Here is a 144,179-nt window from a genome sequence, read left to right as displayed (position 1 = left end):
CAATCTCATTTGAAAAGATCCTGATGCTGGGAAAGCTTGAAGGTGGGAGGAGAGGGGGATGACAGAGGATGAGATGGTTGGATGGCATCACTGACTCCATGGACATGAGTTTGAGTAAGCTCTGGGAGTTGGTGATGGACTGGGAGGCCTGACATGCTACAGTCCGTGGGGTTGCAAAGAGTCGGACATGACTGAGCAACTGAAATGAACTGAAGCCTATTTCTCACATAAGCCATAGCAACTAAGAAATGTTAAAGAATAAACTATTAAAGTGCAAGAATTTTATTCTTAATCTGGAAAGAGAAGTCAGAAATCTGCACAAACCATATTTGAAAACGGAGTTGAGCAAGTGTTGATATCTCTTGCCAATGTTTTTGAAACTTATCTCAGGATCAGAATCATCTGAGACACTGTGATTAGATTCCTGGTCCCATATTTGGAACTCCTAAAAGTGAAAGTAAAGTCACTCACTCAACTCTGTGACCCCATGGACTGTAGCCTACCAGGCTTCTTCATCCATGGGATTTTCCAGCCAAGAGTACTGGAGTGGGTTGCCATTCCCTTCTCCAGAGGATCTTCCTGACCCAGGGATCAAACCCAGGTCTCCTGCATTGTAGGCAGAGCTTTTACCGTCTGAGCTACCAGGAAAGCCCCAAGTCACTGTATCCAGAGCGGGCCTCAGGAATTCAGTCAATATTGGGTATGTAGAGAAAATTATCTTTAGACTACAGAAAGGAATCTTGTCCAGTTCTAGCCTGATAGCAATTCTAATTCAGATTAGAATTGTATTTAAATTTTATTTTATTTACTTCCATGCAAGATATGTATGGTATTACCTCAGGGAAATTTTCTTTCATATAATCTTGAGTGAAAAGACATACTTTGTGAATGAATAAATGAACATTATGGTTTATAAGTTAGGGTTTGATGGGTTTTTTCAGCTCACACTAAACTTGAGTCAGTCTTTAAGAAGTTAATAATTGAGTAACTTTTCAAACTGAATTTCTGGAAATGTTAAGCTGAGAATCTGACTCGATTGTGTTAAACCCAATAGGACCTTTCTGACCTGCTGCTTTCCGTCCAAGCTAGACAACCAGCCTCATTTTAAAATCTATAACAACAATATTTTCCTTTATAAAATTTTATTCTGTCTTGTGTTAGCTTTGTACAAGAATAGCACATGATATTTACAGTGTTAATATTGACTCTGGCTATATAAACGAAATTGATCAAGAAGTGATCCACATAATCACTTAGGCTAACTTAATACAGAGTGTGTGCATGCTCAGTCGCTAAGTTATATCTGACTCTCTGTGACCCCATGAACTGTAGCCCACCAGGCTCCTCTATCCACGGATTCTCTGGGCAAGAATTCTGGGGTGGGTTGCCATTTCCTCCCCCAGGGGATCTTCCTGACCCACAAATCGAACCCAGGTCTCCTACACTGGCAGGCAGAGACTTTACCACTGAGCCCCTCAAGAAGCCTTAGTACAGAGACCTGCTGCTGCTAAGTCGCTTCAGTCGTGTCCGACTCTGTGCGACCCCATAGACAGAAGCCCACCAGGCTTCCCCCGTCTCTGGGATTCTCCAGGCAAGAACACTGGAGTGGGTTGCCATTTGTGCTAATTATTGATGCTAATTTCTGTTTGACTGTTTCTACATTCCTAAAATGAAATGAGTAACTTTTAAAAAAGCATAACAAAAATAATTATGAGATTACTATGTACGAAAATTAAAAATTGATGTTTTAAATGTATATTTCTCCTGATCGTTTGTCATTTTCAAAACTCCTTTTACAAATATAACTTGGTTTATGGTTGGCCTTTAACCTTATTGAGTTTACCTAATTAGAAAAGACTTTATACCTTGTTCCTTTCATTGCATTCATGTCATTCTCAATGTCCATGTACTCTTAAACTGAGATGGAACATTGACAAAGAAAATGGGCCAGAACACTGAGACAAGTATATCTGACTTTTTCAGCATTTTCCTTCTTTGACTATCAGTTCTATGGCCATACATATGTTAAAATTTCTAATCACAGCTTGCTGCTTAATATCACTTTCGTTTTCTCACTGCCATTTCCTATTTGCTTTTGCAGGGATCCCTCTCACTCTAGTGTCTTGCTTTCCCTTGAAATCGGCCCACAAGTTTCATTTTCTAAAACCTCCCTTTGACTTATACCTTGACCTTAGCAGAAGACTCTCCTTCTTGGCTAGTCATGACTGATTTTCCCCATATTTCCCGGCTCATTCAATCTCATTACTTAGCCATCCAAGCTGGACCCCTTCTTACTTTCTTCTCACATTCTTACTTTTCATCTCCCACAGTGGGTCTGTCTGCCAATTCTAACTTCCCCAGGTCCTCTACATGTATTTGTAAGCTTCTTCCCATTACCAGCCTGTATACTTCCACTTTCTCCTTATCCAGACCTTCCTCTACATTTTGGCCAGGGTCGTATTTCTAAAAATGTATTTCTCATCATGGATAAAGTCAATGTTTCAGTAAGATACAAGATCTTGTACAATTTGGCAGTATTTATCATTCTTGTTTTATTGCTCCCCATTCACTACAATTAAATGGTCTTAGTCCAATCACAAAAGATCCACCCCACCCCAACTCCCTAAATGCATGGGATGGTTCATCTTACAGTTCAATTTTTCTTTTCTTTTCTTCCACAGGGAGACTGTCATCCCTGCGCATTGTCACGTGGCCTCTACTACCCTCGAGAGAGAAACACACAGTATACTGAACCCTACTCAGTGATTTGGGGCTGACCATGTACCTTTCTTTGATTCACAGAATGTGGAGGTGCGTCACAAGCACATCTGAACAGAAGTTCTAAGTGTGACTGCAGGCTTGGGCTCACCCCCTTGCTCTTCCTTTCTGCATGACAGTGGGAAGGCCCCACACTGGGCTGATCCTCTAACCTCTTCTCCCTGAATGAGAAAGGCCTAGAGCAGAGCCAAAGCAGCTGCAGCCTCATCCATCCTTTCAGTTTGCACTAATGAAGATGTATTTTCCTCTGTCTTTGCTAGAAATATTTCTATTAAAACTTCAAGAACTACTGAAACTCCTTTGTGAGGCCTCCCTGGAAGTTGAAATTTATAGCTTTCTGACGCTATTTCATAGCACCAATCACATTGTGTTTTAATTATTTATTTAGATATTTCAATCTCTTCAACCAGAATAGACTCTTTGAGGGCAGCACTTTTTTCCTCTTGATCTCCAGCAGCTACCATTAATCCTGGCAAATACTAAGAGTTCCATAATTTGTTGCGCTAATAACACAGTATCTAATACCAAATGAGGGAATAAGTGTTTATTTCTAGCAACTCCACTGGTTGGCAATCTTTCAAAGGAATAGTTTATACATTTTGAATGCATTAAAATTAATTTTGTAAAAACTTATCTACACTTATTGTGTACTATGATTATATGTTCTTTTAAAAAGTTACTTTGTCTTAATATTCACAATAATTTTATGAAATAGTATCCTTATTTTCAGATGAACTAGCCAAGACACATGCTTCCATACTAGGTCGCTATAGTCATATCTGACTCTTATTCACAAACATTTTAGTTGTGACATAAATGAAAGCAATGTTACTGGGCTCTACGCTTCAAGAGTTTATTGTTATTGTTTAGTTTCTAAGTCACGTCTGACTCTTTTGTGACCCCACTGACTGTAGCCCCCTCAGGCTCTTCTGTCCAAGGATTCTCCAGGCAAGAATACCGGAATGGGTTGCCATGCCCTCCTCCAGGGGATCTTCCTGACCCAGGGATCAAACCCTTGCCTCTTATATAGTTTGCACTGACATTCCCACTGGTGCCACCTGGAAAGCCAAGACAGAGGGGTTTAAAAGTCTAAGTATATAGTGACAGAACAGGCATTTATTCCTCAGCTTTCCCATATTGGAGGTCATCGGTTCATTCACAAGTCTAGCCATATTAATAAGTAATGTAAAGCCTCAATTTCCTTAACATTGAAGAGAAGGGGTAAAATAGACAAAAATGGAAACGTACTATATGACTCAGGGAACTATAACTCCAACTATAGATTGGAGCTCTATAACAATCTAGAGAGGTGGGAAGAGTTAGGGGGTGGGAGGGAGGTTCAGCAGGGAGGGGGTATATGTATTCCTATGGCTAATTCATGTTGATGTATGGTAGAAACCAAGGCAATATTGTAAAGCAACTATCCTTCAACTAAAATTAAAAAGCAATAAAGAGAGAAAGGGTAAAATCATATACTGCCTATGTGAAAGTCTGCAGCACCTAAAAGAGCGAAAGTGAAATGCATTCTACAAGCTAAAATTTTAATTTCCCATATTAAATTTTAATTCTGTGATAAGCTGGAGCTAACTCTGCCATGTTTCATGGGGCCATGAAACTTTGAAAGGAGTTAGATCCATCCCACAGGTCAGGCTGGTTTGTCTGAGTTCTCAGGGTTTCCAAGAAGTTGGAAATGGCCTCAAAAAATTCCTTCTTTTCAGCTGATGGGGAAAAAAATCATGCAACTGGTTAATAAGTATGAAGAATGTTATCCAGTTTCTTGATGGAGTAGCAAAGGCTAAATGGAAAATGATAAATCTAACATATGTGCTCTGAAAATTCACCTATTCACAGATGAATTCCTCATTTCTGTGTAATCTCTCTATATGTATTCTTAAAATGAATACGAGATGAGTTCATTTTTCAACATATTTTGAAATAGAGCATAATTGTATTTTATATGTAGGCAGAAGCAAGAACTTCTGAAAAATCCCATGCATTAAAAGAAATGTAAGGTCATGAAACTGAGACTATTACTGTTGCCTCCTAGGAAATTAAAACTGTACTAGAGGAAAAATCAGAAAGCACTAAAAAGGAAACTGTAATCCAATTTACTTAAATGAGTGTAGATACCACTTTTGCCCATTGTATGAACACGGTTTTTAAGCACGTAGTTCTGTATATATTTGAAGAAAAAAGCACACTAACCTATTGACTTATTTAGTTGACTAAAAATAATCTAAAATTTCTTAGTCATTTATTTATATGCATGCAGTCTATTTTTTCTCCTACCCACATGTGAGCATTCTCCGTTTCACTATCCAGAAATTGTATAGATAATTAGAGGACCTTATTATCTATGGAAGCCAACTATTGAGTTAAGTCAAATCAATGATCTTTTACCCTCAGGAGTCTAACTCATACTCAGAGGGAGCTATTAGGCAAAATTTTTCCATACCAATTTTGTACATCTTATTCTATACTATAAATCTACTTCATAGAAATTGGAACAATTATTACAAAGAGTAAACAGTACTGAAAACATCTTTTAGACTTGATTTTTTATCCAAGAGGGAGATCCATTAGCAATCATATCTGGGTTCATAACAACTATTGGAAAATATTTACAATGTAACTGTACATACAAATTCACATAAAAGCTATGAGTCCACTAGAATGCATTTTTCCTCAATCCTTAGAGAAGATATATCAAATGGATTTATTTTTATGTAAATCATCTTTTGTGTTACTGTTATAAATGATCCATAATTACATATGATGGAGATGTAATAATTTTAACATAAATATAATTAACAATGGGAGGATGGGTTCTGAAAAACTTTCTATGAAGGTCAATTGCTGTCATTGCAATTTTCTGCTTTTTTTTGTCCAAGGACCATTGGAAGACAGATATTGTATTTCCCTGTCAGCTCATGTTTGACTTTTGCCATTTATAGAAATACAATGTAAAAAGTCATAGAGGTAATGGGTGCTTCCAGCTTTTCTACTAACATAAGAAAGATGCAAGGGCTCTAATATTCTAAGTCATTGACATTTACAACTATGGGTTTGTTTTTAATACAGGGCAGTGAGCAATGTACTTAAGGCCTCAGAAAATGCTTTATGGCATACACTAAAGGTGAATCACTTTTTTACTAGATTTATTAGCTAGAGGAATTGCAATCTCAAGAGGAAATTTAGCCAGTTTTAACCCAAGTAAGTGCTTCTTATAGTTATTTCCTCTTGAATTCTCAGCAGGACTCAGGCATTCTAAATGTCCTATTCAGAGATCCTGATTTCTTTCCCCCAGCTGGTTTCTGCCACCTTGGGTACTGACAGAGTACTCATTAACAAACTAATTGATTTTTATTAATTATCTGTGGTATAATCTTTCCACTGTTTTCCCCCCTAGTATCTAAGCTTATTAACTGCAAATACACACACACGCACAACATAATTAGCCCTGAACAAACTTTGCAATGAGAATGAACTCAAACATACAGATTGCACAACCCAAAGTTTTAAGAAAAGCTATATATTCTATTTTTAAAATGCCACTCCACAAAAGTTACATAGAATTATAAATATTGATCTAAAAAGAAAGAATTAGAATCTTAAAGTAGCTCTTAAAATCAGTTCACATATTAAGATGAAATACACAGTTTTGTATTTAATAACTATAAAAATATTCAAATGAAAGCATGAGTTAGATAAATTCTCAGCAATATAAGAGAACAGACACTTCTGAACTGCCTTTCTGAAGGTTGGCTACGTCTTTAATAAGAATTTAAGTCAACATAAACTTCAATATAAAATGCTATCATAAAAAGAACATTGTAGAAATGTCTAATAGCTTCAGAAGGGTACAATATAATGGTAGCTATTAAAAATATGGAGCTTTGCATTAAAGTTCCCATACTCAAGTCATTGCTCTGCATGTTTCTAGGTGTGTGATATTGGTCAAATTCTTTAACCTCTGTGAACCTCAGATTCCTTACTTCCAATATTGGGTTAATATCTAACTTATCAGGTTGTTATGGAATGAAAGGAGATGATGTTTAGTGCCATTCACAACATATAATAAAGCTCCATAAAGTGATACATCTGTGAGGACTATCATACCGTTATTTTTGTTATTTAGTCCTGTGTTTACTGATGTACACATATGTAAAATAAGCCATAAAGTAGATTTTAGAAGAAAGTTCACTCTAAATTTCTACTTGTTACCCAATGTTTTGACTCTTTCACAGCATCTAAAAGATTTCATTGTGCTGGTCTCTACCTCCGATAAACACACACACTTTCCCCATCATTCTTACAATACCACAGGCAGCATTGCTGACTTCCATGTTAGTGTCATCTTCTGTTTGTCTCTTAATCAGTTCTCGTAACCAGAACCACTATTGGATCCATGTGCTTTTGCCCCTGTAAATGTCTAGGCACTGTGTTATCTGCACTATTTCTATGGCTCTTTACTCTAGGCTACATACTCCTTACTGTTAGTTGTACTATTAGGGCAATCTTCTGTATTAGGTTTCAAACCACCTATGAATAATTTCCAAAAACTACAGCCATGAAAATTAAAAAAAAAAATTTCTCCTTGGAAGAAAAGGTATGGCCAACCTAGACAGCATATTAAAAAGCAGAGACATTACTTTACCAACAGTGGTCCATCTATTCAAAACTGGTTTTTCCAGTAGTCATGTATGGAAGTGAGTTGGACTATAAAGAAAGCTGAGGGTCAAAGAACTGATGCTTTTGAACTGTGCTGTTAGAGAAGACTCTTGAGAGTCCCTTGGGCTGCAAGGAGATCCAACCAGTCCAACCTAAAGGAAATCAGTCGTGAGTATTCATTGGAAGGACTGATGTTGAATCTGAAACTCTAATACTTTGGTTACCTGATGCGAAGAACTGACTCATTGGAAAAGACCCTGATGCTGGGAGAGATTGAAGGCTGGAGGAGAAGGAGACCACAGACGATGAGATGGTTGGATGGCATCACAGACTCAATGGACATGAGTTGGAGCAAGCTCTGGGAATTGTTGATGGACTAAAAAGCCTGGCATGCCACAGTCCATGGGGTTGCAAAAAGTTGGACGACTGAGTGACTGAACTGAACTGATATAGTGCCTTTACTAAAATATACTTGTAAATGATGAGAAAAACAAAAGCCCAAAACCCAACCAGTGAAAAGTTATCTTCCTCTGATAGTTTTTCATGGTTATTGTTCTTCCCTTAGAACTTCTAATATACTCTGAATCAAGCAAGGCCTCATATTTATAAACTGAAGAGCTTACCTTTTATATTCAAAATACATTATTTCCTGCTGGAGTTCTTTGTGCTTTGCTGTTTTTCCCTTGCATCAGAATTAAAGTCAGAAATGTAGTCTTGGTTTAAAAAAAAAAAAAAAACCACCTCCAAATTTAAGTTCATTAAATCATTCAACTAACGTATTAGGAAAAGTGCTAAAGATTTAGGAAAATGTTTTAGTCCCTTAGAAACACAAGGTCAATTGAAACTATCATAGAGTTGTGAAAGATTTAACTGTATGTAGACTTAGCAAAGTGCAACTTAAAAAAAAAAAAGTTACAAGGAGGGAAGAATCTAGTGACAAAACATGCTTACAGGAATGAACTGATTAATCTTAATCGAACATAGAAATGTGTTGTGGTGATGGGTAATGCCATTCCAAGGTACATAATAGCATCTACAAAGGCACCTAAAAATCGACAGAGTTTGGGAAATAGTGAAAAGTTTGCTATGCTTGGAAAGGATTAATTTAATGTAGAGGAGGAAGGGGAGCTGAGAAAATATGCCTGATCCATTCAGTGTCCCAGATTCTGAGTTCCTACATATGCAACAGGATTCTAGAAGAAATTTTTAAAAAATAGAACAAAATGAACGTTGGTACACCGTCTCTACAGAAAAATACTGTAGTTGCAATAAGCAAAAAGATAACAGCCGACTGGAGATTGTGGGGCAGGGAGAGAAATGAGAAGGCTAATTCAACAGTCCAGATCAGCAAAAATAGGCAAGTGGGTAAATATTTCCTTCATCTTTCCGAAGTACCTTGTATCACCTTTACACATAGTGTTGCTGCTGCTGCAGCTGCTGCTAAGTCGTGTCAGTCCTGTCCAACTCTGTGACCGCATAGACGGAAGCCTACCAAGCTCCTCTGTCCCTGGGATTCTCCAGGCAAGAACACTGGAGTGGCTTGCCATTTCCTTCTCCAAATCAAGGTCTTCCACCCAGGACAAATAGTAGCGTCTTTGCATAGAATGCTTTCATGAGATTTGAGGCATTGATAATTGAGTGAGAATATTCAGATATTAGGGACATTTCTGAAGTAGAGTCAAAATAACTGGTTGAATGTAAGACGTGAATGAGAAAAACTAGTCAAGAATGAACCTAAATGTTTTTAGCTTGGAGACAGAATACAGGACAAGGGTTACACCTTGCTAAGAAATATAAATTTTATTTTACAAATGCAGAGTGGGCATCTGTCCTGGTGGAAATATAGAAAATATGCTCAGGAGACAGACTGACACCTGAGATATAAATTCTGGCATCACTAGTAAACAGATGGTAAAAGACATGATCTCTCCCAGGGGATGAGATCCTACAGAGTAACCATGTGGAGAAAAACCCAGAAGAACCCTAGAAATTATCTGTATTTAAACAGCACATATATATCTATATATGAACAGTGAACAAACGTGAAGTTGCTCAGTCGTGTCCGACTCTCTGTGACCCCATGGACTGTAGCCTACCAGGCTCCTCTGTCCTTGGGATTTTCCAGGCAATGGTACTGGAGTGGATTGCCATAGCACATAGGAGGAGTCATAAAGATGAAGGCTAAGATAAGAGAATAGGAAAGTAGGAGAAATGACAACCAAAAGCCAAAGAAAGTGAATGTCAAGAAGTAGTGAGAGGAGGAAAAGGCAACAGAGAAGTTATAAAAGAGATGAGATATGAAAATGAATGTCAATTTGGAGAATTGTATTGTTTCATTAGATCAAGTGTTAGAAGAATAAGCCTAATAGTAGTGTCCTAAAACGTCATTTCATAGTGAAAAGGAAAATAAATATACAGAACATTTACAACCTACTTTCACTGACACTAAAGATGGCTTTGCATAGTGGTCCCTTCATAAGATGGTAGGAAACTAAGAAGTTATTTTTAAAGCACTTTTGTGTGTGTGTGTGTGTGTGTGTGTGTGTGTGTGTTTTAAAGGAACTATTTGGAGACTTAGATGAAGGAAGAGAAGAAAGTATGAAGATCCAGGAAAGATTAAACATATAAAATAGTGCTGATTCCAGTAGAACATGGGGGTTCAGATAAACAGTATCTTTCTGAGAATGAAGGAATGAAAGGCATCAATATAAGGAAATATCTGCCATTGTTAAAATATGCAATGTCAGTTCATATTCCCGTGTAGATCCACAGTGTTGTAATATTTGCATTTATTATCCTTGACCAATATTAGATAGTACTATGAAAACAGACAAGAGTTCATCCTCTGCATCTGCTTAACTATTTATCTTAGACAAGTGGATAGGTAATAGGTTTGCTGTCATTACCCGTGTGCTTGTTTATTTTACCTATCATGTGGGTTCTCATTTCTGAGCTCATCTCATTTCAGGATTTTCCCCTTGAACAAAGAACATTTATCCTTTGTGTTTTCCTCATAACCAGAGTTGAACAAAGTAAAGTTATCTGTGTGGCAATGCCTAAAATGTGAGAATGCCCTTTCTCTCTCTCCTTTGATCCATGTTTTATTCCAGTGTTGATTTCTACTTGTCAAGAAAGAGCACTGAATAAATTTTTACCAGCAGATTGACTGATTGATAATAATTTAATGAGATACCAGTAGGGAGCAGAGTTTTAACTTAGAAAGTGATTCTTGAGTGATGAAGTTGCAGGTAGTACAAGATAATGGGAATAACACCAACGTGGTTCCTGTTTTTCCCAAACAACACACAGAAATAGCTAGTCTACTTATATAGAAAGTTGGGCCCGAATGCAATTACACTTCAACTTAAATCTTTAGACATATCAGGGTATATTATAAAATATTTTATATAAATATTTATGTTAACACAAAGTATCAAAAATGTAGAAAATTGAGACTACACCGGCAATATGCAGAATAAATATACAATAGCAAAAATCTGAGACAAACCAAATGTGTGACTATAGGAAAAAAGTTTAAAAATTACTTTGTATGATGAACACTGTTCTTCCACTCAACAGTTAAGCCATGTAGTTATTCTCACAAGTCTGCCATTTATGTGTACTGTAAGATCATGTGAAATAACAAAATAAAAACACTAAAAATTTGACTTTTTGAGTTGTAAATGGGTGATTTTCTTAACGTTTTGTTTTTTGAAATGGACATTTTATGATTCAAATAAATTTTTACAAATATTATAAACATTTACAAGTACAGAGGTGGGACAAAATAGTTAGAGACAAAGGCAGTATATGAGGTGTAACTCAAGGTTCAAATGTTTCACCAAGCTCCACTGCATTGTCCCACTTCATATTAATTCATACTTTTACTCTTTGCAACATCCTCAAAAGGACTAAATATCAACAAGCAGACCTGCTCAGTTCCAGAAAATTGTTACCACCTATGTGTATCTATGGCAATAAATTATGCTGCTGCTGCTAAGTCGCTTCAGTCGTGTCCGACTCTGTGGGACCCGGTAGACGGCAGCCCACCAGGCTCCCCCGTCCCTGGGATTCTCCAGGCAAGAACACTGGAGTGGGTTGCCATTTCCTCCTCCAATGCATGAAAGTGAAAGTGAAGTTGCTCAATCGAGTCCGACCCTCAGCGACCCCATGGACTGCAGCCTTCCAGGCTCCTCTGTCCATGGGATTTTCCAGGCAAGAGTACTGGAGTGGGGTGCCATTGCCTTCTCGGTAAATTATGCTAGTTAAGTACAATTAACAAGTTTCCCCATATATATATATAACTTCTATATATGCTAATTATAATCATGTGCTCTACTTTAGCTGGAAGTTTATAATATTTCACAGCACACTTAACCAAAATAATTGGCCTTGAGTCACATTAAGAAGTTATCATACCCCCTTCAACAATCTTTGTCAAAGAAGCTGAAGACTGACCACTGGCCAAAGGAGGAGAATAATCTTTACAAAGATGTGAGGGGAAAGAAATGCCTGTGCGTCTTAAGTTTTATACTTCTTAAAATCTAGTCATCCTTTGTAATCCCGTGCAACACACCAGATAATCTTAGAAATCACACATACTACTCAGATTTTCCATCTAACTTAAACAAAACACTTTTAAAATTCTTCGGTTGTAATTTTGGTTTGTAAGTGAATTTCTTTCTTTGCTCAGTGTAAACTACTGACAGAATCATGGAAACGGGGTGTTCTATGGATCTGTCCACTCCCTCTGGTTACAGTACACCACATGTAAGACTACATCCAATCAGAAATTAAAAGCAACTGAGTTCAAATGACTTGAATCAGACAAAATCCAAAGTATATTCCATACAGTGAACAATTCATATATTACTTGCTGATGACCTTTCATCTGATGTTGAATAACTGGGTAAAATCCTCAAGATTATAAACACTGGAAAATTTTTAAAATATGTTTTTCCTCATTGTTCAGTTAGCAAAGGTCTATAGGCTACAAATAATGAAAATTACTGGCATTTTATTTCATTCTTAACTCTTCTAAATTTTGACTCAACTTTGATATTTCTAGATGAAAAAGTAAAAGCAAATTACTTGTTTTGCGACTTTTTAAAAACTAGAGAAACTGAAGCATTTACAATAGTTCTAAGATTCAGCTCTGTAAACCAAACAAAAATGTTACTATGTAAAGATAGTCATATAATTTTTCAATAAATAACATGGTAGGAAATTAAAACATTACAACCACATACTATATACATATATATAAATAAGAAGCACAATTCTGAGTTATGATAAGCTGCCTGGCATTTTGCTTTTGCTTTTATTATCAAATATAAAATCAAAGGCAATGATTTTAAACCAAATGCACACAAACTTCTCCAACTTGGTTCTATAAACTTGTTAAGAAAAAGGAAAAGTCCTCAATAACAAGGAAAAAAATACAATATAATTTGAGAATATCTTAACAAAGTACTATGACAATTTTGTAAGACGTAAGTAAAATTGCTATAAAAATTGGAAATAATGATCTATGGTATTCCTGAACCTCAGTTTACTTCCTTACCAGGCATGTTTCCTCTGTAATAAACTATGAGATTTAATGAAGTCATGATAATAGGAATAAGCTCAAATGTTGATGAGAATCAAAGAAGAGCAAAAAGGAAAATCAATGACTCTACTAGTTAGCTCTTTTGAAAAATGTTCACTTGGGCAGGGAGCAAGGGAATTAAATATCTACCTTTGTGCCTTTATCCTTGTAGGTCAGTTAACAGTCCTATCACAAACCCAGTAGGATCTGATTCTATTTTATGCATGAACACTAGTCAAGTGATATACTGCTCTTTAAATTCTAGCATCACATTCTTTTTCTTCACTGTGCTTATTTTGAAAGCAAATTTACTACTCATAAAAATAAGCTATTGACAGTGATTGAATGTCCACATAGAAAGACTGCTATTCACTTTTTTCTCTATGCATTCCCAGATTCAGGAACCAAAATTAAATAAAAAGGTGTTCTAGTATTTGTTGGGGAGGGAGAGAGAGAAATAGAGTGAGAAAGAAATACAGAGTGAGGGGATATGAGTATGCTCATTTGATAAAAATGTAACCATTTGTAAACTTCAGGGTAAGCACCGTCAATGACACTGTTATTTGTTATATTTGTCCTCTTTCTCCATTATATTTAACAAATAGGCACAAAAAGACCTATAATATTCAGGAACTGGGGGGGAGGGGGACTTAAGCTAAAATGACTAAACTACTTCTCCAAAGGATTTGTCAAGAAATAAAAACATTCTGACCCCAATACTACAAAGTCAACATCAGAAAGCCAAAAAAATTGCCTTGAATCTCCTTGACATCTGCATGACCCCTCTCTGCCTCCCAGCTCTCCAGCAATTCAGTGGCTACGATTCAAACAGTGAAATCATTGTGCAGTGCAGCTAATCAGAGTAAAGATTCCCATGATGTAATTTTAGGGACCCAGGATGTCTGAGCCAATCCTATCTGAGGCATCACAGTTTCAGCACAATTTTAGATATACTGCAATTGCTTGATACCTGTGTTTTTCATCTTCTGAAAAACAAACTTGCTCACAAATAATTACAGTGCAGAAGGAGTTTTGAGATCAGTAACTATATAGATAGGTACACATATATAAATGCATATACATATATACATACATGTTTAGACATACAACCTGTATAATATTTTGTATATAAACAAACAAAATATACTTTAAATGAGAAGAAAATAGTTATTAATTACTGGCTTTATTTTCCTTCTTTACTAATGATATTAACCATATCCTAATTAATAGTCATGCACTAGACTTTTAACTTAAGCACCATATAAACAGATGGATTAGAATGATATAAAAAAGGAGCTATGGAAAAATAAGTACATGTATTAAAGCAAAATTGTTCGTGTGTGTTTGTTTAAATCCTTCAAAAATTTTGCTTGTCACATGTTTATTAACTGTGTGATTGGTTTTCATGCTAATATTTGAAAATGTAAAAGATAAAATTCAACTTCTGTCATTAAGGGGAAACTCTATTCTTACTAGTTTTAGTGAGCAATTAAAAATTTTAAAGATACCAAAATGCTCTAAAGTGAGAACTTTTAATACCTAACATTTCTAGATTTACTTATATGTCAAGAGAATGATGAATTGAGTAGAAAGTATACTCAGAGAACTGAAGAGCAGGAGTAATTAGACATAACGCTGTAAGGGCAAAGGGACTGGGAGGGAGTTGAAAGACTTACCTTCTTATTTTGTTCTAGCTACATGACCTTGGATGAATCACAAAACTCATTGAGAACATGAATTATGTAATTTGCTCTTAAGGATTTTTTTTTCTAGATGCATAATTTCATACATGCTGAAATAACATTTCAGGAAAAGCTTAACTCTTCAAGTACTAACTTTTAAGATTTAACTTATCTGTATTCTATTTATAAAAATATGAATTACATCTGTATTATTTTCCTGATAAGATGAAGCTAGCCTCAATTGCATATTCACCTCAGTTAGGGAAAATCTACACAAACAACTTGCCAAGGACTTTTCAAAGATGCAATACTTGTAAAATGTCAATTTTTGCATATGACTGCTAGAATGTGAAAAGTGGTTTTGGGGTGAGCTCTAATTCTAAGACTTAGTTTTCATGACTTACTACTGATAAGCTATTTGTATGATAAGATGCATTTCTTCAGCTATGCACCTATGATAAGCTCGTTTCTAGAAGTGGGTTGGAATTCAAGGCATCTTTATAGACAAGCTGAGATAAAAGCTGACTGGATTTTTCTTGTTAGTAGATTTTACAATCCTTAACCATTTTAGTCCACCGTGGAAGAGAAAGAATAGTGGAATATCAGGTCCAAGATGTGGAACCCGAAGCAAGTGAATGTGATCACTGTTACACATGACTGTGTAGACAGGGGGGAGAAGGAAAGGGAGGTCTGTGAATGTTTTGGGAGGGGGAAAAAAAGCAAGAAATGGCACATACAAAATTGCTTTTTTATGGTAGATTCATGAATACCACCTTACTAACAGAATATTAAACAGAAATGTCCCTTTATTTACCAAATTCTAAGCTAATCTTTATTTTCAGCTGGTAGCAACTCTAAGAATCTGCCTCCAATATCAAACTTCAGATCAGTTTTACAAAGAGCTCTGTGTAGACTGAATTGATTGTAGTCAGTTTGAACAACTGGCCCTCTTAATTTGATACTCTTGGGGCAACCCTCAATTTTTTTAAGTTTACGTAAATTTCCAATTAATTTGCTCTTGTCAGCTGGGAAATACAATGACCTGAAACTGAAATAAATCCTTTGAGAACACCATCAGTAGCCTTCAAGAATTATGTACCTAAAGCTCAGTTTAATAAGGATTTGGCCAGAAACACATTTGTTCATTACTCATAAATCAAATAATCAAGTCAATGATTAGACCCATGTGATTCTATTTAGTTCTTTGACTTCTAGAAATACCAATTTGTTTTTGTTTGCATTAAGCAAAAACATTTTGTTTTGGTACAATTTTTAAAATACACTGTAATGTCTACATTCTCCTTTAACAGGTATATTTTCTTCCCAAAACATCAGAGCTCAAAAAGTACCAAGATATGTCAGATAGCTTAAAGTCATTCATCATCTTAAACTGTAATTGCATGTGCTGGAGGCCTAGTATCAAGTACTTTTATTAACTATTCACATTCAACTTTTCAGTAATTTTTTCCCCAATATTTACAGGTATATTAGCTTTAATTATTAAAATAAGTTATTTGAGGGGCTGAAACATTTGATTTCTTCTTTAGAAAGTAAGAGTACAAAATAGTCTTTATAGAATTTTATACAGCTAAAGGAAATCAGTTACCTTAAGTGAAGTTGTCAAAGAAAAAAATAAAACACCTGTATTTGAAAAAAACATGTTTCATGAATTCTAACATGGCATTTCATTTGAAAGTATTTGTAGTTTTTCCCACTGATCATTTTGCTAAGAAATTTAGAAATGTTAAACACTGGACAGCTGTTATTTCTCAAAATGAAATACAAATAGGTGACACAGGAAAGTTGAAAAAGTCTTATTTAATAAAAATAATGGGTGAAAATAACATCTCCAGATAGGGATACAAGGAAAGAAAATTAAATGTCTCTTAGGAAATATTCTGGTCGAGGAGATTATATCTATATCTTGTTTTATAGTACAAGCCAGGCTGAAATTTTATAATGAAATGACCCTGACCTGAAGCCTCCTTTGCAAATGACTAGTCCCTTAATTATTTGCATCTGTGGACTCAAATGAACATACTTAAGGATATATCAATACGCTCATAAATCATCTGCAGGCGATAAGTAGTCCAACATAGATAATTAGAGAATTTACGGAAGGCTTACTCCCTCTGTTTATCTGCTTATGACATTTGCGGTACAGCCCTAACAGCAGGATAATTACTAGATTTATTCATCAAACAAAATCACGCCTTCTGGGAATGCACAGAGACTCCAGTTTTAGGACTAATAAAGACATTTTTCACCAAAACTCAAGTACTAATTTGCTCAATAACTAGCTGCAATAAGCTTTTATGGAAGCACTCAAAGAAAAGGCTTGGCACCAGAGGGCAGATAATTAAAGGTGCAGTATCCCTATACAAAAGAATCTGAACAATTCCCTGACCATATTAAAATTTAATTGTTGAATGTTAATTGAAAAAAATATAAATCGCTTCTGTTCTCTGCATTTCAGTAATTATTCTCCTCAGATCAAAAACACATCTCTATGTCAAAGTTAGCAACAAAAGAAAACCTGAAATAAAGTGTTTTAATAGTTGGTATAGAATACCCCTGTAAAAAAATAATTTCTTTTCCACAGTAGTTATCTTAACTAAAGCCAGCATGCATCTGCTTTGAATTCTCCCCCACTGTACCCCCTCAAACACATGAACGGAAGAGTTATGGTCACTTAACTTGGTTTTCATTAAAAGTTTCAACAACTTTATAAGTGATAACGGCTCAAAATACTTGAGTGACTTGAAAACACAGGTATTTTTAGCTGTATTTCCACTTCAAAATTCTTTGAAAGCCTGATTGTTCTATGCATTAGGTTTGATAGTCACAAAACGGAGGCAGTTCAAACAGAAAAGCATTCTTAAACCTAAATCAAGAGCTCTAATTAGGTAAGAGAATCACAGCCTAGTTTACTCATCCACATAGGAATGAGTAAACTAGGGGTGTTTCTCAAGGAATGATTGAGTCATCTCAGTTAAATTCTCAGTGTTTATGCCATCGGTGGGTTCAGAGAAGAATTATGAAGTATTACTTTTAAAATGTTTCCACCTGGGACAGCTAGGGTTGTTCCCCAGAAGCTAAGCTTTTACTACACCAAAATCAGAAATTCTCAGGCTCTCGGGTTCACTTTCTGCTGCAGAGGAATGATGAACTACACAAAATGCAGACTTTTAAACTCATATTTAATTATTTAATGTCATGGCTCTTGGTAGAGCATTGTTGCTTGAAAAATAAATTGGGTAATTCAATTAAATGGCTACAGAAGATACATCATATCAGATGTAGAAAGGCACTAACCCCAGCTTGAACTTGACGTCCCACATCGCTTCACTTATTTGACAAATGGATTCTTGAAAATAATTGAAACACATGGCTGCCAGCATAGGTCAATAATACTTTTTTGCCATTCAGCCTCTTAACAGCTTCCATTTTTTCTTGCACTGTGCCATTCAGGGCAAAGATTGCATTTGCCTGGTAAATCATGCAAGCATTATTACTAAAATGGGACTAAATGCAATGAAAATGGACTACATAAAAGTAATGGCACTTAAGTAAAAAGGAAGACCATCTACTAGGGCAAACACTAAATGTCAGAGTTAAATACTATATGACATTACTTCCATTACAAGCTCATATTATGCACATAACAAAGCAAACTCACTAACTACAGCTGCATACTACATTTTCATACTGTTAACTCACAATGTTTTCAAGACAACTGCTGCTAATTCTGATTTAAAACAGAGCTATATTTCAACTATTTTAACTTTTTTATCCCATCTCTCTTTATGTATATCATTACATTTAGGCAAAAAAACTGAATCATAGCCGAAAGTTTCAACAAAACATCACTAACAGTTTTAAAGATCAATACTTGGTCTATTTGAAAATACGTGGAAAAAAGAAAAAGACAATTGAATTATAAACAAAGAAATTTAAAAGCATTATCCAGAGAAAAAGGTTTTGAATGGGACAGATACAAAAAAAAAAAAAGGAAAACGTGTGTTTTAACCAGGAGTATACATGCTGGGAGGCATATTTTATAAATTTAAATTTTTAAATTTCAACTTTAGTATGTTAATACACTCTAAGGGATCAAGAGTGAACTAGAAGACAAGGCAGATATGAAGATGCAAATACAGATAGATCTCTTGTGTTTTCCGTTTGAAACTAGAGATTACCAATTTCTTAGTATCTGTGGTTCAGTGTGGTTTTTGTTAAGAAAAGTGCTCCAGTTTATTAATGTTAAGCCTTCAACAATTATTTCACCATCAGGCAATGCCGCTTAAAGAATGCATTCAAAAGGCCTAGGACTGACTCCTGCCCCAACCCTTGGCCAAGAGCAAACTCTCTTTAAGTAAATCTCTTTAAGCCTCAGTTTTTACATCTGTAAAAGGTATGTAAAAGATAGGTGTCACCTTCATGAGTCTCTTAAGAAGATAAAGTATTTCATATAGTGCCTAACAATAAATGTCTCAAAGTATTGCAAATAGACAGATATGAGTTGATCATAGGTGTTTTCCTGACAAGAGATGTTCGTAGATAAACATGGATGCATTTTAACACTGGAGTCCCGCTCAAATATTCTCAGGTTTTGTTTGATTTTTTTTGATCCTTTCTGAATCATAAAGATCTTTTAACTTGTATTGATCATTGTCTTTCTTTTAGAAATAACTTCTTAAAAATTACACTGCAACTATCAATATCCATAGACAGAAAACTTCAGATGAACCAAACCCAGTTAGCTTCCTGTAGGAACTGGGTGTTATCATTTTGGTTGCCGAAGTGTATTAGACAATTCTTCTCCAATCAAGGTTAGAAGTACCAAGAAGGCAAACTACTTTAGCTGCTCCAAGAATGTAAATTAATGGTTCACAAAGCTCTCCACCATTTAACAAGTCATTCGTTTGTTATTCTTTTCCTTTTTTAAGCAGCCCTGCCCCCCACCCCTGCTGCTATTATTCAGCTCCAATACTGCCTTCCCTTGAGTCTTACTGCTGCTAAGCATGTGTATATCTGATGAGGGTGGCAGGTAAGATTTATGAGAGAAACCTCAATCAGCATTACTGGTTTGCTAGTTTATGCTTCACAAGATTTTAGTTATTAAATAAAATGATTCAGTCAGGAAAAATTTAATATATCTATGGAATTACATTTCAAAACTTTAGGTTTGTCTTGGGCTTTTGGTGAACTAAAGCTTTGTTAAAAAAATGACACTTGAAACCCCAAAACACTGGAGTGGATAGAAAACAGAGTAATCTTATTTATCAGAACTATTCTTCAAGCAATACAAAGGAAAAAACATGTAAAAATAGCTAAAACTGCAGAGAGAAAAGAAAGCTCACAAATCATAGACACAATTTCATGTTTCAAGCATTGGGATGATACTCTTAATGTATTATGTAAACCAATAAAAAATACCCTACAATTCACAGATTCATATCTGCCATTCAGGAGTGTTCAATAAAATTAACCTGAAGTTATGAAAATTAATATAGTTCTGCTATATTTATCTTTATACATAAAATATAGTAATTTAAGGGTTATTTAACTTTGCTTTGAAATATTACTATTTCTCTGCTATTCACTGCTTACTATGATGTAATTCTGTATGTTCTTTTGCAAAAGAGTCATTTATTTTTATTTTTATTTTTATTTTTACTTTATAGTACTGTATTGGTTTTGCCATACATTGACATGAATCCACCACAGGTGTACATGAGTTCCCAAACATGAACCCCCCTCCCACCCCATATCTCTCTGGATCATCCCCATGCACCAGCCCCAAGCATCCAAGCATTCTTTAAATTTGAAAATCAAAGACCATAAAGCAAGGACATTTACATGCACTCACAGGAATAAATGTTTCATTTCATTCTAAAATGGCATTCGTTATTTTTTTTGTAACAATACACAACCTATTTTTAAAAGATTCTCTAAAAGAAAAATCTAATGAGAAAATTTTCTGGCCCCAAAGCTTGATTTAGGCAGGGTATCTCAAAATTCTCAAGGCTTACTATTCTCAATTAAGGATTGTGGAAACAATCCTGGTAAGCCTAAAGGGTTTTGAATTGTGCTTGTAGAACATTAAGCAAACATGGGTATCTCCAGATTTCACAAAGCTCCAATAAAACTATGTGCATATAATTAGATCAATCAACAGGAACCATTATGAAATATATGTCAGCATAGGACTCATAACAAGCAGATATATAGAAAGAATTAACTATCCACCTAAGGCCTAAAACACTCAATACACAGACATCACTTAAATCAATAATGGTATTAAATCTATTAATGAGGTGTGAGATAAATATTTTTTAAAACCAGGGAAATATATTACTCTTTCTATTTTAATATACTTTGTACTCATAAATGACAAAAGTAACGGAGTTTATACAAGACAATTTAAGTGTCTTCCAATGAAGTCTTTCTTTTCTAGACAAAATAGTAAATGCTACCATTGCTATGTGTAAAAACAAAAAAATTTTACACCCAAAGGGTGAGGTGATTAGAAACAAGCTTTTACTTTAAAATTAGACAAAATAAAAAGAAAAAAGAGGCTAATTACATTAACAAGAGTTATTATCTCTGCTCAAAACTTTCTTTCCTATCTTTTGGCTTATTCAACTCAAGATATAATTAAACAACTGAAAGAATGCTTTGTATCATTTCTTCCAAAATATTACAACATTTGTGAGCTTTCATGAAGATGAAATCCAAAGTAAACACGGCACTTTATAATAGCAGAAAATCCCCTTGAACAGATTTGACTCTAAATCCAAGAGTTTAGTGATTTAAATTTATATGTGTACGAATTTGCTAGGCCTGCCAAAACAAATACACAGGCTGGATGGCTTAAACAACAGAAATTCACTGACTCACAGTTTTAGAAGTAAGGAGTCCAAAATTCAGGAATCTGCAGGTCTGGCATCTTCCGAGGCCTCCATCCCCTTGGCTTGCAAATGGCTGCCTCCCCCTACCTGCTCACGCGGTCTTCTCTGTGTGCCTGTGTGCCCTAATTGCCACTACTTATGAAGGTACCGGTCACATGGGGTAGGGACCACCCATATGATTTCATTTTACCCCAATTATCTCTTTAAAGTCCTTACACTATGAGGGGTTTTTCAACATTTGAAATCTGGTGAGACATAGCTCAGCCCAAAACAATACCTTTAAAATTTCATTACAAGTTTTTTTCTAATGTGAGTCCAGTTAAAAAATATCTGCACTTATTATTGTGCTCAGTCTTACAAACATGCAAATATTGGTTGCCAAACTGTAATGTTTATCAGAATCACCTGGGGAGCTTGTTAGAACACTAATTATAGACCCTACCTTTCTGATTCAATGGACCTGGGATGGGGCTGGGAGTTTGCATTGCTGACCAATTCCCAGGTGAAGCTGATACTGCTCATCACGAGGCTACACACTGAGAACCGATGATCTCGGACCATGTTTCTAACTCTGTATTTGTAGCACTAGTATTCCATGAGATCTTAATAAGGACTTTTCTGTTAAACAAAGAATTGCTTTGTTAATACAAACTATGAATACATACACAAAACTATAAAACGCTAAGAAATTTAAATATCTAAGTCATAGCAGACAGGTGGCAATTCAACATTCAGGGTCTACAGAATGCTTGAGGGAGACTGCAATAGATTAGACTCCCACAGCAGAGGCAGAGGAGGCTTCTTCAGAGGCAAAGGGTTAACAGCTGTTCAAGCTCCCTCTCCAAAAAATGACCAATAATCAAACCATTTGGGGCTAGGCTACAAATGGAAGTGGGGCTTCCCAGGTGACACAGTGGTAGAGAATCCGCCTGCCAATGCAGGAGACACAAGAGACATGGGTTGATCCCTAGGTCAGGATGATTCCCTGGAGGAGGAAATGGGAACCTGCTTCATTATTCTTACCTAGAAAATTCTGTGGACAGAGGAGCCTGGCAGGCTACAGTCCATGGGGTCGCAGAGTCAGACACAACAGTCTGAGCGTGTACGTGCGCACACACACATACCAAAAAAAAAATGGAATTATCCTCTTAGACAGGGGTCCCCAGTCTTTTTGGCATCAGGGAGTGGTTTCATGGAAGACAATTTTTCCACAGCAGAGGGTGGGGGGTGAGGGATGATTCAGGAAGTAACGAGAGAAATGAGGAACAGCAGATGAAGTTTTGTTTGCTCAGACATGGCTCACCTCCTGCTGCTCTGCCCAGTTCCTATCAGGCCATGGACAGGTATCAGTCTGCAGCCAGGGTTAGGGACCCCTGCTCCTAGAGACTGTCGCATATTATTAGCATACTAATAACAAATTTTGGAGGACTTCCCAGTGGCTCAGCGGTAAAGAATCCTCCTGTAATGCAAGAGATGCAGGCGATGAGGGTTTGATCCCTGGGTCTGGAAGATCCCCTGGAGGAGGGCATGGCAACCCACTCCAGTATTCTTGCCTGGAGAATTCCATGGACAGAGGAGCCTGGCAGGCTATGGCCCATCAAGTCGCAAAGAGTCGGACACAGCTTAGCGGCTGAGCATTCACAACAAACATATTTACTATATTAACATTTCTAAGAATTTCTATAAGAGAAAATAATGTAACCGTTAATTTTCTAAATCATTTTCTAACTCAGTTTTTCAAGTAACAGCTTTAAACATATCATACATCCTTGGAACCATAGGTTTAACTTTTGCAATGGTCTCATATCAAATCAACATTTTCCAAACTGCATTCCCTGGAATACAAATAGTTGCTTCAGAGATGAAAGAAATGTTTTTTTAATAGTTTGGAAAATTCTAGTGTATAAAGCCTTGCTATTTTTATTTTATTTGAAGATGAATTTTATAAGCTTACTTGAAAGAAGAGTATATTTTATAATTTATGACCTATGTTTTGTGGAACCCAAATATTTCCCTGAAATTAAGCTTTATAATCACATTCAGTTCAGTTCAGTTGCTCAGTTGTGTCCGACTCTTTGCGACCCCATGAATCGCAGCACGCCAGGCCTCCCTGTCCATCACCATCTCCCGGAGTTTACTCAGACTCATGTCCATCGAGTCCGTGATGCCATCCAGCCATCTCATCCTCAGTCGTCACTTTCTCCTACTGCCCCCAATCCCTCCCAGCATCAGAGTCTTTTCCAATGAGTCAACTCTTTGCATGAGGTGGCCAAAGTACCGGAGTTTCAGCTTCAGCATCGTTCCCTCCTGTCGGCGACGGAATGAAACACCAACACTGCAGAGTGGTTTAAATCTTTATATTTTAACACTTGCTTCTTACAGCTGCTTTATTTTATATCTTTTGCACAACCCCCTACAGGGCAAGCTGCCAAGCACTATGATTCAGAGACTATACAGTGCGCAGGCGCAGGGCGAGATAACCTTTACCTTGGCTTATTTACTGCAGCTAAGACTTTGTTTTGGGGAACTTCCTTATCAACTTAGAATCCGTTTTGTCCCAAGGTCTGTTCCTTTTGAGGAATCAGAGAAACATCTTTGTGTGCAAGCAATGTTCTTTTCCCATGGGAACAAACAGGATTTTTAGCTGAACATCTCGTTTGCAAGAATGTCCAGCCCTGGTTGAGAGTCTCGTTTGCAAGCACTTCTCAACCTTCTTTAAACCTAGTTCCCTACACTGGGCAGAACATCTCGTTTGCAAGAATGTTCAGCCCTGGTTGACAGTCTCGTTTGCAAGCACTTCTCAACCTTCTTTAAACCTAGTTCCCTACACCCTCCAAAGAAATCCCAGGGTTGGTCTTCTTCAGAATGGACTGTTTGGATCTCCTTGCAGTCCAAGGGACTCTCAAGAGTCTTCTCCAACACCACAGTTCAAATGCATCAATTCTTTGGTGCTCAGCCTTCTTCACAGCCCAACTCTCACATCCATACATGACTACTGGAAAAACCATAGCCCTGACTAGACGGACCTTAGTTGGCAAAGGAATGTCTCTGCTGTTCAATATGATATCTAGGTTGTTCATAACTTTTCTTCCAAGGAGTAAGCGTCTTTTAATTTCATGGCTGCAATCACCATCTGCAGTGATTTTGGAGCCCGAAAAAATAAAGTCTGACACTGTTTCCACTGTTTCCCCATCTATTTCCCATGAAGTGATGGGACCGGATGCCATGATCTTCATTTTCTGAATGTTGAGCTTTAAGCCTACTTTTTCACTCTCCTCTTTCACTTTCATCAAGAGGTTTTTTAGTTCTTCTTCACTTTCTGCCATAAGGGTGGTGTCATCTGCATATCTGAGGTTATTGATATTTCTCCCAGCAATCTTGATTCCAGCTTGTGTTTCTTCCAGTCGAGCGTTTCTCATGATGTACTCTGCATGTAAGTTAAATAAGCAGGGTGACAATATACAGCCTTGATGTCCTCCTTTTCCTATTTGGAACCAGTCTGTTGTTCCATGTCCAATTCTAACTGTTGCTTCCCGACCTGCACACAGATTTCTCAAGAGGCAGGTTAGGTGATCTGGTATTCCCATCTCTTTCAGAATTTTCCACAGTTTGTTGTGATCCACACAGTCAAAGGCTTTGGCATAGTCAATAAAGCAGAAATAGATGTTTTTCTGGAACTCTCTTGCTTTTTCCATGATCCTATAAATAAACAGATTTCAGAATTTAGAACTTATACCTTTATGTTCATTTTTATAATTAAACCTGCAAAGTATTTTTTGAAAGATTAGGAATGTATGCATATATATACACACACAAACAATATAACATTTACCATTGTCCCTGAACTGTGTTTGTGTCCCAGAAATCTGTAGTCAGTAAATGAAAAAGGTGGGTAATCAGTGTGGATAGGGACAGTTTAGGGTTGCCATATGGAAAAGAACTAGAAAACACAGTCAGCAATCAACTGCATACCACAGATAGTCATTTTTATTTAGAAATTTTCACAAATAAAAAAGTATGTTCTCATGACACAGATACTTTTCTCCAATTCTAAAACCGAGTATTAAAGCAAGATAAAATAAATAGAGCTAAATGAAAAAAATATAGCAGCAATTATGTTTTAAGAAATATGTTGGTTATTTTATATATTTAACCTGAATTGATATCCTCATTTGTCTTGAACATTTATTTTCATTTTCATTTTATAAAGTAGAAGACTAAAGTTACATTTGACTTAGTTGCACTAAGAGAAAGGGATGATAAATATCATGCTCCTGGTATCAATGCATTCAAATCTTGTGAACTAAGTACATTCAAGAATTTAAATACCAATACCATATAAAAATTCCATACTAGATTCAATCGCAGAGGTGAAGCAACAAGAAAGACAGGAAGAAACGGAAAACGGTGGCATGAATCTCACTCTAGAAAAATCAAGAAAAGCCTTTAAGAGTATTCAGAGTCACTCAGATATAGTTGCTGAGAATTATAGTTTACAGGTTCAAACCTATACTCTGTTGATAACCAGTTAACTTAGTTACTTAAACTCTGCCTTACTTTCTTCATCTATTACATATGGATTATGTTTGTATGTAAACAGTAAAGCAGTTATACAGATCAAATGAGTTAGTATAGTCTTGTTCACTTGCTAAGTCATGTCTGACTCTTTGGGACCCCTACAACTGCAGCAGGCCATGCTTCCCTGACCTTCCCTATCTCCCGGAGTTTACTCAAACTCATGTCCATTGAGTCAGTGATGCCTTACAACCATCTCATCCTCTGTTGCCCCCTTCTCCTCTTGCCCTCAATCTTTTCCAGCATCAGGGTCTTTTCCAATGAGTCAACTCTTTGCATCAGCTTCAGCATCAGTCCTTCCAATTGATATTCAGGGTTGATTTCCTTTAGGATTCCCTGGTTTGACCTCCTTGCTGTCCAAGGGACCCTCAAGAATCTTCTCCAGCAACACACTTCAAAAGCATCAATTCTTCAGTACTCAGCCTTCTTTATTGTCCAACTCTCCCATCTGTACATGACTACTGGAAATACCACAGACAGTCTAAATGAGATTAATTGCCAAATACACTATTTTTTATATTTTATCAGAGATATGAAATGTGAACAAAAATATAATGATGGTGTTACTTTAGATTTTTATATAAAATATATACTTTAAGTATAAATTAAATGAACTTCAATAAAATCAAATAATTCCACTGCAGCATGAATCTCAAATAAAAGAAATGGTGAGTCATGATCACAAATGGATGAATTAGGAAGCATATCTGGGTATTTTTAAGCAAAGCTGAGTAGCTATGATTTGAAATCTGTTTTCTCCATTTTTAGATATTTCTCATGAAGAGTTTCTTTTTTTAAGCAATGCTACCCTGAAGGACTAAAGATCATTACTTATCAAAATTCATAAGAACAATTTGAATATAGCTAATAATTTTTTTAATACAGCAACCTACTAAGAGAGGAGAATAGAATCTCATTCTTTGCTTACTCATTATAGATGATCTGCCCTGTTGAAAGCCCCCACTATGAGCACCATAGATGCAGCTATCAGAAGACGAATCATTTCCCTTCACCTAGATGCATTCACTCTATCCAAGAGAAGGGATGATCTATTCACAAAGAGCTATGTTACATTGCAAAAGGAAGTGGAGGTGCATTTATATCCCTTAAAATCAAGCAAAGCATCAGGAAAGAAGCTGAACTGCAGTTAGGCTTTGAGATAGACGAAGATGGAGAAAGAGAGAAGTGCAGACAGAAAGATCAGCACAGGCAATTGTATGGAGAAAAGAAACCACTGGGCATGTATTGCATAGAGGGAAGTACTGCTTAGAGAAAAAAAAATGCTGTTTGAATTTAAAATAAAATTACATAGGAGTGTCAGAGAAAATTGTCTTGAACATTAAATTTTCTTAGACAACTCCAGAAACAGGAGGTACAAGCCAGAAAACCTGGTTAACCTTAAAATCTGTATTTTAATCACTTTAAAATGAGTTTGACTTCTGTTTATAGGAGGATGGAGGGAATGGAGTCATTAACATTTAGCTTCAATGGTCTGAGAATTAAGGTGTGCACTGAGTTGGTAAGGCATGATTTGTATATAATCAGTGGAGGCAAATATTTCATTTGATCTAAAATATTTATAAATTATAATTATGGTTTGTAGTCAATAACAATGAGAAAAATATGAATTAATGACTAAGTAGGAGAACATTGAGAATTCCGTTCCATTATTAATATCTAATCACTTTTTACTGATTACTCTGATTGCAAACACTTGAACTTTTCTTTAAACTAGGCCATTTCTTTCCAGGTATTATGTCATTTTGACAGACATTGAGAAGTTTTACATGTTGCTGCTCTGATGCTTATGCTGTGGAATGAGTTGGAGATGATTATGGAGACCAATAGAAAGTTAAAATCAAAGGATTTTCACCTCATTTTGAAAGCCTGAATAGTGTCATGGGTCCTCATTATATTGCAGGAACTTATTTTCCACTAGTTTTAAAAAAATGGAACACATTATTATTATGAATAACACTCTGAACAGAGATTTCTTTAAAATGCATAAAAATAGCATGGGAACAGAATTTACATACATAAAATAAAATGAGAGGAATATAAAAATGCGACAACACAAGTACACAAATATCAAAGTATCCAAAAGTACAGCTCTCTACTCTGCTTCTTCAGCCCTCGCAAACATGTACGAGAGGAAGCAAGTAAAACTATCATAAGTGACGACCATTTATATAGTTGCATGCAAATAAAACCTTCTAATATTACAGAATTTTCAGGAGGGTAGTCTCAAGAATCCTTGATGATTTTACACACACACACACACACACACATTCATACACTGTGCTCTTACCTTTCTCTTCCTCCTCTTCCGAAGCCAAAGGTAATGTATCAGTTTTCTGTTGCTCTTATAAAATTACCACAAACCTGGAGAGTAAAGCACATCACTAACATTTATCGTAAACTTCAGAAGTCCAACATGGGTTTCAACCTGTGTAAAATTCAGGTGTTGGCCCAAATGTCTTTTTTGGGGAGGCTCCAGGGATCCATTTCCTAGGATTTTAGAGCTTCGAGAGCCTTCTCACATGCCTTAACTTTCAGTCTCTTCCCATCATGAAAGCCAGCCACTGCATCTCTGGCTTCTGCTTCCATCAGTACATCTCCTTCTCTGACTGCCCTGCCCTGTTTGCTTAAAAAGGCCATGGGGTTACATTGGACCTACCCAGATAATTCAAGACAATCTCCCTAGCTCAAAGTTCATCATTTAATCATATCTGCAATGTAAAGTAACATTCTCACAAGTGCTGAATACAAGATGTGGACATCTTTGGGGATCATTATGACTCCTCCTAGAGCTCCTACAGAGAGCTTTTCCATTCTGCCCTCTACTTCTTTAACTCCTAATGCCTTCCTTAAAATAACTCAATTGGACTTTTGCCTCAACCACTGGTCTTCTGTTGTTCTTATTCAGATCACAAGAAAAGCCTGAGCTAAATGTTCTAAGCAGGTTCCTATCTTCTCTGACTACACTCTTACACTTTTATTTGTTGTCTCTTCCCTTTTCCTTAAACTTTCTTTCCCTGGGGCTCCCATGCTGCCCTTTTCTTTTTCCTCCAAATTTTTCATTGATCTTCCATAGTTTTTCTTTTTTTTTTTTTCCCATGAACTCCTCTTCTTTCTCTCAGTGTTGGCTGTTTTCCTTTACTCTGTCCTAACTCTACCTATTTTCATGACCTTATCTATGTGCAAGACTTCTATAGAGATCAGTTTCAAATCTCTCTCTTTCATTTATACCACCCTCCTAAACTGTGTAATCAAGCTACTTGTCCATTTGAATGGTGGAAGAGAATTTTAGAACCAACATGTCCAAGCGTAGATAATCATTTAAGGGAGCCAAGCCACAACCCTTCCCCTGCAGCCCTCTCCTCCCCTCTTCTTTTTTGGACTAACAGCAAAATTCTCTTCTTCATCATCAACCCAGATCATATGGGATCATTTTCGACATATCTCTGTCCTTTTAAGACTTATATGTAATCCTACCACATAAGCATCAAGTCCTGCTGTTTTAATTTCTTAATATATCTTGGACCTAGTCCATCTTCACTATATTCTTAGTCACTGCCTTACTTCTGGTCATAGTTACCTATTTTATTTGTTGATTTCACATGTTCATATCTAGTCTTTTGTCTCCAGCTTTAACTCCAAGTAATCCCAGTCTTCACACAGTTACCAAAACAATTTAAGCAAATATGATTATCACAATATTACTTAAAATTTTTCAGCAACTTCTTAATCCAGTTTCTTGGTAACATGGACTATTTCCCTTTTCATACTTCCCAGCCACACTACCCTCAATGCTTTTCCATAATTATTTTTCTCTTAATTCCACTTTCCAAAATGTTCTGAAATTTAAATGAGGAAATATAAGAAAAGCAGACAGTATGGTTTCTAGAACACAGTAAACATTCATTGAACATTAATTCCCTGTTTTCTCCTTTTCCTCCTCCTCTGACTAGAAGTTTGCATAGAACTCTCTTGATCACTTAATGTTAAAGGTTCAACCAGTTAAATTTTGATTTGGTGGCAATCTATTCATCAGGGTCAACTCACTACATTCCTCCTCCTTTGGATTTTATGAACAACATACTTCATTCCTAGGAATAGAGTACCAATGAAACATTCTACCAACTACTTCAGGCTAAAGTTCCATATTGTTAACATATCATATTCCTTGGCTAATCCAGATAAACATCTTTTTTTCTGTTCCTTTTAATTTCAGTCAGATGATCTATAGCAGAATCCCTGACATATCACAGAGCAGTACCATATACAAACATGATTATCACACGACCATGTGAAAAGGGATTTCTACTCTCAGAAGCTTTTTTCCTTTTCTTTTTTTAAAATTTACTCTTAAAGATTCCATCACCTTCAAAACAGGACATTTTGTTTCTTAACATGGCCTTTGGAATCTCTACAACCCACAGATTGAACTTTTACATCATCTCACTTTCAGTCTTTTCTCATCCCCTCCATCATCAGCATTCTGATTCACTCACAGCCTGGCGCCTGTTCTCAACTCAGCAACCAGAATGCTCCTCTTAAAGCATAAATGTACACTTCTTTATCGCTCTGCTGTGAACTCCCTCTCTGAATAAAAGTGTGGTTTTTACACAACCTGCCAGGATTGACAAGATCCAACCTCCGGTCACGTCTACTCCTATTTTTGCTCCCACACTCTTTGTGGCAGCCCTTCAATTCTCCTCACGTTTCCTCACACAAGCCAAGCTCCTTGGAAGAGTGCATTTCTCCCCTCTTCTGCTCCAGGGATCAGTTCCCGTCCTCTTTCAGGTCTTTGCTTGAGTATCACTTTTCAACCGTCCCTCTCCAACCACTCTGTTAAAAGCTGAAACTTCATATTTTTATCGCCTGCTTCACCTTTCTCCCTAACCAAGACAACACTTTCATTTTATTCCAAAAATATATCTCTGTCTTCTCCTTATTAGACAATGAGACTAGGAGGATAGGGGACTTTGTTATTTTTGTTCACCGTATCATTAGTGAGCACCTCAAAAAGTGCCTGACACATAGTTGGTACTGAGTGAGCATTAGGGAAATAAATTCTGTGATATTCTGTAGAGACGTAGTTTTCACTTTCACTTGACATTAAGCTTTTCAATTTATTTTTGGTTATTGTGATAGGCATGGGAAGTTTATCAGGACAGCACAGATAAATCTAATGGGAAGGAAATAAGCTTCATACTTCATATTTTTGCCCAGAGCTGTTCTTCAATGACATTGTCCTGATAGTATAATCTAGGGATTCAGTACCAGATTTTAAAAATAAAGTTAAAAGACATCAGATCAGTTTCATGGATGCATTAACATTTATGGGACAAAGGTCCATAAAAGAAAGGGTATTTCATACTCCTAGTCACACAAAGATGAACAATGATTTTTCAGAGATCTTGATAGTGTATGAATTACAATATGTTGAGCCAGTATGGTAGTAAAAACTTGTTACAGGGACTTTCCATAAGGGATGATAATCAAGTTATAGGTTTTAAGATGTTTGACAACTTATGTCTACATGAAAAGGAAAAAAAAATCTCTTTGGATTTAAATATCTGAAATATTCATAAAGCAAAATATTTAAAAATTTTTGTATGAATTCTTCTCTCTATAAAACTATCCTTAAGTTATAGACAGGACTTTTTCCTGCATGTACTATTCCAAATACATGTTGTTGTTGATGTTGTTGTTCAGTCACTAAGTCATGTCCAATTCTTTGCAACCAAATGGACTGTAACATGCCAGGCTCCTCTGTCCTTCACTAGCTCCTGAAATTTGCTCAAATTCATGTTCATTGTGTTGGTGATGCTATCTAGCCATCTCATCCTCTGCTAGCCACCTCTCTTTCAATTCTTCCCAACATCAGGGTCTTTTCCAATGCATCGACTCTTCGTATCAGGGGGCCAAAATAGTGGAGCTTCAGCTTAAGCAATGGTCCTTCCAATGAATATTCAGGATTGATTTCCTATAGGATTGACTGGTTTAATCTCCTTGCAGTCCAAGGGACTCTCAAGAGTCTTCTCCAGCACCACAGTTGAAAAGCATCAATCCTTTGGCACTCAGCCTTCTTTATGATCCAACTCTCACATCCATACTTGACTGCTGGAAAAACTAGTAGGTTTGACTATATAGACCTTTGCTGGCAAAGTGATATCACTGCTTTTTAATACACTGTCTAGGTTTGTCAGAGCTTTCCTTCCAAGGGGCAAGTGTTTAATTTCATGGCTGCACTCACTATCTGCAGTGATTTTGGAGCCCAGGAAAATAAAATATATCACTGTTTCCACTTTTCCCCCTTCTATTTGCCACGAAGTGATGGGACTGGATGCCAAGATCTTAAGATTTTTTTTTTTTTATACTGTTGAGTTTTAAGCCAGCTGTTTCACTCTCCACTTTCACTAATGCTGACATACCATCACTAATAATCAATTTTCATATAATTTCCCCTGTAGCACTCATTCAATATGTTAATTGAAAGCGTTACTCAAAAATATCACATAGGATATATTAATCATTGGTCAATCCTAACTACTTAGGTGTGTGCCTTCACCATCTAATGGTATATATTTTTATTTTTCAAAAACCAAAGGATTCCAGGTAAACTAACATCTGAGAAAAATGAAACCCCTACCCTTTAAAGTATTGAAGAATTAAAGATTTTAAAATTTAAAAAATACAAAAACTAAAAATTTAAAAAATAAAAATAAAAAAAATAAAGTATTGTTAACTGGCAAAATGTAATTCAAATTAGTACTTAGTATTTTTAGTTAGTAAAGAACCATATTCAAATAAATTTGAGAGCAAAAAGAAGCTATAAAATGATTAAAGCAGCTTTTATAGGTCACTTAACAAGATACAGGAAATGTTTAGTCCTTTCATCTTTTAATAAAAAACAAAATATTAATTCTCTCTAGTTAAGAATCTATACAATTTCCTAAGTACAGTGGATGAAAAAACATTTATAGGCACTGCCTTCGACTGTTCTTTTTCATTTTTTTCTAAATCTGTAGCTTAAACTAATCAGATGTTTGTAACAACATTCTTCTGCAAAATTATAGCAACTGTAAGACTTCCCATGGGAATATACTCACCTAAATATTCAACTCTATTAGATATTTACAGATGATTCTTTTATCACATTACCTTCACAAAAGTATGCAAATAATGCCTAAATGGTTTACTGAATTCAAACCCCCATTGCTGAAAAAGCTAGAGTTAAGTATTAAATGGAAAATTTTGTAATGAAGTAAATAGTGTTCCAGTTTTATTTCCTGGGCTCCAAACATATATTTAGAACCAAAGGATAGAGTTTAGTCAAGTTTGGTAGTTTCAGAAAAACAATATATTTTATGTGTTCATAATCCCACCTCCAGCTTTCTTTTTCCACAGGTGTACCTTTAGGGATTAGACAGGTTTAAGGACCATCCTGTTATCTTCTCTAATCCAAGTTTGCAGTTCTATGGATTGTTAAGTGAGCCATACAGATGTGCTAGAGGTTATGAGGAGATAATACCTTGCAATATACAATCCTTTCAAATTATTTAGTTTTGAAAAACTATAAATTTAGTGAAAACCTAAGCAAAATGTGAACATTAGTAAATGACATTGAATATGACAGCAAATTTGAAAAACATTTTCTGTTGATTATACAGACATTTTTAGAAGCTATTTTCCCCATGAATATGACTGTCAAGTATATATTAATATATCTATATGTATATACACGGATAGATTATTTTACTAGATTATAGATAGCAATCTCAGTTTCTTTTAATATCCATATCATATTCATATCCATATTTCATAACTAGGAATAGACAGCTCTGAAATGCCTTGGGAAACCACCAACATTTGTCTTTTACCTATACTTTGATGCCATAGTATCCAAAGAGGCACTGAAGGAAGGTTAAGCTGAACCCAACATGATTATCACCTTATATGCCATGAAATATGAATTTTAAAAAAGGGAAAATTTTAAAGAGCTCTGCCATCACTCTCTATCCTCATTCCTTCTCTAGCTGCTACAAAACAGTGGCGATAGAAGCCAATGGAGCCCCATCTCATCAGTGAGCTCCTGGAAATACTGGCAGTTTTTCTCCATAGCATTCTTGACTTCTAGCAGGGTATGGGTAAAAGATGGAAAAATTCCTCAGCCCTTGCCCACACATATCCTTACAAAACCTCAATTCTAGCACTGTTATTTAACTTATATACTGTTTCTTCTCCTATTAATCCACCACTTCAAGAAAAAAAAGAAAAAAGTGAAAATGTTAGTCACTCAGTTGTGTCTGTCTCTTTGTGACCTCATGGACTGTAGCTTGCCAGGCTCTTCTGTCCATGGAATTTTCCAGGCAAGAATACTAAAGTAGCCATTCCCTTCTCCAGGGGGTCTTCCTGACCCAGGGATCAAACACGGGTTTCCTGCACTGCAGACAGATTCTTTGCCATCTGAGCCACCAACAAATCCTCAACTTTATGGCTGTAAAAGGTGCAAATTAAAAATTAGTAAAGCTTTTTTGTTGTTGTTGTTGTCCCTTTCCGGCGTTCAAGATGTCAAAGCAAGGTCGTGGTGGGTCCTCTGGTGCTAAATTCCGGACTTCCTTGGGTCTTCCGGTTGGAGCCCTGATCAACTGTGCTGACAACACAGGAGCCAAGGATCTGTATATCATATCAGTGAAGGCGATCAAGGGACGACTGAATAGACTTCTGCTGCTGGTGTGGGTGACATGGTGACGGCCACAGTCAAGAAAGGCAAAGCAGAGCTCAGAAAGAAGGTACATCCAGCGGTGGTAATTCAGCAATGAAAGTCATACCGTAGAAAAGATGGTTTGTTTCTTTATTTTGAAGATAATGCTGGGGTCATAGCAAACCATAAAGGCGAGATGAAAGATTCTGCCATCACAGGACCAGTTGCAAAGGAATGTGCTGAGTTGTCATCCAGGATTGCTTCCAATGCTGGCAGCATGGCATGATTCTTTGGTGTATTTGTAAAAAAAAAAAAAAAAAATCATTTGCTCCCCCCACCAAAAAAAGTATTAAATATCTTTTGTTTTCAAGAAATTACTATTTAAACAGTAACATGAAGATACATTAAGGGATTGAGGTCCTACAGTAAGAAACAAAAAGCAAAGTCAAACTAAGTATTTAAAGGAGAATCTCATATAGACTTACAAAGTGTAGGCAGAATGTAGGGAAGTCATAGGTTAGTGCAGTAACCAGGGGCTAGAGCACTAACAAAACATCTGCCCCCCACCCCACCCTTAGGCCTGAGAGAGCGGGAAGAGGACAATTACCAGAACCAAGTGAGACAGAAAGAGGTCTGTCACACGGCCACCCAGAAGGAGTAAGCGCCCTATGATGAAGGGATGCTGACAGCCTCAGACAGACCTATGGTGTATGACTGTGGCAGAAACTCTCCAAACAAAAAAGGAAAACATTGGTCTGAGAGAATGTACAGTCTCTAAAATTATGAAAGATTTAATTGATGAAAAATGAGAAAGAAACTCTTTGATGAGCAGATAGTAAATATGAAGTATTGTACAGGCCTCACTGAGGTGGCTCAGTGGTATTAAAAAAAAAAAAAATCTGCCTGCCAATGCAGGAGACCCAGGTTCAGTCCCTGGGTTGGGAAGATCCCCTGGAGAAGGAAATGGAAACCCACTCCAGTACTCTTGCCAGGATAATCCCATGGCCAAAGGAGCCTGCCAGGCTACTGACCATGAGGTTGCAGAGTCAGACACAACTGAACACACACACACCACCCATTGCACAGGCCTAAATCAGACTACAGTCAGTCAGTTCAGTCACTCAGTCGTGTCTGACTCTTTGCTACCCCATGAATCGCAGCACACCAGGCCTCCCTGTCCATCACCAACTCCTGGAGTTCACTCAGACTCACATCCATCGAGTCCATGATGCCATCCAGCCATCTCATCCCCTATCATCCCCTTCTCCTCCTGCCCCCAATCCCTCCCAGCATCAGAGTCTTTTCCAATGAGTCAACTCTTCGCATGAGGTGGCCAAAGTACTGGAGTTTCAGCTTTAGCATCATTCCTTCCAAAGAACACCCAGGACTGATCTCCTTCAGAATGGACTGGTTGGATCTCCTTGCAGTCCAAGGGACTCTCAGGAGTCAACACCGCAGTTCAAAAGCATCAATTCTTTGGCGCTCAGCCTTCTTCACAGTCCAACTCTCACATCCATACATGACCACTGGAGAAACCATAGCCTTGACTAGGCGGACCTTAGTCAGCAAAGTAATGTCTCTGCTTTTGAATATGCTATCTATAGCTAATATTTATTGAGGGTTTTTTGGGGTCAACCATATTCTGTTAGGCACATTTAATGTGTCATATCACATTATACAACATTCCAAAGAAGTAGAGGATTATTTTTCCCATTTTACACAAAGGAAACCAGTTTGGAGACTTTAAGTAGTTGTCCAGTCCACACAGCTAGCAAATTGTGGAGGCAGGAATTGAACTTAGCTCTGATACCCAAATCCTATTCATTTCATAACAATATTATTATCCTTTGATTTTATGAAGTTAGATCTATCATACTTAGTAAGGACAACACTTATATTTTCAAATGAAATATATGTAAACAATAAATATTAGGCATTTTAGAAATTGTACTGTTGTAAGATTACATTTTAATTCTAGAAATTTGTGGTTTTCGTAGCTTGTTTACCTGTAGTCGGCATCAGCTTTGTTATGCCATCATTCAGATTAAAAGTACAGATAACTTTTCTGTAAAACTGATCTTCTTTGTCCTTGGCCAACAAAGAATTATTCTTGTTTCCTTGGTAGCAACTTTATGATGATAGTAAGAGCTGAGTAGTATAGCAGGTAAAATATTTTTATTTTTTATTAAACAGAGCTGGTTGATGTAATACTGAAAAACCAGAAAAAGTAGATATAATGTGAAGATTTGTAAAATGTCTTAGTTCTTAGATCCTTCAAAAGGTATCATCTACCATTTAAATCATATTCCCAATTTTAACCACTTTCCTTGGGCATATTATATACTCACTGAGCTAATACACTGACACTCAGCTATGCCAAAATATAGAATACTCTAAAATATCTAAAAAGACTTTGGAGAATGGAAAAAACAAGAGATTTTTATTTAAAACAGTACATGAACTATTCTTGTGCTTTATTTCTTTAATTATCTTAAAAATTTTACATATCAAAACAGGACATGCTATAATCCATCAGTTGACATAATACAGCATAGTAAATCATGATGTAATAGATCGCTTGCCATGGCTCAGTGCTTCCAATAATGATGTAATATAAATGTATATGAAAGCAGCTTTAACACATATATTTTTAAAACTCAGCTCTCTTCAAGAATGGAAACACACTAAATATTAAGCACTGTTATTAAAATGTTTTCCATCTTTTACAGAAAAGCCCAGTATAATATTCTAAAGAAGAACATTTTTAGCTATATAATAGGGTTTTAATCATTAGGCTTTGTAGAGACTTCAAACGTATGCCCTTCATACATCTTAATCTTTCATATATAATAATAAAAATCTATGATCTATGAATAATTGGACTGGCTACGTATAATCAACCCTCAATTATCATTTCAGAGGCAAGAAAGAAATCACATAGACAAATGAAATTCTCAGATAAAACAAGAATGAGAGAATGATGAAGTTTAGAGCTGAAGAGACCTCAGAGATCAGCTACTCCAACCCCCTTATTTTACAAATGAATAAACTGAGCCCCTTGAAACCAAAGAGGCTTTTAAAAGGTCACAAAACAAGGTTATTTGCAGCTCAAGGACCAGCAGGTCTTCTGGCTCAGGATCTTTCCACAGTCCTATATTGGTATACTTCCCTGGTAGCTCAGATGATAAAGAAATCTGCCTGCAATGCAGGAGACCTAGTTTCGACCCCTGAGATGGGAAGATCCCTGGAGAAAGGAATTGCAACCCACTCCAGTATTCTTGCCTGGAGAATTCCATGGAAAAAGAGCCAGGCAGGCTACTGTCCATGGAGTCACAAAGAGTTGGACATGACTGATTGACTCACACACACCCACACACACACACTCTGGTATACATCAGTGGTTCAGCGTGTTCTTTTCTGATTCTTTTCCCTCATGGTTTATTACAAAGTACGGAGTATGGTTCCATGTGCTCTCTCTCTCTCTTTCTGTATATATATATATATATATATATATATATAGATATATATATATATATATATATCTAGATCCATCCACGTTACTACAAATGGCATGATTTCATTCTTTTTTTATGGATGAGTAATATCCTGTTGCATGTATATATGTGTGTATGGCTATATACATATCTAAATATTTGTATGGAAGGAAATCAGTCCTGAATATTCCTCGGAAAGACTGATGCTAAAGCTGAAACTCCAAGACTTTGGCCACCTGATGCAAAGAACTGACTCATTGGAAAAGACCCTGATGCTGGGAAAGATTGAAGGCAGGAGGAGAAGGGGACGACAGAGGACGAGATGGTTGGATGGCATCACCAACTTGATGGACATGAGTTTGGGTAAACTCTGGGAGTTGGTGATGGACAGGGAGGCCTGGCGTGCTGCAGTCCATGGGGTTGTAAACAGTTGGACACGACTGAGTGACTGAACTTAACTAATGAACAGGTTTGTTCAGAGCACTGAAACAGGCATTTCTCTTAGGAGTGAAGATCTCGCTCTCACTCCCTTTTAGGGGTAGGGTAGATTTGGTGGCAAGTTGTATTTTTATCCAGTTTCTAGCATTTTCCCTGTAAAGCAGGAATCACAACCATTTTCTGAGTGTAAGTATTGATGTGGTTGACTAAAATGTTTGAAAGAAGAAAAGCTTCAAAGTAAGTATAATGCATAGAAAAGAGAGTCAGTTGAAGAAAGGACCTCCAGACAGCATGAGGATCCACCTGAGGTGGAGAGCATGGATCTGCAGTGGTTGAGTGCATGCATGCTAGGTCGCTCAGTCGTGTCCAACTCTTTGCAATCCCATGGACTGTAGCCCACCAGGCTCCTCTCTCTGAGTGATTCTCCAGGCAAGAATTCTCGAGTGGGTTGCCGTGCTCTCCTCCAGGGCATCTGCCCAACCCAGGGATTGGATCCATGTCTCATGTCTCCTGCATTGGCAGGCAGGTTCTTTACCCTGGCGCCACCTGGGAAACCCCTCGCAGTGGTTTTTCAGTGTGATTTCCTCCCAGCAGCACTCAGCATCCCTGGTATAGCTGAGGGAAATACCAACATTGGATTGATATAGAGGTAGAATTTTGAACAGCAAACAGAAATGGGAAGGGAGGTAACTGACAAGAGAGTGATTGAAGTGATAGGTTGTAGACTACGTTGGATAGTAGAGCAAATGAAGGCAGGACTGTTTAATTCTAAGGAAAAAAAACAAGAGGGGTCAAGGCATTAGAAATCTTCACTTCGCTGAAGTACAATTATAAAAAGAAATTTATCTTTAGTCAGACCATTGACACTCCAGCTTATAAATAATTTTGATCTCTAGAAGCAACATCTGGTAAAAATACACAGCTCTGCAGAATAATCTTAGGATCTGGTGACATCAGCCTAAGGCACAAACTGAATGAGCCAAAGACACAATCGAGAGAATGCGATGACAAGCCATAGATGAGGGGAAAACATTCGTAAAAGACACATCTGATAAGGGACTGTTATCTAAAATATACAAAGAACTCTTAAAATTCAACAATAAGTAAACACACAACCAAATTAAAAAAGGGACTGAAGACCTTAACAGACAATTCACCAAACAAGATGAACAGATTCACATCATAAGCCAAGAGGTAAAAGCACATTAAAACCAAGATAAAACTACACACTTATTAGAATAGTCAAAATCCTGAACACTGAAAACACTAAATGCTGACAAGGATGTGGAACAAGAGGGAATCTCATTCATTGGTAATGGAAATGCAAAATGGTAGTCACTTTGGTAGACAGTTTGGTGATTTCTTGGAAAACTAAAACTCTTACCACATGATTCAACATTCTTTCTCCTTGGTATTTACTTAAAGGAGTTAAAAACTTATGTCCATGCAAAAACCCACAAATGAATGCTTATTGCAGATTTATTCACAATCTCCGAATCTTGTAAGCAATGAAGATGTCCTCTAGCAGTCTAATTGATAAACTGTGGTATATTCAGACAATTGAATATTATTCAGCACTAAGAAAAAAAAAAAAACAAAGAGCTATCAAGTCTTGAAAGAATTTTAATGCATACTACTAAATAAAAGATACCAATACGAAAAGGCTACCCACCATAAGATTCCAATTGTATGATGCACTGGAAATGAAAAACTATGGAGATAGCAAAAAGATCACTGGTTCCCAGTGCTGGAGAAGGATGAATTGGTAAAGCACAGAGGATTTCCAGGGCAGTGAAACGTTGCTGTATAATACTGTAGTGGTTTGCTTCATTTAGTTGCTAGTTCAGTTCAGTTCAGTTCAGTCGCTCAATCGTGTCCGACTCTTTGCGACCCCATGAATTGCAGCACACCAGGCCTCCCTATCCATCACCAACTCCTGGAGTTCACTCAAACTCACATCCATCAAGTCAGTAATGCCATCCAGCCATCTCATCCTCAGTCGTTCCCTTCTCCTCCTGCCCCCAATCCCTCCCAGCATCAGAGTCTTTTCCAATGAGTCAACTCTTCGCATGAGATGGCCAAAGTACTAAGTCATATCCAAATTCTTTGTGACACCATGGACTATAGCCTGCCAGGGTCCTCTGTCCATGGGATTTCCCAGGCAAGAATGCTAGAGTGAGTTGCCATTTCCTTTTCCAGGGGATCGTCCCAACTGAGGGATCAAGCCCACATCTCCTGCATTAGCAGGAGGATTCTTTGCCCCTGAGCCACCAGAGAAACTATAACGGCACGTACACATAGACACTACTGTACTGGTGGATACACACAATTATACTTTAGTTCAAGTCCATAGAATTTATAACAGCAACAGTGAATCCAAATGCAAAATCTGGAGTTGGAGTGATTATATCGATACATAATATAGGTTCATCAGCTGTAAAAATTATGCCTCTTGGTGGAGGATGTTGATAATGGAGGAAGCCATATGTACGTGAGGGCAGAGAATATATGGAACTCTGTATACCTTCCTCTCAATATTTCTATGAACCAAAAACTGCTATAAATAAAGTCATGCAAAAAGAAATCAAAACACATTCAGCATGTAATCCTTATTATATGAAATAAGGCAGTCTTTGGAAACTATTAAATCATAATTTTTAAAAGGGCCCTAAATGGTATGACATATCCATCATATTATAAGGTTCAAAATTATAAGATTTAAAGTATCTTCTGTTGTTTTTCAGTCACTCAGACATGTCTGACTGTTTGTGACCTCATGGACTGCAGTATGGCAGGCTTCCCTGTCCTTCACTATCTCCCTGAGTTTGCAGAAATTCATGTCCATTGAGTCAATGATGCCATCCAACCATCTCATCCTCTGTCATCCCCTTCTTCTTCTGCCTTCAATATTTCAAAGCACCAGGGTCTTTTCCTCTTCATATCAGGCGGCCAAAATACTGGAGCTTCAGCTTCAGCATTAGTCCTTCCAATCAATATTCAGGGTTGATTTCCTTTAGGATTGACTAGTTTGATATTCTTGTGGTCCAAGGGACTCTCAAGAGTCTTCTCTAATACCACAGTTGAAAAGGATCAATTCTTCAGTACTCAACCTTCTTTATGGATCAGTTCACACATCTGTACATGATTAATGGAAAAACCATAGCTTAGACTATACAGACCTCTGTTGGCCAAGTGATGCCTCTGCTTTTTAATACGGTTTGTCATAATTTTTCTTCCAAGGAGCAAGCGTCTTTTAATTTCATGGCTGCAATCACCATCCACAGTGATTCTGGAGCCCAAGAAAATAAAGTCTGTCACTGTTTCCATTGTTCCCCCATCTATCTGCCATGAAGTGATGGGACAAGATGCCATGATCTTAGTTTTTTGAATGTTGAGCTTTAAGCCAGTTTTTTCACTCTCCTCTTTCACCGTCATCAAGAGGCTCTTTAGTTCCTCTTCACTTTCTGCCATAAGGATGATATCATCAGCAGATTTGAATTTATTGATATTTCTCTCGACAATCTTGATTCTAGCTTGTGGATTCATTCAGCTCAGCATTTCACATGATGTAGTCTGCATATAAATTATACAAGCAGGGTGACAACATACAGCCTTGGCATACTGCATTCCCAATTTGGAACCACTCCATTGTTTCATGTCTGGTTTTAACTGTAGCTTCTTGACCTGCATACAGCTTTCTCAGGAGGCAGGTAAGGTGATCTGGTGTTCTCTTCCCTTTAAGATTTTTCCACAGTTTATTGTGATCCACACAAAGGCTTTAGCATAGTCAATGATGCAGAAGTAGATGTTTTTCTGGAATTCTCTTGATTTTTCTGTGCTTCAGCGGATGTTTGCAATTTGATCTCTGATTCTTCTGCTTTTTCTAAATCCAGTCTGTACATCTGGAAGCTCTCTGTTCATGCACTGTTGAAGCCTAGCATGAAGGAACTGGAGCATTACCTTGCTAGCATGTGAAATGAGCACAACTGTGCAATAGTTTGTACATTCTTTGGCATTGCCCTTCTTTGGGATTGGAATGAAACCTGACGTTTTCCAGTCTTGTGGCCACTTCTGATTTTTCCAAATTTGCTGGCATATAGAGTGTCCCATTGTAACAGCATCATCTTTCAGGATTTGAAGTAGCTCAACCAGAATTTCATCACCTCCACTAGCTTTGTTCATAGTGATGCTTCCTAAGGTCCACTTGACTTCACACTCCAGGATGTCTGGCTCTAGGTGAGTGATGACACCACTGTTATTATCCAGGTCCTTAAGACCCTTTTTTATATTTTGCCACTTTTTCTTAATATTGTCTGCTTCTGTTAGGTCCATACCATTTCTGTCCTTTTTTTTTTTTTTTTGCCAATCTTTGCATGAAATGTTCCCTTAGTATCTCTAACTTTCTTGAACAGATCTCTAATCTTTCCCATTATATTGTTTTCCTCTATTTCTTTGCATTGTTCCCTTAAGGCTTTCTTATTTCTCCTTGCTATTCTTTGGAACTCTGCATTCAGTTCAGTTCAGTTCAGTCACTCTGTCGTGTCCAACCCTTTGCGACCCCATGAAATGCAGCACACCAGGCCTCCCTGTCCATCACCAACTCCCGGAGTTCACTCAGACTCAAATCCATCGAGTCAGTGATGCCATCCAGCCATCTCATCCTCTGTTGTCCCCTTCTCCTCCTGCCCCCGATCCCTCCCAGCATCAGACTCTTTTCCAATGAGTCAGCTCTTCGTGTGAGGTGGCCAAAGTACTGGAGTTTCAGCTTTAGCATCATTCCTTCCAAAGAAATCCCAGGGCTGATCTCCTTCAGAATGGACTGGTTGGATCTCCTTGCAGTCCAAGGGACTCTCAAGAGTCTTCTCCAACACCACAGTTCAAAAACATCAATTCTTCGGCCCTCAGCCTTCTTCATAGTCCAACTCTCACATCCATACATGACCACTGGAAAAACCATAGCCTTGACTAGACAGACCTTTGTTGGCAAAGTAATGTCTCTGCTTTTGAATATGCTGTCTAGGTTGGTCATAACTTTTCTTCCAAGGAGTAAGCGTCTTTTAATTTCATGGCTGCAGTCACCATCTGCAGTGATTTTGGAGCCCCCCAAAATAAAGTCTGACATTCAGATGGGTTTATCTTTCTAGCTTAACTTAATAGTAGTTCTCAAAATCAGCAAACTTTAAGGAATTTGTTGAAAATGCAAATTCTCTGTCACCCACCATGCTGCTGAATCAGAAACTCTGGAGGTGGGGCCCAGTGTGTTGTTTTTGAGCAAGCCCTCCAGATGCTCCTGGTGCATACAACGGCAATACAGTCATTCAACTGGAGTAAACTGTCTTGTCCAATAGGTCTGCCTTGACTTCTCTCTAACGATATTATGGTTTCAACACATATTCTCTACCAAATCTTTCAATTAAAACAACATATTTCAAAATAATTTCTTACTCCAAGGAAAGAAAGAGATTTCTTGTACCCCAGGCAAGAAAAACACTCAGTAGCTATGCAGCTAAAAACAAAAATAAAAAGAAGCACCATAGTGATCTAAATAAAGTTTTTTTAAAAACTAGGGAAAAAAAAACCTTCAAATTTTGATGGAATACTCTGGGTTTACATACCTATAAACATAGCTGGCTCTAGTTTCTTCAGTTTTGGACTACTATTAGAAATATTGCCATCCATAAAAGAAAGAAATCAACGACTTCCATAGACAGTGGTACCAGTTATATAATTTAAACTAAATTCAATAAGTCTCAGAGGCTTCCCAGGTAGCACAGTAGTAAAGAATCTGCCTTCTAATGCAGGAGACTCTGGAGACTGAAGAAATTCAAGTTCAGAGTCAGGAAGATACCTTGGAGTAGAAAATGGCAACCCACTCCAGTATTCTTGCCTGGAAAATTCCATGGATAGAGGAGCCTGGTGGTCTACCGTCCTTGATGTTGCAAAGAATCAGACACAATTGAGCACACACGCAACAAGTCCCAGGATTAATAAAACAGATGTACTTGCTGGAAATTTCCTGAGCCCTGACTCCAAGGTGAAGTCTGCAACGAAATCATCAGGAGGTTATTCATTACACTTAAAGAACTCTGGTGATCATAGGGAACAAGAAAGGGAAAAGAGAGGAGGAGACAAGAAAGGAAAAGAGAAAGGAACACAGAGAAGAGAGGATGGATGTGATGACTACAAGAGAAAATAACCCAACTGTAAAGTTGTTTCCTGAGACCTGGGAGAAAGACCGCACTCCTAAGGCTTAGATTTCCTATAAAGATAAGTTAACAGTTCAAGAAAATTGAGCGACACTGTTGTGATGGCACGATCAACAACATTCTGACTTATTATTAAGTTATACATTCCGCTTTTTCTTTTTTCAGCAAATAAAGCTAAAGATGGCAAGACAAAAGTGAAACATCATAAAATTTTCTACTTTTACTTTTCCCTGAAATCTCCTTCTTTGAACTGGGTAACAGTAATATATAAGAAAGCAAGATTCCATAGTAAGAACTGATTCCTAATAAATTTCTCTCAGTAAATAACTATACATCACATTGAGTGGGAATTAAATCAAAGTGAATTAAGCACTTCATGAGGAAAGAAAAGGGCAATAAAATAAGCAACTGTTTCAAGTCCCTTACAAGCTAAAAACATTTCAATTAAAACATTTATTTTAGAATGAAATGCAGCAAAAAAAATTCACTACTGTTTACTTTAAACTTGCAGGTATAGTAATATGTTTTGATTGCAATTTTTCAGATTAATTACTATGAGGTTAAAATCAAATAGAATATTTAATATCAAATTTAGAATGCCATTCTTGTGACATGGTGTAACTCATGAACATACTGTAAACTTACAGGTGATATGAGCACAAAGTATTAAGAATTTAATTATGTAACTGGTAGATAAGTTATTGAAAATTATGAATTATTATGATGCTCTATATACTGCAATAAAACTATTCACACAGTTGTTTATACCATACAGGATCTTAGAAGCTAAGTCACAGCATTTGCATTTCTATAACAAAGGATTTCATCTTCCTGAAACATGTTATGGCCTGGCCTCATTAATTCAGAAAAAAGAAAATACAATTAAGGAGAGTCTTCAGAGGTTCTAAAGTCATCTGAATTTCGGAGTGGTTAATGACATGACTGTTATTAGCTTAAGTTTATCCTGTTGCTCTGTTAGGTTATATAGAAATTATTTATATTTTAATCTATGAATTTTGCTGCAATTCCTTTTGATCTCTGTGAGAGAAATTTAAGACTCAAAATAGTATTTTATATATATACAAACTATATGAAAATAAAATACATATATCAGTTTGTACTCTATATTAGCTAAAAAACTTCAAAAAACTTTCATTTATCATGTTAAATTTCTATCCTTATAGTTGAAAATAAAGACCAAGTTATTTAGAATGTGTATGCAGCTATACCTATATCTCTAATATTCCTTCTTCACCTTCCCAGTGTGGAAACTTGTACTTAACATTTGAACTTAAGTTTCCTTTACATTCACGTGACATTTTCAGATTTCACTTTTTGAAATATGTGCATAAGTTTGTATGTTTAACATATACTACCATATAAATATCTCATTTTAGAATAATATCATATATCAAAAGATTGTTTTAAATCTCCCATTCTTACATGCTCTTGTTACAATTTACATATAGTATTCCAGTTTATACACAGTTATATCAACACATATGTAAGCTGCAAAGTTTTGTCACAGAGACCCTTGAAAGCACTCTTTTAACACACTTTCTTATTTTTCACTTTCTTGAATTGAAAAAGAACAATATACTTAATAATGTATATTAATGTGGATAAGTTAAACATAAAACTGTATTGTCATATTAATGGGTAAAGTTTTTTTGAAGTATGGTCAATTTATTGATTTGAGCGTGTAAAGCTGTTCCTATTACTTAAGCAGCTTTTTTTTGTTACATCAAGGATGGTAATTTTATTGAGAAAGGCACAATAGAAGATGATTGATTGTCTGCTTTTGTCATGGAGATGAATTATTGTAGAATGCATACGTGAAAAAAATAAAAGCATTGTTCTCTAAATTGGCCCTTGATGCTTTGTTCATTTGAGTTCATTGTTCGGAGACTCTAGTATGAGCTAATACTAAATACTATAGTAAATAAAAGCATTTTTTCGCTGAAGCAAAATTACTTTCTTTGCTAATGAAACTCAGCTTTATGAAATAACAGTGTCTGCCAGTGTGCTACATTTAAAATGTATAATTCAATATATGCCAAAAGCTGAGTAGTAACAGAAACTTTGCATAGCTATTATCATTTTATTAAATTAGTAATAAGAGTGCCTAATGAAAAATGAAAAACTTTTTATTTAAAACTTAATGGGAAAGCAGCTCACAAGCAATGCAAATTAAAAAACGGTACATTTAATTTTATATAGTTGAATAAAATCTATTAAGAAAGAATATAATTGTCAGTAACCGTTGAATGACTTCAATAACTTTTTAATCAAAAAATTAGATCATGATTATCAAATTTTCTCAGACTTTTGAAAGGATAAAGTATTAGAATACAACAAAAGTTTTGTCAACTGTTATGTCTTTAAAACAAGACATAAAATACTACTTTTAAAGAGAAGAATGCCATGCCAATTTATTATTGCTTCTTGGAGGTATTCTTTCTTTATATTTGAGGCATGGATATCATCTAGCAAAATTAGTGTGTTGTTTCATGAAGTTTGCTTTTTAGATAGATGTTAACATTAGTGACGAAAGGATCTCTTTGGCTATGCTACTTTTCATTGTTTTTTCGAAGCACTGTGATTTGCTGAGAGACAGAACACTTCATTCTAGATACAGCTATCACCTGGTGTTTGCTAAATCACTGTGAAATTCTTGCAACAGCTGTTTGTTCCTGGGGAAACATTCACTTCATATTGCGGCAATAAACTGATCATTGCCAATTAAATGCCCATTAATTGTGTAAGCAAGGATTACTGCCAGATGTTTACACTAGAAAGAAAAATATCCTTTGCTATTTATTTTCCACTTATAGCCATCCCTTTTCATGTAAATAATTATGCCTTTTGTCTTTTATAATATGCCACAAATTTCAATTTAAAAATTAATAAAATAATCTCTCCATAGATTGAATTCAATAAAGGATGAGCCAGGGCACATCATTCATATAATAAAAAAGGAACAAAGTTGGGTAGAATCACTTTTTCAAAGCAAAAAAAAATATGGTCAGACATTACATAGTGATTTAAATTTTCTAGATTGTTTTAATACTATATCACATATTTCCTAGAATTTATCTTTGATGCTTTATGCTTCTTTTGAATAAGCCTATGAATGTATGTTCTTAAAAGCTGCAGTAAAACAAACTATCTTACATAGACTATAACGGAAAAGAAAACTAAAAGGAATCCTTGTGAAATAAAGCAGGTGGCATTTTTAAATTTTTAGTTAAATCTCATAGTCTTTGTATTTACCTGGAGCTTCATGTCAGCTCAAAATATTAAGTTCTTCTCCAGAAGGCATTAGTAATGAAAATGAAACAAAACATTTAATACTTTGTCCCAAGTAATTTACTTCTCACCACCAAACAAAATGGAAAATAAACATGGACCATATGAATACGTTCATTACTTCTTTTAGAGTCTAAATACATGGCAAAAGTGAAAGAAAAAAAATTGTTTCCATGGCAATGCACACCTATAAATCACACTTTTTAGAGGAAAGCTTTCAGAGAATACATCGGACACATATTTCCTTGCAGTTGTACCTTCCTGCTTTCATAAGGAATAGCAAATTCATCTATGTGTCCTCCCTGTTAGAAACCCTGATCCCAAAGCCTCGCACCGCGGCCATACAATGTGTGTAGACAGCACCGGGAAGATGAGGTGGTGCTCTGTTCCTCACCAGATTGAACCACACCTCCTCTTTGGAAGGTGATCACAGGACACATTCAGAGCTGCAGGAAGACATGAAACAGTAGCATCTGGCTCCTTAAATATCTCTGCAGGCATTTGTAATGGCATCTTTGAAGTTTTCTCTGCATCTGTCACATGTTTAGACTGCACATTGACTGCCCCAGCTGAGCACGATTTTGATTCTTTGAGACTTTGAATAGTGTAATCTGTTTAAGAATAAGGCTCAGGAAAATCCCTTATAATATCCATACACAAGCACTTTCATGATTCAAAAAGGGGGTCCTCATTCCCATAACTGTTATTTTTTATGCTGAAATGATGCCAGCCTTTGAGTTCATAATACAGCCTACAATTACATTCCAGCTCTGCACATTTTTTGAGAACCTGTACTCAAAAACCACATCTTGTCTAGCTTTTTTTTTTTTTAAACCAGTATTATAGAAATTGCTACTTGAGGAGAAGGCCTTCGTAAATGTGATGTGTGCCTAATCATCTTGGCACCCGATTATAAAGGAAATCTGACCACTGTCAACTCACTTTGAAAATCATTTTTGATTCAACCTATTGAGCACCAAGTACATCAAGTGCAGAACATAAGAATAAAGAGTGATTTGACTTCAATGATGGCGTGAGTGCTATTGACTTTGTCTCTACTAAATTAATACACTTCTAACAATTAAGTCATGATGGCTCTTTAACCTACCTCCATATGTGTACAGACTGTTTCCTACTATTAGCAGGTCCTCAAGATATATCAAACATCCCTATAAATACAATTGGGACTATTAAGTATAGCTTCAGTCCCTCCAATTTCATACGTGCCCTATTTTAAATTTTTGAAGTGGACAAAATCTTCTTAGTGTCTCAAAACTCAGTATTTCTACTTTCACCAACTGAACAAAGTATCTAATAAATTCACTGACAGCAGGGTAGCAAAGGTTTAACATTTTACTCTCCCTTAAAGTTTTCTGTTTTAACAGAAGACCATGAGGGAACATGCTTCTAAAAACTCTGAGTTTGAGCATGCATATGCACACACAAACACTGAAACAAACAGAAAACAATAGCTATCTCAAGACAGAAAAATTTTCAAGCCATATTAAATTATATCATTTTGGCGTTCATTTTCTCTTTTTATGGGATTGCCCTGATGGTATAAATTATTTCATATAGTTCATGAAGTTTTTCTTTTTCCTTATGTATCATAAAGACTATCAAATTTAAATTTTAAAATGCAAAAAAAAGCCAGCACCAGGAAGAAGCTGACAAAGTGTCCTCCTACCTTGCTCCTGGTAGGTTATCAAGAGAAATTAGACTACTTACACAAATGAGTTGATCTATGGATTTCAATATCCAGAACCCTGGGGTGAGGCATAGTATGTGATACAAATGAATATGAAACAGCTGGGAGAAATGGGAACTAGTTGTAAAGAAGAAATCTAGTTCAATTAATAGTGTCAATTAATCTGGAGAATTAATTGTCTTCAATATGTCCTTCTGGAATGTTTCCCTACTTCCTTCAGAAACAGATCACTATAGAGTGTGTAGCAGCTTCTTGCCTATTCTGCCAACTTGAGGGAAATTCTCCCTAAAATCTTAGATTATTAAGGGAATTATATATGCCTCAAAGTTTGGTTTCATGATATGGATTTGTTTGCTCATATTTGTGATCTTCATTATATGATCTTTCAGTACACAAATATAATTTTTTTTTTGCATCTGTCTTCATATTCACACAACTGTGTCTCTCAATTCAGATTTGGGGGAATGGTTGGTATAAAATATGGGGATTGGGGATTCTGGATTAATTGCATGTCATGGACTCAAATATAATAAAAAATACAAAAATATCAAGAGTATGTTATATATCTTCAGAAAATACATTAATACAAGATCAAAGTGAGGAAGTGTGGATTCACTGGTTCAGAGGCCACTGTTCTTCACAAATTAAAAACACAGAAAAACATCTATCAGGGACATATTTGGCAATCATGATGCACTCATAAATGATTAAATGTACTTTTGTCATCGATTGGCAGGAAATGGCATGAAGCATGAAAAGGAACTCTTTTCTAATAACTTCTCTTGTGGCTCAGCCAGTAAAGAATCTGCCCTCAATGTGGGAGATCTGGGTTTGATCCCTGGGTTGGGAAGATCCTCTGGGGAAGGGAAAGGCTACCCACTCCAGTATTCTGGTCTAGAGAATTCCATGGACTGTATAGTCAGTACATGGGTTTGCAAAGAATCAGACACAACTGAGCGACTTTCACTTTCACTTATAATTCTTACTTTTTTCTTTGTTTCCAAGCATCATGCCACTCAATTTTTTCCCTTATTTCTTTTATTGATAACCAAGGAAGAGTTCTAGAATGAAGTAGTGATCTTTATGATTGGTAAAAAGAAACTCAGAAAAATAATTTAGATTAAGATTTAAATTATTAATTTAATTAAGAATTAATTCTTATTCTAATTTAATTAAGAATTAATTCTTAATTCTAATTTAGTTTAGAATTAATTCTTAATTCTAATTTAGTTTAGAATTAAGATTTTAAAAATGAAGTTAAGAAAGAATCTAGGAGAAACATTTTATAGATTCCTAAGGGAGATACCTATTATATCTACTATGTGGGCAAGAATCCCTTAGAAGAAATGGAGTAGCCATCATAGTCAACAAAAGAGTCTGAAATGCAGTACTTGGATACAATCTCAAAAAACGACAGAATGATCTCTGTTCATTTCCAAGGCGAATGATTCAATATCACGGTAACCCAAGTCTATGCCCTGACCAGTAACTCTGAAGAAGCTGAATAGTTCTATGAAAACCTACAAGATCTTCTAGAACTAACACCCAAAAAAGATGTCCTTTTCATTATAGGAGACTGGAATGCAATAGTAGGAAGTCAAGAAACACCTGGAGTAACAGGCAAATTTGGCTTTGGAGTGCAGAATGAAGCAGGTCAAAGGCTAATAGAGTTTTGCCAAAAGAACGCAATGGTCATAGCAAACACCCTCTTCCAACAACACAAGAGAAGACTCTACACATGGACATCATCAGATGGTCAACACCGAAATCAGACTGATTATATTCTTTGTAGCCAAAGACGGAGAAGCTCTGTACAGTCAGCAAAAACAAGACCGGGAGCTGACTATGGCTCAGCTCGTGAACTCCTTACTGCCAAATTCATATTGAAATTGAAGAAAGTAGGGAAAACCACTAGACCATTCAGGTATGACCTAAATCAAACCACTTATGACTATACAGTGGAAATGAGAAATAGATTTAAGGGACTAGATCTGATAGACAGAGTGCCTGATGAACTATGGATGGAGGTACAAGACATTGTATAGGAAACAGGAATCAAGACCATCCCGAAGAAAAAGAAAAGCAAAAAAGCAAAATGGCTGTCTGAGGAGGCCTTACAAATAGCTGTGAAAAGAAGGGAGGTGAAAAGCAAAGGAGAAAAGGAAAAATATACCCATTTGAATGCAGAGTTCCAAAGAATAGCAAGGAGAGATAAGAAAGCCTTCCACAGCGATCAATGCAAAGAAACAGAGGAAAACAACAGAATGGGAAAGACTAGAGATCTCTTCAAGAAAATTAGAGATACCAAGGGAACATTTCATGCAAAGATGGGCACAATAAAGGACAGAAATGGTATGGACCTAACAGAAGCAGAAGATATTAAGAAGAGGTGGCAAGAATACACAGAAGAACTGTACAAAAAAGACCTTCATGACCCAGATAATCACAATGGTGTGATCACTCACCTAGAGCCAGACATCCTGGAATGTGAAGTCAAGTGGGCCTTTGGAAGCATCACTATGAACAAAGCTAGTGGAGGTGATAGAATTTCAGTTGAGCTATTTCAAATCCTGAAAGATGATGCTGTGAAAGTGCTGCCCTCAGTATGCCAGCAAATTTGGAAAACTCAGCAGTGGCCACAGGACTGGAAAAGGTCAGTTTTCATTCCAATCCCAAAGAAAGGTAATGCCAAAGAATGCTCAAACTACCACACAATTGCACTCATCTCACATGCTAGTAAAGTGATGCTCAAAATTCTCCAAGCCAGGCTTCAGCAATATGCGAACCATGAACTTCCAGATGCTCAAGCTGGTTTTAGAAAAGGGAGAGGAACCAGAGATCAAATTGCCAACATCCGCTCGATCATCGAAAAAGCAAGAGAGTTCCAGAAAAACATCTATTTCTGCTTTATTGACTATGCCAAAGCTTTTCACTGTGTGGATCACAATAAACTGTGGAAAATTCTGAAAGAGATGGGAATACCAGACCACCTGACCTGTCTCTTAAGAAGTCTGTATGCAGGTCAGGAAGCAACAGTTAGAACAGGACGTGGAACAACAGACTGGTTCCAAATAGGAAAAGTAGTATGTCAAGGCTGTATATGGTCACCCTGCTTATTTAACTTATATGCAGAATACATCATGAGAAATGCTGAGCTGGAGGAAGCACAAGCTGGAATCAAGATTGCTGGGAGAAATATCAATAACCTCAGATATGCAGATGACACCACCCTTATGGCAGAAAGTGAAGAGGAACTGAAGAGTCTCTTGATGAAAGTGAAAGAGGAGAGTGAAAAAGATGGCTTAAAGCTCAACATTCAGAAAACGAAGATCATGGCATCTGGTCCCATCACTTCATGGCAAATAGATGGGGAAACAGTGGAAACAGTGTCAGACTTTACTTTTCTGGGCTCCAGAATCACTGCAGATGGTAATTGCAGCCATGAAACTAAAAGACACTTACTCCTTGGAAGGAGAATTATGACCAACCTAGACAGTATATTAAAAAGCAGAGACATTACTTTGCCAACAAAGATCTCTCTAGTCAAGTCTAGTTTTTCCAGTGGTCATGTATGAATGTAAGAGTTGGACTATAAAGAAAGCTGAGCACTGAAGAATTGATGCTTTTGAACTGTGGTGTTGGAGAAGACTCTTGAGAGTCCCTTGGACTGCAAGGAGATTCAACCAGTCCTGAGTGTTCATTGGAAGGACTGAATTTGAAGCTGAAACTCCAATACTTTGGCTACCTCATGTGAAGAGCTGGATCATTTGAAAAGACCCTGATGTTGGGAAAGATTGAGGGCAGGAGGAGAAGGAGACAACAGAGGATGAGATGGATAGATGGCATCACCGACTCTTTGGATGGGTTTGGTGAACTCTGGGATTTGGTGAGGGACAGGAAGGCCTGGCGTGCTGTGGTTAATGGGGTTGCAAAGAGTCAGACACAAGAGACTGAACTGACTGAAGGGAGGTACAGAGAGAAAGCCTCAGAGAAAACATACTGTTACTTGTATTAATTTAAACGTATATATTCGAGAAACATGTATTAAGTCAGTTCTGTATTCCAAGGATTGTGGGACAGTGTAGTGTATTGTGAAAAAGTATAATTTAAGATTTTAATTCTGGTTCTTCCACTAACTGGCTGCTAACCAAGAGTAGGCCAGTCTACTTTTATGATGACTAATTTTCTCTTATGTAAAACAAGAGTGAAGTAGATATCTAAGAATCTTCTAGCTCTAAAGCTCATTACTGAATTTTTCATTTTTCAGTCAGATAGCATGTCATAATGTACATTGAGCCCATGGGTCTGCAGATTGCTGCTCCAGATACCTCAAACTGAACAGTTTCCCACTTGCAAAGTTTTCCCACTCTCAAAATTCAGCTTATGTCATGAGACTACTCTGATATTAGGCCTCAGATACAAATATGTTGGAAAATTAAACACCTAATACTTAGAAAGGGGGCACAAAAAAAGAGATATCTCACTATGCAAACAGTAGAACCCCATATCCAGAAAAAAGTACACCTTCAAATTTAGCAGGTGAATTTGACAAAACCCCATGTGTTTTATGAGACATCAGTCCCCCAGTCACCTCCAGCAAAAAAGTCTGGATCAAATGAGTCTAAGACATTTGCTATGCTACTAACCATAAAGGTTCAGGAATGTTAGTTGTAAAAAGTCTTATATATATATTTTTAAGAATAATATTTATATTTTTCAAATTTATATAAGCATATGATTATAGAATCCAATTAGAAAATATGGTATCAGGACATTTAACAAAAATTTTGCTGAATTTTTGTTAAGGAAAAAACCTAAAGCAGTTAGGGCTAAGACACTGCACTGAAAGACACAGAGCCAGAAGTGTTCTTTACTGTTAAACTACCAGCCTCCTAGAAACTTCAGTATTTCTGATATGAGTCAAAGAGAAGTCAGGTGAGTGTCACACCTTTTATCTTTCAAACTTTTGTCTTTCAGATAAGAATAGACTTTTAATGAGTAGCTATTTGTGCAAAGTACACAGGTTTTTGAAGTATAGCTACACAGTACAATGAGGCCCCCAACAAAATTCTATGGAAAGGTGATTTTATACCTAATTGAATTGGATCTTGATTCTTATCTTTCACCAAGCATAGTTCTCAAAGATTTGAAGGGTAAATTTTCAAAGAAAGGGGAGGGATCTGTATAGGACAAAGTGAGGCTCAGGCCTGGCACACCACCAGCCAAGGCCAAAGCATGGCCAGGGCAGTGCTGAGCCATTCAGAAGCACCCAGAGAGCCCTGACCAGTTAGTAGACAGACTTGCTCCAGTCCCTTCACTACTCTTGTGTAAATGTGATCTCTCATCCATTTTACCTAACTGAACGTTTTGGGCCCATGTTATCACTTACCGGTAAAGTTTTACTAGATATAAACATAAAACTGGGCATCCCACATGACTCTAGCAGTAAAGAACCCGCCTGCCAATGCAGGAGACATAAGAGATCCAGGCTCGATCTCTGGATCAGAAAGAGCCCCTGGAGGAAGGCATGGCAACCCACTCCAGTATTCTTGCCTGGACAGTCTCATGGACAGAGAAGCCTGGTGGACTGTAGTCCATAGGGTCCCAAAGAGTCAGACACGACTGAAGCAAGTTAGCATACAAACAAAATTCATGATAATGATCACACTGAACAACTTTTATGGAAGGAAGTTGTTGGATAGTTGCTTAATAATCACCTTCTGGACAATTTGGAGTGCTTCTCATGCAAAGATGTAGTGAAAGTGAGAAGCTCAGTCACGGCCAACTCTTTGCAACCCCATAGACTATAACCATCCAGGCTCTTCTGTCCATGGGATTTTCTAGGCAAAAATACTGGAATGGGTAGTCATTCCCTTCTCCAAGGGATCTTCCTGACCCAGGGGTCAAACCTGGGATTCCCACATGGTGAGCAGATTCTTTACCATCTGAGCCACCAGGGAAGCAAAACTGATGAACAGTGTGTTACATAAGACGAGTTAATTTTTCTCAAAAAGAGAAGGAAAAAACAAAAAACAAAAACCCAGCTGCTGCTGCTAACACTGAATACTGTTTAACTAGCTCAATAATTCAAGTCCAGGATATCTATTTTTTGGCTTTTCTTCATGAACACAAGGCTGACACTACAGCTGGGGCATCATTTCTCCATTTAAAGCTGGATAAGGGTAATTTTTCGGAGAAGGCAATGGCACCCCACTCCAGTACTCTTGCCTAGAAAATCCCATGGACAGAGGAGCCTGGAAGTCTGCAGTCCATGGGGTTGCTGAGGGTCAGACATGATTGAGTGACTTCACTTTCACTTTCACTTAAGGGTAATTTTTACCAATGAAAACAATAGGCTTCTCAAAAGATTCCATCAGATTTCTACTTCAGCCTAAACTATCATTTAGTCAAGAAGGAGTCTAGGAATGCATATGTCAAAAACCAGGAGAACAAGGATGGTCAAAGGGTTCAGAGCAGCCACAAAGAATGACATATTCCCTCTGAACATAATTTCACATTCTATGGTTCTAATTAAACAGAACCTTCCAAAATTATAATCGCTAAAGACAACTATCTAAACAATAATCCTATGACATTTCTTTTTCCTTGACAAAAAAAAAAAAAGGTGGGCTTTTAAATTTCAAGTTAATGTTGGTTTTTCCTATTAAATGAGTTGTGAATGACAGTGACTTATATAAAGCAATGTAAATTATAAACAGCGCCAATCTCCATTGATGAAATCTACATAAGGAATTGCTGATAATTTAAAGCAAATTCAAGGCTTCTTTCTTTGCTCATGACTGCATTTTGTGATGTTTCTAGGGCATTCTCAATTGCTTATTGTTTCAGTATGATGGTCCATAACACTCTTTTACTTTCAAAGTTGTTCTGGCTTAGACAATAAATTATATGGTGACCCAATGTGCTGTGTGTGGGTGAGTGCTAAGTAGCTTCAATAATGTCCAACTCTGTAACGCTATGGACTGTAGCCCTCCAGGCTCCTCTGTCCATGGGATTCTCCAGGCAAGAATACTAGAGTTGATTGCCATTCCTTTCTCCGGGGATCTTTCCAACACAGGGAATGAGCCCGTGTCTCTTATGTCTCCTGCAATGGCAGGTTGGTTCTTTACCACTAGCACCACCTGGGAAGCCACCCAATGTGCCACTTTGTGTTAGCAATTTTCAAGTTTACATTATTAGAACAAATCATGACCCTGAACCAAAGAGCTCCATTGAGAGAAGTCTAGTTGAGGTCTCCACTGAAAATCTCCACCAAAAATTCAACTATGCCAAAAGGAACTATGCCACGCCTTCAGTGGTTCTCACCAAATCTTCTTTCCCTTAGTGACTATCAGGGAGGAACCTGAATGACGCAGTACCTTCCTTTAAGTACATGCTTGAACTGCTGACTTAGCCCCATTTCCATGGATTTCCAGATTGTTCCTATCGATTAGATAGTGAAGAATGGGTAATCAAGGTAACCAATGGATAATCGAGGACTGTAGGTTACCAGGCTACTCCATCCATGGAATTTTCCAGGCAAGAGTAGTGGAGTGGGTTGCCATTTCCTTCTCCAACAGATCTTCCTGACCCAGGGATCAAACCTGGGTCTCCTGCCTTGTAGGAGAACACTTTACTAACTCTGAGCCACTAGGGAAGCCCAGCTTCATGCTAGGCATTTCAAAGTGGGATTGCCTGATACCGAAAAAGGGAGAATTAAACAAAAATTTTTTGAGAACATATTGACGCTCTAACCAGAATCACTGAGGTAATTTGAAAAGTCAATTCAACATAACTTAGACAGATTCAGAATTAGAAGTAGAAATACAACAAACACAAGAGTTACAAAAAGTTATAACCTTCAAGCAGCTCTTATCTAGAATGCTGGAAGTAGCCCTGCACGTTTGTGGCCCCTCTGCTGTCCCTCAGCCATGTCAAGAGGGCAGAATGAGAGGAAAATCAGCCCACTGAGAAGAGGAGACTCTCCTATCCAAGAGCATCTGTCCAGCAGGAAAAGCAGAAATGGAAGATTCTTCTTTGTTCTTGCCTAATACCCCACAGGCAAGCCACGACCTTATCCCAACCATTTCCTCACTTGTCTAAATTCACAATCTCTCCCCAGACAACTCACTGCCCTGCAACTATCCACTCCTGTCCCACTTTATAGACCAGAGAGATATTTAAAAATAAAAATTCATTGTGGTAATGTTATTTTTCTGTTTAAAGCTCCTCAATGATGTCTCATTGCTTTTATTTTTTTTATTTTTTTATTTTTTAAATTTTAAAATCTTTAATTCTTACATGAGTTACCAAACATGAACCCCCCTCCCACCTCCCTCCCCATAACATCTCTCTGGGTCATCCCCATGCACCAGCCCCAAGCATGCTGTATCCTGCGTCAGACATAGACTGGCGATTCAATTCTTACATGATAGTATACATGTTAGAATGCCATTCTCCCAAATCATCCCACCCTCTCCCTCTCCCTCTGAGTCCAAAAGTCCGTTATACACATCTGTGTCTTTTTTCCTGTCTTGCATACAGGGTCGTCATTGCCATCTTTCTAAATTCCATATATATGTGTTAGTATACTGTATTGGTGTTTTTCTTTCTGGCTTACTTCACTCTGTATAATCGGCTCCAGTTTCATCCATCTCATCAGAACTGATTCAAATCAATTCTTTTTTACGGCTGAGTAATACTCCATTGTGTATATGTATCACAGCTTTCTTATCCATTCATCTGCTGATGGACATCTAGGTTGTTTCCATGTCCTGGCTATTATAAACAGTGCTGCGATGAACATTGGGGTACATGTGTCTCTTTCAATTCTGGTTTCCTCGGTGTGTATGCCCAGAAGTGGGATTGCTGGGTCATAAGGTAGTTCTATTTGCAATTTTTTAAGGAATCTCCACACTGTTCTCCATAGTGGCTGTACTAGTTTGCATTCCCACCAACAGTGCAAGAGGGTTCCCTTTTCTCCACACCCTCTCCAGCATTTATTGCTTGCAGATTTTTGGATCGCAGCCATTCTGACTGGTGTGAAGTGGTACCTCATTGTGGTTTTGATTTGCATTTCTCTGATAAGGAGTGATGTTGAGCATCTTTTCATGTGTTTGTTAGCCATCCGTATGTCTTCTTTGGAGAAATGTCTATTTAGTTCTTTGGCCCATTTTTTGATTGGGTCGTTTATTTTTCTGGAATTGAGCTGCAGAAGTTGCTTGTATATTTTTGAGATTAGTTGTTTGTCAGTTGCTTCATTTGCTATTATTTTCTCCCATTCAGAAGGCTGTCTTTTCACCTTGCTTATATTTTCCTTTGTTGTGCAGAAGCTTTTAATTTTAATTAGATCCCATTTGTTTATTTTTGCTTTTATTTCCAGAATTCTGGGAGGTGGATCATAGAGGATCCTGCTGTGATTTATGTCTGAGAGTGTTTTGCCTATGTTCTCCTTTAGGAGTTTTATAGTTTCTGGCCTTACATTTAGATCTTTAATCCATTTTGAGTTTATTTTTGTGTGCGGTGTTAGAAAGTGATCTAGTTTCATTCTTTTACAAGTGGTTGACCTGTTTTCCCAGCACCATTTGTTAAAGAGATTGTCTTTACTCCATTGTATATTCTTGCCTCCTTTGTCAAAGATAAGGTGTCCATATGTGTGTGGATTTATCTCTGGGCTTTCTATTTTGTTCCATTGATCTATATGTCTGTCTTTGTGCCAGTACCATACTGTTTTGATGACTGTGGCTTTGTAGTAGAGCCTGAAGTCAGGCAAGTTGATTCCTCCAGTTCCATTCTTATTTCTCAAGATTGCTTTGGCAATTCGAGGTTTTTTGTATTTCCATACAAATCTTGAAATTATTTGTTCTAGTTCTGTGAAAAATATGGCTGGTAGCTTTTAAAATAAAGATCCAAATCCAAATTTTACTGTGCTCTACAAGATTCTTTATAAACTAGCCTATGCTTATTTCTTTTTTTTTCCAGAGTTTCAAATTAAGTTTTATGCTTATTTCTAAATGATCATTTCAAACCCTTTTCCCTACATACACAAATCTTTTACTACTTTGGACTTTGTTCAGTTCCTTGAAAGCACCATTCTCCCTTCCATCTTAATATTGTGTCTACTTGGCTTCAGATAGTCTCCACTATCTTCTTTGACACTTTCCACCATTCAGACCTCAGCTCAAACATCATTTCCTCAGGGAAACCTTCCCTACACTCCAAGACTCACTCTCTCATACCTGAAATATACTCTTGTACATCAGTAAATTTTTCTTTGTAGCATTCAACCCATAGTTTATAAGATAATACTGTTGTAAGACTACATAATCACAAATGCTCACTTCTGTAAAACTTTCTTTGCACTGTATCCATAGTTTGTTTTCAATAAATATGTATTAAATATATAAATGAATATATCAATATAGTACATATAGTATGTCATAGTTAATCTTATTGCCAACTAACACTTCAAGTGAAAGTCATCCTTACAAAAGAAAATCATAAAAGATAGTATTATTATGCTCTCCCATAGAAATGTTTATAATTTTTTTCATTCAAATACTTATCTACATTTCACTCATATTAATTGACTGTGATATACTGAATGCTTAATTAATGATTTATAAAAATTATTCTTTGTATGGAATATCACTTTTAAATTTATCTTGCTGCTACTGCTAAGTCACTTCAGTCATGTCCGACTCTGTGCGACCCCATAGATGGCAGCCCACCAGGCTCCGCCTTCCCTGGGATTCTCCAGGCAAGAACACTGGAGTGGGTTGCCATTTCCTTCTCCAATGCATGAAAGTGAAAAGTGAAAGTGAAGCCACTCAGTCATGTCCAGGAATGGCTCCTTAAGCTTTCATTCAGAATATTTTTGAGACCTACCTTATATGACATTTCATCACTTTAGAAATATTTATAGTATCCCTTTCCAACTGCAGCAGACTCTGATGCTCCACACAGATTCCCTTCACCAGGCGGTGTGTCCATCCATCAGCCACTGTAAGTGTTAGCTCCTAACAGCTCACTTCTGACCCCTTCACCAAAGAGTTACCCTTGGCAGGCAGGGGTCTTCTCTCTTCTAGAAAAGAAGATGAAATTATGAGTTCACAGCCACCAGGTAAACAAATAACTAGCACATCCTGACACATGTAAAAGTACTAATAAAAAATAACATTTCAAAAATCGCATTTTCTCTTCCAAATAAAATATCTGTCATTGCTATTACAAAAGGGCCAGAATTGGTAAATGTCATTTCAAAATGTAGGTATAGGATTGAGATTTACAAATGTAAATCAATATACCAGGAGAAATTCTTCCTACCCATCCCAGCCTATTGTGAATTAAGATATTAAATCATTCTTTTATGAGTATTTAACAAATAAATTTAAGTAAATGTTAGGTCATTGGTTCACATAAGAACAAAATCAATGTGGTGCTACACATGAAAAACTATAGAATCAGAGAAAAAAATAACTGGACAATCTGCTCAATTTTTAGGAGTCAGGGAGAGAAAAAAACTAAAGGGTTAAAATTCAGTGGCTCAATCTACTATTTTGAACCAACTAGCCTAAGTCACTTACAGTTCTCTAGAGATCCAATAAGTGTTCATCAATTAAAAGAAGAGAAAAAGACAAACAACTCTTGTCAAGATAACTGTTAATTTCAGAACTATAGCATGCTACTTACTCAATCTCAGCTTGTTCCCTGGTGAGTAAAACTAGTTGGTATGTTACTGACTATAGTTCACATAATGTGGCAGCTTGAGTCTCAAATGTTCAGGATAAAGACTGCAGAGAGGTTGAATGTCAGAGATTGCTGCCAAAGGTTTTCTTGGAGGGCAGTGCTATGACGTCACCTTCAATTTTCAGGATGAAAGACACCACAGTGACAAATATGCATCAAGTATTTTATTTAACAGAGAGGATTTAAGTCTATTATCTACACATCAGTGTTGTAAAAACTTAATGAATAAATTAAATTAAAAAGTGTTGCAATTATATTTCCTATTTTAGGTTCCTAATATTTTAATACAGAGGGAAAAAAATTCTACTTTGAATATGCTATCAGTAGTCATAGAAATTCTATATTTAATAAGATTTCATTATATCTTTGAATTATTTTAAGTATGTGAGAATAAACTTAATTACTGAATAAATATATAGTCTTCATCATAATTTGGTTTATTATTAATACTGTATTTGTTATTAACATATACAGTTATCTAGATCCCACCTTTTTGCCTCTGAACACTGTTTATATTTAGAGGATTAGATTTTAAAATTAGAAAACCTGGAAAAATTTTAAACTGGTAATTTTTCTACCAAAAATATATAAAAATAAAACAAATTCTTTCTAGCCTGATGACACAGCTAAAAAAAAATGGAAATTCTTACATTAAAAATAACTCCATTTGTGTTTCAGTATAAGTTTATAGTAAAATAAAATCAAACTCATGCTTATCAACTTACCATATTTAGGTTATACGAATATGTTCAATTCAGTGTTTATTAAGCTTGACCTTAATTAGCAATTTTTGCAAACATGCTTCTAATTTTGAAATCTTCTCGGGAAAGACATGAATCATTAATAATGAATAAAATAAAGGAAGTATATATGTACTTGTCAATATTTAAGATAGTACTTAATACTGTAAGTCATACAAAATTATTATTGTGGATGTTTCTCTTCAACAACACATGCCACTAATTTTTACAATTTCCTGCTCACTGTTAGTAAGAATATTAACCAAGTAAGTATCAACTGAAGAGTGAAACTCAGTAAACTCAGGACACAGAGATTTGCAGGGAAATAATGTCTCAAAACCAAAAACCCAAATAATCATTAGAAACAGGAATATTAAGAACTGCTTCATTACCCAATAAAAATTCTGGAAATTTGAGAACAAGATGAAGGAAATATACGTGAAAAATAGAGAAGTAGTAGAATAAAAAGTTAAGAAAAGGCAAATTTTATAATGTAATTAATTTTTACTCTAAATGAAAACTCTATGTATGATATTTTGGAATTATCTCTAGCTAAGAAATGCCAGGTGTATTAAAAAAGATTCTACAGTTAATAAACCAAGAAGTGAGTCTAGGTACCTTTCCCATTGTAACCCACCTTAAAGGAAATCTTGCCAATAATTGTGTAAATGAGACTTTTCCTAACAGTTGATAGAAAGATAATTACCTAACAGGAATTTTCGAAGTTATAAAGGCACATGATAGTTTAGAGTAATCTTATTAAAAATCAAATTCACAACATCAACAGATCCTTCCTGTGCCATGTAATTACATTACAGACACTTAATTGAAATAAACTGGAAATGAAACCTGGCCTAGCACAGGCATGCACCGATGCTTAAGACTCAGCAGGGTGGTATCAATTCATTAAATGCAGTCTTCACATACATCTGCCCATCACATTTTAAGAAAATATTAAAAGGACACTAACTCAAATACATTCATATGTAAATACTTGAATGCAATTTCTCTTATGTAGGTAAACACATTTAAAAACAATGAGATAGATTTAAAAAGTGAAAACTAGTTTACTTTTCTCATAGTTACTTAGAGACAAAAATTACATACAGGAGAAATAAACATTCCTAATGACAGTATCTGAATTAATACAAAAATAATTAATGAAAAGTCCATATTACAAAAATGTCTAAGTCTTATGCTTTGATTTCTTACAGTGTTGAGAAGCAATCCATAAGACTGCTCAAACTCCCAGTGGCATCTTAAATACATCATCAGTCACTGAAAGGCCAGAGCTAGAAGGTCAGAGGTTATATTGTTGCTAACCTAGGTACCATCTACTTTGAATTTTGAAAGCCTTAGGAAAGCAAGCCAACTAGAATTTTCTCATATTGTTCCACCTGGGAAATAAATATACCCATGCATAAATTTTATAAGTTGTATTTTAAGCTCAAATAACCTCAAACGTGAGTTTCTGGTTGTGTGTCTGTGGCACAAGGAATCAGGATTCACAGGTCAACCTGACAAGGGGAGAAATATCTGGGAACAGCTCAAGCATATTTTATGGGCTTCCCTGGTGGCTTAGATGGTAAAGAATCTGCCTGCAATGTGGGAGACCCAGGTTCAATCCCTGGGTTGGGAATATCCCCTCGAGGAGGGCATGGCAACCCACTCCAGTATTCTTGCCTGGAGAATTCCATGGATAGAGGAGCCTGGTGGGTTACTGTCCATGGAGTCGCAAAGAGTTGGACACAACTGAGCAACTAACACAGCAGCAAGTATATTTATTAATGAATAATCATTCCATAACTCCTTTATATAAATGTTGCATAATCCAAATTAAGAAATCCCTGCATGGGAACCAAGCGGTCTTGGGCCACTGGGCCTAACCAAGCAGAACAAGGTTGGTAACTCCCTACCCCCGATTCCGTTATGACCAACTGATACACTTACTATGAAAAAATTTCCTACCCCTAACACTAGCCCTATGCATATGACACGTATCACTACCTATTCTCCTATCAAAAAGGGCACCTGCAGCATTGGCAGCAAAGGTGTAAAGAAAGACCAAACCACAGGCCCCTGATGATAACTCAGGGTGTGAAAGGAATTCCTTTATCGCCTTCAAAATTTCTGGGAATGGAGTACTAGGAATCTTGCAACATACAGACTAAATTCCAATTTTATTGTACTCACACACAGATGAAGCAAATTTAAATTAAATATTCAGCATTTCTACACTTAAGCCATATAAACCGTATCTAAATTTTAAAGAAAAAAATCAAAGTTTTGATTGTATATAAAACCAACACAAACATACTGTATATACAGTAAAAAGGAAATCTTTTACATATACTGACACAAAATTAAAAAGTATCTAACATCTCTTTGAAAAACTTCAAGGTAAAGGCTTTTCTTTGGCGTGGACTGGCTAACTTGCAGTGAAAAAGATCTAATAATTAGTTGCAATAATTTAAAAACTTTTACCCTTCTTAGTAAAAGTTTGGTTTTAAAAAATCCTTACAACAGATTTGGTAAAGCATGTTCCTTACATAAATACACATTTTTCATAAGTTCTGATTCTTAAAAACTAATACACAAGGGGATTGACTGGCTCTCTTAACTGGTAGAATTCATGGTTTGATTTGGCAGCTCAACAATGTCAGTGTGAAAACTAATTTATTTTTTTCTTTCTGCTTGGCCTTCTGTAGAGCCAAATTCATCCTAAATTTGGTTTTTCTCACTGAGACAAAATGGTCAAAGGAGTCCTTTGCATTAAGGAATTTTCCAGGAAAAGAAAGAGTTGCTGCTCTCTAGATGATCCAGCAAAACCTGTCAGTTTAGTTTTGATCACACCAGGCCTGAAAGCATTCCTGTGGCCAGAGAAATGCCATGTGCCAATTGGCTAAAGCCTGGATAACTGAACTAACCTCCATGGAAAGAAATGAATGGGGCATTGGCTTTCACTAATCAAAGACCACTGGAATACAGTCAATTCCATCCAAATTTTAGTGTCTGCACTACAGTGAAGGGGTGTAAGAGGAGACACTATTTCATGTCTACAACAAAGCTATGTACTTTCTCCTTACTTTCTAATCAAACTTCAGTGTTTCGTGGAGAACAAGCTGAGATCCATTGCTCTCAGGCAGAGGATTGTGACCTAGATCTGACCAGTGAGATACTTATCAGTACATTTATTGGAAAGCTGCTGCCTGTTTCCTATCTTTGAACTCAGTCATGTGTGGATGAGGATTGGAGTAATATTAGCTATCTTGAGAATACTCAAAGAGAGTCCAGAAAAAACCCTAGATATCGCCCCATGTTATTCTCTACTCTGAAACTGTGCCAGTCCATATCTGAGGCAACTGAAATACCACTTCGTTACAGAATTTTTTGACCCTTTCATCACTCCCAAGTCAGCGTGACCTGGAGAAACCCAGACTAGAGCATGTTGGCACAATACTGAAATAAAATGAATATGACATATATGCTAATAAAATGCAGGCTCTAATCAAGAATAAGAATCAAACAACAATGGGCTGACCTTCTCGAAAATTTTGGAATGCATATAACTTTTGGTGAAAGAGCTGGCACATTGAGACCAGCAGGAACACGGGGGACAGTGCAATATTGGGGCTTCCCAGGTGGCGCTAGTGGTAAAGAACCCACCTGTCAATACAGAAGACATAAGACACTTGGGTTCAATCCCTGGGTTGGAAAGATCCCCTGGAATAGGAATGGCAGGCCACTTAGAATTCTTTCCTGGAGAATCCCCAGGGACAAAGAAGCCTGGCACAGAGTCAAAGATGACTGAAGCCACACAGTAAGCACATAGCAAGCAAGTGCAATACTAATGGGGAAAAAAATTCAAAATTTCCTTCCTTCTCCTAACCCTTTAGGAAGAATTTGTTCTGTCTACTACTCAGAAAAGGATTGTTTCATATACAAGGACCTCAATCCTCAGGCCTCAGCTGATTGGACCTGAAATGGGAAATTGACCTAGAATAAGCTAATCCACTGACTGACTCAAGTGAATAGAAATATTTTTCTCAACTCAAAAATCTGAATTATGAATTTGAGACTCTAAGAAAGTTAAGGATAAACTACATTAATGTTAGAGTGAAAACTACAGTGAAGACCCAGGAGTTCCTGCTATTTACAGCATAGATACATCCTGACTTTTCCCATTTCTGAGCTTTCTCTTAAATCCTTTTATCCCATTATTTCATGATATCCTTAACATATAATAAGTATACAAATTATTGGGTATTAATACCTTCCTTTTATCACTGATAGTTCATTTTAACTACATCTCTACAAAGACTTTGAGTACTACAATTCCATCATTAAAAATAGGTGTGTCTTTATTTTTTGCCTTTTTATTATGAAAATGTTAAAATAATATATTCAAAGTATAAAACATATATAAATGAACTGCCATGTACCTATCATTCAGCTTCCATAATTATCAACATTTTAGGTAGCAAATTTTTACTAACTTTATTACATTAGCAATTTTGAATTACGAATTCTTTACAAATTTGAAATGTTTGGGGGATAATTTACTACCAGTTATCAGGACAGTCTATAAATGCCTGACTTTTAAATGAATTTCTGAATTTTGCTTTGTTAACAAAGTTATACTTATATTCACAAAACAAACAAAACGTTATTCAGGATTTTTGGGTAGATTGCTATTTTGTTGGTAAAATATATTTGGTAATGCAAATGATATATTTTTGCTTTATTTTGATTAATTAATAGTTAAAACAAATTATTATACACGCAAAGGTTGTTTATTTTCTTTAAACTTGATCCTCACCTTTGACATTTTTAAGAGGATATTTGCAATAAGTTTTCTGGTTTTAAATGTTTTATAGGAAATTTTTTGAAGTTGTTATTTTTTATTATGTACATCTGTATGGGGTCCTAAGCATCTTGCAGGTTAGAGAAGATAAAAGCATAAAATGAACATTATTATTGCTAAAATTTAGGGCACATTTTTAGTATGTAAGAAGCAGAAGTATTACAAATGTCTCTATTGTTGTATGTATTTGCCCAGCAGCCTTCTGGAATTATGGGTTTCCCTGGTGGCTCAGTCAGTAAAGAATCTGCCTGCAATGCAGGAGACCAAGTTTCGATCCCTGTGTCAGGAAGATCCCCTGGAGAAGGGCATGGCAACCCACTCCAGTATTCTAGCCTGAAGAAGGCTATGGACAAAGGAGCCTGGCAGGCTACAGTCCACGGGGTCTCAGAGTCTGACATGACTGAGTGACTAACCCACAACATACACACTTCTGGAATCAAGTATATAATAATTTTGTGATCTTACATTTATGTACATGCAATTGCATACATTTGAGAAAAGCACTAAGCAAGGATAACAGGAAATAAGGATGTTAAGAATACTAAGAAAGCATGAGTTCCAATTCAGAATTTGCTAGAAAATAGTGGTGATTTTGACAAGTCACTTGGCCTCCCTGCAGCTCAGTTCTCTTATTTGTGAAGTGTGCAATTTAGATATATGACATTTAATTTTCTTTCTAAAACTCTAAAATTTGATGCATAGATATCTTTTTTATAATGAGCAAATAGACGTTTGTCTTTGTTAAATACTATATTGAAAATTAGGAAATCTTTCCTCCTCATAGCTTAGAATATTTGAGCTTCAAAATGATCATTTGTAGTATGTGTACTTAAGAAACTGATACTCAAATTATTTAGATATTTGGATTTGGACAAGATTTTCTCATCATTCTTGAGGCAGAAATATAAATTGGCAAAATTATAAGAGCTCAGCAAAAAATAGAAAACTATGTTTTAAAGATTACCTCTTGCTTAGAATTTTACTTAAAAAAGATATTGTCCTTGATTATTTCAAAAACAAGGGTTAGAATAATTATTCTGTGCAGGCAATAGGCATTCAAATAGGTATTCATAGAGAACTAGAGTTTTAAAAATTCAGATAAACCTATTCGTCTTAGCATTTCATTAAATGTTAATTCATGATTTTAACAGGAAAGTGTCTTTCAGCCTTTATAGAATTTTTTTTGTTGTTAAATAAGAAGCTTGAAAAACTTCATTCCATCTCCAGTGAAAAGTGGATCAACATCCAGTATGTGCTGTGTAATGTGGTTCCACTTGCCAGCTGTGATTACTGAGACCTTGAAATGTGGTTAGTGCCAATAAGAAACTTAGTTTTCAAATTTATTTTAACTGAAAGATTAACGAAGTACATGTGAAAAAACCTGTAGGTGTGGTTCTATTTTTCCAGTTTTAAATTTTATGAAGTCAAATACATGTTAAATATTTCTGATTAAAATGTAGTGCCTTGACTTCCCCTGTGGCTCAGCTGGTAAAGAATCCACCTGCAATGCAGGAGACCTGGGTTCGATCCCTGGGTTGGGAAGATTCCCTGGAGAAGAGAAAGGCTACCCACTCCAGTATTCTGGCCTGGAGAATTCCATGGACACGACTGAGCGACTTTCACTTCTGTCTTCTGACTTCTTAATTGAGATGTAGAAAATGCAAAACACACACACACAACAGGGCAAATTATACCATATTAAAAAACTGACTACATGTTGTAATGATAATATTTTGGATATATGCCTTTTATTTTTTTAAATATGACTATTAGAAAATTTTAAATTACTTCTGTGACCCAATTGATATTTCTATTGGACATTGCTGGTCTGGAGCATCAGGTCATTTGAGGAGAATAGTTTTTTAGCAGCATCAGTTCCTGCTAAATTTAGTTATATAACACTCAACTCGGGAGTGATTGAATAAAAATAAAGAACACCTGAACTTAGATGAAATTATCTTTGTTCATCAGAAAAACTAATTAGAAGTATTTGAGGTTTTGTTTCTATTTCTAGAGAATAAATATAGAATCACTAGCTGAATTTAAACTATATCCAGAATTTTAGAATTGGAAAAGACTTCATCTTATCCAAACTGTTAATTTTACACAGAAGAAAGTGTACTTCATCTTGTATTTCCAAGGTCATTTAGAAAGTTTATTGGTCAAATATAAAGCAAAATCTTGAGGCTCAAAGGGGAGGATATATATATAGCTGATTGTTGTACAGAGAAACCAACACAACATCATAAATTATACTCCAGTTAAAAACAAATTTTTTAAAAAGTAAAATCTTTAAATTTAAAATCAACTTTGCATAATTTTGAAAAAGTATAAGGGAATCAAGTATTCAAACATAATCTTTAAAAAAAAAAAACTATCCAGCAAAGTTCATCAGAAAAAGTTTTTCTTAAAATTCTCTGAAAGTCCTTTCTGTGCATAAACAGGCAAAACAACAGTTGGTTTTAGAAAAAGAAACATCTTCCTTTCAAAGATGTTTGTTGGTTTACTTACTTTACAACTAACCAGTGTTCTTTCCCACTTTAGTCTTTTTGAAAGACAATCCTTTCCCAGGAGAGTCAATATGTAATATGGCTATCCATCAGAATACCAGTGGCTTACCAAGGGTTAAGTTTGGGAGCAAACTTAAGGCCAAACTGAATTTAAAAAGTTGCTGTTGTCAAGGTCCAGGTCTCCTGGGGGAAGCAACACACAGGCTGCACCGTCGACTTGCCAATTAATCCAAGGAGCTGTACAGCCATTAGTTCAGGAAAGAGAAGCTTGCTTGACCACTAGCCTAGAGGTAAGAGCTAGGTTTGCAGCTGCCAACCATCAGGATGACAGAAATTAATGGGAGGAGAAATTAGGAATAAGAATCTAAGTATTTCATTGTCTTGGCTTGGCTTCAAAGGAAGACTCTAGCATCAAACCAACCATGGGATCCTGTGCAATGCACAGAATATTTATTCATGATAAAAGTCTTCAAAATATAATGTTGTAAGTATCTTTAAAATAGCATTAAAGTAAGCACATTTTATAAATTCTTGCACAATTTTTGCACAATTCTAAAATTTTCAAATTTACCTGAAAATTAAGTCCATATCACTTTACAGAGTTATAACTGTTATATAGTAAACATGTCATCCAAATCAAAGATGGCAAATTTGATGAAGTTATTTAAACTCTGTGTGTTTATTATTTGTGCATTAGTATCACATTCGTTTTTGCTGTATTCACCTATTTTCTTGTACACAGTAAAGTCTGGTGTTCAGGATTTTTAAGACTGCTACATGATTAAAATTTCCCTGAGGATTTCCAAATAAGAAATGATGTATTGAAAAATCACTGTATTTGATTGTGACACTGAGAAATTGTTAGCAACACATACCTACACTGAAGTTAAGTAAGAATATCCTGGATATGCCCTTTGAGGAGGTATTTCACCATAACTCACAGGAAAAAAAAAACAAACTCAGCTGAAAGCATAAACGAAATAGTTGAAATCTCAACTCTGTTATTGTAAATATACTTCAGCAAAATCACAAGAATATTGGGTCATGAAATGCAACAAATCAAGTCATTTAAATTATACTTTACAAAGTATTTATGGCTGTCCCTTACCTGCAGTTGCAGAAAGAGCACCGTAAAATTAACATATTATATTTAATACTAAAAATGTTTTCTGTCAGAGATGAATTGCCTTATTCTACATTATTTCCTGTCTAAACTGGTTCATGGTGCAACACTCAGGGAATGAAATCTAGGCCCCATAGAATCTAGTTGGGTACCACTTTGCCCCACGTCACCCTTTTTGCACTGAATCAGAACTAAAAGAGTCTCGAGCAGTCGACAGCTTCATCACTGTTTCCAAGTTCAGGTTGGCTGGGCTCCCAAACCTCTTGGGGTATGTTGGCTGCCAAAGCAAATTAGTCTCACTTTATCTTTGGGGCAGTGACTTTGCTAACTTTATTGGCTGTGTGGGGCCTAGGCCTTCCAACACAAGCAGATGACATATTATAAAGAAGTGCAGTTAAGATATTGATCTACCCCAAAATGGTACTATTGAAAGAATAATTAGAGAAGTTATGAGGGAAGAATAATCCAGTTAGAAAACATAAAACGCAGGGCTTAAAAGTATAGTTAAAGTGGCCAACAGAGTAGAATAGCTTTAATATAAGGAAACACTAACATTAGCCCTAAATATACAAGCTGGAAAATATTACTGCCATTGATGAAGCAAATGAAACAACAAATTATATTGAATATACATTATTAAATAGATGTTTTTAAAAAGATGGTAGAGGGAGGAAAACAGAATGGAAGAAGCAATCAAATGCGGAAATCAAAGAAAAACTGAAGAGGTATGAATAAAGTCAATCGAAGACTTCATGCATAACAGAAACATCCACTCAGATAAAAAGATAAATTTCCAGTACCTGCCTTTAGTCTCTCAAGTTAGTGAGAAAAGTGAAAGTTTGTTGATTTGTGCATGTGTGTTTACTGGTAAATAAGAAAAGAGAACTCCTCATTTATTTCATATATGAAATTTCTGGGAAAGAGATGGCAAAAGATATATACTTTTTAAAGTTGTATCTCAAGTTGTACCGATTCCAGAAATGACTAATGGTAGACAGCTCTTCTCCCTGTTAGCAATGTTCCCTATAAATCGAGGGCAAAAGTTCAGATGGCCCAATCACCAGATATTCTTATTTGGTAGATCTGTGATGTCTCAGGGCAATTTCCTTTCTAAACACACATCTCTAGTAGCAAGAGAAGATGCTTCCTTAGGTATCACCGTAGCCCCAGAAGATTAAGCACCACTTGAAACAAAGTGAAAGTGTTAGTTGCTCAGTCATGTCTGACCCTTTGAGACCCACCAGGCTCCTCTGTCCATGGGATACTCCAGGCTAGAATACTGGAGTAGGTTGCCATTCCCTTTTCCAGGGGATCATCCTGATCCAGGGATTGAACCTTGGTCTCCTGCATTGCAGGAGAACTCTTTTCCCTCTGAGCCACCAGCGAAGCTCCAAAGCACCACTTGGCATATGATAAATACCTAATAAATAGCTCATGAATGAATAGTTTTGAAAAAAACTACTAATGATAGAATAAGTGAATAAAGTACTCATGATTTCAAAGTGAATTGTCCAGGAACTAAGCTTTGAAAAATAGGGATCAGGAGTCTTCTTTATCCTTCTTTATTTTTGGAGAATAGTGAAAAATAATATTTATTGCCATAACAGAAACTGTTTAGAAAGTATGATTTTCAATCTATGGCATCTAGTTGCTTAAGATAATTCTGATTTACTGCTCCATATTTCAAAAATAATTGGAATCTAGGCAATGATTTCTATAGAGACATTTCCTTCCTCTCTGATGAAACATTATTTTTTTTCAATTGGTAACTCAAACATTAATGCTTAAGTTAATTGGATAGAGGATAACTTGCCTAACTCTGTAATGATTCCTCAGTGTCAATCTTTTCATCACCATGGTTATTGTCATGGATTCTCTGAACTCCATGCCTATGTCGACAAGCAAAAAAATAAATAAATTCTGTTTTAGTAACTAAGCGCTGATATGACAAGTTAATAGTATGCTTACTTATATGGTCTGCTCATGATTACTGATCTCAAATATCATTTTTCACTCTCAGTGAAAGGTTAGGAAATGAGTCAGGTAAAAGCAGGACTTCTGGAAAGGACTCCAAAAGTTTTGAATGTGAGGACTTAATATTCTGTCAGGTTGCATTTATGATTTAAGATACAGAGGATATCAAATGCTAAGGGTCATTTTTAACTACTGATTAGATCCACTTGTTTGTTGAGACAAACTTCAATAACAATGAACCCAAAAATTGACTCCTAGTATAAACAATATTGGTCTAGGAATTATTTTAACTGCAAAAGCAAGACTCATTCAAAGTGACAACAATGAAGAAAAACTAGTTGGTTTTCTACTTATATGTTTTTGACAGATGGCCAGAAGTTAATCTATCAAAAACAATCCCAGGCCCCAAATTAGCCTAGTGTCTTCCTTCTTTTCATCCCTGCCTTTCCCTGCTTTGAAAATCATCCATAGGAACTGAATGGACTTGATTCATAACTGCAAAATCACTTAGCACATGTCATCCCATTGGAGATGAAATATATCCCTCAGTTCAGTTCAGTCACTCAGTCATGTCCGACTCTGTGACCCCAAAGACTGTAGCACGCCAGGCCTCCCTGTCTGTCACCAACTCCCAGAGTTTACTCAAACTCATGTCCATTGGTCATCCAACCATCTCATCCTCTGTCGACCCCTTCTCCTCCTGCCTTCAATCTTTCCCAGCATCAGGGTATTTTCAGATGAGTCAGCTCTTCGTATCAGGTGACCAAAGTATTGGAATTTCAGCTTCAGCATCAGTCCTTCCAATGAATATTCAGGACTGACTTCCTTTAGGATGGACTGGTTGGATCTCCTTGCAGTCCAAGGGGCTCTCACCCTCTCCTTCCCTCTCCCATGTCCATAAGTCTATTCCTTATGTCTGCTTCTCCACTGCTACCCTGTAAATAAATTCTTCAGTACCATTTTTCTAGATTCCATATATGTGCATTAGAATATGATATCTATCTTTCTCTTTCTGACTCACTTCCCTGTGTATAATAGGTTCTAGGTTCACCATCTCATCAGAACTTACTCAAATGTGTTCCTTTTTATGGCTGAGTAATATTCCATTGTGTATATGTACCACAACGTTTTTATCCATTCATCTGTCAATGGACATCTAGGCTGTTTCCATGTTCCAGCTATTGTAAATAGTGCTGCAATGAACAATGGGATACACGTGTCTTTTTCAATTTTGGTTTCCTTAGTGTATATTCCCAGAAGTGGGATTGCTGGGTCATATGGTGGTTTTATTCCTCTGACTAGATATTTCTAATATATAAAGCTATTTTTTAAAATAAGGAGTGTAACCAATAGTAATAATTAAATTTCTATTTCCTTGAGATAATGATAACACTACTAACAAAAATGAGAAATTAAGGGAAACAAATGAATTGATGGTTTAAAAAATGATTTCATTCAAAAGGAATTAGAAGCCATACAAAAATATCTTCCCCAAAATCTTTTTAAATCTAATCCAGATCCAAGTACCTTTTTGATATTTCTTCTCTGGTGTACTAGAATTAAAAGTAACTCTTGAAGAGGAAAATTCACTCATGTTCTCCTCCTGGTTCTCTACTGAAGTTTATAATTCAGAGATGGCAAGTTAGGAAGGGAGTTGCAAGATCTAGCAAATAAATTTGAATTTCAAGTAAATAATTTCTTAGTATATATATGTCTCAAATATTACAGGAAACATATTCATACTAAAAGAAAAAATCATTATATATCTGATTCCAGTGTAACTGGACAGTATTCTGGCAGCCCTATTTAGAAGTCAGGATTTTATCTTTACCTTCTTTCACTTTCTCTCACTCCCCGTTCAATATCACTCCATCACCGGGCCCTGATGGTTTTATCCCCAAAGTATATTTGGCCTCATCCATCAAGTTCCTCTTAGGTACACCACACAGTAGTTCCTCTTCCATCTCTCTGGCCTCCCTCAAGTCTTTTCTCCAATCTATACCTAGCGTCGTCATATTTTGAAAATTAATATATCTATCATAACATACCACCCCTCAGACTGCTTGAAAATTTGCTCTTAAGATAAAGATAAAATGTTTTGTCACAGCTTACAAAGGCTAGTAAGATCTGACTTCCCCTGACTAGCATCTGCTGACACATGCTCAAGCTACACTGGCCTTTTTAAGAGACAAACAGACAAGGACATTTCTATAAAAAATCTTTAAAACTGATTTTTCCACAGCCTGGAACACTCATCTCTCTCCTCACCTAGCTAATGTTCACTGCCTGTCTTTACATGTTGATAAATGTCGGTTTAAGCATCACTTCTCACAGCAACTTTCCCTACATCAGATCTTTTTATTACATGCTCTCACATCATTCCCACTTGTACTCTTCCTGACAGATTTAATTTTACATTGATGTGTGTGATTACTTGAATTTTTATTTTCTAGGAAGAATTGAAGCACCATGGTGACAATGACAATGTTGATTTTTCCTATATACTTACAAACGAATAAATACTAGATGACTGAATGATGTCTAGTGGACATTTGGATAAAGGACTTAGCTCTGACAAGGAGGGATAGGGAGAGATCTGAAATAGATTATCCCATTCAGTTCAGTTCAGTCACTCAGTCGTGTCCGACTCTTTGTGACTCCATGAACTGCAGCACGCCAGGCCTCCCTGTCCATCACCAACTCCCAGAGTTCACCCAAACCCATGTCCATTGACTCAGTGATGTCATCCAACCATCTCATCCTCTGTAGTCCCCTTCTCTTCCTGCCTTCAATCTTTCCCTGCATCAGGGTCTTTTCAAATGAGTCAGTTCTTCACATCAAGTGGCCAAAGTATTGGAGTTTCAGCTTCAACATCAGTCCCCCAATGAATATTCGGGGCTGATTTTCATTAGGATGGACTGGTTGGATCTCCTTGCAGTCCAAGGGACTCTCAAGAGTCTGTTCCAGTACCACAGTTCAAAAGCATCAATTCTTTGGCGCTCAGCTTTCTTTACAGTCCAACTCTCACATCCATACATGACTACTGGAAAAACCATAGCCTTGACTAGACAGACCTTTGTTGGTAAAGTAATGCATCTGCTTTTTAATATGCTGTCTAGGTTGGTCATAACTTTTCTTTCAAGGAGCAAGCGTCTTTTAATTTCATGGCTGCAATCATCATCTGCAGTGATTTTGGAGCCCAAAAAATAAAACCCACTTCTTTTCCATAAAAAATATTCTTCAACATATTGAAGAACACAATTAGAACAGAGGGTATTGTACAAAAGTAAACTTTCATTAAACTGTGTTCAAAATTCTTGTAAAATAGTGAGAAAGACCAAGATGAATGTTTTTCAGTCATTTAAAAAGCATAATGATAATAATAATTAGGCAAAATAATAATATTAAAATTATAAATAAAAATAAATATTTTTGTGTACCTACCTGGAATGTATATATTTTCAAAGATCCTAATATTGAGGTAAATATTTGCCCCATTCATGCATTCATGTTTATAATCCATTATAAGTGTTGAAGAACCATGCTGTTCCTTCAGTTTCTTTCACAACTTTTTCATGAACTATTATTTTCCTTTTGCTGTTTTGTTTAATGTAACATTAATGTGATCACTAATCTAGAGCCAGACATCTTGGAAAGTGAACTCAGGTGGACCTTAGAAAGCATCACTATGAACAAAGCTAGTGGAGGTGATGGAATTCCAGTTGAGCTGTTTCAAATCCTGAAAGATGATGCTGTGAAAGTGCTGCACTCAATATGCCAGCAAATTTGGAAAACTCAGCAGTGGCCACAGGACTTGAAAAGGTCAGCTTTCATTCCTATTCCAAAGAAAGGAAATGCAAAAGAATGCTCAAACTACCGCACAATTGCACTCATCTCACATGCTAGTAAAGTCATGCTCAAAATTCTCCAAGCCAGGCTTCAGCAATAAGTGAACCGTGAACTCCCTGATGTTCAAGCTGGTTTTAGAAAAGGCAGAGGAACCAGAGATCAAATTGCCAACATCCGCTGGATCATCGAAAAAGCAAGAGAGTTCCAGAAAAACATCTATTTCTGCTTTATTGACTATGCCAAAACCTTTGACTGTGTGGATCACAAGAAACTGTGGAAAATTCTGAAAGAGATGGGAATACCAGACCACCTGACCTGCCTCTTGAGAAATCTGTATGCAGGTCAGGAAGCAACAGTTAGAACTGGACATGGAACAACAGACTTCTTCCAAATAGGAAAAGGAGTACATCAAGGCTGTATATTGTCACCCTGCTTATTTAACATCTATGCAGAGTACATCATGAGAAATGCTGGACTGGAAGAAACACAAGCTGGAATCAAGATTGCTGGGAGAAATATCAATAGCCTCAGATATGCAGATGACACCACACTTATGGCAGAAAGTGAAGAGGAGCTAAAGAGCCTCTTGATGAAAGTGAAAGGGGAGAGTGAAAAAGTTGGCTTAAAGCTCAACATTCAGAAAACGAAGATCATGGCATCCAGTTCCATCACTTCATGGGAAATAGATGGGGAAACAGTAGAAACAGTGTCAGACTTTATTTTTTTGGGCTCCAAAATCACTGCAGATGGTGACTGCAGCCATGAAATTAAAAGACGCTTACTCCTTGGAAGGAAAGTTATGACCAACCTAGATAGTATATTCAAAAGCAGAGACATTACTTTGCCGACTAAGGTCGGTCTAGTCAAGGCTATGGTTTTGCCTGTGGTCATGTATGGATGTGAGAGTTGGACTGTGAAGAAGGCTGAGCACCGAAGAATTGATGCTTTTGAACTCAAGTGTTGGAGAAGACTCTTGAGAGTCCCTTGGACTGCAAGGAGATCCAACCAGTCCATTCTGAAGGAGATCAACCCTGGGATTTCTTTGGAAGGAATGATGCTAAAGCTGAAGCTCCAGTACTTTGGCCACCTCATGCGAAAAGTTGACTCATTGGAAAAGAGTCTGATGCTGGGAGGGATTGGGGGCAGGAGGAGAAGGGGACGACAGAGGATTAGATGGCTGGATGGCATCACAGACTCGATGGACGTGAGTCTGAGTGAACTCCGGGAGATGGTGATGAACAGGGAGGCCTGGCGTGCTGCAATTCATGGGGTCGCAAACAGTCGGACACGACTGAGTGACTGAACTGAACTTACTGTAACATATAACATCTAAGCAAAATAGATCAAAATTAGAAAAAATAACAACAAAAATCATGAGCAATCAGATGCCAGATACCGTGTTGTCTTAGGACATCTTTTTTCTCCCAATTCTTAATATAATTTCTCTGAGAATAAAAGGCAGAAATTTTTTTATACCTTGACAGTTTGGGCTGCTGCTCAATGTTGCCAGTGAAATGTTTAAGTGACAGGGTGCTGTAGAAAGAGATTCTTCATTCTTTTGTAAAGGGACTCACTCCTCACTAAAGCCAAATGGCTTTAAACGCAGAGGGAAAAGGCTGTGGACACGGTAGAAAAAAAAAGAAAAAAAAATGTTCACTTTGGAAGAGAGTGTCAAGTCTCCCTCAAATTGAACCAGAAATGAAAATTCAGCACTACACCATTTTTTACCCCCTTACATATTGTTATGTGAATGAAGAATTATTGCAGAGAAAAGCATCTTTACTTTTACTGCTATTGCCAGATGCCTTCTGTGAGTAAATATATCTTTCATTATACTACTTCATATCGGCATTTTAAGATGAGCCTTTTAAAAAACTGTATTATGCCTTGAAAGTACATAATAACCATGTTAAACAACTTTATTTTTCCAAGAATGGTGCATTTTTAAGTGTTATCTACTGTAATCATTTTGCATTTAACATGAATTGAACAGACATTCTCCTTCAGATGAACTTTCTGGTGACAAACTTTGAAATTGACAGATTAAAACTGATTTGGGGTTGTCAAAATACTGTATAGCTATCTGCACAAAAAAAAATGCATAACATTTTACAGATGGTGGATTTCTGGTTTACATGGCAGCTATGTTAGTATACCTAATGCCAGTTAATTTAATAGTGTCACAATCTATCTTCCGTGGCAGGTATAAATGACTTTTAGCACATCAATAACTAGTTTACAATGATGTCCCTTCTGTACTTATGGTTTACCATTGATTTTGCATTTTGTGCAAAATAACATATATATCTCTATATTTTGTTGTAGGATTAGTTTTAAAATAAACCAAACATTTACAGACTGAAGGAATTCTATTTAAAATGGCAGAACTAGTCAATTATCAAATTATCTGCTAATTATACCACATGACAATAGGGATTCCAAGTTTATAGTTTCATCTTATACAGATTAGCATTGAAAGTGAACATTCAGGAAGACTCTGATATGTAAATGAACCCATGTTAAAAATCTTCCTGAAATAGCTGCTATTATAATGTGGACAGAGTTCAATGATTTGGAAGGCATTCTACAATGAATATTAAATTAACTGAACAACTCCTCATGGCTGAACTAGTCTTTAGTAAAGGCTACTGATTTCATGATCACCATCAACATCACCATTATTATTCATAATAATACCTTAGATTTGTACAGCACTTTACAATCTGAAAAGCACTTTTACATGTAAAGTAATCCCTCTCCAATTTTAGTCCCTATTATGTGAATTTCAAATATATGCAAATTTATTTCTATATTTTTTTTGCAACTGCTAGAATATCAGTTTCTCTCACTTCTACTGAAGATCATTTTGAATAAGGAAACTGGGTGCTGGGAACTTCTGAAGGAAGTTAAAGTGGGTTGTCTAGAAATAGAGATTCTTACAATAGAATCTTTGAAAAGATAAAGAAAGGAAAGAAAAGGCAATTCAGATCAGAAAACCACATTAGATGAGAAAAGAAATAGATGGAAATAAAGAGGGCTGATGACAAGTGCTTTGGCAGAAAGTTATTTTGGGTGACATTTTTAAGACTACGTAACCCAGGATATAAGGGAGGCGGTTTGTAAAATATCTACTTAGTGATATTGAGGAGGTCATATAAAGTGAAACAGTGTTTTCGCTTAAGCATCCACATTACTCTATGTCCTATGCTTTCAAACATGAAAGATGAGAATCAACAAATTAGAGTAATAAAAACACAAAAACATTACATATTTGTTGAAAGGCACAAATAAAGAAATGAAAAAGCTACTCAGAATACTTGTTATAGGAAAAATGGAAACCCTGTGGACTATACAGTGTATGGAATTTTCCAGGCCAGGATACTGGAGTGGGTAGCCATTCCCTTCTCCAGGGGATCTTCCCAACCCAGGGACTGAAACCAGGTCTCCCACACTGTAGGTGGATTCTTTACCAGCTGAGGCTCAAGGGAAGCCCAAAATATGAGAATCTCCTTTAAACTTTAGAGGAAAGGACCTGAAAGGTTTTTTATCAACTATAACATGATAAATAAAAATTATATAGTACCCATTCTTACTACTTTAAAATGTGTAAACTGTCATTGATATTTTTATAATGATCTCTTAGTCTAATATTCCAGTTTGTTTTATGTCTATATAATTTGATTATGTCTACAACTCCAAATCTCTGTCCACAGTCTCATTTTATTTTCCATTTCAACTGTTAACTTAAAACTATAGAGAAAATCTTAACATTCACAACCATCTTTCAGCATGAAATTCAGTTTCTCATGATTTTCTCTATGGTTTTTAAATTGTAAATGAAAAGAATCTGTAATAAAAATTATAAATGAATCTAGGAAGGCTATATTCAGATTTGATCTTCAATCGGTAGGGATTCTTATATTCTGATCAATAATGCTGCAGTAAACTCTTACATGAGTGGCCCCTGATGACCGAATCATTCCTCTAGATATTTATACCTTTGTGTGGTATCCTACCACATTGAGACTGGATTTGGTCATGTGACTTGCTCTGGCCAAATAGCATGAAGCAAGCAGGGGCTTGTTAAAACACTATGGGCTTGCTTCTTGGATCAAATATTCTTGGAATCTGGAAACAATCATTCTTTGAGGTAGCCCATATGTCCAGCCCACTGGACATATGCAGTGGCTACTTGGAGGAGAAACTCAAAAGAGAGTTCACATTCACAGCCAATAACCTATACATGTCGTCTCATTCAAGCTATCTAACTATGTGACAGCTTCAGTATTCCATGTGATTCCAGCTGAAGATTTCGACTTTTGTGGAACGTGCTGCTGCTACTGCTAAGTCGCTTCAGTCGTGTCCGACTCTGTGTGACTCCATAGACAGCAGCCCACCAGCCTCTGCCATCCCTGGGATTCTCCAGGCAAGAACACTGGAGAGGGGTTGCCATTTCCTTCTCCAATGCATGAAAGTTGTGGAACATAATTGTATGCAAATAAAATACCGTTTAAATCTCTGAGTTTAGAATGGTTTATCAAGTAGCCATAGAGATGTTTTACAGTGCTTGGTGAGTTTTGAAATGTAGATGATGATTTCTAAAAAAAAAAAAAAAATCAGTAATTGTAGAGGCTGAATGTTAATAAAAAACATAAAATGGCCTCTGACTTTTCAACATCATGCTCTAAAAACGGCACTTATTATTTTTACCAAAATATAAACTTTGGTTTAGTTTAAAAACAATAAAAAATGTAACTTGGTTACTTTATTTAGCATAAAATCTATTCATTCCTTTGATATTTTTAATTTATAAGAAAAATACATTTTAATAATTCTAATGTTGACATGTCTTAATTATTGTTAAGAACATCCTCTACTCCAAGAAATACAAGAGACTTAAATTTGGTAAATTTTTGTGTGAAGAAAAATTGAAAAATGACCATTTCAAACAATCCCATTAAAGTTTTAGACATAAAAAATTTATCTTCCACTTGTAAAATACATACATTTATTCAATTTTATTCACAGTATTGAATTAAGATTTTGGTGGCCTATATTTTCAGAGATACACTGATAGCAGATATGATTCAAGTACAAATATTCTTGAATGATTATCAAATAACAGAAACTGTATTTGATCACATTCCCATTACTATATAAATTGTAAAATTAGTGTTAAATTCTTCCACCTGGGAGGAAATTTGATCCTAAATCATTACAATCAGTTCAGTTCAGTTCAGTTCAGTCACTCAGTGGTGTCCGACCCTTTGCGACCCCATGAATCGCAGCACGCCAGGCCTCCCTGTCCATCACCAACTCCCAGAGTTCACTCAGACTCACGTCCATCGAGTCCGTGATGCCATCCAGCCATCTCATCCTTGGTCGTCCCCTTCTCCTCCTGCCCCCAATCCCTCCCAGCATCAGACTCTTTTCCAATGAGTCAACTCTTCGCATGAGGTGGCCAAAATACTGGAGTTTCAGCTTTAGCATCATTCCTTCCAAAGAAATCCCAGGGTTGATCTCCTTCAGAATGGACTGGTTGGATATCCTTGCAGTCCAAGGGACTCTCAAGAGTTTTTTCCAACACTTGAGTTCAAAAGCATCAATTCTTCGGCGCTCAGCTTTCTTCACAGTCCAACTCTCACATCCATACATGACCACAGGAAATATAGCCAATATATTTTGACATGTATATAAAGAAAAAAAAAACCCAATGATTTCTTTTCACTATCTATATTTGCCATACATTTTCCATAATACAGACAATAAAAACAGGGTGGGCTACACTTTCCCAAAAAAATTTTTAAGATCGGGAAAGATTAGTAAAGGCCTAAGACTAAATGAATGCTTCCCGGTGGGTCAGTGGTAAGGAATCCACCTGCCAGTGCAGGAGACACTGGTTGGATCCTCAGGTCAGGAAAATCCCCTGGAGAAGGAAAGGTCAACCCACTCTACTATTTTTACCTGGAAAATTCCAAGGGCAGAGGATCCTGGCAGGCTACAGTCCATGGGATTGCAAAAGAGTCAGACATGACTTAGTGACTAAACAACAACAAGAAGACTAAAGGAAAATTTAAAACATGTATTTCTGCTTTATAATGTCCTGAATCTGTAAGAATAACACAGAATTTAACTGTGGATAGAATAAGGAGTGCATTTTCACACACGTCCCCTACCACCTCCCCAAAATACTTGGGAATTTGTCATCCTTATTTCTCATTCGTTTACATTTGTTTTATGTTATTTATAATGCTTTGGGGAAAGCTGTGACTTTTGACAGTTGAAAGTGAACCAAGAAAGAGAGAGAAGAGGCTGCTGAATTTAGAAATATGAATTTAATCCAACATAAACTGAAGTAGCATTCAAATTCATATAATTTCACAGTAAAATTTTGCACATTCGAGGTGCTACCTATCAAAGAACATCTATATTCATCAGGATGTGTCTCATCACAGGTAAAAGGAGTGCATAGCTAGTAATCTCATCATTTGAAATTAAAATCAATTCATAAATAATGCAGATTATTTTCCTAAGAAGCTAAAGAAGCTGCTACCTTACAGCATAAAGGAGGTTTTAAACAACACTTTACAACAGTTAACTTTACTGGGACTAAGAATTCAGTGATTTTATGCATGAATCATTGATATTTTATAGGCATCACATAGATATGAGGGCAATAGAATAAGTGCCATATGTCAGTTCCATCACTTTGGATTCCTCCAACCTCACTACCCACTACACTGGCAAAATCAATGATGGGTGATCTGTAGTCATCATCAAAATGGAAGAGCAGATTAGATGACCTCAACCCAACCAATTTATATAATTTGAACCAGCTTCGATATCTTACACTTAAAAGATGGTTCCTACTTCATTTGGTTCAATTATCTTTGTGTGATGATATAGTACATATAAATATTTACCTATTTAATTAATGTTCACTGTATATTTAAGATCTTAACTGTCAAACCAATATGTTCAACAGAATATATTTTTCCCATTTTTTGCTGTCCTTGACTCTGATATTTTTCAAGAATATTTGCAGCACATAGCCTCTAAGAACCAAAACTAATCAAAAACATCTGACATTTTTCTTATCAGATTTGAGAAAGTAAATTAGTGACATATAAGCCTGTCATAGAAAGAACTGTGTATCCTTAAAGTTTTATTATGAATCAGCACTCATTATAATATAAACGTGCATTTTGTTAGTTTTATCTTACATGACCCTGTGCAAAATTTAATGCATTTATAAATATGAACATACATACCATACATACAAATGTACAGAGCAACCTGGACTTGGGTGGTTTTAGGCTAATCTATGGGAATACTAAGGGTATCTTATGTTTATACACTAAAGGCAGTGATAGAGTGTCAAAAAAAAAAAGAAAAAAAAAGCAAGAAGGAAGAATAAAAGAGGAGGGGCTGGAAAGACATATTCCGGGGGGAAACCAGTGAAGTCTAGAAGCTATGTGTTAATTCAACACTGGAGGTGGGGGGCGAGTCAAGTAACTAAGGGTGAGGAGATATTGTGAAAGTAGTGAAACACTGCCTCTGGGGTAAGAGAGGAGAAGAAACAGCCATAAAAATTTAAAGGGCACTAGAAATTTACTCAGATGCCAAAGGGAATCTGTGGAAGAATTTATTGGATTCTCTGCATGAGAAATTTAAAGTTCAAATACAGCATCTCTGGGCTTATTGACTGGTGTGCCAAAGAAATAGAATTTTTTTGTGTTCTCTCTATAGACAAACAGATGTATCACATATTCAAGAATAAACACAAACCCACATACTCTTATATACAACAAAATGATATATTTATGATAAAACAGATACAAAATTCTTATAATTTGAACTTGTTACATTAAATATAATTTCTACAGAAGTATTTATAGTAGATGATTCATTAATGCTACTTAAGAAACAAAATAGTTTATATAGTAGAATATTCTATGCATCTATGAACCACTTGGTTCATTTGTAGTATTAACCACCATGTAATGGAAAACTCGTCAAGGCAAACACTGCACAAAATTAAACAGGTGAGGAAGACTTTATTCAAGACTATTGAGATAAGCAGAGAAGGCCAGAGCTCAGTCTGAGCTCGATTCCACTTAAAGAGAAGAATTTTTCAGAGCTGGGTGGAGGGACCCATAGGCCACCTTGAGTAATGGGGCTTACTCAAGACTATGGTTTTTCTAGTAGTTTTGTACAGATGGGAGAGTTGGTCCATAAAACCTGCCTGACTCATTCAATTCAATAAGTATTTCTGAACACCTACCAAGATCCAGTCATTCATACACAAGATAAAATAATTTCAACTTATCTAAAATTTTAACTGGCAGAGACGAAGTTAGCCTTCTGACTCTTCTGTAAGAAAGCTAGCATATCCCAAACCCACTGCCTAAAATGGGATGAATCGAAAACCACCCATTTTTCTCAGGAGATAAAGGTTGAAGCTGCCAATGTCACCTGTGCTGAATGGCTCAAAGTTCTTCTTAGCTTATAAGTGGCCTATTTTTAGAAACTGGTTTAGAAGTCTGGTAAAATACCGCATAGTGAAATGAGACTGAGTTGTTATTTTCAGGGACTAGGATCAAAGTCACACTATGGAAGAGATGTGCCTTTTTCATGAGACCAGACTACATAGATTACTGTTCTTACTTTTAAGTGATTCTTGCAGAAATTAACCAGGGTTGTTGCTAGGTTGTTCAGTCTGTATCTTACTATTGACAGAATAAGAGTTAATTGAAAAAAATAAAAAGGATAAAGTCTGTAATGGAAGCCTATGACAATGGAGATCAAAAAATACACAGGCATATTTCTGATGCAAGGATGTCCTGGCAAAACCAAAAAATCAGAGGCTAAAGAGGGTCTGAGAGGAAACATACATGCATGCATGCCTGTGTCGAGTTAGATTACAGGGTATGGAGGTTTAGAAGCACTGATGAGGATCTGGAAGGGATCAAGATGTGTGGAGGGCCTAACTCTATGACCCCCACTCCCCTTTTTTGACACAAGAGAATGAATTAGGTGATGAAACAAATCTTGACTTCCTGTTTTTGACACTCTGCCATATATGCCTGTCAGGGTCAATTAGAGTTTGGTTTGAAGGAAAAGATAATTGGGAAACATGGTATCCACTTCTGATCACTTTGAGTAACACTCTTTTCCAACAGGCACCCAGTAAAAAGGTTGATGTAAAATAAACAAAGACCCTGATGCTGAGAAAGATTCAGGGCAGGAGGAGAAGGGGACGACAGAGGATGAGATGGTTGGATGGCATCATCGACTCAACAGACATGAGTTTGAGCAAACTCTGAAAGATGGTGAAGGGTAGGGAAACCTGGCGTGCTGCAGTCCACAAGGTGGCAAAGAGTTAGACACGACTGAGTGATTGAACAATAACAAAATAAATCAAGGATAATCTGCATATTTACTGCAGGTTTCTCCTAGAAAGCCCTATAGTACAGGATACCCTATGCTACCAACAATTAATGAAAGATGAAGAAGGAAGAGTTAGCGAGGAATCCATAGGGGAGTGATGCCTAAGCTGCCCTGGGAACTTTTCACCCTTTCCTTTTTTCTCCTTTACCCCATTGTTCCTGCATTCCAGACTTTTTCACCTTCCTCTCAAACAGTAACATAATTCTTGCTAGCTGTCGATATGATTTAGGCAGAGTACAAAAACAAATGATCTGTAGTTCTGGCCTTCTTGATTTATATTCCCAGAAGAGCTTGTTAACACAAAAGGACTGAGTTGCCAATGGAGGAAAAAGTGAGCAAGAAATGTGGCTCTTCTTTGCCCTGTCCCTTTTCCTGTCCCACCTCCCCACCTCTTAATTCACCCAACAGACCCAGCAGGGGATCAAGATGCTTCTTAGCAATGCACCAACACTTCCTCATGAGCCCAAGAGGCTGAGCACAAGAAGTATGAAATTTCTGCATGGAAATTATACAGATGAAAAAAATTTCTGGCTGAGTTATTCAGAATTGTGTAATATAAAAGAAAATACAAAATTATTATTAAATGGATACATAAAATGCATTTGGAATAAAAAGTAAGTAAAAATGAAATGGGGGCTTCCCTGGTGGCTCAGTGGTTGAGAATCTGCCTGCAATGCAGGAAACATGAGTTTGATCCCTGGGTTGGGAAGATCCTCTGGAGAAGGAAATGGCAACCCACTCCTGGGAAATCCCATGGACAGACAGCTTGGAAGGCTACAGTCTATGGGGAAGCAAAGAGTTGGACATGACTTACCGACTAAAAACAAAAAATAAAAAAATCAGAAAATAAATAAATACATTCTTTCAGTAGTTTAAAAGGGTACAAACCCAGGTAGGAATTGAGTGATTAGGAAATGCTTCCCTGTAACATATTGACAGTAATCGTGTAAGTGAAGCGCTACAGAATCTATAAACCAGGATTACTGACTATCATTATCTTGTATTTTCATCTCACAAAAGCTAGTGTTAGTCTTTATTTTCACTTTGATCTCATGATCAGCTCTTTTTTGCTCAACTATTCATTCTATATCAACTCCTCTTAGTTATTCCAGCCTAATCTGGTGGAAACCTTAAGTAACCTTTAACAAGCCACTGCACACTTGAACCAACTGTGAAATCAAATATCTTGTTTAGAAAATTGCTAAAATTAGATTTATTCCTTCTTATATCAATCACTATACATTGGTTATATGATGTTTGTCTAGAATTCAATATGCTACATTATCATGAAAGTCATTAAAGATTTAAAAGTACAAAGATAACATCATTTTTACTACTGATTTCACTTTTTATAACTCAAAAGGAACTCATTTTTAAGGATTTGGGAAATATATTGAGCAATACAAAACTGGAAGCATTTTATTCAAAAATGTCTTAAGAAACTGCATAGAGTTCATAAATGGCAAACACGTATAAAGACATGTAGATGTATTAGAATACAGCACAGCATATCAGAGCACAGATAGTTCTGAAATTTTCATGCACAAACTTCTTCAGACATTGCATGTTAAGAATGTCCTTTTATAAGTTGATATGTACCAGCGATTATAATACAAGCATCATGTAAACTCACTAAGTATTTGTGATTTCCCTTAAACTTTGTGCTGTGTGTACTCAGTTGCTCAGTCATGTCTAACTCTTTAGCAACCCCATGGACTGTAGCCCAGCAGGCTCCTCTGTCCATAGAATTTTTCAGGCAAGAATATTGGAGGGGTGGCCATTTCTTCTTCTAGTTTATCTTCCAGACCCAGGGACTGAACCCACATCTCCAGCATCTCCTGTATTGGCAGGTGGATTCTCTACCACTGAGCTACCTGGGAAGCCCACCTTGAACTTTAAATAGTAAAATTTACTTTAAAAAGTAAAATTTAAATAACTATAACTTGTAAAATTTAAATAACTATAACTTATAAAGTTTAAATAACCTATTTAAATATATTAAATAGTTTAATCCTTACAACCATCCTAACTGCTCAGTATTACTTTCCCCCTCATTTTGCATATAAGGAAACAGGGGTCTTGAGGGATTAATTTAGATTCCCCAAATTCCCACAGTCAGCAAGTGGAGAAGCAGGGTTTCTAATCTAGTCAGTGGCTCCAGAGTTCATGCTCTTAAGCACTATAATATTCTGCCTCTCATACCTCCTGGATAATAGACTTTACAGTAGGAGACACATGTCTACATGTGGGGAAAAGGTAAGAGACTTTGCTAGATAATATAATATAGGGGATGGTAGCAGAGTAATGGAAACAAAGAACATTAAAGAAAGAGGAATCCAAATAATAAATAGATTAGATATATTAATAGACATATTTCTTAGATAATGTTTTGTATTTGATCCAAAGGATAATTCAAAAGAATCTGATGTAGTCAAGCTTGTATGTTTTGCAAAACTCAGGCTAACATATATAGGACTATTTTGAAAGGCATTATGAAAGTCTACTAGACTTTCGTTCATTTCCAGTCCATGGAATCTAAGTCCATAACAGGAGTTGAGTTAGATCATGTATAAATTTTTTTTCAAATCTAATATTCTATGTTTTCATAATAAAGGAAAATAAAAAATTATAATAAAGCCATTTAAATAAATTTCTGCTCTTATAATTGTATTGTTTGATCATTTTTTTCTAAGTAATGTTTTAATTATAATAGAAATATACAAAATACCTGACTTTTAAATTTAGAGGCAAAGATGAATATTTTAGGGAGAATATAATAAAAAAGTAGATATTTATGTGAAACACTATATATGATGTTGAAAATATATATAAAATATTTATAAATTATGGTCTTTATGTTTTCAGGATTTTACAGTTGGAATGGGATTATTAGACCAACCAGTATGAAATAATAACAAACATCATGTGGCCAAAGTATTGGAGCTTCAGCTTCAGCATCAGAGCTTCCAATGAACACCCAGGACTGATCTCCTTTAGGATGGACTGGTTGGATCTCCTTGCAGTCCAAGGGATCTCAAGAGTGTTCTCCAACACCACAGTTCAAAAGCATCAATTCTTTGGCGCTCAGTTTTCTTTATAGTCCAACTCTCACATCCATACATGACCAGTGGAAAAACTATAGCCTTGACTAGATGGGCCTTTGTTGGCAAAGTAATGTCTCTGCTTTTTAATATGCTATCTAGGAGTAGGTGTGCGTAAGTGATCTACATGGAAATAGTCTGAACTAATGTGTGGAAATACAAGATAAGGCAATGTGTTTGACAAACAGAAATGTTGGATCACTGCATTCAGAGGCATTAATTTCCCTCACACTTTAAAAATCACTGTGGAAATTATTCTCCTCTAAGATATTACTAAATAAATAATACAGTCTTTTATGACTGGTGCCATTCTCACCAGAGCCCAGATTGTGGTTGGATTAATAAGAAAAGTCCAGATATTACAGTCTCTTATAAGATAAGGACTAAATCCTGAAAGCTAAAGAGTCACTTACAGTTTTTAAGTAAAGAAATAATTAACCACTGTGGTTAAATCATGAGAGTAAAGTGAAGTGAAAGTCACTCAGTCGTGTCCAACTCTTTGTGACCCAATGGACTGTATAGTCCATGGAATTCTCCAGGCCAAAATACTGGAGTGGGTAGCATTTCCCTTCTCCAGGGAATCTTCCCAACCCAGGAATTGAACCCAGGTCTCCCACATGGCAGGCACATTCTTTATTAGCTGAGCCACAAGGGAATGCCTAAATCATGAGAAATGCTATAGTAATTTAAGCAAGAGATGAAGATGGTCTAGTCTCAGGAAGAAGAGAAAAATGTATGGATTCAAGGACTTCAGAAATATCCAGAACTAATGGACAAGAGAAGTGACATTCTCAGGTTTGAGCAATCTACTCATTGTGATTGGAAGCCTCACTGGGATTGTCATCACAGAAGGAAAACATGTTTGTGTGTGAGTGATGATGAACTGCACGCTGGATAGGGTAAACATTTCCTGTCTATGGGACATCCAAGAACTGATACCCAAGAAGTCACTGAATACACTAGGAACTGGAATGCCAAAGCGTGAGCTAGATTGAATAAAGAGTGTTGGAAGTCTGGGGCATATATAGGATACATCTGTATTGAGTGTAGATAGTAGGAGAAGAAAATTTGCTTGATTAAGTGAGCAAAATTGGGCAAGTTTATAGAGGGCTTTGAATCATTTAGTTTGTACATAACTTGATGAGCAGCCATGGCAGAGGTAACTGTAACATGTCCAGTAACTGGGAACAATGACTTTGGCCTGCCAAGCATGGGGCTATAGCTGGAACTCAGCGTTTGTCACAAGCCAGGCCACCTTTCAGAGCTTCATGAACTGGAGTGAACATGGGCGTCATGAGCAGAACCCCTTATAAGGCTAGGGTTATTGCCACCAGGTGTGAATGTCCCCGGGTGAACCATAAACAGTTATGTTACCTTATCTACCATGGGAGCTGGTGAGACATTTTAATTATATATTCCAAACCAGGGACTTCATGACAATGCTTATGTGTATTACAATTACATAAATTGAATGTCAGAAGAGCCTTAAATCTATTTGTTGGTTATCCTATGTATTTACAGTAGAAGCACAGACTCTTCTGAGGCAAAACCATCAGTTCATGGTTGTTTTGGACTTAGGAGGAGGGACAATATCTATAGTTCAGTGTGTCTGCCTCACAGACTACCAAAGGGTGTGTGATTCTAGAGACAGGCCTTTTGAGAAGGCTCCTGATGTTTAGAGAAAGTTGGAAGCAAATGGACTCTGTTTCCTCTTTATTTTCAGAGGATGTCTCTTTTCTGCTAGAGAAAGGATTTCTTTGTAAGAAGAAATTTTAGGAAGAAATCAGAAGAATTTTTTACCTTGCCTGTGCCAATGTTGATCTATGTGCAACCTTACAGAAGTCACTTTTGACTCTAAAATTCAGCATTTCCATTTTTAAAGTAGAAATAATACTTTGTACCTCTCAGACACTATGTAAGGTTCCATAAAATATTCACAATACTGTACAAACACAGAAAGATGAGCTACATATAAATTATCTTAAATAAGGTTTTCCTCTTTTACCAAAATCTACATTTCCTTATGTACTTAATTTTAAATTAAGCATGGCTTCTACAAATTTAAAGGGTATGTTTAATATTTCCTTCACAAAAAATATTGGAAGAAATGCAAAACCATCCCTCAGATTCTGTATTCGGTTTGGAAGCACATTCTACAAAAGAAAATATATTCTACACTCCCAAAGAGAATGCCAAAAGAACAAGTAAAGCAGTCATGCTGATCCTACCTTTTACATCAACAACAAGAGGAATAAACATTCACACTTTCAACCCGTTTTGAATACAGGAAAGCAGCTGGGGCCTCCACTGTTCTTTCATCACCTCAGGGTGTGACCTGATTATTCAGAAAAAAATCAAATTGACTCTATACCTTCGGAAGATACATCTACAAAGGAAAGAAATGAAATGAAAAACTGTAAATTATAGTTTCTCTACTTGAGCAGGCCAAATGATCCATCCTGATCTCAGGGAAATCTCCTATGCTCCAGGGGTGGAGCACAGTTTCTGTGTGAAAAGGATGAAGTTAAGTGAGAACAGCTGGTAAGGGTTTCATTCTCCCTGATACTTGTTTCTTCATTCATAGACATACTAAGAGATAAGTTAAAATATTATAAATATCTACATCTAGAACTCTAACTCTCTATACATGTAATATATACTATTTGTTATATATATATATATACACACACATACACACATACACAGGCCATGGGATATATGAGATATCTAGATATAAATATCTATCAATAGATAGATATAAAGAGAGAGAGAAAGAATCCTCAGAGGATAAAAATTATACTCGTACTGATACAATTTTTAAAAGGTTATTAATTATCAATAAATTTAAATCCTTTTCCCCTTAAATCCATTATTTAAAACCACATATGTGAAAATAAAGTGATCTGGTCAAAACTGTGGTTCTTTCTGTGGCTTGCATGGAAAGTATGCCTATTGGAAAACAAATGTCCTTATTTTCACATTCTAAGCTTCACATATTTTGAGTGTGCCAATAACACTCCATAGATCCTAAGAAGAGAAAGGAAACTCTTTTCTGGAAAAAAGATAAAAGCTCAGTTTAAAAACTCCCTTCCTATAACACTTGTTGATTCAAGTGTGAGGGTCTGGATTTCACAGACATGTGTGTCCATGAATAATATTATACAAAGAATACCACTTCTCCCATTTCCAGTCTCGTCAAATGTTGAGTGGCTTGCCTGAGAAAATTCTAAGGTATAGTCTCAAATAATTTAATACTGCCCTCTAGAGGCATTAGAATAGCATTAAATTTGATCCCTCTGATGTGGTTTTATTACATTTTATTTCTCTAAATTTAAAAGCACAACTTTTAAAAAACCCAGGAAAGATTAACATAAAGATTCCCTAAACATTATATCCATTTCAAATTCCATTTATCAAATTATGTATAAAAATTTAGTAAAACTCAATAATGAATATGGCCTCAAATAATCTTATAAAATATATAAACCCACTGGCCACGTGGCAATGTGTACCTTGTATTCTCCTAGTTACTATGGTTTTTGTTGTGAAATCTTGAAGCACATGGAGAAGAGTGGCAAATATAAACACACCTTCAGTGAAATCAGGAAATTTAGAAAATAAATATTCCTTTGCCTCCAAAACCAAAGGTTAAAGCATCGATCCAAGGGCACACTCTTCAGGATCTGAGTGACAGACAGATTTGCTTAAAATATGAGTCTGCGACAAAGAATGTCAAATACTTTTAGGGATAAATACATAAATTAAGGAAAGTAAATTTGGATTTACTATAACAACAGTTATGAAATGTATTCAAACCTAAGAGGATATTCAGGTAATGTGATTTCTGTGAGGAAAACATCCAGGTAGCATGAACTTTACATACTACTGAGAGGAAAATGATAAAAGTTTGAAAACTAAGAAATTTTGAAGAGCTTTATCATAAAACATTTGTGATTTGAGAACTAAAGGCTAGGCATAGGGATCTTACTTTAAACGGGAAGTTTCCTGTTTTCTGCACAGGTCTGAAAGAAGAAATTTTACATAACTTTTGTGCTAGGAAACGGTGTACAAAGCCTGCCGTCTTTACTGTTGGCACAGAGAAAGCTCTTTGGAAAGAAAATGCAGTCTGTTTCTACCATAAGGATGGTCTTCTGCAGTGTTTATACTGAATGTGTTGGTTGTTATCAATATAAAGTAATAAATTACAAATCTACTGCATGATATAGCAATTTTAAAGGAGAGAAAGTGTTGTTGGAAAAAAATCACTTCAAAATTGTCTGTAAAATAAATTACTTCCACTCATTTTTCCATCCTGTCGTTTGCCATCAGTGATCACTCCCATAACATAGAAGCCTTTCATTTTGTTTATCAAGAAATGTCATGCACAGATTGAAGTACAATTACAAAAGCAAATATTCAGAGTTTAATTTTGTCAAAGTTAAGGCACTTGTGCTAAATACAGGTATATGTTGAGGAAAGTTTACATTTGAAAATAAGCTTTTAATCATATGGTCCCACTCTAGGAAAATCTATATAACTTATCACTTAAATTACACTCACACACACGTGGGCTTCTCTTGTGGCTCAGCTGGTAAAGAATCTGCCTGCAATGCGGGAGACTTGGGTTCGAACCCTGGGTTGGGAAGATCCCCTGGAGAAGGGAAAGGCTACCCACTCCAGTATTCTGGCCTGGAGATTTCCATGGACTGTCTAGTCCATGGGGTTGCAAAGAGTCGGACACAACTGAGCAACTTTCACATTCACACATACATGCACACTTGATTTAAATGAATTTCAGAAAGGAAAAATAGAGCTTCATACTTGAAAGGACTAAATTATTAGACTGAATATGTGGCAATTTTGGAAAAATAGATTTGTAAGAAGATAAATTTGAGATTTTTGGCTAAAATATTTAGTTTTATAGGAAAACATCCAGGTAATACAAATATCAGTTTTAAAAGTTTAAAGTTTGGGACTTCCCCGGTGGCTCAGTGGTAAAGACTGTGCCGGCCAATGCAGGGGACATGGGTTCTATCTCCGGTCCCGGAAGATCCCACGTGCCTCCAAGCACGTGAACCACAACTACTGAGCTCTTAAGAGCCGGGGAGCAGCAACTCCCGAGGCCCGTACCCGGAGCCTTTGCTCAGCAACTAGAGGAGCCGCCACAATGCGAAGCCCGTGCATCACAACTGGAGAGTTGCCCCTGCTCACCATAGCTGGAGAAAAAGCCACAGCAACGAAGACCATCCTCAGCAAAACTAAGTAAATTAATAAACAGAAGCTTCAAATTCAGGCATTCATGTTTTCCGTCTCTCCTTTCTGGATTGCCGTAATTAATCACTCAATCAATATGGCAAGGTCTAACAAAGTTTCAATAAGTATAACATTAGACTTACTAAGGGAGGTTAGACTTCAACATACCCATATTATTTATGTAGTACAGTAAAATAACAAAGTTATAAATAAAAGCAACATGAGTGGTAAAGGATCAAAAAATTCTTTCAATTATTTTCAAGTAGGTCAGTATTAAGATGTAGGCTAGTAACTTTTTAAAAAATTGAAAACGTTTATTTTCTAGGAGTATAGTGAAACGATGCATACAACCACAAAGAGATTATGATGACAAAATGAGCCAGGATTGGTGGACAGGTATTAATATGTTGCTATATGCAAACAATTCTGAGGGTGCATGACACCGAGAAGACAATGGGAAAATGCAGATCAGAAGATCTGTGTGTTCATCCTGCATATATCCCAAGGGTTTCTTGAAGGGATAGTGAATAACATACTTCCACCAAGATATTCTAGGTCTTCCAAAAATTGTTCTTTAAATAATAAGACTTATGAGGTGAAACTGCCTAAAGCAATCATTTTGTGTGAACAAGATAATAAATTTTACCAGCCAGTCAAGATAAAAATCATTTATTTGAAAATCAAAATTTATTTCCACTTCTGGAAACAAAAGACAATAAAGACAAGATTATCAAGAACTGTGTATGTTGGAGGGTAGGGTGAGAGTTGCTGGTGTATGTCCTTGAAAGTCTCATTGATACAGCTATTTTTAAAAATGTGATGACATTTCAAATTAGATAGTATTATAAGTAAGCATAAAAATAAGTCGCTAATTCTGGAGTGATACTTCAAATACACCTTTTTTTTCACTATAGCTAGCACACAAACAATACCTTTTTGTTCAAAAAATAGCATTAGAAGTTGTTTTAGGCACTGACTGTTTTATATTTTTATTTGCAAATTTGTGCACTAAGATCTTTTTGATTTATCCCTATACATTCTGAATATTAATAAGCAAAAAAGCATTCATTCAATCAAATAAATGATTTATATAGTATCTTAAAAGAACAATTTATTGACATATTTTCTATGTTGTTATACTTTGAAAAGTACTTGAACTCTTTCTTTAATACTGATCCCTCTGGCGTCCTTATGTCTTGTTCTTCAGAGTCAGCTATAAACGTCTTTCTCATCCAATCTAATATCCTTCAGATCTTTTCTTCCCTTATAAACAAGCATAATTTTTATGTAGGATTCCTCCTCTGCTCCTCTCTGTTTCACCTGTTGCTATATGTAGGTTCTTATCTTGTCTTTTCAGCTCTGGGACTCACTGTATTATTATGAGCCCCTATGCAGCCCTGGACATCCAAGCTCAAATTCTAGATCTGCTGCTTGCCTAGGGGAAAGCTGGCAAGTTTCCTGAACTCTCTCAGCCCCAGAGTTACTCTGCAGATCAAATCAATATATGGATGCTAATGAAATGTTCCCTCCTATTTTATGACAAACACAGTTGTATGATGGCTAAAAATATGGTTTGCTTTTCAAAAATATTGTTATAAGTGCTATTTGACTTTTTATAATCTTAGTTTATAGCTCTAGATGACCCTTCTTTCTAAGGTCACTGATATCCTCCTAAGATTCAAATTTATATGGTTTAATAGCATTTGACTCATCATTTCTTAAAATTCTCTCTTCTCTTGACTTTCATGAGATCACCCTGTCCTAGTTTTTATTTTCAGCCCTAAAAGATCCTCTTCAGCCTCCTTGTCCTCTTATCCTCAGTGGCTATTCTTGCTGTATGTCTCTTTTTTTTTTTTGCTGTTGTTATTTTCCTGAATAAGTTTTCTTCTACTACTACTAGCCCTTTCCCTAGAATGCAATAACTAGCCCAAATTTCTAGCCTGATTTTCAGCCTCATAAAAGAATCTACTGACCCTCTTCATTTATATGTGCCCGCATACTTCATATGAAATATGTCTGAACTCAATTATTCATATCCCATGAAGTTGTCTCTTCTCCACCAACCACCCAGTACAAGAAGAATCCTAGGTTCCCTTTCTCATCTTCCCTCTGTACCAATCAGGGATCTCCAGAGAAATAGAACCCAACAGATGTATAATATGGAGAAAGACGTATTTTAAGGAATTGGCTCACATGATTGCAGAATCTTAGCAAATTCAAACTCTACAGGGTAGGCTAGCAGGCTGGAGACCCAGGCAATAATTGTGATTCAAGTCCAAAAGCAGTCTGTTGGCAGAATTTCCTCTTCTGGGGAGGTCCATCTTTTTTTCTATTAAGACCTTCAGTTGATTGAATGAAGCTTGCTCACATTACAGAGGATACTCTGCTTTCCTCAAAGTCTGTTGATGTAAGCGTTAACCTCATCTAAAAATGCCTTCACAGAAACATCTAGAATGATATCTGACAAAAGATCTTGATAAGGGGGGTCTAGCCAAATTGACACATAAAACTAACCATCACACTCCCTCATCATAAAATTCCTACCTATTTTACCTATTTGTATCTATCAACTTTATCAACTGCCTTCATCCACTCCCTTCTTCTGAAAGCCCATGCTATCATCTCCTGCCTTGACCATAGCAAGAGTGTCTAAAATCTCTGACTACAACTTTTCCCCTCCCAGTCCATTCTCTATATTGAGGAATGACCACCATAGTTGTCATTTCAAAGTACTAAATTCTGATTATGTTAACAGCATGCTTAAAATGACTAAACATCTTTCCTTCCCTTTCTGGAGACTCCATCCTCATAAGGATGATATATAGGTCACTCATGATCAGATATTTGTATTTATTCCATTCTTGCTTCCCATCACTCTTCCACAAACCCAGGACTCCAAGTATACTAAGTTACTTGCTGTTCAATAAACAAATCATGTTGTCTTATGTATCCATGCATTTCTAAACGCTATCCCCTCTATTTCGACTACTTGTCTAGTTTTTCTTTCTTTGACTGGGTCTCATTTTTGCTCTAAGACTCAGCTCAGTCACCAGCTTCTCCAGAAAGGTTTCACTGGTGTCACAGGAGTGAGATAGCTATCCATTCACTGCTTAACAGGAACAGCCTATGTTCTATTGTTAACTGAGTTAATATATGAAAAATGCTTAGAACTCAGTCTGGCATATAGTAAATGCCTCTGAAGTTAGTTGCTATTATTTTTAACAGTAATAATATAATTTATAACACATTAAATTGTAAGTGCTAACTGATTTGTCCATGGCTCAAAAAATAAAGAATAATAAATTTACACTTGTAACTCCCTAGCTCTGAGCACTGTGCCTGACTCATAGTAGGTAATAAATAAGTGTCACTGAATGAAATAATACTTTTAATATTAGAAATATATGATGTTTCCTGCAAAAAAAAATCCCTTGTACAAAAAATTTCAGATACAATGCCAGATGTTCTAAACATCAAACAAGAGTAGGGTAATTTTTTAATGTAATTTTACTAAAAGCCTTCATAAAAATTAAATCAGAATTTATCACATATTTATAGGTGTTTTGACATTATCTTCTGCCAATCATATATATATGGTATGTGTGAAGTGTTACTAAGAATACTCCAGGACATGGTTACTGAATGAAATGTCATTAAAATTATCTTAGTATTATTTTTCTAAACTTTCTAAGTAATTTGCAGATCACTTTATTCAAAACCTTACAATGCACATTGTTATTTTATTTCCAACTCATTGCACCACATTTTAACTTTATACAAATCTTTTCTAACTTGTCAATCTTTCTTCCATTCTGTCTCCTAATAAAGAGGAATCTTCTAAAGAGTTCAAGTCAGGTTTGTCCCATGCTAACAGTTTAAGAAGATAGTGATAGGTGAAACATAGTTATCAACTTCGAGGGTTTTTAAAATTACTTTAAAATAAATGAGAATAACAATTAAATATGGAAGTGCATTTATATTTTGTTAAATTATAAACATTAGATTTTATTTATAATTTATCTACAAATATACTTTTTAAAATTGGATAGAATTATAAATAGAATTTTATTATATAAAATTTAAAATTAAACTGCATCTGCATTTTTCATAAAATGTTCAATTTGGCTTATATTTTTTGCAAATAATAATCTGTTTCAATGATTCTCACCACTGCCTGCACACAAGAATCACCTGGAAAACGAAAAAGGTATTGATATTGTATTCTTATTTCCAGGGATTGAGTTCTTCTCAGGTGGGATATGGGATAGGTTTTAAAATTAAAAAAAACAATGGCCAATTACAACTCAATAAAAAATATAGCAGATAATTTTAATGTATATTGGGAACTAATGAAATAGGTTATTTTTCATGCTTATACAAGGCTAGGTAATTATGGGACACTGTTCAAATGAAAATCTGTAGACTTTTATTTGCCCCCAGATATATTCCTGGATAAAAACAATTTCTTTTCAAAAATTTTGACTTGGGTTCTTTTTCAATGACAAATTTTTAAGAAATAATTGATAAAGCATGCTTTCTAGTATTTCTATAACCAGCACTGTCATTAAATATTTGGTTCTATATTATATCTGGTTTACTCCACTGTTAGCTCCAAGTAATTCAATATTAATTAAAGTCTAATGAGAAAGTAATAGAGTTAATATATAAACAATGTATTCATACAAGCCCACAGTTCCTAACCTTGACGGGACACCTTCACTGATAATACGTTCACTTGTGAGGGTTTAAGTCATTACAGTAGTCAAGCCACATTTCAGAGCAGTGACAGAATTTTTGCAGGTGAGGTTCAGTCATTAGTATTTTTGAAAATTCTCTGCCTTAGTCTGATATGCAGCTAAGCTTGAGAAATATTGCTCTATGCAAAGCCAAGGGAGGCATACACATTCACTGTAGTTAAAATTGAGAAGAGTTTTTTTATGCCACATCTTGGTAATCTGGGATTATCACTCTCAAAATTATTTGTGTCACAGTAGTCAAAACAGATCTGGAAACATGAAAAAGATAATAACAGTTAATTATGATCAATAATATGTCAAAAATTTGAAAATATAACACCAAAACAGGCTGAAAAATAATCTGAATACCTTACAGCTATCAATAAACTGAATTCATAAAGAAAAACCTACCCAGAATGCAAACATTAGGCCTAGATTATTTTACTAGAAATTTTTCTAAACATATAAAAAGAATGTGCCAATTTTAATAAACTTTCCGAAAAAACAGAAAAATATAAAAATATCCTCTAAGTCATTTTAAGTAAGTAGCATGACTGAAACCAAATCTGGAAAAAATATTTTAAGAAAGAGAATTACAGGCCAATTTCTCTTGTGAAATTAATTTCAAAATATTAAACAAAATAACAGAAAGTCAAATCTAGTAAAATTTTAAATTGTTACACATCTGGACCAAGTTAGCCTTATTTAAAAAACACAAGACTGGTTTCATACTAGAAAAGAAATGTATGAACTAAGAAATAAATGATAAATTTCATATAATCATCTCAAAAGACAGAAAAGTAGTTTGCTAAAAAGTTTTTACTTTAGATAAAAACAGCAAACTAAGATATGAGAACTTCTTAATCTAGAAGATATTTGGAATACATCCATATATAAGATAAAGTATGCATAGAGTAATATAAACTCCTAAAAAATTATAGAAAACATAATAAAAGTATTACTCCATATCCCTTGAGTAAACACTTAACCAAAGAGGATAGCCTGATGTCCAATGGACAAACGAAAATATACGTCACCTCGTCAGCCACTAGAGGATTGCAAATTAACGTCAAATTTGAGATACACCCATGAAATATCTGAAATTTTAAAAATTGATAGTACAATGCTGGCAAGAATGTGGAGCAAGCAAAACTCTCGTATACTTCTTATAGGAAACAAACTGGCAAAACTGCTCTGAAAAAAAGCAGTTGGTAGCATCTGCTAAACTAGAATACATATACATACACACATGAAACATATATATTCTTATATTACAATAATTCTATCCAGGCTATATGTACAACAAAAATGCATACATAAAAATGAAATTAAGGGAATAATGAATAACCACTTTCAAGGAAATGAAAATAAGCTACACAGTACTAAATGTAATAAAAGTCATGCAATTTTATTGAAAATTACAAAATATCGCTGAAAGGAATTATCAGAGACAGGTAAATGGAAAGGCATTCCACATTCATGGATTGCAGGACTTACACTATTAAGGTGGTATACTCCTTAAATTCATATGTAAATTCAAAGCAATTCCTATTAAAATCCCAGAAATTATTTTTGCACAATTGACGAGCTAATCCTAAAATTCATATGGAAATGAAAGGGACACAGAAGAGCCAAAATAATCTTGAAAAGGAGAACAAAGTGCAAGGATACAAGGTTTCTAATTTCAAAGCTTACTACAATATCACAATGTGCAGGTCTATGATACTGGCATAAAGGTAGACATATAAACCAATGGAATACAATTGATTGTCCAGAAATAAATCCTTATATTCATGGTCTATTAATTTCCAATAATAGTGCCAAGACAATTAAATGTGGTAAGAGTAGTGTTTCAATAAACTGTGCTGGAACAAATGAATATCTACATGCCAAAAAAAAAAACTGTATTAATTCACACCATACACAAAAATTAACTTCAAATGCATCATACGTCTAAATGAAATGTTCTATGAGGCAATTATTCAGTGAAAAATAATATTGATAGAACCATCTAAAATGTTCAATCATTTAATGAAAGTTTATATTTCTTTTGGAAACTTTGGGTAATATTAGGGATTAGATATGTATAAATCACTTAAAATTTTAAAAAATGTTAGCTTTAAGAAAAAAATTTTAAAAAGGAAATATAATCATGATATACTTTATGATTTAACTGTGAAAATGATTATATAGGAAAAAATAATATAAGTTGTGAATATTTACCCAAAAGTTTAATATAACTTTATTTGGAAGGCAAAAGAAGTTTTCTGTGAGTTTAATATTATTTTTCTTTTATAAATATGTATATGAATACTCTGATTTTTTAAAGCTAAATTTACAAAATAATTACGAATTAAGAGTAGATGATAAACTTAAATACATGAGTTGGACTTCATCTTCAGCTATTTAGTAAAACTATGAATATATGCATGCTTTATTTGCTTCAAATATAATATAGGCATTTATTTAAAATTATTTTTAAATGAATATGAAACAAAAATAATATTTTGTTTTTCATTTGTCAAATTTCTTCTGACAAAATTATATGGTAACCTGAAATGATCTACTGTACTTCGTATTTGACTTTCTCAGAAGGTCAAATAGTCATTTCGGCAAACTTTATTGAAACGATTCATCATTTTCCCAAGATTCTTATTTAATCTTTTGATTTCATTCATTCTGTCTTTTTTGACTGGTGCATACTTTATATACAATAACATCCCCTAATATTAAGTGGACAGCTTGATGACCTCTGTATATAGTATTTATTCTAACCATTATTACATCATTATAGAGAAGACATTCATGCCCTGGTATACTCTTTGAACATCATCACACTTAACAGTTTGTTTCTTAGTTGTTAAATTCCTAAACCCATCAATTTTTTGTTTGTTAAATAGATCCCAATATCACTTTCATTGATTTCAGGAAAAATTTCATCATTTTCATAAATTTCAATTTCACTTTTATTTTTGCAATACCATATTGTTGAGTTAAACAAGCAGAAGTCATGAAATGAAGACATTAAAGGAACTTTATCATGCTTTCACTTTGCTTTTAAGTCAAGTTGACTTGTGTACATTTCTTCCCCAGTCTCCATACCCAAAGAAAACCTCAGGCAGGTCCCTTGAGTTCACTGGTTCTAGTACTGTCTCAATTCAAAGTTGAAATAATCCCAACTCAATTAATAATTTAAAGCTTGAACTTGATACAAGTTAATCTTTCCAACTTCTGCACTTGTTAGTGGAAAACCCCCATAGCTTCTTGAGGAGGTTGGGTGTAAGTTCCTTCTTCCCTCTTTCCATGTGGTAGTTTTACACAACATATCTATCCCTTTTGTTACTACCTAGAGTTTATGCCAATTCCAAACAAGCTTAAAGCAAGTAAAGTTCAGAGAGATGTGGAAGGATGCAGGGGAGTCAGAGGAGGCAAAAATTTCTCAAATGATTGCTCCAATCATAAAATGGTCTCTACTTCTTTCCAGGGAAATGGTTAAATATAACATTTTTTTCTGCGTTTGGGGGAATGTTCTTGCTGAATTTCTCCAATTTTAACTTTGTGACACAATCATTGTTGTTCTTTGGCTCAGAGCTTAATATTTCGCCTACACTTCTTGCATCTTCTTGAGGTTAGGTTCCTTCATTCTGTGGCAGGTGTCCTCACACTGCTCTCTCCTCTGATGCAGACTGCTTTGCCAGATGCTTGCTCTTTAGCAACAAGGTCACTGTGTTCTTCTGTTGCCAAAAACTCAAGACTGTCTAGTGATCCAGCTGAAAACCCAGGAGACCATCACGCTCTTCATCAGCCCCATATTTTTCTACACAACCTCTGCAGTTCTCACAGTCCTTGCGTGTAAAAGTTACAGAACCACTTTCAGTTCCAAGTGCATATCCAACATTTTTTCATATGTCTGGCTTTATATGTATGATCCCCCAATACTGGAATGTCCACACACCATGCATGTACCCATCTTTGCATTGGTAAATCTTATCCACTCCTCAAGATCCAACTTAAAAACTGACTAGTCAGTATTTCCTGATTCTTCTCAGTTAATATAATTCTCTTCTTCCTCTAAATTTCCAGGTTATCTGTACCTACCTTATGATAATTGTTAATACTTTTCACTTAGATGCTCTAATGCTACTTTGTGAAAGAGACTAAATAGGAAAGAGACTATCCTACACAGAACTTAAGCCACTGCTTATACCTAGTAGTCATGTAATAAAGTATATTAAAAAATAGTAATTCCTATGGACTTACCATATATTTCCCTGTGATAATAGTAAATTTGAATACCTTTGAAAGTAAGAGATAATATATGCTGATAAGAAAGAAAAATAGCACCTTACACGTAAGTTATCCTTAGTCTCAGCTTCATATCTATAAAATGGGAAAAATAATACATTGCATGGACTAAAGAAAATGGCATATACAGTGGTGTCTGGAAGATCAAAGTGCTTACTCAGTAGAGTGACATCAATTCCTAATAGAATATAAGCTACCACCACTGTTATTTACATACCATTGTCCCTTAATTCTAATTCATGAACACTCTTACTCCCTAATTTGTATACCATTAAGATGAATATTTTAATGAAAATGTGTCCTGATTTTTTTAAATAACTTACAAAGATATATGAAAAATAAAGGAAACCCTTCATATTGTTATCCCCTAGAGATAACTCTAGGGGATACCAATACTGACATTTGGTATCAACCATTCAAGACTAACATCTATTTCTATGTCTTCACAAATTTATAAAAGTTTTATTAAACATTGAATGCTTAAAACTTGATTTTTTGTCTAATAATTTATTACACCTACTGTATATAAATACACAGTCCTTTGTCTTTCTCTGTCTCTATCTTTTTGTAAATCTATCTACGTATCTCTTTGAGAGAAAATACAAAGGAATAATATATAATATATGTATATGTATATGCCTACCTACTTATATAATCATGAAATTATCTACAATTTTTAGTATAAATGCATAGAAGCATAATTTCTATGCTAAAGTTATATACTGTTTTGTAGATCCTAATACGGGTTTCCCAGTGGCTCAGATGGTAAAAATGGGAAGTGAAGTCCTTCAGTCGTGTCCGACTCTTTGCAACCCCATGGACTGTAGCCTACCAGGCTCCTCTGTCCATGGGATTTTCCAGGCATTAGTACTGGAGTGGATTGCCATTTCCTTCTCCAGCAGATCTTCCCGACCCAGGGATGGAACCCAATTGTAGATGGTCTCCCACATTGTAGACAGATGCTTTACTGTCTGAGCCACCAGGGAAGTGGGGTCAATCCTGAGTTGGGAAGATCCCCTAGAGGAGGGCATGGCAACCCACTCCAGTATTCTTGCCTGGAGAATGCCCATGGATTCTACCATCACCAACTCCCAGAGTTCACTCAGACTCACGTCCATCAAGTCAGTGATGCCATCCAGCCATCTCATCCTCTGTCGTCCCCTTCTCCTCCTGCCCCAAATCCCTCCCAGCATCACAGTCTTCTCCAATGAGTCAACTCTTCTCATGAGGTGGCCAAAGTACTGGAGTTTCAGCTTTAGCATCATTCCTCCCAAAGAAATCTCAGGGCTGCTCTCCTTCAGAATGGACTGGTTGGATCTCCTTGCAGTCCAAGGGACTCTCAAGAGTCTTCTCCAACACCACAGTTCAAAAGCATCAATTCTTCAGCTCTCAGCTTTCTTCACAGTCCAACTCTCACATCCATACATGACTACTGGAAAAACCATAGCCTTGACTTAGACAGACCATTGTTGGCAAAGTAATGTCTCCGTTTTTCAATATGCTATCTAGGTCGGTCATAACTTTTCTTCCAAGGAGTAAGCGTCTTTTAATTTCATGGCTGCAGTCACCATCTGCAGTGATTTTGGAACCCCCAAAAATAAAGTCTGACACTGCTTCCACTGTTTCTACATCTATTTCCCATGAAGTGATGGGACCGGATGCCATGATCTTCATTTTCTGAATGTTGAGCTTTAAGCCAACTTTTTCACTCTCACCTTTCACTTTCATCAAAAAGCTTTTTAGTTCCTCTTCACTTTCTGCCATAATGGTGGTGTCATCTGCGTATATGAGGTTATTGATATTTCTTCCGGCAATCTTGATTCCAGCTTGTGCTTCTTCCAGCCCAGCATTTCTCATGATGTACTCTGCACATAAGTTAAATAAGCAGGGTGACAATATATAGCCTTGACGTACTCCTTTTCCTATTTGGAACCAGTCTGTTGTTCCATGTCCAGTTCTAACTGTTGCTTCCTGACCTGATAAAGGTTTCTATGTGGATTCTAATACATAAATACATACTGCTAAATTGCAACAGTATTCAAAATGACCATTTTATTCACATTTAAATTTTTGAGTAGTAATATAAAAATTTACCAATTTCCTGAGAGAAAATTGGGATTTTATTGTTTTCATAGGCATTTTTGTGTTTAGTGATATGAAGCATTAGCCATATATTTATATTCAGTTTTTGTATTGTATAATTTTGTCTCTAACAAAAAGTAAGCTAGTTTTAAACTAAAGCTACATACATGTCTACCTTTCAAAGATGGTTTCTTTCTAAATTACAGTATGCAGCAAATAAATTAAAACAAACAAACATTCAACAAGGTTGTTTTAGAAGCTCACAGGATAACATGTTTAAAAGAAGAGAAAGTTTAAAGCCAGGACCACCACCAAACACACAGTGCCGTAGAGCTCTTCACTATAGTGTACTGAAACACTGAGCATTAAGACAAGACTGAATCACCACAAACATATAAAGTTAAATACTGAGAAAAATGTAATTGTATATTAAATTTCAGGAATATTTTCCTTTATATTGTTAACAGTCAGTAGTCTAAGATTTTACTTATGTGAATATTTTATTCCTCCTGATGAAAAATAATGCATTGATTTATTTTATTCCATTGTTACCAAATCACTTTGTATACATACAGTTTTATGACCATGGAATATAATTTGGGGTATATGTCAAAATGATACTTGGACTTCTCAACTTCCATATATATTTCCACATGAATGTAAAACAGAATACAGTATAAACTGGAGGAGGTCCAAATTCTTTCTTCTTAACTCTAAATTTTCACATACTATTTCCTTTTAGCCAAGTGAAGATGCACTAATTTTCTTTAAAAAATTGATTTTTTTATCATCAGGATAAAAATACTGCCTAGAAGACTGCCTATTGAGAGTAAAAACATGTTAATCAAATGATTACTGTCAGCTAAAAATATTTAGTCATTAATCAAAATTTGATAAAATGTAGTTTATATTTCTCACATATAGAATAAATTAATTTCACTATAGATATAAAATGGAGAAGGAAATGGCAACCCTCTCCAAGGTGCTTTCCTGGAGAATCCCAAGGACAGAGGAGCCTGGTGGGCTACAGTCCCTGGGGTGGCAGAGACTTGGACACAGCTGAGCAACTAACATATTTCACTTGGATACGTAAAGCCTGTCGTATGATCTAAAGAGAAAGATCTTATTTAGGCCAAGATTTAAAACCCATAGGTTTTCATCCTGTGGCTCCACTAATAATTATGTGATATGGAAAAAAACACTTAAGCTTCCTTCGTATCATTTTCTCCAGCTGGAAAATAGTAATAATAATAACTCCCTATGCAGCACAGATGGTTGTTGTAAAGATAAAATGAGATAATAGACATAGAAATGCTGTCAAATATAAAACTACATAAATGTAGGATAATATATAGACATGTTCAAACAAAAGAGAAAACCAGAACAAGCCCACAAAGGCAGAAAAGCGAAATTGGACTGCAGTGCTTTCAACTCTGAATAGAGTTAGATAAGGAAAGATAACCTAAATAAAACCCCCAAAGAACTAGGTTTTCTTTTAATAAGCAGGAGTTTGAAATAGATAACCTCTAAATGTCCATATTGTATTCTGGATGTTGGCCAAAGCTCCGAAGTATTTCTAAACATGAATAGGTAGGAGACTGCAAGTGTGAAGTCTGTGATTATTTTTCCTTACAAAGTGATTTTATTCTCTTACGTCTCAAAGAAATCCACATGTAACCGATATAGGAAATCTCAGCTGTAGTCACATTTGGCCCATGCTCATATAGTGATCTGGAAAAATTATTTTTCCTAATCTTTCAAGGCTTCATTTCTCACACTAGAAAATACACTACTTCCATAAAGACTTCTATAATTAAAGATACACACATATATAAACCAGGAGCTTCCCTCATAGCTCAGTCAGTAAAGAATCTGCCTGCTATGCAAGAGACCTGGGTTCTATTCCTGGGTTGGGAAGATCCCCTGGAGAAAGAAATGACAATCCACTCCAGTATTCTTGCCTGGAAAATCCCATGGACAGAGGAGCCTAGTGGGCTATAGTCCATGGGGTCGCAAGTGACTAAACCACTAAATTACCACCACTACATATGAAGTACGGAGGCATGCGTATATGGGAAAACTTGGCCAATATGTATATTACAAACATTCAGAAATGAATTCCCTACACTATTGATTCAGAAATATTGTTGAGCACCTAAAAGTTGCAAAGCTTAAGCTAGACCAAAATTAAATAACCAATTAATGGCTCTCAATAGGAGGAAACAGTTCAATAAACAAAACACACAAAATTATATATGAAAAAGACTCCAATTACTGGCTCTTACCACTTAGTGCCAGAATATTAAAATGGAGCACTTTTATTTATTTTTAAAATTGTTATTTGAGTATAGTCAGTTTACAATGTTGTGTTAGTTTCAGGTATACAGCAAAGTGAATCAGTTTTATATATATATGTACATCGACTCTTTTCTAGATTCAGTTCAGTTCAGTTCAGTCGCTCAGTCGTGTCCGACTCTTTGCGACCCCATGAATCACAGCACGCCAGGCCTCCCTGTCCATCACCAACTCCCAGAGTTCACTCAGACTCACGTCCATCGAGTCAGTGATGCCATCCAGCCATCTCATCCTCTGTCATCCCCTTCTCCTCCTGCCCCCAATCCCTCCCAGCATCAAAGTCTTTTCCAATGAGTCAACTCTTCGCATGAGGTGGCCAAAGTACTGGAGATTCAGCTTTAGCATCATTCCTTCCAAAGAAATCCCAGGGCTGATCTCCTTCAGAATGGACTGGTTGGATCTCCTTGCAGTCCAAGGGACTCTCAAGAGTCTTCTCCAACACCACAGTTCAAAAGCATCAATTCTTCGGTGCTCAGCCTTCTTCACAGTCCAACTCTCACATCCATACATGACCACAGGAAAAACCATAGCCTTGACTAGATGGACCTTAGTCGGCAAAGTAATGTCTCTGCTAGGCCATTACAGAGTATTGAGTAGACTTCCCTGTGCTATACAGTAGATCCTTATTAGTTATCTATTTTATATATAGTAGCTTATAAGTGTCAATTCTAATTTTCCAATTTATCTGTCCTCCATTTTACGCCCTGGTAACCATAAGTTTATATTCTATACCTGTAACTTTAGTTCTGTTTTTTACATAAGTTCATTTGTATCTTATCTTTAAAAGTCTACACATGTAAGTGATATCAGATTTTTCCTTCTCTTACTTCACTCATTTTGACAATCTCTGAGCACGTTTTAAAAGTTAAACTGCTTTTAGATTGCTTTTTAATTTACAAGAAAATAAACATTTAATAGGTACTTTCAACATTCAGAAGGCTTATATTATGTATGTTCTATTGCCAATGGACTAGTGACGACAACATTATCTGTTCAAAGTCTTAAATTAATGCCATACAGCTTTCAATATATGCCCAAATTTTTGTCATATTTTATAAAAGGTATATACCAATTGACTTTATTTAAACTTTGGCACTAGATTCACTAAAAATTAAAAAAAAACTATAATTAAAATTTAATCCTCTTAGAAATAAAGTTAAATTTCATATTCAAAATGGTTCTGGTTTAACAAAGTTAATTTTTTTTTTACCTTGCCGATTGCTTTATTTGAGTAAGATTTATCAGCTTTACTAGTTTCTGAAATCAACTCATTTTCATTTTTAAAAATATTCTTGCCTTTGTTTTTTTCAGTTGCTAAACAAATTAACTCCTTAAACAGCTTTCAATTTTTAAAAGTGTTACTTTAATAGTTTACCTAGAAAACTCTCTTTCTGCTGTGTCTCCTCTCTACAGTTATTAATAGTCTGACTGAAAAATACTGGCACTGCATAACTTTGACATCATTTGGTTAACATATTACATTGGCATTGATTTCTTTGTGTACCTGAAATTTTTTTCATAGAAACAGATAAAAGAGTATCAGGGAAGACTGGTGTTTTACATTCATTATAATATACTTTCAAATGAGCGTAAATTGTTGATATAAATATTTTGCTACAAGAAATGTGTCCTAATTTCTGAAACTTAACTATTTAATATTTTTTCAAAGCTCTAGGAAACATCAAAAAAGTATCTAATTTTATCCAATTATCTAGACTTCCAGTATTTCAATACTCTCTTACAATTGCATGCAGATTTTCAGATCTAATAGAACGACAGATGAGGACCTGGAGAATCAACCAGGTAAAATCCACTGAAATGAATAATAAGAAAAGGAAAAATTAAAATGAAGTGAAATAATTCACAGTAGCTAAAAGTTAGAGAAAAGAGGACCCTAAGAATTTAAATCTTTTCATGAAGTGTTTTGCAAAGTCCAGATTTCCTTGATTTTCCATCAGTGATTGCAAGGTAGAGGGAACAGGATATAAAGCCTTGAACCTGATAAGGTAGAGAATGTAATGAGAAAGTCTCCGTACCAAGGTAAGACCTCAAAGGACACACTACCAGTGTAATGATGACGCAAAAAAGGAGGTGCCACAATGAAGAAAAGAACAAGAGAAGCCGACTGTCTGAAAGCTGGCACTAAGTAACAGGATGGATCTATGTCTGACGTTGCAACCTCCTGGACTGTAGCCCGCCAGGCTCCTCTGTCAAAGGAATTTTCCAGGCAAGAATACTGGAGTGGGTTGCTACTCCCTATCCCTCAGGATCTTCCCAACCCAGGGATGAACACAGGTCTCTCACATCTCTTGCACTGGCAGGAGGATTCTGTACCACTGTGCCCCCTGGGAAGTGGAAGGGAATAGACAAAATTTTTCTCCTATGAATTTGTCGCAATCATGTGAGTCCTATAACATATAATAACTGTTGTCTGAAAAGCCTCATGAGGAAAATTTAAAGTGTTTCTGGTGTGCTTGAGGGAATCAACAGAATCAAGCATGACTCCTCTTGGAAGAGTATAATTTTACCCCAACAAGGAATAAATTTCCATACGGAAACTTCTCTGGTAAATAAGAAGTCAACACTAAAAGAGAAAAAAACACAAAACACACAGGGGGAAAAGGAATCATGGATGATATCTAAAAGAAAAGACAGAGGGCAGAGTCATATCCTTAAAGACTTAACATATTGCAGTTATCAGGAATCAAATGCAAAATAAGTATGACTAATATGAAAAAAGAAATAAAAGAGAAGCTCAAAAAGTCAAGCAAGGAAAAAAGTCTAGATACCTGATCATACTGAAAAATAGCAAAACATAACTCTTAAACTATATAATTAAAATATAAAACAAATTTGACATATTGAAGAGCATAATGTTCACTGATGAAGAGAGAATTACTGAATTGGAACACAGAACCAAAGAACTTATGCAAAAGAAACATTCAAACAAAAGACAGTTTAAAATGCTCTAATGTACTAGAAATTTGAATTTCAGAAGAATATGATAGAGATAAGGCAATTATCAGAGATGATGGCAAAGAATTTTTCAGGCTTATGAAAAAGCCCTAAATCTGAAACCAAGAAACTCAAATGAAATTCAAGCATTATAAACAAAAATCATATCTGGAATCATGGCACAATTGTAGAGCATCAAAGACAAAAATAAGATATTAAATGTAACCAGAGATAAAATAAAAACCCAAATAAACCTGACAGCTGACTTCTCAGCAGCAAAACATGGCATATTTTCAATCTTCTGTAATGTCTGTATTGGAAGAATATATAGTTTTCTCTGTTGCAAGTGAGAGAGCCAACTGATTCAAACACTTTAGAGAGCTCTCAGACAATTTCTTTAAAAAAAGTTAAATCCATCTATATCCTATTGTTGTTCAGCCACCAAATCATGTCTGACTCTTTGCAGCCCCATGGACTGGAGCACACCAAGCCTGTCCCTCATCATCTCTTGGAGTTCACCCATGTTCATGTCCACTGAATCAGTCATGCCATCCAACCACCCCATCCTCTGATGATGCCTCTATATCCTATGATCCAACAACTGCATGCCTAGATACTTATCTAAGAGAAATGAAAAATACTGCACAGAAAGACTTGTACTCAGACGTTCATAACAGTTATGCATGAAATTCCAGTGCTTCTGCAAGGCTAAGCGCAGTGGCAGCTGCATAGCTTCCTATCCCCCAATATTGCCCCAAACAATTAAGAAGATAAAACCAAACTCTACACAAAACTATGTCATCAACATCAGTTGCAGATGCTGCTGCAGATAGACAATACTAAAACACCAAAATAACTATAAGTGAAAAAAAAATCACTACATCCTTTCTAAAATTAATTTATTTAATTGGAGGCTAATTACAATATTGTAGTGACTTTCGCCATACATCGACACGAATCAGCCACAGGTGTACACGTGTCCCCCATCCTGAACCTTCCTTCCCACCTCCCTCCCCATCACATCCCTCAGGGCCATCCCAGTGCACCAGCCCTGAGCGCCCTGTCGCATGCATCAAACCTGGCCTAGCTATCTATTTCACATATGGTAATATACATGTTTCAATGCTGTCCTCTCAAATCATCCCACCCTTGCCTTCTCCCACAGAGTTCAAAAGTCTGTTCTCTATCTCTATGTCTCTTTGGGTCCTTGTTACCATTTTTCTAAATTTCATATATATATGTGTTAATATACTGTATTGGTGTTTTTCTTTCTAACTTACTTCACCCTGATTAATAGGCTCCAGTTTCATCCACCTCATTAGAACTGATTCAAATGCATTCTTTTTAAAGCTGAGTAATACTCCATTGTGTATATGTACCACAGCTTTCTTATCCTTTCATCTGCCAGTGGACATCTAGGTTGCTTCCATGTCCTGGCTATTATAAACAGTGCTGGAATGGACATTGGGGTACAAGTGTCTCTTTCGATTCTGGTTTCCTCAGTGTGTATGCCCAGCAGTGGGATTGCTGGGTCATATAGCAGTTCTATTTCCAGTTTTTTAAGGAATCTTCACATTGTTCTCCATAGTGGCTGTACTAGCTTGCATTCCCACCAACAGTGTAAGAGGGTTCTCTTTTCTCTGCACCCCCTCCAGCATTTATTGTTTACAGATTTTTGAATAGCAGCCATTCTGACCAGCATGTGATGGTACCTCATTTTGGTTTTGATTTGCATTTCTCTGATAATGAGAGATGTTGAGCATCTTTTCGTGTGTTTGTTAGCCATCTGTATGTCTTCTTTGGAGAAATGTCTGTTTAGTTCTTTGGTCCATTCTTTTTTTTTTTTTGATTGGGTCGTTTAGTTTTCTGGTATTGAGCTGCATGAGCTGCTTGTATATCTTTGAGATTAATTCTTTGTCAGTTGCTTCATTTGCTATTATTTTATACCATTCTGAAGGCTGTTTTTTCACCTTGCTTAGAGTTTTCTTCGTTGTGCAAAAGCTTTTAAGCTTAACGAGGTCTCATTTGTTTATTTTTGCTTTTATTTCCATTACTCTGGGAGGTGGGTCACAGAGGATCCTGCTGTGATTTCTGTCAGAGAGTGTTTTGCCTATGTTTTCCTCTAGGAGTTTTATAGTTTCTGATCTTAACTAGAAGACTGTCTAACACCATACACAAAAATAAACTCAAAATGGATTAAAGATCTAAATGTAAGAACACATCCTTTCACTCTATCTCTCCTTCTCCCACTCGACCCCTGCCCTGTTGCAGAGCTTTTAGACAAGCAAAGGCAGATCCAGGAAAAAACCCAAGGAGGAAAAAAGAGGGAACTAATGAAGGGGCCTGAGAGGGATCAAAATAAGTATCAGGAACATTAAGCTCACCTGACACCTAAGATTACTTAAGTGTCTAGGCAGATCTGAGCATGGGCTATAAGGAAGGAATTTCAAAGTATATACGATTTAAGAGAACAAGTTCAATCTAAAAGGGGTACTTTTCAAAATGTGTATCTTTGGGGGTAGACAACAGAATAAAGAAAAATGAGAAAATCACTCACTGGGTGGAGAAGGGGAAAAGTCTAGAGTACAATAATTTTTGCCTAATACCCTCATAAAAGTGTAGGCAGCCAATTGAAGTATTGCAAAACCAAAGGGGAAGGAGACCAGACATTTAGGAAAGTTTTTCTCGTTTTCCTTGGCTTGCCTCAAAGTCCTAGATGTATATGTGTACATGGGGGAAATCTAGGTTATGTCATAACAAAAGGGAACCATAAATCAGAGGATTTACGACCTCTGTTTCACCACACCAATATAAAACAAACAAACAAAAAGACAAAGTACCTGGACTGTGCTCTACTAATAAATTAGAATGGCATTGAGCTAGGAATCTTAAAACACCCAAATACCTTAAAAGTGAACAAGAGGATGCTCAATAAGTCCATATTAAGCTATTGTAAAATATCAGGAAAGAAAATGTCACATAGGCCAATTGAATAAAATCCTCCTTTCTGAAAACAGGAAGCAGGACAAAATGAAAAAAAAAATCAACTTTTAAAGTATGATTAAATATGTCCAATCCAGCCTGCAAGGATAGGGTAACAAAAAACAATTTGAACCAGAAATTCAAATATAATAAACAGAAGCAAATCTAAATAGAGGGAAATAATAAAAAGAAGTTGACTGAACTCAGGAAAGAAACAGAAATACTAAAAGCAACATTAACTCAGAAATAAAGAATAAATCACAAGGCGCCCAAAGAAGAATATAATCAAAGAGAAATTGAATAGGGCACTGAAAATAGGCAGGAAAGCAATGCAGAAAATACAAATAAAAAAAAAAAGAAAGAAGTCAAAAAGCTTAGAAAGGAAGTAATAGAAATCGAAGAACAGCAAAGAAGGAATAATATTTTTATCATCTGAACCCCTGAAGGAGTAAAATAAAATGATGCATACAGCAAATGTGTAAAACTACAATCTAAAATAATTTCCTGTTTTTGCTTGCATTATTTCTTAAATGGCAGACTTCTTGTTTCCTAGTGCCTCTCTTTTCCTAGTTTTTCAATTAGCTGCATTCGCTTTTATGCTGAAAATAGTCAAAAATTACTCAAATAAAATGACCATAACTTCCTGTGTATTTATAAAATTTTGTTTTTCAAAACATACAAAACATTTAAAAACACTGCCTACAATTCTGTAATATGGAGAATGTGCTATTCCCATTGAGCAGATAGGGGAACTTGGCATGATAGCGAGAGACCTCGCTTAGCTTCCTCAGCTACACAATTACAAACCCAGTTCTGGCAGTCACGTGTTGAGTTCTCCCCAACCCTCTTTAAACCACGCAGCCACTGCACTGAATTGGCCAACATATGTTGAGTTTATATAATGTGCTAGCAACTGAACCAAGTCACAGACTGTCCAATCTCTGAAGATCCTTCCTGTGTTATCATACATCTATATTGATGCTGCTCTTGGTGCTTTCGTTAGGTCCATAAAAAAAAAAAAAAAAAAAGAGTGCCCCAACCAGAAATTTTATCATCTCATTTTTCCAGGCCCTAGAGCAGCTTCATGTACTATGGCTTCTCCTTGCAGAAAAACATGTTACCGGGTGTTTTTTTGTTTGTTTGTGCTTGCTTCTATCCTTCCTTAGTACAACTGATATTTCCAAGTAGAATAATAAAAGCAACAACAAACTTTTTTTTTCATGTCAAAAACAGTTGTTTGACTTACCAGAGTTAATAAAAATGGGTGTGTTTTTTTTTCCCTCACATGGCTGGGTCAAGTGATTTTATATACAATCATATCTTCCAATACCTTTGTCGCCAATGTATTTTTCTTCATTTCTACAGTCTCCAGGAGTTTTTTTAAAAGTCACATTCTAATGACATAATAATCAGCCTCTATTTTAAGAGTTCAATCTCTATTATCACGTACTTGAGAACAAATTAGCTACCATATAATAAATGGGAGCTAAAATTTAAGATGTAGGAGTTTCAAATGTCTATTACTGCTAACCAAATGAGAGCTCCTCTACTGAGATCCACACTACATGAAGAAGAAAAGGTGTGGTTGATGCATTAAAAAGTTGTTTTTTGTATCCAAAAATACAGTTCAAATCACTCTGAAGCTCTCAAATTAAAGAATGATTTTAAATTTCCAACAGCATGGTAAATATTTTCTGTTGAACATTTCACTATTATCTTAAACAAAACCTGATTTCTCTCTCTCTCTCAAATAGCTTCATTTCCTGATTGACCTGTTTTCAATTAATGGTTCCATTCTTTTATTTACTCAGACTTGAGAGCTCAGAGCATCCAGTGTCCCATCCAAGTTTTCTTCCCCTGTATTTAATCGTCACTAAATCCATCAATTGTTTCTCAAGCTTCTCTCATCTGAACTCTTCATTTTCACTATAACCACTATTGGAGCCCTCACTGCTTCATAGTTGGACTCCTGATTTATTTCTCTATTTTAAGTATTTTTCCTCTAATAGATTATATGTACCACCTCAAGAGCAAGATCAATGTCACCAACACACTATTTTCCCATTATCTATGTACTACAGGTAGAAAGCCTAAAATTGGAATTTAAGGCCACTGTAGTCCAATCCCAACCTGCCTTCCTCACTTTCACCCTTTACATAAGTCTTTCTCCGACTAGACTAGGATAGTCAAACCAACTCACTACAATACATTCTGCTGTAAACTCTTTCATAAAAGGAATACATGGGCTGGAATAATTTGATTTGACTGGCAGCAACTAAGCACTCAATTCAAGATTCCTTAAATAGTAAGTGTTTTATTATCTCATATAGCAAAAATTCTTGTGTTTTCTTTCAACTTTGTTCTTTTACTAGCTCAATGACATAAAAGACACAAGTTATTTCCAACTTTCTGCTAAACCTTTCTTGCTATATTAAAATCTTCACAGAACTATGACAAGCTTCTATCTCTCAATCAATCACTTGGTAAGAAGAGTGAGGTCACTTTTAATAGTGTAGACAAACCAAGATTTGCCTACTGCAGTTGAGGAGATACCAGGATCCTTTGAAAGACAGAGACACTACAAAGACAAATCAGGGTTCTCTTAACATCTGTTAGACAGTCTAAGATCAACTTGCTATGAAGAGTCTACCTCACCCCCAAAATTCCTGTGTCAATTACATATTGACTGATTAATAGTTATAAAATTTCAATTGGTTTTAACTATTATAGCAGTGAAAAGTGAAAGTGAAAGTCGCTCAGTTGTGTCCAACTCTTTGTGACCCTGTGGACTGTCCACGGAATTCTCTAGGCCAAAATACTGGAGTGGGTAGCCTTTCCCTTCTCCAGAGGATCTTCCCAACCCAGGGATCAAACCCAGGTCTCCCTCATTGCAGGCGGATTGTTTACCAACTGAGCTATCAGGGATAGACTACTTAAAAGAGATAATATATTGATTCGTTGCACAATAAGACAAAGTTTATCTGAGTAAAACTTGGATTGGACAGAAAGTTCATTCAGGTTTTTCAATAAGAAGTTATTGAAATATCCAAAAGAACTTTTTGGCCAACCTAATATAACCTATTATCATTAACATAAAGAAATACTGGGACTTCCATAGTGGTCCAGTGGCTAAGTCTCCAAGCTCCCAATGTAGGGGGCCCTGGTTGCATCCCTGGTCATAGAGCTAGATACCACGTGCTTCACTTGAGACCTGGCATAACCAAGTGAATAAATAATAAAATATATATTAAAAAAGTAAGACATGCATGTGTGCACACGCATGCTCACATACACGTGACCCTAAACAAACAAACAAACAAACAAAAAAACCAACAGAGACTTGCAAAATTTAGCCATGTTTACAAGACATATTCTGCCAGATGAGCTCTAGATGAGCTCAGCTTGAACGAGGAAACGATTTCCAGGAGCAAACGGCAGGCAGGATCCCATTAGAAGTACTAGAAGAACACCCAAGAACAACTAAGCCTCCATTATGATTCTACTCCCAACATCAGTTTCCTTTAAAAATATATCTGGAGGCATTTTCTTTCAAGGTAATTTTCTTGTTAAGGTCAATGCTGTTGCTTCTCTTACACATTTATTCTTTTATTTTCAGGATTGTGCTTTAAGAAAAATTCAGCTCTCCCCAGAAAACTCTTAAACTCAGCAGAACCTGTCAGAATGGGATCTTGTCAACTTATCCAGTGGAAACAGTGAGCCGTTATCTTGCTCTCACCTTCTTTATTATTCTCTGTGAGACTATGCTGTATCATACACGTGATATGAGCTTGTGGACACCACAAAGAAAGAAATATTGGAAAAGATCTGTAAAAATGATCTTACGTGTACATAGCTTTTCTAGTACTGAAAAAAAAAGAAAGGCAGAAGAATGTCTAATTGGGAAATGGCACATTAAGACCTCTGTAGTAAATCGTCATATTAGAGCTATAAACAACTAAGAGAATGATTTTTCTTTCTTTTCTGTCCTTAGATTCCTTGCCTTTTTTTTTTTTTACTGTTTTTTCTCTTTTTTGCTATTTTAAATTATTTTTCCAGGAAAACAATACATGTACTCAAAGATAAAATTCTGGGGGAAAAAATCCACTCCAAATAACAACAGTATGAAAAATGACCCACTCCTTTGGATGCCTTCCTACCTGCTAGCCATTGCCATGTGGAAATAAGCTATCCACCGTCTATACCTCTGCCCTACTGAAGTTGCACTCAAGTATCTGTGGGAGAATGAATTCTGACAATGAGGAGCCAAAAGTATGAATCCTACAGCCTTCGGCTTCATATGCTTTCATGAATCAACAGAGGCAATAGATGTTAATACTCCAAATGTTCATATCTTTTGGGTCCTCTTTTATTTGACTCACAGGTGGCCTTCTCTTTTCCGAGTTTTTCCTCTCCAATTTTTCTAGTTCTTTGCCTGCTAACCTGCCTCCACAAATCAAGCTGTTCGTTGGACACTGCTGTCTCCAGTGAGAGAAGCTAGAACTGAGGAGTATTTCTCTGGGCCAGATACCTCAGTGGTGGTTCACGAACAATTGCTGAAGCCAACTGGACGTTCTTTGCACTAGACATTCATCATCGGTGCCACCTACCTCCGAGTGAGAAGGAGCACTCTGTCTCTTTGTACTACATTTCATCAAGGGCTGTCCCCCAGTACAATAGCCTAGAGACCAAAGCTTTGTAGCCCTTCTAATCCATGACAAGGTCTATCCCCAAGGGCCTTCAAATGTCAAACAGATGGCTGAGTCATGAGCTCTGCTGATTCCAACATGCTGTGCAAGAGTTCACGCTCCGCTCTAAGCTAGGCCTTGACCCTGGGCATGCTTTGTCTCTCAGACTCCTTTTACAGTGAGCCCTTTCTCAGGGACTACACTTCTGCTTTCAGTCCCGCTTTTGCTGAGAGATCCCAAGTGTGTCGGACGTTTTACTGTTTTTGAAATATAATTGTAAGCAGTGGCCTGGTGTGGCCTTCTCACAGGCTTGGTTCCAATTCAATTCAATCTCATCTGTAACCCAGGGCACATCACTATCCCGAAGCCTAAGTTTCTGTTTATGAGAACAGGAGGATTATTTTTCTCATGGCATTGCTGCAAAGTTCAAATGCAGTGCATTTTGCTTCTAACACCATCTCTAGCATATTCTAAATACCAAATTTTACATTTTTTTTTAATCCTAGAAGCTTCCCAAATGTAAAAAAAAAATCAGTGATGCCTGAGTGTGTAAGAAGAAAACAGGGCTGTTTCTGATCCTTTTTATCAAAAAAACTTGGAGCTATGTATCTGCCCAGACAATACGCCTGAGATATACTATCACAATGGCTTCCCTTGTAGCTCAGTTGGTAAAGATCTGCCTGCAATGCAGGAGACCCAGGTTCAATTCCTGGGTTGGGAAGATCCCCAGTAGAAGGAAATGGCAACCCACTCCAGTGTTCTTGCCTGGACAATCTCATGAACAGAGGAGCCTGGTGGTACAGTCCATGGGGTTGCAAGAGTTGCACATGACTAAGCAACTAAACCACCACCAGTATGCCCTCATAATATCAAAACAGCACAAGTTACAAACCAGTTTCAATATTTGAGTTTTCAATTCTACTGGCAGATTGGGAAACAGTCACAATAGTATTGGATCTATTTAAAAATAGAAATAATAAGCCTTTGTTGTTGTTGTTGTTGTTGTTTAGTCGCTAAGTTGTATCTGATTCTTTTGCAAACCCATGGATTGTAGCCTGCCAGGCTTCTCTGTCCATGGATCTCCCAGGCAAGAATACTAGAGCCGGTTGTCATTTCCTCCACTAGGGGATCTTCCAAACTCAGGGACTGAACCTGAGTCTCTGGCATTCAGTTCAGTCCAGTTCAGTCGCTCAGTTGTGTCTGACTCTTTGCAACCCCATGAATTGCAGCACGCCAGGCCTCCCTGTCCATCACCAACTCCAGGAGTTCACTCAGACTCACGTCCATCGAGTCCGTGATGCCATCCAGCCATCTCATCCTCTGTCATCCCCTTCTCCTCCTGCCCCCAATCCCTCCCAGCATCAAAGTCTTTTCCAATGAGTCAACTCTTCGCATGAGTGAAGTACTGGAGTTTCAAGCTTTAGCATCATTCCTTCCAAAGAAATCCCAGGGCTGATCTCCTTCAGAATGGACTGGTTGGATCTCCTTGCAGTCCAAGGGACTCTCAAGAGTCTTCTCCAACACCACACTTCAAACACATCAATTCTTCGGCACTCAGCCTTCTTCACAGTCCAACTCTCACATCCATACATGACCACAGGAAAAACCAGAGCCTTGACTAGACGGACCTTTGTTGGCAAAGTAATGTCTCTGCTTTTGAATATGCTGTCTAGGTTGGTCATAACTTTTCTGGCATTAGTAGGTGGATTTTTTATCACTGAGCCACGAGTGGAACCTTAAATAAACCTTGAAAGTGAAAGTGTTAGTTGCTCAGTTGTGTCCGACTCTTTGTGACCCCATGAACTGTAGCCCATCAGTCTCCTCTGTCCATTCAATTCTCCAGGTAAGAATATTGGAGAAGGTTGCTGTTTCCTTCTCCTTAAGTATAGCAGTATATTTAAACTTACCTATTGACTATTGTCTTTTAAAAAGTCTATTGAAAGAGTACATACTCACAGAAATTAAGAAAATGTTAACAATAATAATTAAATATGTGAATCCACTAAAAACAGTCTCCATTCCTTCACAACATGTGTGCATATAAACATGTATAAACATACACCCACACTTGCACTAACTTCTATCACATACCCATGATCTATTCTTCAAGAAAGGTTAATTAGGCTTCTAAGAGAACATAGCAACATCTCTTAACACTTGCTATTAAATTACTGGTAACATTAGTGTTGTAAATGATTGTGACTGAGAAATCTACTGGAACTTGGAATAAAACAACTGTGTTCCACCTATACTTTCTTGTTTGGACATTATAACATCTGGAACATCTGGCTTATTTACACCCATTTAACAGACTTCTTTTTGTGCACAATTTTTTGATTTATCATAAATTCTTAAAATAATTAACACCAAAAAAGCCCAGTAACTCTAGAAACTGACAACAAAAAGTAAGAAGGTAAAATAAGTAAGAAAAAGGATCGCCACGCCAAAACATACGGGCCACATAGTCCATCACACTGACTGAAAACCTCCAGTGAATATAGAACAATGCTGTTTTGAAAACATGTAAAATATCAGGCAAGCTATGGCAATCCCAGTGGAAACAGCTGCCATCATCAGAAAGGGGGTAGACCTTCTTAAGTGTAAGGATTTAGCAGTCATTTTATAACTGGTCTCCTAAATGAGAAAGTCAGTCATCTAACCCAAGCAAGGTCTGATCCCACTGTCTAGAATTTTTTTTTTTCCAAAAATGAAGTTTACCAGTTTTTAACATAAAAAGCATTATAAATCTTATTATATATTTTCCTTTAGTCCCTGACTGATATTTGAATTGCACTGCCTGATCCTTCAGTACCTTCAAAATAAATACTAGTTTATCCTTAATAGTGACCAATATCACTTCTGCACAATTTAACCAACTGCTACAAAACACACACTGGTTTCTATGTTGGACTCTTACTGTGTAAAACCTATTCCACTCTGGAAACAGAAGTTTAAGAGATGTTCTTAAATGTGAACTCTGCATTTCCTATCAAGGTATTTTTAACAGTATTCCAGTGTATATTAGCATTTTTCTAGCTCAACGACCTGAAAGTAAGCTCTCATAATATTCACCCAGTTAATAATTATCTACAGAAATATATGTTATTTCCTTCCAGTACAACCACAGGAAAATATTTATGCAGTGTTGCATTTTAAAATGCTCTCAGTTGATTTCTCCACAGAGCTTGGTTGTCACAGCGCTTTGTTAACCTACCCAGTACAGTACAGTGTATCAGACAACTTCGCCTTGCATTGTCAATTAGGGAAAAAAAAAATAATAATAACGAAAATAGTTTGCCTTCCAAACTCTTAGCTGCCCCAACGCTGAAAGGCAATGATGTGTAGAAAAGAAAAACCCTCATAACTCCTTGCCTGATAAATGAGTAGGGAGAATTTGACAGATCAGAACGAGATGAAGCAGCCTAAAACATTTGGCACCATGTGCGTCTGGCATACAGAGACTGCCTGTCAAATGCCTATGACTCCATACAGCAGCGAGGGACCCTATGGAGCAGCAGATGGGCCATTAAGGTAGTATTAATGTAGATGCCATCAGTTTTCAGTTCTGACTGGGACATACTCTTTAGAACTATGAGCAGCTGCTGCCATTTATTGTGGCAGCTTCCTGCTAACTTTTGCCAACTGGCACAATCTGACTCTTTGTACCTGAGCTATTAAATGTGTGACTTCCACCATTTTATTCCTCCAGAGAACACTTTTAATAATCCTCTAAAGAAAGAATGAAGCATTTATCACCAAAGTGAATATACATACCATGCCGTTCTATTGTATTAGACTCCCGCCCAGTGTACTTCATAGACCTTATATTAATACACTTTTATTAAAACCACACATAGCTCTTTTCATATGTATGGGAACATTCAATTGAAAATGATCACTCACATTAAATCTAAATCTTTCATATAATATTAATGTACTTAACCATGAAGTAACTGGAACCTTTTATCTTTTGAAATACTGTTTTCTTTGATGAGAAAATTTTTCAAAAACCTGTGACACGTGAAACATAGCAATAAATTAACAAACCAAAAGTAAGTTATTCTGTGGCTCTCCAAGTATAGGTAAATATTTTCATCTCAGAAGGTTCAGATGCACCTGGTGGCTTATTTAATATGTGGAAGGAAATTTTAGGTGTATGAATGGATTTAAATGCTCTATATCTGAATAACATCTCCACTACAGATCATGAACAATGCATTATAAAGGATGATAATTGTGTATTTATCACCTGCAGAATAATTTCAACAGAATACACAACCAAACTGTTGGCAGAAGCAGCACTCTGCTGCCTGCCTTTCACCCAGCTAGACTTCGAGGGATACACTGTATCATTTTTTATTATGTCGAACAAGAAAGCTCACATTACAGCACAGCATACGGTTTGTCAGACAATAAAAACTGCAGCAAGTCATTATAAAAATGGCTGGCAGACATATTCATTATGCTGAGCTAACGTCTTTTCTGCTTCAAATATCTCTACAATCTGACCAGTAATCTATGTATGAGATTTCTAAACAGCTCTAACCCACTCAGTATTATGTTTCATCGGAAGGTCTGTTTGTGTATTTATACATGTGCTCACGCACACACACACAGACACACACACAAACACTGAATCTCAAGGCAGTTAAACTTTCTAAATTCATTGAGATATGTGCAATAATGAAAATGCCTCTGTAAGAAAGTATAATAAAGGGAACTTTGAAAAGATGCTGTTAATACAGCTTTTGAAATGCTTAAGGTGTGTGAAAGACACAACAGAAAAATGCCACTTAAAAGGCTCCATATGAACATGTAAAGGAAATATGTTAAATAATGATCTAGTGCGTCTAAACCAAAGATTAGTTAGAGGAATAGCATCTAGATATCAAGGCACTCTCAGTGGCTCCCATACCTCTTTTTCCTGAACAAACCTGTGAAATCTGACAGAATTTCAAGTTTCCTTTACTACCGATGAGTGAGTGAGTATGTGTTTTCACATACATTCATTTGCCTTTGCATATTATTTCTAAAGGAGTTGAAAGGTAGTTACTTCTGGGAAACTCCAAAGAGCAAAACATTATATTATGGAAATGGAGCTAAAGAGTAATATTACTGAAAGTGAGCATGATTTATGAGTTCAAAGGAAACTTATTTATGTTAAAATCTAGAGCTTGACTGTAAAACTAACACTTTAAATTTTTGACTTATTACACTAATCTTAGTAGATGATATGTTGGTCTACTTAAAAATTACATATTTTATTGTTGTTGAACATTGTATCTCAGACGATGAAGACTTTGCTTACCATACAGAAGACCCAGGTTGAATCCTGCGTTGGGAAGATCCCCTAGCGAAGGGAATGGCAACCCACTCCAGTATTCTTCCCTGGAGAATCCTGTGGACAAAGACTATAGTCATGGGATCACAAAGAGTGGGACAAGATAGAGCAACTGACACTTTTGCTTTCACTTTAACATATTAGTTCCCAAATGGTATTTTTTCACTTTACCTAAGAGTGCTGAAATCATATGACAACATGAACTTGTTTTGAATATTTAACTAGCAGTGGCATAAATGATGAAGTTATCCTACAGTAGCTAACTTGTACTAGCCTTTTATAAGTTAACCAAAGGCACTTTACCTAGCTCTGTAAAAACTTGGCAAAATCTAACATGATTTTTGAAAATTCTCCAATATTTACTTTGACTTGGTATCAAGTTAGTGATGCCACTGTATGGTAAACATTTTGAAAATAATCTAATAATGTTTTGAAAACAATTAACATCAAAACATGAACACTGCTTACATCTAGCACCTGTAGCAGGGTTCCCTCAGAGGGGTATTTCACTGAGCTTTTGCAGAGAGGGGTGCTCTGTTTTTTCATGTAGAAGCCAAAGCCCAAGAAATGAAACTACCATGGTGTCTCTGTTGGATGAAAATGAATAGATCCATGCTGACCAGTGAATCTGGAGAGCAATTCTTTTCAGAGGAATTGAGACTTTTATAATACTGATATAATAAATCTGGAAACAATCCCAGAGAATTTCAGTATACTTGTATTTCAAAGGAAAACTAAATTCAGAAAAAGCTTCAGTAAGTTTATATCACTGGCCATATTTGAATGCTTTGGAGTGGTAATTTTGTATTTTAGAAGGCGTGTCTTACATATGTTATTTTTAAGGAAAAATCTAAGAATATTTTTATAAAAGCAAAGGACAAAAAGACTGTCTACTGCAATAAATTATAACATAATTCTTTGTAAAATATAATTCTAAATCATAAAATGATGTCTGGATAAGAAATTCCATTTGTTGTCATCAGGATCAGAAAATATGCTGATATTTTCAAGACTCATGATTTAAATGTTTGTTAAAGAACTAAGAATAAGCAACATTACCTTTCACTTCCCATCAGTAAGGATAGTTTTGTAAATCATTGCAGAATCATATGCAGTAAGGCTATAACATCAATGAATATATGTAATGTCAAGGATTTTCATCAATAAAGTGTTTCACACACAACAGTGAAAATATTTCACTAAAAATCTATGCAAAGAATAGAATCTTTGAAACTCTGAGGCATCTTCCTATAGAGGAATCACTTGTATTTCTAACCTGGTTCAAACGGCTATTGTCACTATTATCTGAATGGGAATATTTTAGTGAAATATGAAAAAGCATGCAATGAGGTAAAGGCTTTAAAAAGAGAATATGCTTTAATATTTATCATTTTATTAGAAATGAATCTCTATTGTGACTTTTTTTTAAGTTAGCAGGTATTGACTTCATTAACAGTCTTGAAAAATGAATTTAGCCCCTTATGTTTTGGATTTATAATCTATAGAACAGGAAAACTTCACTGCTCATTTTAGATGTTTGTATAAGAGTACATGGTATTTTAATATAAAATGTGGCAAAGGACCAATAATATCAATAATAAGTACCAAATGGACTATATCTAAAATTTCACCCAATCCATAACTAGGTGTTATTTATTTAAGAAAACATGCCCAAAGATACATTTTTTAAATACCTATTTTTCTTTATCAGTCCGCATGTTTTATGCATTTCAAAAGCATATCAGTATCCTCTGTGATTCAGCTAATGTAAACAAAAATAATTGGAACAGTGACAGCTAAATTATTAGAGACTTATTTGGCTGGGATACTATAAAGTACAAAAGTTTCCACTGGTAGTGATTTCTCAGAAAAATTAATAGGGTTACAATGCTTGTCTCCTCTTTTGCCTTTTAAACCTTCATGGATACAGTTTATCTAGAAAGGTGTTATCAAAATCAGCTGAAACTTTAAGTTAAAGCAAAATTATACCCATTTGCATGTTCTTACTTAGCTCTTCACTTTAATCAGATAAACACAGAAGTGAAAACTGCCTCGACACACATAAAGGAATTTAAGCTATAATACTGATTTCCTTTGAATTTGAAAATTAAACTCTTGGACTTTGAGTCATTTTTCTTCTTCAGAAACAACCACAAACATCCAAGCACCATATTCAGATGAAATTGAGATCCACCCCAATCATTTTTCTCCAAACTATGTCTTCCCATTCTTTCATACTTCTACTTATAGCTTAAGTCCTCTTGAAACCTTTACAAACCATCTTAATTAGTCTTTCTTTAATTTATAATTTGGTTATGTAGAGAAAACGTTTATTTAGCTAGAATCACTCTAGTCTTCCTCGTAACTCCAAAACTGGGGTTATTAGGAAGAAATAAATAAGCAAACAAGAAATAAAAAAAGGCAAATTTGTAAAGCCTAAACTAAGTAATGATATAAATTGTCTATCTGAGAAGTGTTCATTGCCTTGAAAATTCTCTGCTTCTCTCCACTTCATATTTTCCTTTGTAAAATGAAGTCTGCTGCTGCTGCTGCTGCTGCTAAGTCACTTCAGTTGTGCCCGACTTTGTGTGACCCCATAGACGGCAGCCCACCAGGCTCCCCCGTCCCTGGGATTCTCCAGGCAAGAACGCTGGAGTGGGTTGCCATTTCCTTCTCCAATGCATGAAAGTCAAAAGTGAAAGTGAATCCGCTCAGTCGTGTCCAAGTCTTAGCGACCCCATGGACCGCAGCCTACCAGGCTTCTCCATCCTTGGGATTTTCCAGGCAAGAGTATTGGCGTGGGCTGCCATTGCCTTCTCTGAAAATGAAGTCTAGTTGTAGTAAAGTGTCTGAGACACAGAAGCAGGGGGAAGTCAGGCCTTCAGATAAATTATCCATGGTCTCCTCTGGACTCCAAGGTTATAGACATACTTCTCACACAGCAGGCTATGGATGGGGAACACCCCGATGGTACAACCTAACCTAACCTCTTAGTCTCTTTAAGAAGTGGCAGTTTCCTGCATGATTTAGGCCTCATCGAGGTTCATGCTAGAGTCACAGAATTCTTTCAGTTAATCATAAACACTTGGATATGGCTTGAATGACTCTACTTTAAGCTCTAGGTCCTGTTCAGGTCTTTTTCATGTATTTTTTTTATTTCGAGAATAGTCACTACCCACATTAGGGTCTTTTCATGAGTCGCCAAAGAACAAGAAGGACCAATAGAAACATGATGTTTCCTAAAACCATGGCACAACCTAGAATGTTGTCACTTCTGCCTGGCATCTATTGGCCTAAGAAAATCACACGACTAGGCCAAAATCAATAGAGAAGAGACGTATAAGCCACAATTCTTGTCAGAAGCACCAAAAATTTGAATACTAGAGGGCATGAACATATATATCTGCGGCAGAGGCTAGTCACATGTATTAGGAACAATAACCCGATTGACCACATCTCCTCTGGAAACTCTCTAGACTGACTGCCATCGGCTTCTTGGTGTGGTCTGTGTCCTACTAGCTAAGCTCTGATTTCTTATTACCTGTCCACAAAGAACTGCTGTGTTGTGCCTGAGCTCCTGCCCTCCCTCTCCAAAGATCTTATTAAGCCCTCCTCGCCCTCTCTAAATCTAAGACAAGAGATACACTGGCTGATTCTTTTTCTCTGCTTCTGTTCTTCACAGCTTCTAATAATACCACTCTAGACTGAAAAAAAGGGCCTCCCCATGGCTCAGATGGTAAAGACTGTCTGTAATGCCGGAGACCCAGGGTTCAATCCTTGGGTTGGAAAGATCCCCTGGAGAAGGGAATGGCAACCCACTCCAGTATTCTTCCCTGGAGAAATCCACAGACAGAGGAGCCTGGTGGGATACAGTCCATGGGGTCATGGATATTCTTGTGCTTCTGACAAGAATTGTGGCTTATACGTCTCTTCTCCATTGATTTTGGCCTAGTCGTGTGATTTTCTTAGGCCAATAGATGCCAGGCAGAAGTGACAACATTCTAGGTTGTGCCATGGTTTTAGGAAATATCATGTTTCTATTGGTCCTTCTTGTTCTTCAGCAACTCATGAAAAGACCCTAATGTGGGTAGTGACTATTCTCAAAAAAAAAAAGAGTAGGACACAACTGAGCGACTAACACACTACATAGACTAAAAAAGAAGACATTTCTACTGTATCATATCCTCTGCCTTTGGTACTTCAACTCCCTGGGGAACACTAAATGCAAATAAGGATATTTTCTTACCTATCACTAGCATTCCAAGATGCAAATCCTTCAGGATCAAAGGCTAAACAAGGGGGAAAAAAAAAGAGGGAATTTGGAAATTTTTCGTTCAAGGCAATTACTTTGTTTGCAAAAGTTGGGTACCAAATTTGTAATTCTACTTTTGAATATCAGAAGCTGAATATCAACTAAGTCTGTCCCATTATATTCCCTTATAACACACACACACCTATTTCGTTTTAGACTTTGATGGCTAGGGAGAAGCTTATGTTTTCTAGAGAGCTAGAGATAAAAGCACATTAAGTTTTTTTGTACTGCCATTATGTATACAAGCTTATATCTTCCTTTTCTTTTTCAAGTGTCAACTCCCTGACAGTAGAATATGTTGTATGTAGTTTTTTTCCCTCCTTGGAAATAATTAGAATAACAATTAGGAAAAAATAAATATATAAGCAATGCAATAAGAATTGTTGTCTTGGGAGTCTGATTCCTGGTGAAGAAATACCGACTGAAATAGCAGTCGTACCTTCATTTGAGAATAGGCTGTACACAGGAAGGAAGGATAAGGAGGATGAAGCAATGATTCTAGGAGCTCAGCTAAGGCAATGCGTAGGAAAGAACAGAATCAGTGTGCTCAGAGGAGGCATGTTTTCAAAACTGAATAAATAAAAATAATATGAAACATCTTAATCCATATTTGCAACTGTGAACTCACATATATTAAAAAGAGATAGCATAGTGAAAATATACCTTTTGACAGTGAATACATGTTATTATCTATTTGTCTAAATCATACTCGGTATAACCTAGAGAGAACCCTAATGTAAACTATGGATATTATATATATCAATGTAGGTTTGTCATCTGTTGTAATAAATGCATCACTTTGTTCTAAAAGAGAAAACAGTCTTGAGAAAGAGAAAGAGAGATAAAGAGAGATTTTGTCCTTAAATCAAAGTTCAAAAAAAAAAAAATCAGCCTTACCCATTAGTCTAAGGATCTATAAATGATAGGTTCTGCTTTGTATTCTTCAACATTCAAAATTTGGGGCTTGTTTTGAAGGGAGATAATTATGTAGTGATCTTTAGAGAGCACACCCAATTTCTCTGGTTATAAAAAGCGTAATTCTGGGAAGCTGTACCAAGAGAGAACAGCCTGATCTGGTTTATAATAATATGTATGAGTGAAGTACAAAGTAATTTTGTTAGGGGAAGAATATTTTTAAAACACACCTGCAAGAATAACCAAAATATTTCATTATGTCACCTTTTAATGACTAGGACTTAGTTTTATTTGGTGTATTGGTACTTTAGCTCAATCTACTTTCATTTCCATTTCCATTTCAGGTTAGGGTATAATGTGTATACTATGCATTACACGTGATGCTGGTAACATTTTGCTAATAATTAAGCTCAAAAATGCCTCTTGATAATTAATTATCTTTTGATATGATTAATACAGAAGGACATATTGTGAATTAGGTATAAATATTACAGATTTCACAATAGAGAATTGTGTTTTCTTCATGATTTGCCATCCTATACTCTCTTTTTAGAAACGAGGAAATATCACTATTTCCAGACCACAGGCCATCTCATAGTGCCTATGATATACTGGCTGGTGAAAGATTTTCCCTCAAGTAAGAAGCACATCGTCTTTTTTTAAATGGATTGTTTTGAAATACTCAAAAATACCCATGGTACTAAAATATGAATATGATTTAAATCAGTTTTACATTTTAAATCCAAGTATTTTTAAAGTTATTTTTAACACTTCAAATTTTTTGGCACCTAGTTCATACTGATGACATTGAATTTCAGATAAAAACTGCTCTCTTAAAAAAGAGACCAAAACTTAGGGACAAGGCAGCAATCAATCTTAAAACTTATTTTTTGCTTGTTTCCAAATAAGAAAAAAATTACCATAAACTGCAATATCTTAATTTCAGTGATGTATACTCCAGAAAAAACTCTCCAGAATTTTATCAGGAAGTAAATGGATGTAGGTCTCTAAATAGTCATGTCTTTAATGACAGAACTTCTTGTTCTCTGTGAGGAAGAAGGCTTCTAAATTTTAGGAATTTTTCTCTTTCCCTACTATTCTATTCTTAATCTGTACTGAAAATTTATTATAGACTCTTATAGGTTTTTTAGGGTCATATCATTGCTCTGCCAATTTATTAATAACAAAAGACAAAAGTCATGCTTCATTGGGCATTTGTTATATGCTAGACAAACCGGCAATTGCTTCACATAGCTTATCTACTGGGTTGGCCAGAAAGTTTGGGTTTCTCTGTAAAATATTATAGAAAAACCTGAACAAAATTTTTGGCCAACCCAGTACTTTAATCCTCATGAAGATCTTATGGGATAGGTAAGCAAAAAAAAAAAAAAAAAAAAAAAACAAAACAAAACATTCATTATGTCACTGCAGATCTAGCAGATGGTTTTGAATTTTGAATTTTATTCTTTCCAAATGTCTTCATGATGTTGAAAAGTCAATATGAGAGTGGTGAAGGGGTGGGAATGTGAGGGCAGGTATGGAGGAAGGAGAGAAAAAGAAAGTACCAAGAAGACAATAACACTAGTGTTAGGAGACATTTAAACTCAATGTGATCTTGGTGGAAAAGACTTCTGCCTTCTCTGCTAACACTTGGGTCGTTATATCACCAACAGATACGGATGGAGCTCAACATCATTGTCTAGATTTCCCTCTATAAAGGTATCAGGTATTTTTATGCAAAATGCTGCTTTCTCCAGTTTGTAATGTGTGTGTGTAATAAAAAATTAAAAAACAATGTTTTCACTCTTCTCATCAGAAATTCAAAGGGATACAATTCTATAATTAATGAAAAAACAGGATCTCTATCGTGATTTAAAACAAAGTCCAAATAAGGAATTTGACTTTATGTATGCTGTGCTTAAGCGCTCAGTCGTGTTCGACTCTGTGACCCCACAGACTGCAGCCCACAAGGCTCGTCTGTCCATGGGGATTCTCCAGGTAATAACACTGGAGTGGGTTGCCATGCCCTTCTCCAGGGGATCTCCCCAACCCAGGGATCGAATCCAGGTCTCCCACATTGCAGGATGATTCTTTACCAACTGAGCCACCAGGGAAGCAACCTTACATGTACATCTCAAATATGTGTACATATATATATATACACACACACATATATATGTTGTATATATACGAAGAGTTGACTCATTGGAAAAGACTGATGCTTGGAAGGATTGGGGGCAGGAGGAGAGGGGGACAACAGAGGATGAGACGGCTGGATGGCATCACTGACTTGATGGACGTGAGTCTGAGTGAACTCCGGGAGTTGGTGATGGACAGTATATGTATATACATAAACATGGGTAAATTGTGAGAGATGGTGATGGACAGGGAGGCCTGGTGTGCTGCGATTCATGGGGTCGCAGAGTTGGACATGACTGAGTGACTGAACTGAACTGATATGTATATATGTATACGTATATACATAAACATGGGCAAATTGTGAGAGATGGTGAGGGACAGGGAGGCCTGGTGTGCTGCTATTCATGGGGTCACAAAGAGTTGGACATGACTGAGTGACTGAACTGAATTGATATATATATATATGTATATGTATATACATAAACATGGGCAAATTGTGAGAGATGGTGAGGGACAGGGAGGCCTGGTGTGCTGCAGTCCATGGGGTCACAAAGAATCAGACATGACTGGGTGACTGAACAGAATGGAACAGATACATATCAAAACCTTAACAATCCTCATGCCCTTTCAGGCAGTAACTAAATTTTTCAAATCTAAAATTCTTTAAAAAGATACCAAAATCATACAGTTTTAAATATAAAAAAATATTTAGTGTACAGTAAAACACTGACAAAATGCTAAATGCTCATAATTGCAACCGTCTATATAGATATATATTTATATTTACTTGTGTGTGCTATCTATGTGATAATAATACATATGTAAAAATTATATATAAAGACTTTTCAGAGTCTTAAATTCATATAGTATCATATAATATTAGAAGGAAAGCACAGGATTCACTATTGTGTAAAAATTCAGATGGTCTTTATTATATAAAATTTTAAAAAAGTAACATAAGAGACCAATACCAACATCTGGGAGTAGTTATCTCTGAATAATTGGATTATTTATTCTTCCCCTTGTGTTCTGTTTTTATTCAGTTACTCTTTGCATTTTCTACAATGAGAATTCACTATGTTTATTTTTAAAAACGAATGCATTTAAAGTTACAAACAGCTTATCTTACTATCCCATATATACATATTAAAGTAGATTTTTTAATTAAAAGATATTTTTCACTTTGAAGTTGATTATATCTCCTAAAATTATCTCACAAATTACTTGCTAATGTCACAGATGCTTTTGCATTTTGTGAAAGTGATAGTTGCTCAGTTGTGTCTGACTCTTTGTGACCCCATGGACTGAAGACTCCCAGGCTCCTCTGTCCGTGGAATTCTCCAGGTAAGAATTCTGGAGTGGGTTGCCATTCCCTTCCCCAGGGGATCTTCCTGACCCAGGGATGGAACCTGCATCTCTTGCACCTCCTGCATTGCAGGCAGATTTTTACCGTCTGAGCCAACAGAGAAGTCCTTTTGTATTTTAGACTCTACTTTAACAAATTTCAAAATCACTTAATGAAAATAAATTTTAATAACTGAATTTATTCAAGACATAAGAAAAAACTTAGGACAATATTAAAGAAGACTAAATATGATAGAAATATATTCATATAGCTATTATAAATGAAAGAATTGGCTTAAAAGTGTTCAAAAATTCTTAAGTAATATCTATACTGAGACTTAGCATTACTAAGTGCTCTATTACACCATTATAGAAATTTTCATTAGAAGAATATGTTTGGTTCATTTTGGATACTTGATATGTCTTAAACTTTGAGTCCAAAGAAGAGGGGTCTATGAAGAGAGGAGTAGACTTTTGAACTTGAATGTTAGGAGTTAAGCTGCCTTTCCTTATATAGAGTGTATTATGTTTTCAGAGATCTTTCAATATACTATTCTTACAATGCCACTGTGAGATACACAGGCCAAATATTTAATGAATTTGATGGGTTTTGTGGCTTTCTCAGCCAATAGGTCCCAAATCTATGAATAGAGGCCAAATCTTATAGTCCTGTATTTTCTAAATGTAACATCTTTTTTCTTTCTAAAGACAGCTCTTTAAATCCAGGTGAGGGAAAGCTTTTAGGCAATAGGATCTCAATACATGAGTCAAGGTATGTAACATGAGTGACTTTCTTTGTCTAAATACAGAATAAAAGATTAAAACTGGATTTACATGCACGTGTTTATCTGTTTCCTCTAGTTCCTATTTCATATCACACGGTTCGCATTATTATAGTGCAAGGTGCCTAAAGTGTGTTTCTCAGTTGTTCCTAGGATGTGGAAACTAACAGTTTCCTTGTCTTTATTCAGCCATGGGAAAATATTAACTAATATTTTGCCTCAGAAATCTCAATCAACATTTTACTCAGGCACTTCTAACATGCAAATACATGAAAATAATCTAAAAGGAGCAGGCACTGTATTCAAAGGGTGTTTTACAAAATCTATTTCTGGCCTTATGAATAATGTATGCTGTATTCATACAGGAGTAAGGATACTAACGTGACTGACTGTAGTCAGACCAGCCAGCCTTCCTCCTGCTGCAAAGAGGTCCGAGTTTTGTTTTGTGTATGCCCGTTAAGACATTTCAATGAAATATCCATCACATGTGTTGTGGAGTAAAATAAACTGAGCTACAGACAAAGCAGACACAAAAGCAATGGTGCTTCTGAAGTTTGTGAACAAGCAGGAGATGTCAGTCTTTGCAAGTGTAGGACTTGTATTTATCAGTTTAATAAATTTCTAAATGCTTTATGACTCCAGTGATTAGGCATTAGAGCTAATTACTCTGAGTATTTTTTTTCTTCAAGGCTTACTTCCTACTTTGCCTCATTCAACTGAAACAATTAGATTCACCAAGAGAAATGGGTAATGTCTTTTCAAACCATATTTCCCATAACACTTAGTCTCCTGCAGCAAATCATTAAATCGTCAACAGATGCATTTCGTTTTCAGTCTATACAACTTCGAATAATCGTTTTGAAGGGCAAAAGTAGCTTATTTTCTTTTCCCCTTTGCTATCAAATATCTTCTCCTGCCCCAGTTAGACAGACAGGTTATTAAAGAAATCACTTTGCTCTTGTGCAACTTGCATTCTAGTTTCTGTGTCAACAGTCGAGCATCGATATCAAATATCATGAAAGGTCTTGGAGTAAGTAAGAAAGATTCAAAGTTCACTTTGTGAACAAGGAAATGACTGATTGTTGATACATGCAGTAAAGGAACCATTGCTGTTAGTAAGGAGGAGCACCCCACAACTGGATCACCTAACAAACTATATGTTCCAGAACTGACAAATTATTGGGAGCCCCCCCCAACTGCCTTTTGTTTCATCCCCCAAATATAAAGCAAGTATACTTTAGTGACATGATTTTTTTTCTGGCACCTTTCCATAGCCAATTCCATTCATGCAGAAAAAGGATAAAATTCCATCATTCGAGCATGACATCTCAAAATTCAAACTTAATGAGAGCTTTGGCAGCTTCTGTCGAAGGCAGACAGTGATTAACAAAACACTTCAGAGTACAAGGCACAGCAGTGCTCAAAGAAAACAGTGATGATCTCCACTTAATTGTAGAAAAGCCCAAAGCATCTGCCAGCCGAGGAGAGCTGGAGCCATAAGGAGCTATTGCTCAGATAGGCTGTCATCTCCAGAGATCAACAACCATATGCTCAGCTCAAGCACAAACTCCAAAGAAGTTAATTTTCTGACAAAATACAGGGATAAATATGACATTCAAACAAGTGTGCTCACCCATCCTGAACACACGTTCATCTGCACGCATCAGATTTATGCATCGTTTAAACACAAGCAAATATAATTTGTTTGGAACACAAACATTGCTGCATGGGTACAGGTATAATTAATCTTTGTCTGCTCCACAGGTTCTTGTTGTCTTCTGGTTAACCATGCTTTCAACAAACTTTTGATGAATGGAAAAGTCACTTGTTGCTTCATACCTTAACATATACCACATTTGTTCAGGCTCTTGAAATCAATGCAATTTTTAAACACAAGATGAAAAATAAGCCTATGATTGCTGTGACACATAGAGAGAGATCTACCTGTCTACCATTCATCTATCTATCTATTTATCTATCTGTGAAAGCAAAGCTAAGATCTTAACATTCTGAGATTTACTGTTTTGCATCTCTCTGTCTCTTTCTCTCTCTTCCTAAAATCAAAACTGAGATCTTGGCAAAATATTTCTGGGATACCACTTTGCCAATAAAAGCAAAGGTATCCCCCTGATAGTTAAAAATAAGAGGTTGCATTCTAAGAAGGAAAAAAATCCACCTTCTCCCATCATTGAGAGATGGAGATTCTTCTTGAGGTAATACTTCCTCAAAAAATGCAACATGTAGCATCAGATAGACTAGACTCAGCAGACCACCAACTGTGCACTATTGCCCTTTGCCAAAAAAAAAAAAAATCCAATTTCCCGTTTGTTTGTGTCATCAGCATCTTCCAAGGCTACACTGAAATTTAAGTGTTAGCTTTCTTTTCCTAATCATAGCCACTCTCCTCATGTTGAGGTTATAGTGGAAAATGTCACAATGTCATGTCCTTGTATAAGCTTTGTTAGAGTTAATTTGCTATCTTGTAATTTTGATGTTACTGTGTATTTGTCATTTTCATATATTTTAAAACATTTTTCTGATAATAAAATTAGTTTATGCCTAAAAAAATTTATAAAATTCAGGCAAGTACAAACAAGAAATTTTAAATCTTTAAAGCCACCATTATCAAAAACAAAACAAAAACTGGTTAATTTTTTGTGACTATAAATGGCACTATAGTGAAATTCATTATAAATATATTCCTAATTATTTTAACTGAAGTTTTAAGATCAATTGATATGATTATTTTTAAGACTCTTGTTATGTGTTATTAAGTATTCCTCAAGAATGTTAATGACAAATTCATACCAGGTATTTATAAAGATTACCATCTAATGCCATCTTCCTTGATAGATTTTTTTTTAAATTAAACATATTCTAGACTACTATACCAAAAAAAAAGGTTTGTAGTCTGGGGAACACGATTGAATATGACAAAATTGATAAAATGCTTCCAAATCAAGGTAATTTAGGTAGAAATAATATTTACAAATAATTTTAAGTGGAAAAATATAAGAATAATCACACTTTCAGTTAGAATTGAAATGCTATATATTTGGGGTAAAATATAGTTTTTACTTTATGAATGAGATAATAGAGGAAATAAAAGTCTACATAAATAAAAATAGAAAAGGCAACAAAAAGTAAAAGAATTACTTTTGACCCATAGGGATAGTTTATCCTTTAGGTAAAAAATGTATATTGATTTAAGATTTTTATACACTTTTCAAGTCTGTCTGTCTTAAAGCATGCACACTCCACTCTTGAATAAATTTGTGAACATTCTGAACCCTTGATCTACTACGGTACCTTTTCTATCAGACTTCATAAAATAAACAGTCTGTACCCCCACCGCTTCTATTCCCTCACCACCCTCTTCCTGATAAGCTAATTTGACTTCCATCCCCACAATTACCCTATATAAACACTTTTCTAAGCACACCATTCATTTGTCTTGTTAGTGTCTTTGGTTTATTTCTCTCTCTTTCACCCCTTTTCTTTGTATTTCCTTCTTCTTGAAACTATTTCTATTCTGTCAAACACATTCTACCCCTTCCTGTGCCCCTCTTCTGCCTTCCTCAGAGAATGAGTTCTCTCTCCCTCTTCTCCATTCAAACTACCTTTTTTTTTAAGACATAGCAAAATCAATATTGCTCCAAAAAGCCTTCTGTCATGGTTGTGACCCTAAGAATTCATAGCACACATTTGACACTGATAACATATCACCTACCAACACTGTTTTATGAACATATTAACCCTCACGATAAATTTTAAACTGCTTGAAGGGAGAAAGCCTGAGGATTTTATATTTAGGCATTTATTTGCCTATTATTTCATCCATGCCAAAGAAGCCACCTGTTGGCAGAGTCTAGCTATCTTATAAGGACCAGATGGCTCTAGGATCTCTAAGTGCCTGTAATCAACACTGTCTCCTCTGCAGTCATTCCTACTCCTTTCCATGTCATACGATGTTCATTCTATCATTCTGACATTACCATGAGCATTCTCCCATGAAATACTGAATTTTAAAATAACACACTGTCTAGAATGCAACAAACACAACACATTGATACTGCACCCTCTCTCTTGCTTCAATTCCCAACCCTTATTACTTCGTTTTCCGTAGAAAACTGCCATTTCTTGGCCACTAAATATCCAATTTATCTTCCTGTTTGTGGGAATCTCTCTCCCACATTGCACTGAAGTTCTGCTCTAAGATGGCATAACTGTTCCTAAAAATTACCATGCTATGCAAAATTATACAATAAAATCACCCGACTTAAGGGGAAAGTAGAGCTAGGGACACCACTTCATCAATGACACATTTAAAAATTTTTAAACCTAACAAAAATAGTAGCATAGTTTCGTATATGTCATTATTAAGAAATTCATAAATACTATGATAAATATGGTATTTTACCTTGATAAACACCCAACATCTGCTAGAGTGAGTGATGGTAGTGATACAGCAGGTGAGTTAGTGTGAAGTGGTGGGAGGAGGGTTATCTGAAGCCGGATAGAACATCTTAACACCAGATGTGGATAGCTACGACTCATAATATACACAACGAACTCGGAGATCTAGTAGATGTCTGAAGTTGGTTTATGGGTGGGTAGGTGGGTGTGTTTTGTGTATTCCTAAGTGGCTCTAGTCAACTGAGCAGTTTTCTGCATTCATCTAGTCTTTCTCACAATCACAACTAAAGAAACGTGAAATTTCATTATGCTCAATCTGTGCCCTGAGCTATCAACTGAAATTTGTGCTTTCAGAGGAAGGGTTATATCAGAAATGCATGCATTTACCACATTTATACATGCATTTCTATCCCAATTTCTGAATACCCCAAATATTGCCAGCTCTGTATAAAACTCAGAACAAGAAGAGGTTCTTCAAATGTTTTAGGTTCAATATAAATGTTTCTGTTGTTTGGTCCTTATGAACCAGTGGGTTTACTGGTATTCCATACCTGTGATGGTTTGAGCTATCATCTAGAGCTTATTACATACAAAAAATAGTCACAATATCTTAGGGTTTATAGCAACATCAAGTCTTCTTCTATAAACAGCTGATTGCTTTTTGAGACATGACTTGACTTTTTCTACCCTTCACTATTACATAACAGATAATCATACTGTTATGATGATAACACTGCTGCTTAGAGTTATTTAAAGACAAACTCAACTGTATTCAACATCCATTGACTGCCAAGTGAAAGATTTACTTATTGTAAAAGCCAAATGGGCCTGAAGATGCAAGTTTCACAAAAAACTTGATTTATACACTCACATGACTTGTTTCTGTCAAGTACTTAATCCATACTTACTTTTGGACTCAAAAGTGGGATTAGTTACCTGAGGAGGAAAAAAAAGGAATTTGTTTTCTTGTGTACCCTAAGGACAAGCCAGGAAGAACAGAAAAGAAAATCTTATATAGGGTCGAACTTTGCATGACATATTTCCTTGTCTTCTTTACCTAGACAGAGAAATTCAATGAATTGGGAGGTTGGGATTGACATATATACACTACTGATACTATGTATAAAATAGGTAACTAATGAGAACCCACTGTATAGCACCAGGGCTTCCCCAGGTGGCTCAGATGGTAAAGAATCTGCCTACCAGGCAAGATACCCAGGTTTGATCCCTGGGTCAGAAAGATCCCCTGGAGTAGGAAATGGCAACCCACTCCAGTATTCTTGCCTGGAGAATCCCATGGAGAGAGGAGCTTGGTAGACTACAGTCGATGGGGTTGCAGAGCTGGGCACGAATGAAGCAATTTAGCACACATGCATGACACAATAGGATTTAAGTGAATTGTAGCTCAGATGGTAAAGAACCTTGGGGGTTACAGTCCACAGAGTCGCAAAGAGTCAGATAAGACTGAGCAACTAACACTTTCACTTTCACTGTATAGCACAGGGGACTCTACTCAAAGCTCTGTGGTGATCTAAATGGGAAGGAAGTCCAAAAAAAGGGAATATATATGTATATATATATATATATATATATACACATATACACACACATATAATTTATTCACTTTGATGTACAGTAGAAATTAATGCAACATTTTAAAGCACCTGTACTCCAAAAAAAAATTTTTTTTTAATTTGAAGATTAACAACAAACTGGTTTAAGAGAAGGTATCTATCTGGGTAGATCTGTTGAAATAGTTTCAGTGTGGAAAGATGTTTGTAAGCTTGAATGCTCACATCCATTGTCACAAAAGTTCTCAATAATCAGGCAGACGATTATAATAATCATTCACCCTGTGGATGACATGTAGCCTCTTCTTCACAGTATCTCATTAAGCCCAATACTTTCACAATGAGCTAACAAACAAAGTGCTAGCATGGCAAAGATAGAGGCTAGATAGGAGCCCAGTTAAACATGTCCCCCTGTACCCAAATTGATATGGATACTATCACTGTTAAATATCAGGATGCCATGATAGATCAATATAAAATCAATATATGCCTAGACTCAATCATCTAGTCATCTGCTTGATAGTTTGCTCATTACACTAAACTATTTCCAGCAGAGATTCAGCTCACTGGAAAAGAAAAAAAAACTTTTCTGGATTTGGATTTTTCTTATCCACCTACCATGTTTCTGCCAGCAAAATCATCTGGTTACTTATCAACAGGGAATCTACTTTAAAATTAAGGAAGCAGGAATCTACTTTATAATTAAGGAAACTTGATGCCTAAAAGTTTCATTGTTCTTACCATGCTGGCTGCTGCTGCTAAGTTGCTTCAGTAGTGTCCAGCTCTGTGCGACCCCATAGATGGCAGCCCACCAGGCTCCCCCGTTCCTGGGATTCTCCAGGCAAGAACACTGGAGTGGGTTGCCATTTCCTTCTCCAGTGCATGAAAGTGAAAAGTGAAAGTGAAGTCGCTCAGTCGTGTCCAACTCTTAGCGACCCCATGGACCGCAGCCCACCAGGCTCCTCTGTCCATGGGATTTTCCAAGCAAGAGTACTGGAGTGGGGTGCCATTGCCTTCTCCGGTTCTCACCATATCAGTTACCAAAATAGATGAACTTATAGAGCTGAAGGATGGTCTAGCAAATGCAATGGTGTCAACTGGCAGATGATGTCTTGAGCCACTGAATCACTGTCCCACATGACGAAGTGTTTGTTCTGAACCAGCAATAATATGGGAGAAAATGGAGTTGCTATTTACTGAGATGGGACAGACTGCAGAATGAGGAAGGATAACAGAGAGTTTCAGGATTTGTTTTGACACTTTGAATTTGAAGTGTCCATTAAATATCAGTGTGGAAAAGCTATAAACTTTGAAAAGTCACGGTTATATTAAAGTCATAAAGTGTATTATAACTGGACTATATTATGTTTAGCAAAATAAAAACAACTAATGTAATAAAATTAAGGAAAAAAACAGTGTGGATACTTAGGGGTCTAGAAAAGATTAAAGCCAGTAGCCTAGATGAGCTTACCTGGACAATGGAAGCTGAATAAATGAGAAGTGGTCCAGTGATCTTACGGCTCTCTGGAACCAACCAAGGAGACTAAAAGAAGTAGCCATTAGGCAGGGCAACCAAGAACCTAGGGTCTTGAAACCTGACTGGAGAAGCTTTAAAAAAGAAGAGGGTGATCAGTTATGTCAAACATGCTACTGTAAAGTCAAGCTGAAAAGAGATCAATACATTTTATACCATGGAGGTCACCATTGCCTATGACAGCTATTTCAGTGAATTGATAGGAGCAAAAGCCTGACTGAAGTGGGTTCAACAGAGTCCGAAAGGAAAATTCTTGATGATAAACATATGTAATTTTGGAGAAACATATAAAGGAAAGCGCTTGGTTACAGAAATAAGGAAAACTTATTCCATGATTAGCAAGGGAAAATAGAACACAGATACTACATATGCAAATGCATTAATATGCATGAGGACCTGTGGAAGTACTTAATTCCTTATAATCAATATCATCTTTTAAATGTAGTTACTTTTTTGCACTGTCAGGCGATACACCTAATTTGTTTTACCCAAAATGCTAGTTTCTCTGAGTACCTTATAATAAAGCGATTCCATGGTCAAATACTTTTTAAAATTCTGTGTCAAACAAGGGTAAACAGCTTTTTTGATTGTAGAACTTCTCAGAGCGTTTGATAACTTAATATACTTGTGAAATTTAAGAGAGGTTTATAACATGAAAAGTATCCCATAGGTATCTAACATAAGAATCCATTCCATCTTCCCCAAATATTTAAATGGCCTACTATTTTACATGATGTACCATTGGGAGAAAAATTTTTTAGATACTTCTCTGCCTGAATTTCTACTCTGAAAAGTCATTCAAGGATAGTCAAGCCCTCTATACTCTACTTGGCAGAGCTAATGGCATTTTCAAAGGCCATGCCATACTTTTAAAGATCTAGCATAGCTATTTTTCAGGGGAAAAAAAAATTCTACAGCCTCTTGAGGAATCAAATGAGGAAACTAATTTTAAGTATAGCCTTCTTTTCCTTAGCTAAATCCTCTGTATTTCAAGTTCAGTTGGCTTCTTACTCAAATATAATTTTGTTACTTTAAGTATCTTGTCACACCCATAAGATTTGAAAGTTGGAATACAAATGACCTAATAACTTCAATTTTTTATTATCTCAATGAATTTTCATATAATATAATCTATTAAACCTTTTTGATAACAAATTAGCTAATTGTTTGTAATCAAATTATATCATATCTTACATAGAAAAAAACAAGTCAGCTACTACCTGGATATATAGTGGTGGGGGAAAATTTTTTTTTTATTTTCCCTAAAAGAGAATAGTTACAGAACTCTACTGGAAAAAGAATACAAGGCGATGGCACCCCACTCCAGTACTCTTGCCTGGAAAATCCCATGGACAGAGGAGCCTGGTAGGCTGCGGTCCATGGGGTCGCTAAGAGTCGAACACAACTGAGTGACTTCCCTTTCACTTTTCACTTTCATGCATTGAACAAGGAAATGGCAACTCACTCCAGTGTTCTTGCCTGGAGAATCCCAGGGACGGCGGAGCCTGGTAGGCTGCCGTCTATGGGGTCACACAGATTCGGACACGACTAAAGTGACTTAGCAGCAGCAACCCTGCCTTTTTTCATCAAAATAATGTCATTCATTAAGCAAGTACATGACAAACCTTATTTTTTTATTTTTTTTATTTTTTATTTTTTAAATAGAAAAGTACCCTTTTATTGAGAAGTAAGACAAGTGTATTTACAATATTCAATTGTTAGATCATATAATCTGTGAGACTTTTAAAAGCAGCAGTATTCCAGGAATTACAATGTATAAGGGGAAAATTAAAACATTCCAAATATGTTTCTGTTACAGAAAATAGATTTAATTTACCTTATTGTGCCAGTAAAAACCAGAAAGTTACTCTGCCTGTGTCCCTTAATTTTTTATACAGATAACCAAGAAGTGAGCAAATAGCAAATAAAAGATCATCACTTTTTTACATAATCATTTTTTCCCAGAATTATACACACATCTGTGGTCTGCCTTAACCACTGAAAATTGACATTTCCCATATCCTCGGGTTAGTGTGACATTAACTGAAGCATCACATTCTGCTAGTGAATCTCTTTCCTTTATTATTTTTATGCATTTTATGCTATTTTTAAAGACATGCTGTTGAACATGGCATGACTGAATATGAGTGAATCCAAATATCAGAACTTTTAACATGAATACAAATGTCAGATTGCAGGCAAGCCCTCCCTGGTTGAATCAGATAACAAAGAACAGACCTCATTTCCAGGTAATGCTAGAATGCCAGCATTTTATCCTGATAAAAGCGCAAGCATAATTCCATAAGCATAATTTGATATAAATTCAGGAAAACATAAATGTTTCAGGTTAATTTTGAGAATAAAGTAAAGCTTCACATCTGTAAGATCCAGTATCAACCTCAATATGATATGAAGGAAAATTTTAACTTGCTTAACTAATTAAATTTAATTACCTGATAATCCCAGGTAATTTAACTATCAGTTTCAGATTGTTGCTGCTGCTGCTGCTGCTAAGTCGCTTCAGTCGTGTCCAACTCTCTGTGACCCCATAGATGGCTGCCCACCAGGCTCCACCGTCCCTGAAATTCTCCAGGCAGGAACGCTGGAGTGGGTTGCCATTTCCTTCTCCAATGCATGAAAGTGAAAAGTGAAAGTGAAGTCACTCGGTCTTGTCCGACTCTTAGCAACCAAATGGACTGCAGCCTACCAGGCTCCTCCATCCAAGGGGTTTTCCAGGCAAGAGTACTGGAGTGGGGTGCCATTGCCTTCTCCATTCAGACTGTTAGTGACTAGTTTGAATGGGATGCCTTGAAAATAAAATAACATTTGTTCCTTTTGATGTTGCGTTTTACATTCATTCTCCTTAAAGGGTCAGCTCAGTCATGTCCAACTCTTTGCGACCCCAACTCTTTGAGCCCACCAGGTCCTCTGCCCATGGACTTTTTCAGGCAAGAAAACTAGAGTAGGTAGTCATTTCCTACTCTAGGGTATCTTCCCAACCAGGGATCGAACCCACGTCTTCCACATTGGCAGGCGGA

The 144,179-nt window shown here is 36.2% G+C and overlaps 1 pseudogene; it reads left to right on the top strand.

The window, feature by feature from the left end:
- Positions 1-34,784: 34,784 nt before the first annotated feature.
- On the top strand, positions 34,785-35,206 carry LOC138931545 (large ribosomal subunit protein uL14-like; annotated as a pseudogene).
- Positions 35,207-144,179: the final 108,973 nt, after the last annotated feature.

The sequence above is a fragment of the Ovis canadensis genome, chromosome 5 (genome assembly GCF_042477335.2).
Source record: "Ovis canadensis isolate MfBH-ARS-UI-01 breed Bighorn chromosome 5, ARS-UI_OviCan_v2, whole genome shotgun sequence".
Taxonomy (NCBI): domain Eukaryota; kingdom Metazoa; phylum Chordata; class Mammalia; order Artiodactyla; family Bovidae; genus Ovis; species Ovis canadensis.
Note: the sequence above shows the minus strand (reverse complement) of the source record. Positions and strands in the feature narration are given on the sequence as shown.